The 144,179-nt window shown below is 41.6% G+C and overlaps 1 protein-coding gene across 2 annotated transcripts; it reads right to left on the reverse strand.

The window, feature by feature from the left end:
• Positions 1–14,725: 14,725 nt before the first annotated feature.
• spopla (speckle type BTB/POZ protein like a) lies at positions 14,726–119,027 on the reverse strand. Of its 2 annotated transcripts, none has more exons than XM_036959444.1 (11): positions 118,715–119,027; positions 95,134–95,258; positions 86,758–86,879; positions 86,456–86,607; positions 85,363–85,490; positions 77,366–77,543; positions 73,278–73,333; positions 73,030–73,152; positions 17,967–18,109; positions 17,826–17,879; positions 14,726–17,426 (listed from the first exon to the last, which is right to left on the reverse strand). In XM_036959444.1, exons 3-11 carry the CDS (start codon positions 86,853–86,855, stop codon positions 17,282–17,284), a joined length of 1,077 nt encoding a protein of 358 aa, XP_036815339.1. In that variant the 5' UTR covers positions 86,856–86,879; positions 95,134–95,258; positions 118,715–119,027; the 3' UTR covers positions 14,726–17,281. The 2 variants fall into 2 exon arrangements, with proteins under 2 accessions (XP_036815339.1, XP_036815338.1); XM_036959443.1 differs by having other exon boundaries at positions 95,138–95,258; positions 118,715–119,026.
• Between the last annotated feature and the right edge of the window lie 25,152 nt (positions 119,028–144,179).

Here is a 144,179-nt window from a genome sequence, read left to right on the forward strand (position 1 = left end):
TTCAAAGCGAAAACGTGACTCTTCTACAGACACAAGATGATTTAATATGTTCACCACCGGGAATGGTAAAGGTCGAAACCGATCTGTTAAAATCAATAAATGACAATATACTTGAATGGGTATCCTTGAATTAGTCAGTAAGGATATAAAAGATTTGAAGGCCTCAAGGTGAGTGATGAAGAAGCTGCGACATTGGAGAAAGATGCAAACAAGCTAAAAGGGACAGTCAATAAGATTGAAACCGAAGTGAATGAACTTAAAAAGTTAAGAGACACAAAGATGGCTATTTTAAACATTACAAAGTTCTTATAGACGAGGAAAATAATGAAACAATTCTAGCCCGGTTATGGATTGTAATAATACAACAAAAAATATAGCTTTTCTGTCTATCTTCACATATAACTAATTGGAACACAAAAGCACTAATTCAACACGGTGAAGATAAAAACTCAGTAAACAGAAGGAACAGTATGTGTGGATGGTGTGTTGTGTTTCTTCTATGTTTGGGAAAGTGTGGCGGTGAGTGAGAAAGGAAATGGTTGCATATCCCAGAACCAATGTAATGCTGTGAGCCGGGGTGAGAGAGAGCTTTCAATGTTGTTCAGATGATGGATATACTTTTATAATGAATTATACATTTAATTTATTTATTGTCCTATCATGGGGAACACATTTTTTAAAAGAAATTATACATCTAATTTATTTATTTATGAACCTATATTGATGGAACGGTCCACAACCCTATACCCTAGACACCCACCTGAATGACCCAGATACTAAGGAGAAGTCCCTAACTGTTTTATGGGTCTGCTGTAAGCAGTCTGTATGCAGCCAAAATGCAGTCAAGAGACCAAGAGCAGCACTGCCCCCTCAAGATTCTGAGCCTGCTTGGCAGGGTCGGTCCTGCAAAGCCAAAGTCCCCTAAAGGGAGAGCATAATATACAAGGAAATTCTCAAAGCTGCTAATGAGAACCTTGACGACCTTGTACCTAGCCAGTGGGGATTCCGGCGGGGTGCCCCCACACAGGCAGTGGCAGTGCTGGCAACACTAGCTGCAGTAACTCATGGAGAGGGGGTCACACTCAGACATTCAGAGAGGGGGTATATTATTGTGACCCTGGTGGCACAAAATCAAAAGTCTGACTGCATGGAGATGCTTGGGAATATGGACAATACGGGGGACCGTGTTGTGGGTGTTTCAGGGAAAAGGTGTTCATTTGACCTCCATCATCTAGGATGTGACAATGGTTAATAAAATCTCTCAATTTCTGCCCATTTTTTTGCATGGTTTTGCAGGCCTTCTCATACAGCTGCAACTGTAAATGCATTTGTAAATCAGGACCTTTCTTGAGTTGGGCTCTGGGATGGTGCAACTGTTGAGAATGTGAGCCTATGGTTGTGTGGGGGGAAAGGGTTGGGTGTGTGTGAGTGTGTGGGTATATGTTCGTGTCGTGTCTTTGGCTATGCCGGATTAATTGCTATGACATGCTATTCTATAAAATACTTTCTCCGTAATTAATATCACCTGATTGAGCTAATCGGGTAAATGTAATTAACTAGAGAGTTGGGCACCACAAAATAATATTTATAGAGCTGTTATCTTCCGAATGGACTCTTAAAGATTTAGCAATATTTTAGATCAATAGCAGTCAACATTAATCGTCTTCTTACTTCAGTCTCATATTCTGAAAGTTGTAAATTCTTGGTTATCTGCAAGAATCCTGGCTAACAATCAGCAATACAAAATTGGGTTGAATTATGTATTTACTAAATACCTAACTAATCACACAGAATAACATATACAAAGAAGGAATTATACCTGGATAATTCTTTACGTCATAGGAAACGTCCCTAGCGGGCGGAACAGATATGACAGCTTGTTACACAAAAGAAAAGGGCCGGGGTTTGAGTGAAAGAGCGGGAGACTGGAACAAAGGCGAAGCTGTGTCATCGTAAATACAGTATCTTATGCTTTCTAAATTACTGCCCATTTGGAAAAGGAAAATGCAATAAATATTTACTCTGAGCTACGCTTCAGTAGGTTGGTGGTAGATGGAAGACTGTGTTGCCAAACCGAGTCCTTTGAAGAATGTCTCTGGTGATCACTTCAATAAGTTGTAGTAACGTTGTTGTGTGGTAGATGGGATACTCTGTCTGTTCCTTCCTGTCCTGGGTTTGCAGCTGCGGTCGCTAACTCAACGGCTAGGAGGTATCACTTCTGTCGTGAATAAGAGTTCAAAGTTCATACCATTCGCAACCAAAGCTCATGCTGATGTTGGCTTCGTTCTGTGGTTTTATCTGAACCATTCTGACATGGGATCGTCATCCTCAAATCCGCGGAACAGAAAGTTGTGTTGTAGTCAAGAGCTTATATAGGAAGGAAGAGGAGGGTGTGTATGAAAAGTTGTATAGCCTTTGTCCCTTCACAGGGGAGGACCACTGATTGAGCAGCCCTGTCTTATGAAAATCCAAATCTCACATTTTAGAAGCTAAAATCACATTTCATCCCATCACAAATAATTTCATATTCAAACATTTAAATTGAACAATAATTCCATGTGAATCCGATAACTCTGATGTGTAGACTTTCCACTGTAGAGTTTATGTAATCTTATCATTGAGAATGTCTCCGATGACAACCGAACTGACATCATATTCATTAAGTACCACTGCATATGTTCAATTGTTCGGATTACCAGAATATAGTTCATTTCCCCCCACATACTGATATTCCCAGACTCTCTATGTTAACCAAGGTTTTTTTTTACGTAACCTCAGTAGGTTTGATAAGAGAAGGGGGGGAGAGGTATTTATGATGGTCATAAACCTATCCCCCAGGCCAACGTCATGACATTTGAATCCCACAACTGGAGTAAAAGATGATAGGGACAATACAGGATGATTCACAATACTTGTTTGCTAATATAATAATTGCTTATAATAATGTAATTTTGGTAATGGGGAGACTGGTGAGAGGTAAAATCCTTTGCATAAATTGCCTACATTACTACAAATATTAATAGCTAATTATGGAAAATAAGAAACAGGATTCTTTTATATATTTGATGGCTATATATAGTACAAATCGAGGTGAGGGCGATGGAAATGCATTTGGCGGTTGATCTACTTCTGTTCTGTAAATGGCACTGGATGCTCTTTTCGAAGGATGGATCCCAGTCTTTTCAGGGCTATGGGATACGAGGGGTCGGGGGTGGTCTGCCGGGCATTGGGATGACAACCCAACTCGAGAGCTTTTAGCGGGTGGAATAGTGGGGACCAATTGGAGGTTTACTAAGTAGCAATGCAAATATCATGGTACAATCATCATGAGTGTCTATATAGCTGTATAAATAGAATTGTGTCTCATTATGGTAAGTGGTGAAATAAGTATAGTCAGTTACAATTGTAATGGCTTAGCAGATCATTAGAAAAGATGATCAGCCTTTAGAGGCCACCTGTCTAAAAGAGAAGGAATATAATATCTATTATTTACAGGAAACTCATTCAACAATTTTAGATTAAGTTTTGTGGAAAAAGGACTGGGGAGTGAAATATATTTCTCCCATGGGCAAAGAAATTCAAAAGGGGTGACAATATTAATTAACAACAATTTTGATCGAAATGTGCAAATTGTCCAAACAGATCATCAAGGTAGATGGAATATTTTAAATATGTTATTGGACAATAAACAGATATTAACCTATACGGCCTGAATAATGATGATCCAAGCTTCTTTGAAAATATATATAAGAATTGATCAACTCTACAAGCAACACTAGACTCTATTATTATGGTGGGAGATTTTAATACGGTCTTAAATACCTCTATGGACCGGAAAGGAAATCGCACTACAAACTATCACCCTCAGGCACAGGAATGTCATGAATATATTGGAATTAGTGGATATATGGAGACTTAAATACACTGACCTTTTGAGATATACAGTAGGGCAAAAAAGTATTTAGTCAGCCACCAATTGTGCAAGTACTCCCACTTAAAAAGATGAGAGGCCTGTAATTTTCATCATAGGTACACTTCAACTATGACAGACAAAATGAGGGAAAAAAATCCAGAAAATCACATTATAGGATTTTAAATGAATTTCTTTGCAAATTATGGTGGAAAATAAGTATTTGGTCACCTACAAACAAGCAAGATTTCTGGCTCTCACAGACCTGTAACTTCTTCTTTAAGAGGCTCCTCCACTCGTTACCAGTATTAATGGCACCTGTTTGAACTTGTTATCAGTATAAAAGACACCTTACAGGTTATGTCGATAAAGGACTCGTTTTACTGTGGATATAGATACTTTTGTACCTGTTTCCTCCAGCATCTTCACAAGGTCCTTTGCTGCTGTTCTGGGATTGATTTGCAATTTTCGCACCAAAGTACGTTCATCTCTAGGAGACAGAACACGTCTCCTTCCTGAGCGGTATGACGGCTGTGTGGTCCCATGGTATTTATACTTGTGTACTATTGTTTGTACAGATGAACGTGATATTCAGGCGTTTGGAAATTGCTCCCAAGGATGATGTCTTGGCTGATTTATTTTGATTTTCCCATGATGTTAAGCAACGAGTCATTGAGTTTGAAGGTAGGCCTTGAAATACATCCACAGGTACATCTCAAATTATGTCAATTAGTCTATCAGAAGCTTCTAAAGCCATGACATCATTTTCTGGAATTTTCCAAGCTGTTTAAAGGCACAGTCAATTTAGTGTATGTACACTTCTGACCCACTGGAATTGTGATAAAGTGAATTATAAGTTAAATAATCTGTCTGTAAACAATTGTTTGAAAAATTACTTGTCATGCACAAAGTAGATGTCCTAACTGACTTGCCAAAACTATAGTTTAACAAGATATTTGTGGAGTGGTTTTAATGACTCCAACCTAAGTGTACGTAAACTTCCGACTTCAACTGTAACTGGCATATATATTAATCTTACAGAATTTCCACGTGGGCAAGGATATTGGAAATGTAATCAAAGCCTACTAGATGATAAATTGTTTAGAACTAGGACAGAATAATTTATAACTGACTTTTTCAGACATCGGTACAGCAGATCCCCTTACTGTATGGGACACTTTTAAATGTGCCTTTAGAGGCCATGCAATTCAGTACTCATCCTCATCTATAAAACAAAAGCAATTTAGATCAAAAGAGTCCATATTAACAAAGGAAATTGAAGGACTAACAGTACAGTTAGATAGCAATAAAAACTGTAACCTAGAGGCACAGAATAACACAAATACATGGAGGAACTAATTCAAAAAAGATCCAGTGTAATATATTATATAAAATAAAGTGATTTGGGTGGAATATGGAGAAAAATGCACCAAATTATTTTTCAGTCTTCAATATAGAAATGCTTCCAATTTTTTTTTTATTGAAACTTGTTACAAATGGAGTCACGCATGATTCACCAAATTATATTTTGAAAGAGGAAGTCAAATTCTTTAAGAATATGTTTTTGTTTCAGTCTCCATCTCCACTAACTGAAACTAATTGTATGGATGTTTCCCTTATCATAATAATAATGTAAAATTAACAGCTGTACAGAAAGACTCATGTGAAAGCAAATGACAGAGGAGGAACTTCTTGATGCAATTAAAGCCTTTAAGGATCGGAAAACTCCAGGGCTGGATGGCATACCAGTGGAAGTTTCCCAAACTTTTTTTGATATACTCAGAGGACCGTTATTAGCATGTTTTAACCACTCCTATGTAAATGGTAGATTATCAGGCACACAACAAGGTCTGATATCATTATTACTGAAACAGGACCCAAGTGGTATATATAAAGATCCAGTCCATTTAAACAATTGGAGGCCTCTTACACTTCAGTGTTGTGATGCAAAAATCCTAGCAAAATGCTTGGCGGATAGAATTAAAAAAGTATTGTCAGATATTATTCATCCTAATCAGACAGGTGTTTTACATGGACGATACATTGGAGATAATATAAGACAAGTACTGGAAACAATAGAATATTATGAAATATCGGGGACACCAGGCCTGGTTTTCATAGCTGATTTTGAAAAGGCTTTTGATAAAGTACAACTGGAGTTTATATATAAATGTCTGGAATATTTCAATTTTGGGTAATCAACTATAAGATGGGTTAAATTTATGTATAGTAACCCGAGGTGTAAAATAGTAAACATTTCAGAAAGTTGTGATAAATAAAAACAACCAATTTCATTTAAGGACCAAAAAACTGACAGCTGTGCCATATAAATTGCAAAATAGTTGGGAAGAGATTTTCGATGTACCATTGTACGTGGTTTATGAATTGACAGGCAAAACAACGCCGGATTCAAAACTTCAAATCTTTCAATTTAAATTACTATACAACATTCTTGCAACTAATAGAATGTTATGTATATGGGGGATACAATCTTCCCAGCTCTACAGATTCTGCTGTGAGGAGGCAGAGTCATTAGGTCATTTATTTTGGTCACAAGTCCAGGAATGGCTGAAGAATTGCAACATTTGCCTAGAACTAACGCTGCAGATAGCAATACTGGGAGATTTGAAAAGCCATAGTCAATCAATCAATAATATAATAATGATGTTTAATAAACACATTTCATTTTTTTATTTACAATCTGTAAAGCTATGAGAATAGAAAGGTTCAGTACTCTTGTCAAGTATCACAGCACAGTTGAAAAGTATATGGCAAATAGAAATCCAAAATGGATGATGTTGAGAGATAGATGGGAGGGGTTGAATGGAGCTGCAGGGTGGGACTAATAACAAGATAACCAATGTAAAACATACATTGTAAAATGTATATAGGTTCAGAAGTTTTGTGAAATAACACAGTTACAAATAGAAATCAAACTGGATGGACATCAGAAATAGAGGAAGGACTAAAAACAAACAAAATATAACTATTGTAAAATAGATTGTCTGCAAAATGTGTAAAGGATGTTTAATCTGAAGGAAGAAGCCTAAGTGTTTATTAGTTTACTCTAATTGGGGGAAGGGTGGTAGGGTTTGGGGAATAATAAAGGTATATTCTAAAAAGGCATGTAATGTCCTTATAGGTATGTGTATGTACAGTGGGTAGAACAAGTATTTGATACACTGTCGATTTTGATACACTGTCATGCAATAAAATGCTAATGAATTACTTAAAAATCATACAATGTGATTTTCTGGATTTTTGTTTTAGATTCCGTCTCTCACAGTTGAAGTGTACCTATGATAAAAATTACAGACCTCTACATGCTTTGTAAGTAGGAAAACCTGCAGTATATTTATTTATTTAACCTTTATTTAACCAGGTAGGCAAGTTGAGAACAAGTTCAAAGTATCAAATACTTGTTCTCCCCACTGTATATATGTGTGTATGTATGCATATGTGTATGTATATGGGTATACAGTGCCTTGCGAAAGTATTCGGCCCCCTTGAACTTTGTGACCTTTTGCCACATTTCAGGCTTCAAACATAAAGATATAAAACTGTATTTTTTGTGAAGAATCAACAATAAGTGGGACACAATCATGAAGTGGAACGACATTTATTGGATATTTCAAACTTTTTTAACAAATCAAAAACTGAAAAATTGGGCGTGCAAAATTATTCAGCCCCTACTTTCAGTGCAGCAAACTCTCTCCAGAAGTTCAGTGAGGATCTCTGAATGATCCAATGTTGACCTAAATGACTAATGATGATAAATACAATCCACCTGTGTGTAATCAAGTCTACAGATAAATGCACCTGCACTGTGATAGTCTCAGAGGTCCGTCAAAAGCGCAGAGAGCATCATGAAGAACAAGGAACAGACCAGGCAGGTCCGAGATACTGTTGTGAAAAAGTTTAAAGCCGGATTTGGATACAAAAAGATTTCCCAAGCTTTAAACATCCCAAGGAGCACTGTGCAAGCGATAATATGGCAATGGGAGGAGTATCAGACCACTGCAAATCTACCAAGACCTGGCCGTCCCTCTAAACTTTCAGCTCATACAAGGAGAAGACTGATCAGAGATGCAGCCAAGAGGCCCATGATCACTCTGGATGAACTGCAGAGATCTACAGCTGAGGTGGGAGACTCTGTCCATAGGACAACAATCAGTCGTATATTGCACAAATCTGGCCTTTATGGAAGAGTGGCAAGAAGAAAGCCATTAAAGATATCCATAAAAAGTGTCGTTTAAAGTTTGCCACAAGCCACCTGGGAGACACACCAAACATGTGGAAGAAGGTGCTCTGGTCAGATGAAACCAAAATTGAACTTTTTGGCAACAATGCAAAATGTTATGTTTGGCGTAAAAGCAACACAGCTGAACACACCATCCCCACTGTCAAACATGGTGGTGGCAGCATCATGGTTTGGGCCTGCTTTTCTTCAGCAGGGACAGGGAAGATGGTTAAAATTGATGGGAAGATGGATGGAGCCAAATACAGGACCATTCTGGAAGAAAACCTGATGGAGTCTGCAAAAGACCTGAGACTGGGACGGAGATTTGTCTTCCAACAAGACAATGATCCAAAACATAAAGCAAAATCTACAATGGAATGGTTCAAAAATAAACATATCCAGGTGTTAGAATGGCCAAGTCAAAGTCCAGACCTGAATCCAATCGAGAATCTGTGGAAAGAACTGAAAACTGCTGTTCACAAATGCTCTCCATCCAACCTCACTGAGCTCGAGCTGTTTTGCAAGGAGGAATGGGAAAAAATTTCAGTCTCTCGATGTGCAAAACTGATAGAGACATACCCCAAGCGACGTACAGCTGTAATCGCAGCAAAAGGTGGCGCTACAAAGTATTAACTTAAGGGGGCTGAATGATTTTGCATGCCCAATTTTTCAGTTTTTGATTTGTTAAAAAAGTTTGAAATATCCAATAAATGTCGTTCCACTTCATGATTGTGTCCCACTTGTTGTTGATTCTTCACAAAAAAATACAGTTTTATATCTTTATGTTTGAAGCCTGAAATGTGGCAAAAGGTCGCAAAGTTCAAGGGGGCCGAATACTTTCGCAAGGCACTGTATATATTTACCAACAAAAAGATATGGGGGATGATGAAATGATGCAGACAATTACATTGATGGAAGCAACAATCCTCCCGACTCTCTGTCGTCACTAAATATCTATTGGCACTTATCGTAAGAGGAGGGATGTTAACCGTGGTGTCCTGGCTAAATTCCCAATCTGTCCCTCATACCATCATGGCCACCTAATCATCCCCCATTTACAATTGGCTCATTCATCTCCCCTGTAACTATTCCCCAGGTTGTTGCTGTTAATGAGAACGTGTTCTCAGTCAACTTACCTGGCTAAATGACGAACTCAATACTGAATTTAATCAAATGCTATTGAAAGATGAAGTGCTGTAACCATGATGGATATTATGCTAATTATGGAAAGGAATAAGTACAACAAACTATACTGAACAAAAAATAGAAACGCACATTCAACAATTTCAAAGATTTTACTGAGTTACAGATCATAGAAGGAAATCAGTCAATTGAAAAATTAATTAGGCTCTAATTTATGGATTTCACATGACTGGGCAGGAACGCACCCATGGGAGGGCATAGGTCCATCCACTGGGGATCCAGGCCCAGCCAATCAGATTTAGCTCTGTTGGACATGACTGCAGTCAGCATGCCAATTGCACCAACCTTCAAAATTTGAGACATCTAAGTCGTTGTGTATTTATTACGGATCCCCATAAGCTGCGGCCAAGGTAGCAGCTACTCTTCCAGAAAAATTAAGGCAGTTTATACAATTTTAAAAACATTACAGTACATTGATTGTGTGCCCGCAGGCCACAACTCCACCACTATCACATAAACTCAGCAAACAAAGAAATGTACTCTCACTGTAAACTGCGTTTATTTTCAGCAAACTTAACATGTGTTAATATTTGTATGAACATAGCAAGTACCATGTACCTGTCTCGCAGGTGTGATGTTTGGCTGTACCGATCCTGTGCGGGTGTTGTTACACGTGGTCTGACACAGCTGTCCATCCTGTCTCCCTATAGCCCCTGTCTCCCAACAATCCTTCCGTGGCCTCCAACAGCTCTTAAACGCTAGTAAAACCAAATGCATGCTTTTCAACCGTTCACTGCCTGCACCAGCACGCCTGATTAGCATCACCACCCTGGATGGTTCCGACCTTGAATATGTGGACATCTATAAGTACCTAGGTGTCTGGCTAGACTGTAAACTCTCCTTCCAGACTCATATCAAACATCTCCAATCGAAAATCAAATCTAGAGTCGGCTTTCTATTCCGCAACAAAGCCTCCTTCACTCACGCCGCCAAACTTACCCTAGTAAAACTGATTATCCTACCGATCCTCGACTTCGGCGATGTCATCTACAAAATTGCTTCCAACACTCAGCAAACTGGATGCAGTTTATCACAGTGCCATCCGTTTTGTCACTAAAGCACCTTATATCACCCACCACTGCGACCTGTATGCTCTAGTCGGCTGGCCCTCGCTACATATTCGTCGCCAGACCCACTGGCTCACCCACTGGCTTCATCTACAAGTCCATGCTAGGTAAAGCTCCGCCTTATCTCAGTTCACTGGTCACGATGGCAACACCCACCCGTAACACGCGCTCCAGCATGTGTATCTCACTGATCATCCCTAAAGCCAACACCTCATTTGGCCGCCTTTCGTTCCAGTTCTCTGCTGCCTGTGACTGGAACGAATTGCAAAAATCGCTGAAGTTGGAGACTTTTATCTCCCTCACCAACTTCAAACATCTGCTATCTGAGCAGCTAACCGATCGCTGCAGCTGTACATAGTCTATCGGTAAATAGCCCACCCATTTTTACCTACCTCATCCCCATACTGTTTTTATTTATTAACTTTTCTGCTCTTTTGCACACCAATATCTCTACCTGTACATGACCATCTGATCATTTATCACTCCAGTGTTAATCTGCAAAATTGTAATTATTCGCCTACCTCCTCATGCCTTTTGCACACAATGTATATAGACTCTCCTTTTTTTCTACTGTGTTATGGACTTGTTAATTGTTTACTCCATGTGTAACTCTGTGTTGTCTGTTCACACTGCTATGCTTTATCTTGGCCAGGTCACAGTTGCAAATGAGAACTTGTTCTCAACTAGCTTACCTGGTTAAATAAAATAAAAATAGCGTCTCAGTATGGACATATCTGCAGTCCTCATGCCTCCTTGCAGCATGCCTAAGGCATGTTCACGCAGATGAGCAGGGACCCTGGGTGTTTTTTAGAGTCAGTAGAAAGGCCTCTTTACTGTCCTACATTTTCATAACTGTGACCTTAATGACCGTTCCACGGGTGCATGTTAATTCATTGTTTATTGAACATGCATGGGAAACAGTGTTTAAACCCTTTTAAATTAAGATCTGTGAAGTTATTTGGATTTTTACGAATGATCTTTGAAAGACAGGGTCCTGAAAAAGGGACGTTTCTTTTTTGCTGAGTTTATATATAGTGCATATGCGAACCTATGTTTGTGTTACTTCACAGTCCCCGCTGTTCCATAAGATGTTTTTTTTTTTATCTAATTTTACTGCTTGAGTGAGTTACTTGATGTGGAATAGAGTTCCATGTAGTCATGGTTCCATGTGGTACTGTGCGCCTCCCATAGTCTGTTCTGGACTTGGGGACTGAAGAGACCTCTGGGGGCATGCATAGGTGTCCGAGCTGTGTGCCAGTAGTTTAGACAGACAGCTCGGTGCATTCAACATGTCAATACCTCTCAAATACAAGTAGTGATGAAGTCAATCTCTCCTCCACTTTGAGCCAGGAGAGATTGACATGCATATTTGCTCTCTGTGTACATCCAAGGGCCAGTCGTGCTGCCCTGTTCTGAACCAATTGCAAAGTCCTTTTTTGTGGCACCTGACCACAGGACTGAACAGTAGTCCAGGTGGGACAAAACTAGGGCCTGTAGGACCTGCCTTGTTTATAGTGTTGTTAAGAAGGTAGAAACTAGGGCCTGTAGGACCTGCCTTGTTGATAGTGTTGTTAAGAAGGTAGAAACTAGGGCCTGTAGGACCTGCCTTGTTCATAGTGTTGTTAAGAAGGTAGAAACTAGGGCCTGTAGGACCTGCCTTGTTGATAGTGTTGTTAAGAAGGTAGAAACTAGGGCCTGTAGGACCTGCCTTGTTTATAGTGTTGTTAAGAAGGTAGAAACTAGGGCCTGTAGGACCTGCCTTGTTTATAGTGCAGTCTAGAAGGCAGAGCAGCGCCTTATCATGGACAGACTTCTCCCCATCTTAGCTACTGTTGTATCAATATGTTTTGACCATTTATTTCACTTTTATTTAACCAGGTAGGCTAGTTGAGAACAAGTTCTCATCTACAACTGCGACCTGGCCAATATAAAGCAAAGCAGTGCGACAAAAACACAGTTACACATGTACAGTCAATAACACAAAAGAAAAATCTATGTACAGTGTGTGCAATAGTAGGGTTAGGTGGGCATTAAATAGGCCCTAGAGGTGAAAATAATACCAATTTAGCATTAATACTGGAGTGATAGATGTGCAGATATTTCCCCATTCTCATCGACGGGGCTGTAGTGGAGCAGGTCCAAACACACAAAGACAGTTGTGAAGAGGGCACGACAACGCCTATTCCCCCTCAGGGAACTAAAAAGATTTGGCATGGGTCCTGAGATGCTGCAACATCGTGAGCACAATACAGCTGAACTCAATTCTGCCTTCTAAATACCAGCTGACAGCAAATTATGACAGAATAGACCTCACTGTATCCTTGAGACATTTGTCATTAATCCCAACATGATAATACTCACTCAACTTCAAAAGCTGTTCCTCTGTAAACTGCAGAAGCAACTCTTCAAAAGGAGCACGGACAAAATCCTCAATAGACGCCATAATGCTACAACCAAAATGAACAGATTAGTAGCCCAAACTTTGAACTGCCCTAATGAGCACATTGACTACATAGCTGACTTAACAGTGTAAAAACAGATCAGTGTATCACTTGAGTTTCCCCAAATCCTATTGTTTACCCTAGTCTTTGGTGGCTATTGATGCACTAGAGCCCGCTGGCACGAAGGAGGAACCAGCTTGCAGGTAACCAACCCACGGATGTGCCCCCCAGACAGCTGCTCTGACCGCTATCACCACACAAGAGTAATAAACGACGCACAACGTGCTCCCTGCAGGAACTCAACGCTATATCTAACAGGAGGAAAGACCATAGCTCTGGGCAATGAGTTGTGTCTGCCTCAAAACTTCTCACTGTCATACATGGCAAAGACATGGCACCTTCATAATCTGATGACCCAACAGGGAACAGAACAAAGTGTTTCTAGACAGTACAGGAAAATAAACTTCGTCATCTTCTCTCCACTGATGCACCAAATCAAAACTTGTAATAAATAAACAAGTCATCAACCCGATACCTTAGAAGGCAATTTCTCTAAAACCAATTGAAGTGTGATTAAACACACAACTACAAAAAAGTCAACATGTAATACACAATATCGCATATAAATGGCCATACAGGCTTCTGGGACAATAGCAGAACTAAGCAATCCACTTGACCCACCAAAGAGTCAGCAATTAGCGCTAACGAATTACAATATACCATGTATAGTAGGGATAATGTCAAAATAGCCAAGACAGAATCCCAGATGAGCCCTTGTCACAACCTGGCTCTAGCTGGTGACACAGGGGAGTCCACACAGCGGCAGTTAAGGAGTAACAAAAATATTTATGAAATAACTAAGTATAAAACTACAAAGGAAAACTAACCTGTGAAGTGTGAAAGTAAGCATGTGAGGGGTGTAATGGAGATGAAGGTAAAATGGGTGTGTTAAAGGTGCACCTAATCAAAACCAATCAACCAGATCACAAAACAAAATGGTGCTTGTGGAGCGAGAGGGAGGATTGGGCACCAGGACCTTTTATCACCTAGTTGATCCCAAACCCAGGTGCAACTTGTCACCTTAACAACCCAATCAGCTCCACCTGTCCCCAATCTGCAAATAAAAACACAGAGGCATGGAGAGCGTAACAAACAGACTGGACCACAGTTTGGCCATCATTGTAAATAAGAATGTGTTCTTAACTGACTTGCCTCGTTAAATTAAATAAAAATTGTCCGCAGTCCTGTCTTCACAACTCCTTGGTTCAGTATGATCTTTTATCTTTACGTTTGATGGAACATTATGCTTAGTTTAGTTGGGATAGATGAACCACACTTTAAAGATGCAGAACAGGACTTTGTGTTGGGCAAGTTGTACAGAAGAGATTTGTCTGGAGATGTATCTACTACTAAGGAGGCCACTGTTTGCAGCTTAATTTGATCACAGGAGCAAAGATACATTCATGCTGCTGCAGTGTTAATACTGGGATGCTGGTTTGACGTGGCGTATGGAGCGTATGGCGCGTGGCGTATGGAGCCCGTATAATACAAATGTATTTAGCAGTAACATCTTGATGTTAGCTATGGATGAGGACTCACAGGTGTGAAGACTGACTACAATAGTAACCGTTTAGGAGAAGCAGGCAGCCAGGCAGACCTGGTGAGGCAAAGGACACATCGATAGAACAGCACAGATACACTGCTCAAAAAAATAAAGGGAACATTTAAACAACACAATGTAACTCCGAGACGCCGTGGAGAACGTTCTGCTGTCTGCAACAGCCAGACAGACCTGGTGAAGTAAAGGACAAATCAATAGAACAGCACATATATAACAGCCATCACAGAACACTTGACCACGTGATGAATTAATGGCAGGTAAATAAAGATGCATCTTTAATGAGTTAATGCAGGCATTCTCTCAGACAACAATCTTTTTCCAACATTGCAACAGAACACAGAATGACTGAGTAATTCCATGTAAAAGGATGTCACTTTCTGTCATTTACAAAATCTTCTAAATAGGCATCTGCCATACCACATAACAGCAGCTATGACACACTGTTAACGACCAACATGTGACCGACCCATCAATACACACATCATGGCTGTACGGCCAACGTGAACCATTCATGCAGGTTCAGATCAGGAAAAGTTTACATTTCTTCCATTGATGAATTGAATCATTTGAGGTCCTGACTGCTTAGAATGTGAAGCTGGCCTGACCCCTGACCCCTATAACAAAGACAGTAATAATGGACAGTGATACTCAGCACCCTGTACACGTCCAAGACTGTTGGAGCCTAGTTTGCACTGACTGGACTCAATTAATTAAAATCCTTTACAGATACTTGTAGATAATTGCAGAAAAAAATACAGGACCATGCATTAGTCTTTCCCATGTTTATCTTTTGCCAAGCACAATAGATTAAGAATATACCATGAGTGTACAAAACATTAGGAACACCTTCCTAATATTGAGTTGCAACCCCCTTTTGCTCTCAGAACAGCCCCAATTCTTCAGGGCATGCTCTAGAAGGTGTTGAAAGAGTTCCTCACTGATGCTGACTCCAATGCTTTCCACAGTTGTGTGAAGTTGGCTTGATGTCCTTTGGGTGGTGGACTATTCTTGATACACACAGGAAACTGTTGAGCGTGAAAAACCCTGCAGCGCTGCAGTTCTTGACACACTCAAACGGGTGCACCTGGCCCTTACTACCATACCCCGTTCAAAGGCACTTAAATCTTTTGTCTAGCCCACTCACCCTCTGAATGGCACGCATACATAATGTCATGTCTCAAGGCTTATAAATCCTTATTTACCATGTATCCTCCCCTTCATTTACACTGATTGAAGTGGATTTAACAAGTAAGGGATCATAGCTTTCACCAGTCTATGTCATGGAAAGAGAAAGTGTTCTTAATGTTTTGTATACTCAGTGTATAAATATTTGCATGTTGGTAGTAGTATGGAAACCTAAATCTCTTGAAGTTGAATCTATAGATTGCTCTTTGCATAAGTCTCCCATCATCCAATCGGAGACTGTTTGGGGAAAGAGCCTTTCCTATTCGTCCAATACTTTTTCTAGTGTAGAGGCAGAGACTATCGACATGTTCAAGTCTTCCATACAATAATAACAGCATCAACACAGTCTTTTAACACCAGGAAACACCTTCTGAAGATGGTTGAACAGTCATTTACATAGAAATGGTGCCATCAATATGGGGCATACTCATCTTCTAAAAAGTGTAAAGAATTGACTTTGCACTGAAAGTGTTCACGATTTTTAATGTCTAGTCACAAAATGGGCTTAACATTACAAATATATAATATTTCCCATGAATCAAACGCTTAACACGTCCCTATAGAACTCCATATCAAAATTACTATGGGAACTAGTGCAATCTGGAGGCAGCCTGGTCTGTGGGACGGGGCAGCCTGGTCTGTGGGACGGGGCAGCCTGGTCTGTGGGACGGGGCAGCCTGGTCTGTGGGACGGGGCAGCCTGGTCTGTGGGACGGGGCAGCCTGGTCTGTGGGACGGGGCAGCCTGGTCTGTGGGACGGGGCAACCTGGTCTGTGGGACGGGGCAGCCTGGTCTGTGGGAAGGGGCAGCCTGGTCTGTGGGACGAGGCAGGTACAGAGTCAAATAGAGAGAACACAGTGGATCAGCTCCAATGGCAGATAGATTAAGGCCATTTGAAATGACAGAAAAATAGCGACAAAACTTGAGGACCAAAACCAAACGTTACTTTCTACCAGTTGGAGTCAGTCTCCCATGCTACCAGCCCTGTTCAGATAGAAACCAATAGGATGAGACGGACAGTCTATGAGGGAACTGGGGGGATCTCTTCTTCATAGTCCTGTGTCCCCATGGTGTCTCAGCTCTGTCTGGATTAGAGGGCTGCCTCAGCTCTCAGTCTGGATCAGAGGGCTGCCTCAGCTCTCAGTCTGGATCAGAGAGCTGCCTCAGCTCAGTCTGGATCAGAGGGCTGCCTCAGCTCTCAGTCTGGATCAGAGGGCTGCCTCAGCTCTCAGTCTGGATCAGAGGGCTGCCTCAGCTCTCAGTCTGGATCAGAGGGCTACCTCAGCTCTCAGTCTGGATCAGAGGGCTGCCTCAGCTCTCAGTCTGGATCAGAGGGCTGCCTCAGCTCTCAGTCTGGATCAGTGGGCTGCCTCAGCTCTCAGTCTGGATCAGTGGGCTGCCTCAGCTCTCTGTCTGGATCAGTGGGCTGCCTCAGCTCTCTGTCTGGATCAGTGGGCTGCCTCAGCTCTCTGTCTGGATCAGTGGGCTGCCTCAGCTCTCTGTCTGGATCAGTGGGCTGCCTCAGCTCTCTGTCTGGATCAGTGGGCTGCCTCAGCTCTCTGTCTGGATCAGTGGGCTGCCTCAGCTCTCTGTCTGGATCAGAGGGCTGTAGCAGTCAGGACTGTTTTAGGCGTTTCCTCGGCAGGCCGAAGGGCGGGCACTGTGCCGATGCCAAGGCTCTGAAGGCCTCGGCCACTAAGTGAGGGTGGGACTGGATCATTGACTTCCAGCCTGCCGTCTCCATTATGTCCGTGGCATGACTGCAATGCAACCACACAGACAGGAAATTAAAACAGAGACAATAAAAACCAATTTAGATGACTGGGGCTGTAATGATAGAATAAATACCCCCCTCCCATCCAGGTAGTCTATTAATCTCCCCCCCTGCCTGGCTCACTCTCTCTCCCCCCCTACCTGGCTCACTCTCTCCCCCCCTTGCCTGGCTCACTCTCTCCCCCCCCCATTGCCTGGCTCACTCTCTCTCCCCCCCTGCCTGGCTCACTCTCTCCCCCCCCTGCCTGGCTCACTCTCTCTCCCCCCTGCCTATCTTTGGAAGAGATAAGAGTTTGTTATTAAGCTGGTGTCATATATGCATGTATATCAGCTAGTTACATACTCCCCATTATTATTATTATTATTATGAGGTGCTGTGTCCATACCTGCTATTCCAGTTTTTCCCATCTTTACAGCCCAGCTGTCGGAGGACGCTGCACCTACAGGAGATAACAGAGCAGCGCTGAGAGAAGGTAAACACGGCTGGCAGGAGGGATTCATCACTGGGGCTTTCTACAGATACTTGCCTGTTGATAAAATCTATGGCTTGTGCTTTGAGCTGCTCTGCACTGTGTAAGTCCGCCAGGATCAGGGTATCAGCCACGTTCTCCACAGAGAGGCTGGTGCACAGAGCCTCTTCACACATCACCTTTAAACGCTCCAAGGCATACTGGTGGAGAGAGAGGAGAGGGTTAGGGGTGGTTAGGAGTCGGTCTGAATAGAAGAATAACAGTTTACTGGGAGAGAAGAGAATTGACTCTGTACCGGTACCCCCTGTATATAGCACCGCTATTGTTATTTTACTGCTGCTCTTAAATGATTTGTTATTCTCATCTCTTACTTTTTTTTTATATAGGCATTTTCTTAAAACTGCATTGTTGTAAGTCGGCAATTCACTGTAAGGTCTACCTACACCTGTTGTATCCGGCGCATGTGACAAATACAATTTGATTTGATTGTAGGGTTACAGTCATCTTGGGTCCTGGACTCTATCCACGCATTTCAAGGCTGCTTTGAAACAATGACTGGTAAATGATCCAGGAACAGCTCAGTTAATCCCTACCATTGTGACAATGAGTCGTCATAATGCTGCATTAAAAATACATTATCCTAGGGGCGTTGGCAGACACAATGTAAGTCATTTAATTTATGTCCCCCTAATTGTCCTGAATACCTTTGTTAATCCTACAGCTAATGTATGCAGTAATCATGCGCCTATGAACCAGAGTTACACTGTTAGCACTGAGGTGGTGTGTCCCAGTAGGGAGACCACTGAGGTGGTGTCCTAGTAGGAAGACCACTTTATGCAGCTCACCCTGCACTACCAGCTCCAATATGAATAACATGAGCAAGTCTACTTCTGATAAGCTTCCCAGTAAAGCATTTAAAAACAATCAAGCAACGAGGAAAAGTGCTAAAAATAGCCCATATTAAGAAACAAGGTCCATGAAGTGGAAAACTTGCTTGTTACAGATGACATTCATATTCTGACTATCTCTGACACTAATTTAGATAATACCTTTGATGATACAGTGGTAGCAAGACTAGTTATAACATTTTCCGAAAATAAAGAAATGCCAACAGAGACGGTGTTGCGATCTATATTCAGAACCACATTCCTGTAAAGCTTAGAGACGATCTCATGTTGAAGTAATATGGCTACAGGTTCATCTGCCTCACCTAAAGCCCATTCTGGTGGGAAGCTGCTATAGACCACCAAGTGCTAACAGTCAGTATCTGGATAATATGTGTGAAATGGTTGATAATGTATGTGATATCAACCTGGAGGTATATTTTCTGGGTGATTTAAATACTGACTGGCTTTCATCAAGCTGCCCACTCAAGAGAAAGCTTCAACCTGTAATTAGTGCCTGCAACATGGATCAGGTTATCAGTCAACCTACCAGGGTAGTTACAAACAGCACAGGAATGAAATAATGTATTGATCACATCTTTACTAATGCTGCAGAAATGTGCTTTAAAGCAGTATCCAGATTCATCGGATGTAGTGATCCCTATATCGTAGCCATGTCTAGGGAAACCAAAGTCCCAAAGGCTGGGCCTAATATAGTGTATAAGAGGTCATACAATAACTTACATAGTGATTCATATGTTGAAGATGTAAATAATATTTGTTGGTCTGTGGTGTGTAATGAGGAGCAACCAGACGCTGCACTTGACACATTTAAGAAACAACTTATTCCAGTTACTAATTACCCATTAAGAAAATGACTGTAAAAAAAGTTAAATCCCTGTGGGTTGATGAGGAATTGAAACATTGTATGGTTGAGAGGGATGAGGCAAAAGGAATGGCAAATAAGTCTGGCAGCACAACTGATTGGCAAACGTACTGCAAATTAAGAAATCATGTGACTAAACTGAATAAAAATAAACTATACTATGAAACAAAGATAAATTATATAAAGAATGATAGTAAAAAGCTTTGGGGCACCTTAAACAACATTTTGGGAAAAAAAGCAGACTCGGCTCCATTATTCATTGAAACAGATGGCTCATTCATCACAAAGCCCACTGATATTGCAAACTACTTTAATTACTTTTTCATTGACAAGATAAGCAAACTTAGGGATGACATGCCGGCAACAAACGCTGACACTACACATCCAAGTATATCTGACCAAATTACTTTTGAATTCCGTAAAGTGAGTGTGGAAGAGGTGAAAAAAAATTGTCAATCAACAATAACAAGCCACATCGGTGGATTGTTATAGCAGACGATATTGCCACTCCTATTTGCCACATCTTCAATTTAAGCCTACTAGAGAGTGTGTGGCCTTCAGGCCTGGAGGGAAGCTAAAGTCATTACGCTACCTAAGAATAGTAAAGCCCCCTTTACTGGCTCAAATAGCCAACCAATCAGCCTGTTACCAACCCTTAGTAAACTTCTGGAAAAAATTGTGTTTGACCAGATACAATGATATTTCACAGTATACTAATTGACAACAGAATTTCAGCAAGCTTTAGAGAAGGACAATCAACAAGCACAGCACTTACACAAATGACTGATGATTGGCTGAGAAAAATGTATCATAAAATGATTGTGGGGACTGTCTTGTTAGACTCGAATCAAATTGTATTTGTCACGTGCGCCAAATACAACAGGTGTCGACCTAACAGTGAAATGCTTACTTACAAGCCCATAACCAACAATGCAGTTTTAAGAAAATACCTAAACAAGTAAGAGTTAAGAATAACAAATAATTAAAGAGCAGCAGTAAATAACAAGAGCGAGGCTATATACAGGGGGTACCGGTACAGAGTCAATGTGGAGGCTATATACAGGGAGTACCGGTACAGAGTCAATGTGGAGGCTATATACAGGGGGTACCGGTACAGAGCTAATGTGCGGGGCACCGGTGTCGAGGTAATTGAGGTAATATGTAGATAGAGTTATTAAAGTGACTATGCATAGATAATAACAGAGTAGCAGCAGTGTAGAAGACAGGGGGAAGGGAGGGGGGGCAATGCAAATAGTTCGGGTAGCCATTTGATTAGATGTTCAGGAGTCTTATGGCTTCAGGGTAGAAGCTGTTTAGAAGCCTCTTGAACCTAGACTTGGCGCTCCGGTAGCAGATAAAACACCTTGACTAGGGTGGCTGGAGTCTGACAATGTTTAGGGCCCGTCTGAAGTTTGCTAGAGAGCATTTGGATGATCCAGAAGAAGATTGGGAGAATGTCATATGGTCAGATGAAACCAAAATATAACTTTTTGGTAAAAACTCAACTCGTCGTGTTTGGAGGACAAAGAATGCTGAGTTGCATCCAAAGAACACCATACCTACTGTGAAGCATGGGGGTGGAAACATCATGCTTTGGGGCTGTTTTTCTGCAAAGGGACCAGGACAACTGATCCGTGTAAAGGAAAGAATGAATGGGGCCATGTATCGTGAGATTTTGAGTGAAAACCTCCTTCCATCAGCAAGGGCATTGAAGATGAAACATGGCTGGGTCTTTCAGCATGACAATGATCCCAAACACACCGCCCGGGCAACGAAGGAGTGGCTTCGTAAGAAGCATTTCAAGGTCCTGGAGTGGCCTAGCCAGTCTCCAGATCTCAACCCCATAGAAAATATTTGAAGGGAGTTGAAAGTCTGTGTTGCCCAGCAACAGCCCCAAAACATCACTGATCTAGAGGTGATCTGCATGGAGGAATGGGCCAAAATACCAGCAACAGTGTGTGAAAACCTTGTGAAGACTTACAGAAAACATTTGATCTCTGTCATTGCCAACAAAGTGTATATAACAAAGTATTGAGATAAACTTTTGTTATTGACCAAATACTTATTTTCCACCATAATTTGCAAATAAATTCATTAAAAATCCTACAATGTGATTTTCTGGATTTTTTTTCTCATTTTGTCTATCATAGTTGAAGTGTACCTATGATGAAAATTACAGGCCTCTCTCATCTTTTTAAGTGGGAGAACTTGCACAATTGGTGGCTGACTAAATACGTGTTTGCTCCATTGTATGTGGTGGTATTGAACATGTTGTGTTGTGGGTATGTGCTGGTATTGAACATGTTGTGGATATGTGGTTGTATTGAACATGTTGTGTTGTGGATATGTGGTGGTATTGAACATGTTGTGTTGTGGATATGTGGTGGTATTAAACATGTTGTGGTATTGAACATGTTGTGTTGTGGATATGTGGTGTTATTGAACATGTTGTGGTATTGAACATGTTGTGAATATGTGGTGGTATTGAACATGTTGTGGATATGTGGTGGTATTGAACATGTTGTGGATATGTGGTGGTATTGAACATGTTGTGGATATGTGGTGGTATTGCACATGTTGTGTTGTGGATATGTGGTGGTATTGAACATGTTGTGTTGTGGATATGTGGTGGTATTGAACATGTTGTGTTGTGGATATGATGTGGTATTGAACATGTTGTGGATATGTTGTGGTATTAAACATGTTGTGTTGTGGATATGTGGTGGTATTGATTATGTTGTGGATATGTGGTGGTATTGAACATGTTGTGGATATGTGGCGGTATTGAACATGTTGTGTTGTGGATATGTGGTGGTATTGAACATGTTGTGTTGTGGATATGTGGTGGTATTGAACATGTGTTGTGGATATGATGTGGTATTGAACATGTTGTGGATATGTGGTGGTATTGAACATGTTGTGTTGTGGATATGTGGTGGTATTGAACATGTTGTGTTGTGGATATGTGGTGGTATTGAACATGTTGTGTTGTGGATATGCGCTGTTATTGAACATGCTGTGGATATGTGGTGGTATTGAACATGTGTTGTGGATATGTGGTGGTATTGAACATGTTGTGGATATGTGGTGGTATTGAACATGTGTTGTGGATATGTTGTGGTATTAAACATGTTGTGTTGTGGATATGTGGTGGTATTGAACATGTTGTGTTGTGGATATGTGGTGGTATTGAACATGTTGTGTTGTGGATATGTGGTGGTATTGAACATGTTGTGTTGTGGATATGCGCTGTTATTGAACATGCTGTGGATATGTGGTGGTATTGAACATGTGTTGTGGATATGTGGTGGTATTGAACATGTTGTGGATATGTGGTGGTATTGAACATGTTGTGTTGTGGATATGTGGTGGTATTGAACATGTTGTGTTGTGGATATGATGTGGTATTGAACATGTTGTGGATATGTGGTGGTATTGAACATGTTGTGTTGTGGATATGTGGTGGTATTGAATGTGTTGTGGATATGTGGTGGTATTGAACATGTTGTGTTGTGGATATGCGCTGGTATTGAACATGCTTTGGATATGTGGTGGTATTGAACATGTTGTGTTGTGGATATGTGGTGGTATTGAACATGTTGTGGATATGTTGTGGTATTAAACATGTTGTGTTGTGGATATGTGGTGGTATTGATTATGTTGTGGATATGTGGTGGTATATAACGTGTTGTGGATATGTGGTGGTATTGAACATGTTGTGTTGTGGATATGTGGTGGTATTGAACATGTTGTGTTGTGGATATGCGCTGTTATTAAACATGCTGTGGATATGTGGTGGTATTGAACATGTGTTGTGGATATGTGGTGGTATTGAACATGGTGTGGATATGTGGTGGTATTGAACATGTTGTGTTGTGGATATGTGGTGGTATTGAACATGTTGTGTTGTGGATATGATGTGGTATTGAACATGTTGTGGATATGTGGTGGTATTGAACATGTTGTGTTGTGGATATGTGGTGGTATTGAATGTGTTGTGGATATGTGGTGGTATTGAACATGTTGTGTTGTGGATATGCGCTGGTATTGAACATGCTTTGGATATGTGGTGGTATTGAACATGTTGTGTTGTGGATATGTGGTGGTATTGAACATGTTGTGTTGTGGATATGTGGTGGTATTGAACATGTTGTGGATATGTGGTGGTATTAAACATGTTGTGGATATGTGGTGTTATTAAACATGTTGTGTTGTGGATATGTGGAGGTATTGAACATGTTGTGGATATGTGGTGGTATTGAACATGTGTTGTGGATATGTGGAGGTATTGAACATGTTGTGGATATGTGGTGATATTGAACATGTTGTGGATATGTGGTGGTATTAAACATGTTGTGGATATGTGGTGTTATTAAACATGTTGTGTTGTGGATATGTGGAGGTATTGAACATGTTGTGGATATGTGGTGGTATTGAACATGTGTTGTGGATATGTGGAGGTATTTAACATGTTGTGGAAATGTGGTGGTATTGAACATGTTGTGGATATGTGGAGGTATTGAACATGTTGTGAGTATGTGTTGGTATTGAACATGTTGTGGATATGTGGAGGTATTTAACATGTTGTGGATATGTGGAGGTATTAAACATGTTGTGGATATGTGGTGGTATTGAACATGTTGTGGATGTGTGGAGGTATTGAACATGTTGTGAGTATGTGGAGGTATTGAACATGTTGTGAGTATGTGGAGGTATTGAACATGTTGTGTTGTGGATATGTGGTGGTATTGAACATGTTTTGTTGTGGATATGTGGGGGTATTTTACATGTTGTGGATATGTGGTGGTATTGAACATGTTGTGGATATGTGGAGGTATTGAACATCTTGTGGATATGTGGTGGTATTGAACATGTTGTGATGTGGATATGTGGTGGTATTAAACATTTTGTGTTGTGGATATGTGGGGGTATTGAACATGTTGTGGATATGTGGTGGTATTGAACATGTTGTGTTGTGGATATGTGGTGGTATTGAACATGTGTTGTGGATATGTGGTGTTATTGAACATGGGGGATATGTGGTGGTATTGAACATGTTGTGTTGTGGATATGTGGTGGTATTGAACATGTTGTGGTATTGAACATGTTGCGGATATGTGGTGGTATTAAACATGGGGATATGTGGTGGTATTGAACATGTTGTGTTGTGGATATGTGGTGGTATTGAACATGTTGTGTTGTGGATATGTGGTGTTATTGAATGTGTTGTAGATATGTGGTGATATTGAACACGTTGTGGATATGTTGTGGTATTAAACATGTTGTGTTGTGGATATGTGGTGGTATTGAATATGTTGAGGATATGTTGTGGTATTAAACATGTTGTGTTGTGGATATGTGGTGGTATTGAACATGTGTTGTGGATATCAAATCAAATTTTATTTGTCACATACACATGGTTAGCAGATGTTAATGCGAGTGTAGCGAAATGCTTGTGCTTCTAGTTCTGACAATGCATTAATAACAAGTAATCTAACTAACAATTCCAAAACTACTGTCTTGTACACAGTGTAAGGGGATAAAGAATATGTACATAAGGATATATGAATGAGTGATGGTACAGAGCAGCATAGGCAAGATACAGTAGATGGTATCGAGTACAGTATGTACAAATGAGATGAGTATGTAAACAAAGTGGCATAGTTTAAAGTGGCTAGTGATGCATGTATTACATAAGGATACAGTCGATGATATAGAGTACAGTATATACGTATGCATATGAGATGAATAATGTAGGGTAAGTAACATTATATAAGGTAGCATTGTTTAAAGTGGCTAGTGATATATTTACATCATTTCCCATCAATTCCCATTATTAAAGTGGCTGGAGTTGAGTCAGTGTCAGTGTGTTGGCAGCAGCCACTCAGTGTTAGTGGTGGCTGTTTAACAGTCTGATGGCCTTGAGATAGAAGCTGTTTTTCAGTCTCTCGGTCCCAGCTCATCTGTAGAAGTTTGTGAGTGCTTTTGGTGACAAGCCGAATTTCTTCAGCCTCCTGAGGATGAAGAGGCGCTGCTGCGCCTTCTTCACGATGCTGTCTGTGTGAGTGGACCAATTCAGTTTGTCTGTGATGTGTATGCCGAGGAACTTAAAACTTGCTACCCTCTCCACTACCGTTCCATCGATGTGGATAGGGGGGTGTTCCCTCTGCTGTTTCCTGAAGTCCACAATCATCTCCTTAGTTTTGTTGACGTTGAGTGTGAGGTTATTTTCCTGACACCACACTCCGAGGGTCCTCACCTCCTCCCTGTAGGCCGTCTCGTCGTTGTTGGTAATCAAGCCTACCACTGTTGTGTCGTCCGCAAACTTGATGATTGAGTTGGAGGCGTGCGTGGCCACGCAGTCGTGGGTGAACAGGGAGTACAGGAGAGGGCTCAGAACGCACCCTTGTGGGGCCCCAGTGTTGAGGATCAGCGGGGAGGAGATGTTGTTGCCTACCCTCACCACCTGGGGGCGGCCCGTCAGGAAGTCCAGTACCCAGTTGCACAGGGCGGGGTCGAGACCCAGGGTCTCGAGCTTGATGACGAGCTTGGAGGGTACTATGGTGTTGAATGCCGAGCTGTAGTCGATGAACAGCATTCTCACATAGGTATTCCTCTTGTCCAGATGGGTTAGGGCAGTGTGCAGTGTGGTTGAGATTGCATCGTCTGTGGACCTATTTGGGCCGTAAGCAAATTGGAGTGGGTCTAGGGTGTCAGGTAGGGTGGAGGTGATATGGTCCTTGACTAGTCTCTCAAAGCACTTCATGATGACGGATGTGAGTGCTACGGGGCGGTAGTCGTTTAGCTCAGTTACCTTAGCTTTCTTGGGAACAGGAACAATGGTGGCCCTCTTGAAGCATGTGGGAACAGCAGACTGGTATAGGGATTGATTGAATATGTCTGTAAACACACCGGCCAGCTGGTCTGCGCATGCTCTGAGGGCGCGGCTGGGGATGCCGTCTGGGCCTGCAGCCTTGCGAGGGTTAACACGTTTAAATGTCTTACTCACCTCGGCTGCAGTGAAGGAGAGACCGCATGTTTTCGTAGCAGGCCGTGTCAGTGGCACTGTATTGTCCTCAAAGCGGGCAAAAAAGTCATTTAGTCTGCATGGGAGCAAGACATCCTGGTCCGTGACTGGGCTGGATTTCTTCCTGTAGTCCGTGATTGACTGTAGACCCTGCCACATGCCTCTTGTGTCTGAGCCGTTGAATTGAGATTCTACTTTGTCTCTGTACTGGCGCTTAGCTTGTTTGATAGCCTTGCGGAGGGAATAGCTGCACTGTTTGTATTCGGTCATGTTACCAGACACCTTGCCCTGATTAAAAGCAGTGGTTCGCGCTTTCAGTTTCACACGAATGCTGCCATCAATCCACGGTTTCTGGTTAGGGAATGTTTTAATCGTTGCTATGGGAACGACATCTTCAACGCACGTTCTAATGAACTCGCACACCGAATCAGTGTATTCGTCAATGTTATCTGACGCAATACGAAACATCTCCCAGTCCACGTGATGGAAGCAGTCTTGGAGTGTGGAGTCAGCTTGGTCGGACCAGCGTTGGACAGACCTCAGCGTGGGAGCCTCTTGTTTTAGTTTCTGTCTGTAGGCAGGGATCAACAAAATGGAGTCGTGGTCAGCTTTTCTGAAAGGGGGGCGGGGCAGGGCCTTATATGCGTCGCGGAAGTTAGAGTAACAATGATCCAAGGTCTTTCCACCCCTGGTTGCGCAATCGATATGCTGATAAAATTTAGGGAGTCTTGTTTTCAGATTAACCTTGTTAAAATCCCCAGCTACAATGAATGCAGCCTCCGGATAAATCGTTTCCAGTTTCCAGACCGCCTCGTTTCCCTCTCTTTCGGAGTCGTTTTTTTGGGTCGCTGCATAGCGTCCACTCCGTTGTCCTGTTTGTAAGGCAGAACACAGGATCCGCGTCGCGAAAAACATATTCTTGGTCGTACTGATGGTGAGTTGACGCTGATCTTATATTCAGTAGTTCTTCTCGACTGTATGTAATGAAACCTAAGATGACCTGGGGTACTAATGTAAGAAATAACACGTAAAAAAACAAAAAACTGCATAGTTTCCTAGGAACGCGAAGCGAGGCGGCCATCTCTGTCGGCGCCGGAAGTTCAGGGATATGTGGTGGGTTTGAACATGTTGTGGATATGTTGTGGTATTAAACATGCTGTGTTGTGGAAATGTGGTGGTATTGAACATGTTGTGATGTGGATATGTGGTGGTGTTGAACATGTTGTGGATATGTTGTGGTATTAAACATGCTGTGTTGTGGAAATGTGGTGGTATTGAACATGTTGTGATGTGGATATGTGGTGGTGTTGAACATGTTGTGGATATGTTGTGGTATTGAACATGATGTGGATATGTGGTAGTATTGAACATGTGTTGTGGATTTGTGGTAGTATTGAACATGTGTTGGTATTGAACATCTTGTGGATATGTTGTGGTATTAAACATGTTGTGTTGTGGATATGTGGTGGTATTGATTATGTTATGGATATGTGGTGTTATTGAACATGTTGTGTTGTGGATATGTGGTGGTATTGAACATGTTGTGTTGTGGATATGTGGAGGTATTGAACATGTTGTGGATATGTGGTGGTATTGAACATGTTGTGGATATGTGGAGCTATTGAACATGTTGTGGGAATGTGGAGGTATTGAACATGTTGTGTTGTGGATATGTGGTGGTATTGAACATGTTGTGTTGTGGATATGTGGTGGTATTGAACGTGTTGTGGATATGTGGTGGTATTGAACATGTTGTGTTGTGGATATGTGGGGGTATTGAACATGTAGTGGATATGTGGTGGTATTGAACATGTTGTGTTGTGGATATGTGGGGGTATTGAAAATGTTGTGGATATGTGGTGGTATTGAACATGTTGTGGATATGTGGTGGTATTGACGTGTTGTGTTGTGGATATGTGGTGGTATTGATTATGTTATGGATATGTGGTGGTATTGAACATGTTGTGTTGTGGATATGTGGTGGTATTGAACATGTGTTGTGGATATGTGGAGGTATTGAACATGTTGTGGATATGTGGTGTTATTGAACATGTTGTGGATATGTGGAGGTATTGAACATGTTGTGGATATGTGGAGGCATTGAACATGTTGTGGATATGTGGAGGTATTGAACATGTTGTGGAGATGTGGGGTTATTGAACATGTTGTGGAGATGTGGGGGTATTGAACATGTTGTGGATATGTGGTGGTATTGAACATGTTGTGGGTATGTGGAGCTATTGAACATGTTGTGGGTATGTGGAGGTATTGAACATGTTGTGTTGTGCATATGTGGTGGTATTGAACATGTTGTGTTGTGGATATGTGGTGGTATTGAACATGTTGTGTTGTGGATATGTGGTGGTATTGATTATGTTATGGATATGTGGTGGTATTGAACATGTTGTGTTGTGGATATGTGGAGGTATTGAACATGTTGTGGATATGTGGTGGTATTGAACATGTTGTGGATATGTGGAGGTATTGAACATGTTGTGGATATGTGGAGGCATTGAACATGTTGTGGATATGTGGAGCTATTGAACATGTTGTGGGAATGTGGAGGTATTGAACATGTTGTGTTGTGGATATGTGGTGGTATTGAACATGTTGTGTTGTGGATATGTGGTGGTATTGAACGTGTTGTGGATATGTGGTGGTATTGAACATGTTGTGTTGTGGATATGTGGGGGTATTGAACATGTAGTGGATATGTGGTGGTATTGAACATGTTGTGTTGTGGATATGTGGGGGTATTGAAAATGTTGTGGATATGTGGTGGTATTGAACATGTTGTGGATATGTGGTGGTATTGACGTGTTGTGTTGTGGATATGTGGTGGTATTGATTATGTTATGGATATGTGGTGGTATTGAACATGTTGTGTTGTGGATATGTGGTGGTATTGAACATGTGTTGTGGATATGTGGAGGTATTGAACATGTTGTGGATATGTGGTGTTATTGAACATGTTGTGGATATGTGGAGGTATTGAACATGTTGTGGATATGTGGAGGCATTGAACATGTTGTGGATATGTGGAGGTATTGAACATGTTGTGGAGATGTGGGGTTATTGAACATGTTGTGGAGATGTGGGGGTATTGAACATGTTGTGGATATGTGGTGGTATTGAACATGTTGTGGGTATGTGGAGCTATTGAACATGTTGTGGGTATGTGGAGGTATTGAACATGTTGTGTTGTGCATATGTGGTGGTATTGAACATGTTGTGTTGAGGATATGTGGTGGTATTGAACATGTTGAGTTGTGGATATGTGGTGGTATTGATTATGTTATGGATATGTGGTGGTATTGAACATGTTGTGTTGTGGATATGTGGTGGTATTGAACATGTTGTGTTGTGGATATGTGGAGGTATTGAACATGTTGTGGATATGTTGTGGTATTAAACATGTTGTGTTGTGGATATGTGGTGGTATTGAACATGTGTTGTGGATATCAAATCAAATTTTATTTGTCACATACACATGGTTAGCAGATGTTAATGCGAGTGTAGCGAAATGCTTGTGCTTCTAGTTCTGACAATGCATTAATAACAAGTAATCTAACTAACAATTCCAAAACTACTGTCTTGTACACAGTGTAAGGGGATAAAGAATATGTACATAAGGATATATGAATGAGTGATGGTACAGAGCAGCATAGGCAAGATACAGTAGATGGTATCGAGTACAGTATGTACAAATGAGATGAGTATGTAAACAAAGTGGCATAGTTTAAAGTGGCTAGTGATGCATGTATTACATAAGGATACAGTCGATGATATAGAGTACAGTATATACGTATGCATATGAGATGAATAATGTAGGGTAAGTAACATTATATAAGGTAGCATTGTTTAAAGTGGCTAGTGATATATTTACATCATTTCCCATCAATTCCCATTATTAAAGTGGCTGGAGTTGAGTCAGTGTCAGTGTGTTGGCAGCAGCCACTCAGTGTTAGTGGTGGCTGTTTAACAGTCTGATGGCCTTGAGATAGAAGCTGTTTTTCAGTCTCTCGGTCCCAGCTCATCTGTAGAAGTTTGTGAGTGCTTTTGGTGACAAGCCGAATTTCTTCAGCCTCCTGAGGATGAAGAGGCGCTGCTGCGCCTTCTTCACGATGCTGTCTGTGTGAGTGGACCAATTCAGTTTGTCTGTGATGTGTATGCCGAGGAACTTAAAACTTGCTACCCTCTCCACTACCGTTCCATCGATGTGGATAGGGGGGTGTTCCCTCTGCTGTTTCCTGAAGTCCACAATCATCTCCTTAGTTTTGTTGACGTTGAGTGTGAGGTTATTTTCCTGACACCACACTCCGAGGGTCCTCACCTCCTCCCTGTAGGCCGTCTCGTCGTTGTTGGTAATCAAGCCTACCACTGTTGTGTCGTCCGCAAACTTGATGATTGAGTTGGAGGCGTGCGTGGCCACGCAGTCGTGGGTGAACAGGGAGTACAGGAGAGGGCTCAGAACGCACCCTTGTGGGGCCCCAGTGTTGAGGATCAGCGGGGAGGAGATGTTGTTGCCTACCCTCACCACCTGGGGGCGGCCCGTCAGGAAGTCCAGTACCCAGTTGCACAGGGCGGGGTCGAGACCCAGGGTCTCGAGCTTGATGACGAGCTTGGAGGGTACTATGGTGTTGAATGCCGAGCTGTAGTCGATGAACAGCATTCTCACATAGGTATTCCTCTTGTCCAGATGGGTTAGGGCAGTGTGCAGTGTGGTTGAGATTGCATCGTCTGTGGACCTATTTGGGCCGTAAGCAAATTGGAGTGGGTCTAGGGTGTCAGGTAGGGTGGAGGTGATATGGTCCTTGACTAGTCTCTCAAAGCACTTCATGATGACGGATGTGAGTGCTACGGGGCGGTAGTCGTTTAGCTCAGTTACCTTAGCTTTCTTGGGAACAGGAACAATGGTGGCCCTCTTGAAGCATGTGGGAACAGCAGACTGGTATAGGGATTGATTGAATATGTCTGTAAACACACCGGCCAGCTGGTCTGCGCATGCTCTGAGGGCGCGGCTGGGGATGCCGTCTGGGCCTGCAGCCTTGCGAGGGTTAACACGTTTAAATGTCTTACTCACCTCGGCTGCAGTGAAGGAGAGACCGCATGTTTTCGTAGCAGGCCGTGTCAGTGGCACTGTATTGTCCTCAAAGCGGGCAAAAAAGTCATTTAGTCTGCATGGGAGCAAGACATCCTGGTCCGTGACTGGGCTGGATTTCTTCCTGTAGTCCGTGATTGACTGTAGACCCTGCCACATGCCTCTTGTGTCTGAGCCGTTGAATTGAGATTCTACTTTGTCTCTGTACTGGCGCTTAGCTTGTTTGATAGCCTTGCGGAGGGAATAGCTGCACTGTTTGTATTCGGTCATGTTACCAGACACCTTGCCCTGATTAAAAGCAGTGGTTCGCGCTTTCAGTTTCACACGAATGCTGCCATCAATCCACGGTTTCTGGTTAGGGAATGTTTTAATCGTTGCTATGGGAACGACATCTTCAACGCACGTTCTAATGAACTCGCACACCGAATCAGTGTATTCGTCAATGTTATCTGACGCAATACGAAACATCTCCCAGTCCACGTGATGGAAGCAGTCTTGGAGTGTGGAGTCAGCTTGGTCGGACCAGCGTTGGACAGACCTCAGCGTGGGAGCCTCTTGTTTTAGTTTCTGTCTGTAGGCAGGGATCAACAAAATGGAGTCGTGGTCAGCTTTTCTGAAAGGGGGGCGGGGCAGGGCCTTATATGCGTCGCGGAAGTTAGAGTAACAATGATCCAAGGTCTTTCCACCCCTGGTTGCGCAATCGATATGCTGATAAAATTTAGGGAGTCTTGTTTTCAGATTAACCTTGTTAAAATCCCCAGCTACAATGAATGCAGCCTCCGGATAAATCGTTTCCAGTTTCCAGACCGCCTCGTTTCCCTCTCTTTCGGAGTCGTTTTTTTGGGTCGCTGCATAGCGTCCACTCCGTTGTCCTGTTTGTAAGGCAGAACACAGGATCCGCGTCGCGAAAAACATATTCTTGGTCGTACTGATGGTGAGTTGACGCTGATCTTATATTCAGTAGTTCTTCTCGACTGTATGTAATGAAACCTAAGATGACCTGGGGTACTAATGTAAGAAATAACACGTAAAAAAACAAAAAACTGCATAGTTTCCTAGGAACGCGAAGCGAGGCGGCCATCTCTGTCGGCGCCGGAAGTTCAGGGATATGTGGTGGGTTTGAACATGTTGTGGATATGTTGTGGTATTAAACATGCTGTGTTGTGGAAATGTGGTGGTATTGAACATGTTGTGATGTGGATATGTGGTGGTGTTGAACATGTTGTGGATATGTTGTGGTATTAAACATGCTGTGTTGTGGAAATGTGGTGGTATTGAACATGTTGTGATGTGGATATGTGGTGGTGTTGAACATGTTGTGGATATGTTGTGGTATTGAACATGATGTGGATATGTGGTAGTATTGAACATGTGTTGTGGATTTGTGGTAGTATTGAACATGTGTTGGTATTGAACATCTTGTGGATATGTTGTGGTATTAAACATGTTGTGTTGTGGATATGTGGTGGTATTGATTATGTTATGGATATGTGGTGTTATTGAACATGTTGTGTTGTGGATATGTGGTGGTATTGAACATGTTGTGTTGTGGATATGTGGAGGTATTGAACATGTTGTGGATATGTGGTGGTATTGAACATGTTGTGGATATGTGGAGCTATTGAACATGTTGTGGGAATGTGGAGGTATTGAACATGTTGTGTTGTGGATATGTGGTGGTATTGAACATGTTGTGTTGTGGATATGTGGTGGTATTGAACGTGTTGTGGATATGTGGTGGTATTGAACATGTTGTGTTGTGGATATGTGGGGGTATTGAACATGTAGTGGATATGTGGTGGTATTGAACATGTTGTGTTGTGGATATGTGGGGGTATTGAAAATGTTGTGGATATGTGGTGGTATTGAACATGTTGTGGATATGTGGTGGTATTGACGTGTTGTGTTGTGGATATGTGGTGGTATTGATTATGTTATGGATATGTGGTGGTATTGAACATGTTGTGTTGTGGATATGTGGTGGTATTGAACATGTGTTGTGGATATGTGGAGGTATTGAACATGTTGTGGATATGTGGTGTTATTGAACATGTTGTGGATATGTGGAGGTATTGAACATGTTGTGGATATGTGGAGGCATTGAACATGTTGTGGATATGTGGAGGTATTGAACATGTTGTGGAGATGTGGGGTTATTGAACATGTTGTGGAGATGTGGGGGTATTGAACATGTTGTGGATATGTGGTGGTATTGAACATGTTGTGGGTATGTGGAGCTATTGAACATGTTGTGGGTATGTGGAGGTATTGAACATGTTGTGTTGTGCATATGTGGTGGTATTGAACATGTTGTGTTGTGGATATGTGGTGGTATTGAACATGTTGTGTTGTGGATATGTGGTGGTATTGATTATGTTATGGATATGTGGTGGTATTGAACATGTTGTGTTGTGGATATGTGGTGGTATTGAACATGTTGTGTTGTGGATATGTGGAGGTATTGAACATGTTGTGGATATGTGGTGGTATTGAACATGTTGTGGATATGTGGAGGTATTGAACATGTTGTGGATATGTGGAGGCATTGAACATGTTGTGGATATGTGGAGCTATTGAACATGTTGTGGGAATGTGGAGGTATTGAACATGTTGTGTTGTGGATATGTGGTGGTATTGAACATGTTGTGTTGTGGATATGTGGTGGTATTGAACGTGTTGTGGATATGTGGTGGTATTGAACATGTTGTGTTGTGGATATGTGGGGGTATTGAACATGTAGTGGATATGTGGTGGTATTGAACATGTTGTGTTGTGGATATGTGGGGGTATTGAAAATGTTGTGGATATGTGGTGGTATTGAACATGTTGTGGATATGTGGTGGTATTGACGTGTTGTGTTGTGGATATGTGGTGGTATTGATTATGTTATGGATATGTGGTGGTATTGAACATGTTGTGTTGTGGATATGTGGTGGTATTGAACATGTGTTGTGGATATGTGGAGGTATTGAACATGTTGTGGATATGTGGTGTTATTGAACATGTTGTGGATATGTGGAGGTATTGAACATGTTGTGGATATGTGGAGGCATTGAACATGTTGTGGATATGTGGAGGTATTGAACATGTTGTGGAGATGTGGGGTTATTGAACATGTTGTGGAGATGTGGGGGTATTGAACATGTTGTGGATATGTGGTGGTATTGAACATGTTGTGGGTATGTGGAGCTATTGAACATGTTGTGGGTATGTGGAGGTATTGAACATGTTGTGTTGTGCATATGTGGTGGTATTGAACATGTTGTGTTGTGGATATGTGGTGGTATTGAACATGTTGTGTTGTGGATATGTGGTGGTATTGATTATGTTATGGATATGTGGTGGTATTGAACATGTTGTGTTGTGGATATGTGGTGGTATTGAACATGTTGTGTTGTGGATATATGGAGGTATTGAACATGTTGTGGATATGTGGTGGTATTGAACATGTTGTGGATATGTGGAGGTATTGAACATGTTGTGGATATGTGGAGGCATTGAACATGTTGTGGATATGTGGAGGTATTGAACATGTTGTGGAGATGTGGGGGTATTGAACATGTTGTGGAGATGTGGGGGTATTGAACATGTTGTGGATATGCGGTGGTATTGAACATGTTGTGGGTATGTGGAGCTATTGAACATGTTGTGGGTTTGTGGAGGTATTGAACATGTTGTGGAGATGTGGGGGTATTGAACATGTTGTGGAGATGTGGGGGTATTGAACATGTGGATATGTGGTGGTATTGAACATGTTGTGGGTATGTGGAGGTATTGAACATGTTGTGTTGTGCATATGTGGTGGTATTGAACATGTTGTGTTGTGGATATGTGGTGGTATTGAACATGTTGTGGATATGTGGTGGTATTGAACATGTTGGGGATATGTGGAGGTATTGAACATGTTGTGGATATGTGGCTGTATTGAACATGTTGTGGATATGTGGTGGTATTGATTATGTTATGGATATGTGGTGGTATTGAACATGTTGTGTTGTGGATATGTGGTGGTATTGAACATGTTGTGTTGAGGATATGTGGAGGTATTGAACATGTTGTGGATATGTGGTGGTATTGAACATGTTGTGGATATGTGGAGGTATTGAACATGTTGTGGATATGTGGAGGCATTGAACATGTTGTGGATATGTGGAGGTATTGAACATGTTGTGGAGATGTGGGGGTATTGAACATGTTGTGGAGATGTGGGGGTATTGAACATGTTGTGTTGTGGATATGTGGGGGTATTGAACATGTTGTGGATATGTGGTAGTATTGAACATGTTCAACACCTGCACATATCCACAACATGTTGTGATGTGGATATGTGGTGGTATTGATTATGTTATGGATATGTGGTGGTATTGAACATGTTGTGTTGTGGATATGGGGTGGTATTGAACAAGTTGTGTTGTGGATATGTGGAGGTATTGAACATGTTGTGGATATGTGGAGCTATTGAACATGTTGTGGGAATGTGGAGGTATTGAACAATACCTGCACATATCCACAACATGTTGTGATATGGATATGTGGTGGTATTGAACATGTTGTGGGTATGTGGAGGTATTGAACATGTTGTGTTGTGCATATGTGGTGGTATTGAACATGTTGTGTTGTGGATATGTGGTGGTATTGAAAATGTTGTGGATATGTGGTGGTATTGAACATGTTGGGGATATGTGGAGGTATTGAACATGTTGTGGATATGTGGTGGTATTGAACATGTTGTGGATATGTGGAGGTATTGAACATGTTGTGGATATGTGGTGGTATTAAACATGTTGTGGATATGTGGTGGTATTGAACATGTTGTGTTGTGGATATGTGGGGGTATTGAACATGTTGTGGATATGTGGTAGTATTGAACATGTTCAATACCTGCACATATCCACAACATGTTGTGATGTGGATATGTGGTGGTATTGATTATGTTATGGATATGTGGTGGTATTGAACATGTTGTGTTGTGGATATGTGGTGGTATTGAACATGTTGCGTTGTGGATATGTGGAGGTATTGAACATGTTGTGGATATGTGGAGCTATTGAACAATACCTGCACATATCCACAACATGTTGTGATGTGGATATGTGGTGGTATTGAACATGCTGTGGGAATGTGGAGGTATTGAACAATACCTGCACATATCCACAACATGTTGTGATGTGGATATGTGGTGGTATTGAACATGTTGTGGGTATGTGGAGGTATTGAACATGTTGTGTTGTGCATATGTGGTGGTATTGAACATGTTGTGTTGTGGATATGTAGTGGTATTGAACATGTTGTGGATATGTGGTGGTATTGAACATGTTGGGGATATGTGGAGGTATTGAACATGTTGTGGATATGTGGCGGTATTGAACATGTTGTGGATATGTGGAGGTATTGAACATGTTGTGGATATGTGGTGGTATTAAACATGTTGTGGATATGTGGTGGTATTGAACAAGTTGTGTTGTGGATATGTGGGGGTATTGAACATGTTGTGGATATGTGGTAGTATTGAACATGTTCAATACCTGCACATATCCACAACATGTTGTGATGTGGATATGTGGTGGCATTGATTATGTTATGGATATGTGGTGGTATTGAACATGTTGTGTTGTGGATATGTGGTGGTATTGAACATGTTGCGTTGTGGATATGTGGAGGTATTGAACATGCTGTGGATATGTGGTGGTATTGAACATGTTGTGGATATGTGGTGGTATTGAACATGTTGCGTTGTGGATATGTGGAGGTATTGAACATGCTGTGGATATGTGGTGGTATTGAACATGTTGTGGATATGTGGTGGTATTGAACATGTTGTGTTGTGGATATGTGGTGGTATTGAACATGTTGTGTTGTGGATATGTGGTGGTATTGAACATGTTGTGTTGTGGATATGTGGAGGTATTGAACATGTTGTGGATATTTGATGGTATTGAACATGTTGTGGATATGTGGAGGTATTGAACATGTTGTGGATATGTGGAGGCATTGAACATGTTGTGGATATGTGGAGGTATTGAACATGTTGAGATGTGGGGGTATTGAACATGTTGTGGAGATGTGGGGGTATTGAACATGTTGTGGGTTTGTGGAGGTATTGAACATGTTGTGTTGTGCATATGTGGTGGTATTGAACATGTTGTGTTGTGGATATGTGGTGGTATTGAACATGTTGTGGATATGTGGTGGTATTGAACATGTTGGGGATATGTGGAGGTATTGAACATGTTGTGGATATGTGGTGGTATTGAACATGTTGTGGATATGTGGTGGTATTGAACATGTTGTGTTGTGGATATGTGGGGGTATTGAACATGTTGTGGGTATGTGGAGGTATTGAACATGTTGTGTTGTGCATATGTGGTGGTATTGAACATGTTGTGTTGTGGATATGTGGTGGCATTGAACATGTTGTGGATATGAGGTGGTATTGAACATGTTGTGGATATATGGAGGTATTGAACATGTTGTGGATATGTGGTGGTATTGAACATGTTGTGGATATGTGGGGGTATTGAACATGTTGTGTTGTGGATATGTGGGGGTATTGAACATGTTGTGGATATGTGGTAGTATTGAACATGTTCAATACCTGCACATATCCACAACATGTTGTGATGTGGATATGTGGGGGTATTAAACATGTTGTGTTGTGGATATTTGGTGGTATTGAACATGTTGTGATGTGGATATTTGGTGGTATTGAACATGTTGTGGATATGTGGTGGTATTGAACATGTTGTGGATATGTGGTGGTATTGACGTGTTGTGGATATGTGGTGGTATTGAACATCTTGTGGATATGTTGTGGTATTAAACATGTTGTGTTGTGGATATGTGGTGGTATTGAACATGTTGTGTTGTGGATATGTGGAGGTATTGAACATGTTGTGGATATGTGGTGGTATTGAACATGTTGTGGATATGTGGAGGTATTGAACATGTTGTGGATATGTGGAGGCATTGAACATGTTGTGGATATGTGGTGGTATTGAACATGTTGTGGAGATGTGGGGGTATTGAACATGTTGTGTTGTGGATATGTGGTGGTATTGAACATGTTGTGGATATGTGGTGGTATTGGACATGTTGTGGGTATGTGGAGCTATTGAACATGTTGTGGGTTTGTGGAGGTATTGAACATGTTGTGTTGTGCATATGTGGTGGTATTGAACATGTTGTGTTGTGGATATGTGGTGGTATTGAACATGTTGTGGATATGTGGTGGTATTGAACATGTTGGGGATATGTGGAGGTATTGAACATGTTGTGGATATGTGGTGGTATTGAACATGTTGTGTTGTGGATATGTGGGGGTATTGAACATGTTGTGGGTATGTGGAGGTATTGAACGTGTTGTGTTGTGCATATGTGGTGGTATTGAACATGTTGTGTTGTGGATATGTGGTGGCATTGAACATGTTGTGGATATGTGGTGGTATTGAACATGTGGATATATGGAGGTATGGAACATGTTATGGATATGTGGTGGTATTGAACATGTTGTGGATATGTGGTGGTATTGAACATGTTGTGTTGTGGATATGTGGGGGTATTGAACATGTTGTGGATACGTGGTAGTATTGAACATGTTCAATACCTGCACATATCCACAACATGTTGTGATGTGGATATGTGGTGGTATTGAACATGTTGTGATGTGGATATGTGGAGGTATTTAACATGTTGTGGAAATGTGGTGGTATTGAACATGTTGTGGATATGTGGAGGTATTGAACATGTTGTGAGTATGTGGTGGTATTGAACATGTTGTGGATATGTGGAGGTATTTAACATGTTGTGGATATGTGGAGGTATTAAACATGTTGTGGATATGTGGTGGTATTGAACATGTTGTGGATGTGTGGAGGTATTGAACATGTTGTGAGTATGTGGAGGTATTGAACATGTTGTGAGTATGTGGAGGTATTGAACATGTTGTGTTGTGGATATGTGGTGGTATTGAACATGTTTTGTTGTGGATATGTGGGGGTATTTTACATGTTGTGGATATGTGGTGGTATTGAACATGTTGTGGATATGTGGAGGTATTGAACATCTTGTGGATATGTGGTGGTATTGAACATGTTGTGGATATGTGGTGGTATTGAACATGTTGCGTTGTGGATATGTGGAGGTATTGAACATGCTGTGGATATGTGGTGGTATTGAACATGTTGTGGATATGTGGTGGTATTGAACATGTTGTGTTGTGGATATGTGGTGGTATTGAACATGTTGTGTTGTGGATATGTGGTGGTATTGAACATGTTGTGTTGTGGATATGTGGAGGTATTGAACATGTTGTGGATATTTGATGGTATTGAACATGTTGTGGATATGTGGAGGTATTGAACATGTTGTGGATATGTGGAGGCATTGAACATGTTGTGGATATGTGGAGGTATTGAACATGTTGAGATGTGGGGGTATTGAACATGTTGTGGAGATGTGGGGGTATTGAACATGTTGTGGGTTTGTGGAGGTATTGAACATGTTGTGTTGTGCATATGTGGTGGTATTGAACATGTTGTGTTGTGGATATGTGGTGGTATTGAACATGTTGTGGATATGTGGTGGTATTGAACATGTTGGGGATATGTGGAGGTATTGAACATGTTGTGGATATGTGGTGGTATTGAACATGTTGTGGATATGTGGTGGTATTGAACATGTTGTGTTGTGGATATGTGGGGGTATTGAACATGTTGTGGGTATGTGGAGGTATTGAACATGTTGTGTTGTGCATATGTGGTGGTATTGAACATGTTGTGTTGTGGATATGTGGTGGCATTGAACATGTTGTGGATATGAGGTGGTATTGAACATGTTGTGGATATATGGAGGTATTGAACATGTTGTGGATATGTGGTGGTATTGAACATGTTGTGGATATGTGGGGGTATTGAACATGTTGTGTTGTGGATATGTGGGGGTATTGAACATGTTGTGGATATGTGGTAGTATTGAACATGTTCAATACCTGCACATATCCACAACATGTTGTGATGTGGATATGTGGGGGTATTAAACATGTTGTGTTGTGGATATTTGGTGGTATTGAACATGTTGTGATGTGGATATTTGGTGGTATTGAACATGTTGTGGATATGTGGTGGTATTGAACATGTTGTGGATATGTGGTGGTATTGACGTGTTGTGGATATGTGGTGGTATTGAACATCTTGTGGATATGTTGTGGTATTAAACATGTTGTGTTGTGGATATGTGGTGGTATTGAACATGTTGTGTTGTGGATATGTGGAGGTATTGAACATGTTGTGGATATGTGGTGGTATTGAACATGTTGTGGATATGTGGAGGTATTGAACATGTTGTGGATATGTGGTGGTATTGAACATGTTGTGGATATGTGGTGGTATTGGACATGTTGTGGGTATGTGGAGCTATTGAACATGTTGTGGGTTTGTGGAGGTATTGAACATGTTGTGTTGTGCATATGTGGTGGTATTGAACATGTTGTGTTGTGGATATGTGGTGGTATTGAACATGTTGTGGATATGTGGTGGTATTGAACATGTTGGGGATATGTGGAGGTATTGAACATGTTGTGGATATGTGGTGGTATTGAACATGTTGTGTTGTGGATATGTGGGGGTATTGAACATGTTGTGGGTATGTGGAGGTATTGAACGTGTTGTGTTGTGCATATGTGGTGGTATTGAACATGTTGTGTTGTGGATATGTGGTGGCATTGAACATGTTGTGGATATGTGGTGGTATTGAACATGTGGATATATGGAGGTATGGAACATGTTATGGATATGTGGTGGTATTGAACATGTTGTGGATATGTGGTGGTATTGAACATGTTGTGTTGTGGATATGTGGGGGTATTGAACATGTTGTGGATACGTGGTAGTATTGAACATGTTCAATACCTGCACATATCCACAACATGTTGTGATGTGGATATGTGGTGGTATTGAACATGTTGTGATGTGGATATGTGGAGGTATTTAACATGTTGTGGAAATGTGGTGGTATTGAACATGTTGTGGATATGTGGAGGTATTGAACATGTTGTGAGTATGTGGTGGTATTGAACATGTTGTGGATATGTGGAGGTATTTAACATGTTGTGGATATGTGGAGGTATTAAACATGTTGTGGATATGTGGTGGTATTGAACATGTTGTGGATGTGTGGAGGTATTGAACATGTTGTGAGTATGTGGAGGTATTGAACATGTTGTGAGTATGTGGAGGTATTGAACATGTTGTGTTGTGGATATGTGGTGGTATTGAACATGTTTTGTTGTGGATATGTGGGGGTATTTTACATGTTGTGGATATGTGGTGGTATTGAACATGTTGTGGATATGTGGAGGTATTGAACATCTTGTGGATATGTGGTGGTATTGAACATGTTGTGATGTGGATATGTGGTGGTATTAAACATTTTGTGTTGTGGATATGTGGGGGTATTGAACATGTTGTGGATATGTGGTGGTATTGAACATGTTGTGTTGTGGATATGTGGTGGTATTGAACATGTGTTGTGGATATGTGGTGTTATTGAACATGGGGGATATGTGGTGGTATTGAACATGTTGTGTTGTGGATATGTGGTGGTATTGAACATGTTGTGGTATTGAACATGTTGCGGATATGTGGTGGTATTAAACATGGGGATATGTGGTGGTATTGAACATGTTGTGTTGTGGATATGTGGTGGTATTGAACATGTTGTGTTGTGGATATGTGGTGTTATTGAATGTGTTGTAGATATGTGGTGATATTGAACACGTTGTGGATATGTTGTGGTATTAAACATGTTGTGTTGTGGATATGTGGTGGTATTGAATATGTTGAGGATATGTTGTGGTATTAAACATGTTGTGTTGTGGATATGTGGTGGTATTGAACATGTGTTGTGGATATCAAATCAAATTTTATTTGTCACATACACATGGTTAGCAGATGTTAATGCGAGTGTAGCGAAATGCTTGTGCTTCTAGTTCTGACAATGCATTAATAACAAGTAATCTAACTAACAATTCCAAAACTACTGTCTTGTACACAGTGTAAGGGGATAAAGAATATGTACATAAGGATATATGAATGAGTGATGGTACAGAGCAGCATAGGCAAGATACAGTAGATGGTATCGAGTACAGTATGTACAAATGAGATGAGTATGTAAACAAAGTGGCATAGTTTAAAGTGGCTAGTGATGCATGTATTACATAAGGATACAGTCGATGATATAGAGTACAGTATATACGTATGCATATGAGATGAATAATGTAGGGTAAGTAACATTATATAAGGTAGCATTGTTTAAAGTGGCTAGTGATATATTTACATCATTTCCCATCAATTCCCATTATTAAAGTGGCTGGAGTTGAGTCAGTGTCAGTGTGTTGGCAGCAGCCACTCAGTGTTAGTGGTGGCTGTTTAACAGTCTGATGGCCTTGAGATAGAAGCTGTTTTTCAGTCTCTCGGTCCCAGCTCATCTGTAGAAGTTTGTGAGTGCTTTTGGTGACAAGCCAAATTTCTTCAGCCTCCTGAGGATGAAGAGGCGCTGCTGCGCCTTCTTCACGATGCTGTCTGTGTGAGTGGACCAATTCAGTTTGTCTGTGATGTGTATGCCGAGGAACTTAAAACTTGCTACCCTCTCCACTACCGTTCCATCGATGTGGATAGGGGGGTGTTCCCTCTGCTGTTTCCTGAAGTCCACAATCATCTCCTTAGTTTTGTTGACGTTGAGTGTGAGGTTATTTTCCTGACACCACACTCCGAGGGTCCTCACCTCCTCCCTGTAGGCCGTCTCGTCGTTGTTGGTAATCAAGCCTACCACTGTTGTGTCGTCCGCAAACTTGATGATTGAGTTGGAGGCGTGCGTGGCCACGCAGTCGTGGGTGAACAGGGAGTACAGGAGAGGGCTCAGAACGCACCCTTGTGGGGCCCCAGTGTTGAGGATCAGCGGGGAGGAGATGTTGTTGCCTACCCTCACCACCTGGGGGCGGCCCGTCAGGAAGTCCAGTACCCAGTTGCACAGGGCGGGGTCGAGACCCAGGGTCTCGAGCTTGATGACGAGCTTGGAGGGTACTATGGTGTTGAATGCCGAGCTGTAGTCGATGAACAGCATTCTCACATAGGTATTCCTCTTGTCCAGATGGGTTAGGGCAGTGTGCAGTGTGGTTGAGATTGCATCGTCTGTGGACCTATTTGGGCCGTAAGCAAATTGGAGTGGGTCTAGGGTGTCAGGTAGGGTGGAGGTGATATGGTCCTTGACTAGTCTCTCAAAGCACTTCATGATGACGGATGTGAGTGCTACGGGGCGGTAGTCGTTTAGCTCAGTTACCTTAGCTTTCTTGGGAACAGGAACAATGGTGGCCCTCTTGAAGCATGTGGGAACAGCAGACTGGTATAGGGATTGATTGAATATGTCTGTAAACACACCGGCCAGCTGGTCTGCGCATGCTCTGAGGGCGCGGCTGGGGATGCCGTCTGGGCCTGCAGCCTTGCGAGGGTTAACACGTTTAAATGTCTTACTCACCTCGGCTGCAGTGAAGGAGAGACCGCATGTTTTCGTAGCAGGCCGTGTCAGTGGCACTGTATTGTCCTCAAAGCGGGCAAAAAAGTCATTTAGTCTGCATGGGAGCAAGACATCCTGGTCCGTGACTGGGCTGGATTTCTTCCTGTAGTCCGTGATTGACTGTAGACCCTGCCACATGCCTCTTGTGTCTGAGCCGTTGAATTGAGATTCTACTTTGTCTCTGTACTGGCGCTTAGCTTGTTTGATAGCCTTGCGGAGGGAATAGCTGCACTGTTTGTATTCGGTCATGTTACCAGACACCTTGCCCTGATTAAAAGCAGTGGTTCGCGCTTTCAGTTTCACACGAATGCTGCCATCAATCCACGGTTTCTGGTTAGGGAATGTTTTAATCGTTGCTATGGGAACGACATCTTCAACGCACGTTCTAATGAACTCGCACACCGAATCAGTGTATTCGTCAATGTTATCTGACGCAATACGAAACATCTCCCAGTCCACGTGATGGAAGCAGTCTTGGAGTGTGGAGTCAGCTTGGTCGGACCAGCGTTGGACAGACCTCAGCGTGGGAGCCTCTTGTTTTAGTTTCTGTCTGTAGGCAGGGATCAACAAAATGGAGTCGTGGTCAGCTTTTCCGAAAGGGGGGCGGGGCAGGGCCTTATATGCGTCGCGGAAGTTAGAGTAACAATGATCCAAGGTCTTTCCACCCCTGGTTGCGCAATCGATATGCTGATAAAATTTAGGGAGTCTTGTTTTCAGATTAACCTTGTTAAAATCCCCAGCTACAATGAATGCAGCCTCCGGATAAATCGTTTCCAGTTTCCAGACCGCCTCGTTTCCCTCTCTTTCGGAGTCGTTTTTTTGGGTCGCTGCATAGCGTCCACTCCGTTGTCCTGTTTGTAAGGCAGAACACAGGATCCGCGTCGCGAAAAACATATTCTTGGTCGTACTGATGGTGAGTTGACGCTGATCTTATATTCAGTAGTTCTTCTCGACTGTATGTAATGAAACCTAAGATGACCTGGGGTACTAATGTAAGAAATAACACGTAAAAAAACAAAAAACTGCATAGTTTCCTAGGAACGCGAAGCGAGGCGGCCATCTCTGTCGGCGCCGGAAGTTCAGGGATATGTGGTGGGTTTGAACATGTTGTGGATATGTTGTGGTATTAAACATGCTGTGTTGTGGAAATGTGGTGGTATTGAACATGTTGTGATGTGGATATGTGGTGGTGTTGAACATGTTGTGGATATGTTGTGGTATTAAACATGCTGTGTTGTGGAAATGTGGTGGTATTGAACATGTTGTGATGTGGATATGTGGTGGTGTTGAACATGTTGTGGATATGTTGTGGTATTGAACATGATGTGGATATGTGGTAGTATTGAACATGTGTTGTGGATTTGTGGTAGTATTGAACATGTGTTGGTATTGAACATCTTGTGGATATGTTGTGGTATTAAACATGTTGTGTTGTGGATATGTGGTGGTATTGATTATGTTATGGATATGTGGTGTTATTGAACATGTTGTGTTGTGGATATGTGGTGGTATTGAACATGTTGTGTTGTGGATATGTGGAGGTATTGAACATGTTGTGGATATGTGGTGGTATTGAACATGTTGTGGATATGTGGAGCTATTGAACATGTTGTGGGAATGTGGAGGTATTGAACATGTTGTGTTGTGGATATGTGGTGGTATTGAACATGTTGTGTTGTGGATATGTGGTGGTATTGAACGTGTTGTGGATATGTGGTGGTATTGAACATGTTGTGTTGTGGATATGTGGGGGTATTGAACATGTAGTGGATATGTGGTGGTATTGAACATGTTGTGTTGTGGATATGTGGGGGTATTGAAAATGTTGTGGATATGTGGTGGTATTGAACATGTTGTGGATATGTGGTGGTATTGACGTGTTGTGTTGTGGATATGTGGTGGTATTGATTATGTTATGGATATGTGGTGGTATTGAACATGTTGTGTTGTGGATATGTGGTGGTATTGAACATGTGTTGTGGATATGTGGAGGTATTGAACATGTTGTGGATATGTGGTGTTATTGAACATGTTGTGGATATGTGGAGGTATTGAACATGTTGTGGATATGTGGAGGCATTGAACATGTTGTGGATATGTGGAGGTATTGAACATGTTGTGGAGATGTGGGGTTATTGAACATGTTGTGGAGATGTGGGGGTATTGAACATGTTGTGGATATGTGGTGGTATTGAACATGTTGTGGGTATGTGGAGCTATTGAACATGTTGTGGGTATGTGGAGGTATTGAACATGTTGTGTTGTGCATATGTGGTGGTATTGAACATGTTGTGTTGTGGATATGTGGTGGTATTGAACATGTTGTGTTGTGGATATGTGGTGGTATTGATTATGTTATGGATATGTGGTGGTATTGAACATGTTGTGTTGTGGATATGTGGAGGTATTGAACATGTTGTGGATATGTGGTGGTATTGAACATGTTGTGGATATGTGGAGGTATTGAACATGTTGTGGATATGTGGAGGCATTGAACATGTTGTGGATATGTGGAGCTATTGAACATGTTGTGGGAATGTGGAGGTATTGAACATGTTGTGTTGTGGATATGTGGTGGTATTGAACATGTTGTGTTGTGGATATGTGGTGGTATTGAACGTGTTGTGGATATGTGGTGGTATTGAACATGTTGTGTTGTGGATATGTGGGGGTATTGAACATGTAGTGGATATGTGGTGGTATTGAACATGTTGTGTTGTGGATATGTGGGGGTATTGAAAATGTTGTGGATATGTGGTGGTATTGAACATGTTGTGGATATGTGGTGGTATTGACGTGTTGTGTTGTGGATATGTGGTGGTATTGATTATGTTATGGATATGTGGTGGTATTGAACATGTTGTGTTGTGGATATGTGGTGGTATTGAACATGTGTTGTGGATATGTGGAGGTATTGAACATGTTGTGGATATGTGGTGTTATTGAACATGTTGTGGATATGTGGAGGTATTGAACATGTTGTGGATATGTGGAGGCATTGAACATGTTGTGGATATGTGGAGGTATTGAACATGTTGTGGAGATGTGGGGTTATTGAACATGTTGTGGAGATGTGGGGGTATTGAACATGTTGTGGATATGTGGTGGTATTGAACATGTTGTGGGTATGTGGAGCTATTGAACATGTTGTGGGTATGTGGAGGTATTGAACATGTTGTGTTGTGCATATGTGGTGGTATTGAACATGTTGTGTTGAGGATATGTGGTGGTATTGAACATGTTGAGTTGTGGATATGTGGTGGTATTGATTATGTTATGGATATGTGGTGGTATTGAACATGTTGTGTTGTGGATATGTGGTGGTATTGAACATGTTGTGTTGTGGATATGTGGAGGTATTGAACATGTTGTGGATATGTGGTGGTATTGAACATGTTGTGGATATGTGGAGGTATTGAACATGTTGTGGATATGTGGAGGCATTGAACATGTTGTGGATATGTGGAGGTATTGAACATGTTGTGGAGATGTGGGGGTATTGAACATGTTGTGGAGATGTGGGGGTATTGAACATGTTGTGGATATGCGGTGGTATTGAACATGTTGTGGGTATGTGGAGCTATTGAACATGTTGTGGGTTTGTGGAGGTATTGAACATGTTGTGGAGATGTGGGGGTATTGAACATGTTGTGGAGATGTGGGGGTATTGAACATGTGGATATGTGGTGGTATTGAACATGTTGTGGGTATGTGGAGGTATTGAACATGTTGTGTTGTGCATATGTGGTGGTATTGAACATGTTGTGTTGTGGATATGTGGTGGTATTGAACATGTTGTGGATATGTGGTGGTATTGAACATGTTGGGGATATGTGGAGGTATTGAACATGTTGTGGATATGTGGCTGTATTGAACATGTTGTGGATATGTGGTGGTATTGATTATGTTATGGATATGTGGTGGTATTGAACATGTTGTGTTGTGGATATGTGGTGGTATTGAACATGTTGTGTTGAGGATATGTGGAGGTATTGAACATGTTGTGGATATGTGGTGGTATTGAACATGTTGTGGATATGTGGAGGTATTGAACATGTTGTGGATATGTGGAGGCATTGAACATGTTGTGGATATGTGGAGGTATTGAACATGTTGTGGAGATGTGGGGGTATTGAACATGTTGTGGAGATGTGGGGGTATTGAACATGTTGTGTTGTGGATATGTGGGGGTATTGAACATGTTGTGGATATGTGGTAGTATTGAACATGTTGTGTTGTGGATATGGGGTGGTATTGAACAAGTTGTGTTGTGGATATGTGGAGGTATTGAACATGTTGTGGATATGTGGAGCTATTGAACATGTTGTGGATATGTGGGGGTATTGAACATGTTGTGGATATGTGGTAGTATTGAACATGTTCAATACCTGCACATATCCACAACATGTTGTGATGTGGATATGTGGTGGTATTGATTATGTTATGGATATGTGGTGGTATTGAACATGTTGTGTTGTGGATATGTGGTGGTATTGAACATGTTGCGTTGTGGATATGTGGAGGTATTGAACATGTTGTGGATATGTGGAGCTATTGAACATGTTGTGGGAATGTGGAGGTATTGAACAATACCTGCACATATCCACAACATGTTGTGATATGGATATGTGGTGGTATTGAACATGTTGTGGGTATGTGGAGGTATTGAACATGTTGTGTTGTGCATATGTGGTGGTATTGAACATGTTGTGTTGTGGATATGTGGTGGTATTGAAAATGTTGTGGATATGTGGTGGTATTGAACATGTTGGGGATATGTGGAGGTATTGAACATGTTGTGGATATGTGGTGGTATTGAACATGTTGTGGATATGTGGAGGTATTGAACATGTTGTGGATATGTGGTGGTATTAAACATGTTGTGGATATGTGGTGGTATTGAACATGTTGTGTTGTGGATATGTGGGGGTATTGAACATGTTGTGGATATGTGGTAGTATTGAACATGTTCAATACCTGCACATATCCACAACATGTTGTGATGTGGATATGTGGTGGTATTGATTATGTTATGGATATGTGGTGGTATTGAACATGTTGTGTTGTGGATATGTGGTGGTATTGAACATGTTGCGTTGTGGATATGTGGAGGTATTGAACATGTTGTGGATATGTGGAGCTATTGAACAATACCTGCACATATCCACAACATGTTGTGATGTGGATATGTGGTGGTATTGAACATGCTGTGGGAATGTGGAGGTATTGAACAATACCTGCACATATCCACAACATGTTGTGATGTGGATATGTGGTGGTATTGAACATGTTGTGGGTATGTGGAGGTATTGAACATGTTGTGTTGTGCATATGTGGTGGTATTGAACATGTTGTGTTGTGGATATGTGGTGGTATTGAACATGTTGTGGATATGTGGTGGTATTGAACATGTTGGGGATATGTGGAGGTATTGAACATGTTGTGGATATGTGGCGGTATTGAACATGTTGTGGATATGTGGAGGTATTGAACATGTTGTGGATATGTGGTGGTATTAAACATGTTGTGGATATGTGGTGGTATTGAACATGTTGTGTTGTGGATATGTGGGGGTATTGAACATGTTGTGGATATGTGGTAGTATTGAACATGTTCAATACCTGCACATATCCACAACATGTTGTGATGTGGATATGTGGTGGTATTGATTATGTTATGGATATGTGGTGGTATTGAACATGTTGTGTTGTGGATATGTGGTGGTATTGAACATGTTGCGTTGTGGATATGTGGAGGTATTGAACATGCTGTGGATATGTGGTGGTATTGAACATGTTGTGGATATGTGGTGGTATTGAACATGTTGCGTTGTGGATATGTGGAGGTATTGAACATGCTGTGGATATGTGGTGGTATTGAACATGTTGTGGATATGTGGTGGTATTGAACATGTTGTGTTGTGGATATGTGGTGGTATTGAACATGTTGTGTTGTGGATATGTGGTGGTATTGAACATGTTGTGTTGTGGATATGTGGAGGTATTGAACATGTTGTGGATATGTGATGGTATTGAACATGTTGTGGATATGTGGAGGTATTGAACATGTTGTGGATATGTGGAGGCATTGAACATGTTGTGGATATGTGGAGGTATTGAACATGTTGAGATGTGGGGGTATTGAACATGTTGTGGAGATGTGGGGGTATTGAACATGTTGTGGGTTTGTGGAGGTATTGAACATGTTGTGTTGTGCATATGTGGTGGTATTGAACATGTTGTGTTGTGGATATGTGGTGGTATTGAACATGTTGTGGATATGTGGTGGTATTGAACATGTTGGGGATATGTGGAGGTATTGAACATGTTGTGGATATGTGGTGGTATTGAACATGTTGTGGATATGTGGTGGTATTGAACATGTTGTGTTGTGGATATGTGGTGGTATTGAACATGTTGCGTTGTGGATATGTGGAGGTATTGAACATGTTGTGGATATGTGGAGCTATTGAACAATACCTGCACATATCCACAACATGTTGTGATGTGGATATGTGGTGGTATTGAACATGCTGTGGGAATGTGGAGGTATTGAACAATACCTGCACATATCCACAACATGTTGTGATGTGGATATGTGGTGGTATTGAACATGTTGTGGGTATGTGGAGGTATTGAACATGTTGTGTTGTGCATATGTGGTGGTATTGAACATGTTGTGTTGTGGATATGTGGTGGTATTGAACATGTTGTGGATATGTGGTGGTATTGAACATGTTGGGGATATGTGGAGGTATTGAACATGTTGTGGATATGTGGCGGTATTGAACATGTTGTGGATATGTGGAGGTATTGAACATGTTGTGGATATGTGGTGGTATTAAACATGTTGTGGATATGTGGTGGTATTGAACATGTTGTGTTGTGGATATGTGGGGGTATTGAACATGTTGTGGATATGTGGTAGTATTGAACATGTTCAATACCTGCACATATCCACAACATGTTGTGATGTGGATATGTGGTGGTATTGATTATGTTATGGATATGTGGTGGTATTGAACATGTTGTGTTGTGGATATGTGGTGGTATTGAACATGTTGCGTTGTGGATATGTGGAGGTATTGAACATGCTGTGGATATGTGGTGGTATTGAACATGTTGTGGATATGTGGTGGTATTGAACATGTTGCGTTGTGGATATGTGGAGGTATTGAACATGCTGTGGATATGTGGTGGTATTGAACATGTTGTGGATATGTGGTGGTATTGAACATGTTGTGTTGTGGATATGTGGTGGTATTGAACATGTTGTGTTGTGGATATGTGGTGGTATTGAACATGTTGTGTTGTGGATATGTGGAGGTATTGAACATGTTGTGGATATGTGATGGTATTGAACATGTTGTGGATATGTGGAGGTATTGAACATGTTGTGGATATGTGGAGGCATTGAACATGTTGTGGATATGTGGAGGTATTGAACATGTTGAGATGTGGGGGTATTGAACATGTTGTGGAGATGTGGGGGTATTGAACATGTTGTGGGTTTGTGGAGGTATTGAACATGTTGTGTTGTGCATATGTGGTGGTATTGAACATGTTGTGTTGTGGATATGTGGTGGTATTGAACATGTTGTGGATATGTGGTGGTATTGAACATGTTGGGGATATGTGGAGGTATTGAACATGTTGTGGATATGTGGTGGTATTGAACATGTTGTGGATATGTGGTGGTATTGAACATGTTGTGTTGTGGATATGTGGGGGTATTGAACATGTTGTGGGTATGTGGAGGTATTGAACATGTTGTGTTGTGCATATGTGGTGGTATTGAACATGTTGTGTTGTGGATATGTGGTGGCATTGAACATGTTGTGGATATGAGGTGGTATTGAACATGTTGTGGATATATGGAGGTATTGAACATGTTGTGGATATGTGGTGGTATTGAACATGTTGTGGATATGTGGGGGTATTGAACATGTTGTGTTGTGGATATGTGGGGGTATTGAACATGTTGTGGATATGTGGTAGTATTGAACATGTTCAATACCTGCACATATCCACAACATGTTGTGATGTGGATATGTGGGGGTATTAAACATGTTGTGTTGTGGATATTTGGTGGTATTGAACATGTTGTGATGTGGATATTTGGTGGTATTGAACATGTTGTGGATATGTGGTGGTATTGAACATGTTGTGGATATGTGGTGGTATTGAACATGTTGTGGATATGTGGTGGTATTGACGTGTTGTGGATATGTGGTGGTATTGAACATCTTGTGGATATGTTGTGGTATTAAACATGTTGTGTTGTGGATATGTGGTGGTATTGAACATGTTGTGTTGTGGATATGTGGAGGTATTGAACATGTTGTGGATATGTGGTGGTATTGAACATGTTGTGGATATGTGGAGGTATTGAACATGTTGTGGATATGTGGAGGCATTGAACATGTTGTGGATATGTGGTGGTATTGAACATGTTGTGGAGATGTGGGGGTATTGAACATGTTGTGGAGATGTGGGGGTATTGAACATGTTGTGGATATGTGGTGGTATTGGACATGTTGTGGGTATGTGGAGCTATTGAACATGTTGTGGGTTTGTGGAGGTATTGAACATGTTGTGTTGTGCATATGTGGTGGTATTGAACATGTTGTGTTGTGGATATGTGGTGGTATTGAACATGTTGTGGATATGTGGTGGTATTGAACATGTTGGGGATATGTGGAGGTATTGAACATGTTGTGGATATGTGGTGGTATTGAACATGTTGTGTTGTGGATATGTGGGGGTATTGAACATGTTGTGGGTATGTGGAGGTATTGAACGTGTTGTGTTGTGCATATGTGGTGGTATTGAACATGTTGTGTTGTGGATATGTGGTGGCATTGAACATGTTGTGGATATGTGGTGGTATTGAACATGTGGATATATGGAGGTATGGAACATGTTATGGATATGTGGTGGTATTGAACATGTTGTGGATATGTGGTGGTATTGAACATGTTGTGTTGTGGATATGTGGGGGTATTGAACATGTTGTGGATACGTGGTAGTATTGAACATGTTCAATACCTGCACATATCCACAACATGTTGTGATGTGGATATGTGGTGGTATTGAACATGTTGTGATGTGGATATTTGGTGGTATTGAACATGTTGTGGAGATGTGGGGGTATTGAACATGTGGAGATGTGGGGGTATTGAACATGTTGTGGATATGTGGTGGTATTGAACATGTTGTGGGTATGTGGAGCTATTGAACATGTTGTGGGTATGTGGAGGTATTGAACATGTTGTGTTGTGCATATGTGGTGGTATTGAACATGTTGTGTTGTGGATATGTGGTGGTATTGAACATGTTGTGGATATGTGGTGGTATTGATTATGTTATGGATATGTGGTGGTATTGAACATGTTGTGTTGTGGATATGGGGTGGTATTGAACAAGTTGTGTTGTGGATATGTGGAGGTATTGAACATGTTGTGGATATGTGGAGCTATTGAACATGTTGTGGGAATGTGGAGGTATTGAACAATACCTGCACATATCCACAACATGTTGTGATGTGGATATGTGGTGGTATTGAACATGTTGTGGGTATGTGGAGGTATTGAACATGTTGTGTTGTGCATATGTGGTGGTATTGAACATGTGTTGTGGATATGTGGTGGTATTGAAGATGTTGTGGATATGTGGTGGTATTGAACATGTTGGGGATATGTGGAGGTATTGAACATGTTGTGGATATGTGGTGGTATTGAACATGTTGTGGATATGTGGAGGTATTGAACATGTTGTGGATATGTGGTGGTATTAAACATGTTGTGGATATGTGGTGGTATTGAACATGTTGTGTTGTGGATATGTGGGGGTATTGAACATGTTGTGGATATGTGGTAGTATTGAACATGTTCAATACCTGCACATATCCACAACATGTTGTGATGTGGATATGTGGTGGTATTGAACATGTTGTGTTGTGGATATGTGGTGGTATTGAACATGTTGCGTTGTGGATATGTGGAGGTATTGAACATGTTGTGGATATGTGGAGCTATTGAACAATACCTGCACATATCCACAACATGTTGTGATGTGGATATGTGGTGGTATTGAACATGCTGTGGGAATGTGGAGGTATTGAACAATACCTGCACATATCCACAACATGTTGTGATGTGGATATGTGGTGGTATTGAACATGTTGTGGGTATGTGGAGGTATTGAACATGTTGTGTTGTGCATATGTGGTGGTATTGAACATGTTGTGTTGTGGATATGTGGTGGTATTGAACATGTTGTGGATATGTGGTGGTATTGAACATGTTGGGGATATGTGGAGGTATTGAACATGTTGGGGATATGTGGAGGTATTGAACATGTTGTGGATATGTGGCGGTATTGAACATGTTGTGGATATGTGGAGGTATTGAACATGTTGTGGATATGTGGTGGTATTAAACATGTTGTGGATATGTGGTGGTATTGAACATGTTGTGTTGTGGATATGTGGGGGTATTGAACATGTTGTGGATATGTGGTAGTATTGAACATGTTCAATACCTGCACATATCCACAACATGTTGTGATGTGGATATGTGGTGGTATTGATTATGTTATGGATATGTGGTGGTATTGAACATGTTGTGTTGTGGATATGTGGTGGTATCGAACATGTTGCGTTGTGGATATGTGGAGGTATTGAACATGCTGTGGATATGTGGTGGTATTGAACATGTTGTGGATATGTGGAGCTATTGAACATGTTGTGGGAATGTGGAGGTATTGAACAATACCTGCACATATCCACAACATGTTGTGATGTGGATATGTGGTGGTATTGAACATGTTGTGTTGTGGATATGTGGTGGTATTGAACATGTTGTGTTGTGGATATGTGGTGGTATTGATTATGTTATGGATATGTGGTGGTATTGAACATGTTGTGTTGTGGATATGTGGTGGTATTGAACATGTTGTGTTGTGGATATGTGGAGGTATTGAACATGTTGTGGATATGTGGTGGTATTGAACATGTTGTGGATATGTGGAGGTATTGAACATGTTGTGGATATGTGGAGGCATTGAACATGTTGTGGATATGTGGAGGTATTGAACATGTTGAGATGTGGGGGTATTGAACATGTTGTGGAGATGTGGGGGTATTGAACATGTTGTGGGTTTGTGGAGGTATTGAACATGTTGTGTTGTGCATATGTGGTGGTATTGAACATGTTGTGTTGTGGATATGTGGTGGTATTGAACATGTTGTGGATATGTGGTGGTATTGAACATGTTGGGGATATGTGGAGGTATTGAACATGTTGTGGATATGTGGTGGTATTGAACATGTTGTGGATATGTGGTGGTATTGAACATGTTGTGTTGTGGATATGTGGGGGTATTGAACATGTTGTGGGTATGTGGAGGTATTGAACATGTTCTGTTGTGCATATGTGGTGGTATTGAACATGTTGTGTTGTGGATATGTGGTGGCATTGAACATGTTGTGGATATGAGGTGGTATTGAACATGTTGTGGATATATGGAGGTATTGAACATGTTGTGGATATGTGGTGGTATTGAACATGTTGTGGATATGTGGGGGTATTGAACATGTTGTGTTGTGGATATGTGGGGGTATTGAACATGTTGTGGATATGTGGTAGTATTGAACATGTTCAATACCTGCACATATCCACAACATGTTGTGATGTGGATATTTGGTGGTATTGAACATGTTGTGATGTGGATATTTGGTGGTATTGAACATGTTGTGGATATGTGGTGGTATTGAACATGTTGTGGATATGTGGTGGTATTGAACATGTTGTGGATATGTGGTGGTATTGACGTGTTGTGGATATGTGGTGGTATTGAACATGTTGTGTTGTGGATATGTGGAGGTATTGAACATGTTGTGGATATGTGGTGGTATTGAACATGTTGTGGATATGTGGAGGTATTGAACATGTTGTGGATATGTGGAGGCATTGAACATGTTGTGGATATGTGGTGGTATTGAACATGTTGTGGAGATGTGGGGGTATTGAACATGTTGTGGAGATGTGGGGGTATTGAACATGTTGTGGATATGTGGTGGTATTGGACATGTTGTGGGTATGTGGAGCTATTGAACATGTTGTGGGTTTGTGGAGGTATTGAACATGTTGTGTTGTGCATATGTGGTGGTATTGAACATGTTGTGTTGTGGATATGTGGTGGTATTGAACATGTTGTGGATATGTGGTGGTATTGAACATGTTGGGGATATGTGGAGGTATTGAACATGTTGTGGATATGTGGTGGTATTGAACATGTTGTGTTGTGGATATGTGGGGGTATTGAACATGTTGTGGGTATGTGGAGGTATTGAACGTGTTGTGTTGTGCATATGTGGTGGTATTGAACATGTTGTGTTGTGGATATGTGGTGGCATTGAACATGTTGTGGATATGTGGTGGTATTGAACATGTGGATATATGGAGGTATGGAACATGTTATGGATATGTGGTGGTATTGAACATGTTGTGGATATGTGGTGGTATTGAACATGTTGTGTTGTGGATATGTGGGGGTATTGAACATGTTGTGGATACGTGGTAGTATTGAACATGTTCAATACCTGCACATATCCACAACATGTTGTGATGTGGATATGTGGTGGTATTGAACATGTTGTGATGTGGATATTTGGTGGTATTGAACATGTTGTGGATATGTGGTGGTATTGAACATGTTGTGGAGATGTGGGGGTATTGAACATGTTGTGGATATGTGGTGGTATTGAACATGTTGTGGGTATGTGGAGCTATTGAACATGTTGTGGGTATGTGGAGGTATTGAACATGTTGTGTTGTGCATATGTGGTGGTATTGAACATGTTGTGGATATGTGGTGGTATTGAACATGTTGTGGATATGTGGAGGTATTGAACATGTTGTGGATATGTGGTGGTATTAAACATGTTGTGGATATGTGGTGGTATTGAACATGTTGTGTTGTGGATATGTGGTGGTATTGAACATGTTGTGGATATGTGGTGGTATTGAACATGTTGTGTTGTGGATATGTGGTGGTATTGAACATGTTGTGTTGTGGATATGTGGTGGTATTGAACATGTTGTGTTGTGGATATGTGGAGGTATTGAACATGTTGTGGATATGTGATGGTATTGAACATGTTGTGGATATGTGGAGGTATTGAACATGTTGTGGATATGTGGAGGCATTGAACATGTTGTGGATATGTGGAGGTATTGAACATGTTGAGATGTGGGGGTATTGAACATGTTGTGGAGATGTGGGGGTATTGAACATGTTGTGGGTTTGTGGAGGTATTGAACATGTTGTGTTGTGCATATGTGGTGGTATTGAACATGTTGTGTTGTGGATATGTGGTGGTATTGAACATGTTGTGGATATGTGGTGGTATTGAACATGTTGGGGATATGTGGAGGTATTGAACATGTTGTGGATATGTGGTGGTATTGAACATGTTGTGGATATGTGGTGGTATTGAACATGTTGTGTTGTGGATATGTGGGGGTATTGAACATGTTGTGGGTATGTGGAGGTATTGAACATGTTGTGTTGTGCATATGTGGTGGTATTGAACATGTTGTGTTGTGGATATGTGGTGGCATTGAACATGTTGTGGATATGAGGTGGTATTGAACATGTTGTGGATATATGGAGGTATTGAACATGTTGTGGATATGTGGTGGTATTGAACATGTTGTGGATATGTGGGGGTATTGAACATGTTGTGTTGTGGATATGTGGGGGTATTGAACATGTTGTGGATATGTGGTAGTATTGAACATGTTCAATACCTGCACATATCCACAACATGTTGTGATGTGGATATGTGGGGGTATTAAACATGTTGTGTTGTGGATATTTGGTGGTATTGAACATGTTGTGATGTGGATATTTGGTGGTATTGAACATGTTGTGGATATGTGGTGGTATTGAACATGTTGTGGATATGTGGTGGTATTGAACATGTTGTGGATATGTGGTGGTATTGACGTGTTGTGGATATGTGGTGGTATTGAACATCTTGTGGATATGTTGTGGTATTAAACATGTTGTGTTGTGGATATGTGGTGGTATTGAACATGTTGTGTTGTGGATATGTGGAGGTATTGAACATGTTGTGGATATGTGGTGGTATTGAACATGTTGTGGATATGTGGAGGTATTGAACATGTTGTGGATATGTGGAGGCATTGAACATGTTGTGGATATGTGGTGGTATTGAACATGTTGTGGAGATGTGGGGGTATTGAACATGTTGTGGAGATGTGGGGGTATTGAACATGTTGTGGATATGTGGTGGTATTGGACATGTTGTGGGTATGTGGAGCTATTGAACATGTTGTGGGTTTGTGGAGGTATTGAACATGTTGTGTTGTGCATATGTGGTGGTATTGAACATGTTGTGTTGTGGATATGTGGTGGTATTGAACATGTTGTGGATATGTGGTGGTATTGAACATGTTGGGGATATGTGGAGGTATTGAACATGTTGTGGATATGTGGTGGTATTGAACATGTTGTGTTGTGGATATGTGGGGGTATTGAACATGTTGTGGGTATGTGGAGGTATTGAACGTGTTGTGTTGTGCATATGTGGTGGTATTGAACATGTTGTGTTGTGGATATGTGGTGGCATTGAACATGTTGTGGATATGTGGTGGTATTGAACATGTGGATATATGGAGGTATGGAACATGTTATGGATATGTGGTGGTATTGAACATGTTGTGGATATGTGGTGGTATTGAACATGTTGTGTTGTGGATATGTGGGGGTATTGAACATGTTGTGGATACGTGGTAGTATTGAACATGTTCAATACCTGCACATATCCACAACATGTTGTGATGTGGATATGTGGTGGTATTGAACATGTTGTGATGTGGATATTTGGTGGTATTGAACATGTTGTGGAGATGTGGGGGTATTGAACATGTGGAGATGTGGGGGTATTGAACATGTTGTGGATATGTGGTGGTATTGAACATGTTGTGGGTATGTGGAGCTATTGAACATGTTGTGGGTATGTGGAGGTATTGAACATGTTGTGTTGTGCATATGTGGTGGTATTGAACATGTTGTGTTGTGGATATGTGGTGGTATTGAACATGTTGTGGATATGTGGTGGTATTGATTATGTTATGGATATGTGGTGGTATTGAACATGTTGTGTTGTGGATATGGGGTGGTATTGAACAAGTTGTGTTGTGGATATGTGGAGGTATTGAACATGTTGTGGATATGTGGAGCTATTGAACATGTTGTGGGAATGTGGAGGTATTGAACAATACCTGCACATATCCACAACATGTTGTGATGTGGATATGTGGTGGTATTGAACATGTTGTGGGTATGTGGAGGTATTGAACATGTTGTGTTGTGCATATGTGGTGGTATTGAACATGTGTTGTGGATATGTGGTGGTATTGAAGATGTTGTGGATATGTGGTGGTATTGAACATGTTGGGGATATGTGGAGGTATTGAACATGTTGTGGATATGTGGTGGTATTGAACATGTTGTGGATATGTGGAGGTATTGAACATGTTGTGGATATGTGGTGGTATTAAACATGTTGTGGATATGTGGTGGTATTGAACATGTTGTGTTGTGGATATGTGGGGGTATTGAACATGTTGTGGATATGTGGTAGTATTGAACATGTTCAATACCTGCACATATCCACAACATGTTGTGATGTGGATATGTGGTGGTATTGAACATGTTGTGTTGTGGATATGTGGTGGTATTGAACATGTTGCGTTGTGGATATGTGGAGGTATTGAACATGTTGTGGATATGTGGAGCTATTGAACAATACCTGCACATATCCACAACATGTTGTGATGTGGATATGTGGTGGTATTGAACATGCTGTGGGAATGTGGAGGTATTGAACAATACCTGCACATATCCACAACATGTTGTGATGTGGATATGTGGTGGTATTGAACATGTTGTGGGTATGTGGAGGTATTGAACATGTTGTGTTGTGCATATGTGGTGGTATTGAACATGTTGTGTTGTGGATATGTGGTGGTATTGAACATGTTGTGGATATGTGGTGGTATTGAACATGTTGGGGATATGTGGAGGTATTGAACATGTTGGGGATATGTGGAGGTATTGAACATGTTGTGGATATGTGGCGGTATTGAACATGTTGTGGATATGTGGAGGTATTGAACATGTTGTGGATATGTGGTGGTATTAAACATGTTGTGGATATGTGGTGGTATTGAACATGTTGTGTTGTGGATATGTGGGGGTATTGAACATGTTGTGGATATGTGGTAGTATTGAACATGTTCAATACCTGCACATATCCACAACATGTTGTGATGTGGATATGTGGTGGTATTGATTATGTTATGGATATGTGGTGGTATTGAACATGTTGTGTTGTGGATATGTGGTGGTATCGAACATGTTGCGTTGTGGATATGTGGAGGTATTGAACATGCTGTGGATATGTGGTGGTATTGAACATGTTGTGGATATGTGGAGCTATTGAACATGTTGTGGGAATGTGGAGGTATTGAACAATACCTGCACATATCCACAACATGTTGTGATGTGGATATGTGGTGGTATTGAACATGTTGTGTTGTGGATATGTGGTGGTATTGAACATGTTGTGTTGTGGATATGTGGTGGTATTGATTATGTTATGGATATGTGGTGGTATTGAACATGTTGTGTTGTGGATATGTGGTGGTATTGAACATGTTGTGTTGTGGATATGTGGAGGTATTGAACATGTTGTGGATATGTGGTGGTATTGAACATGTTGTGGATATGTGGAGGTATTGAACATGTTGTGGATATGTGGAGGCATTGAACATGTTGTGGATATGTGGAGGTATTGAACATGTTGAGATGTGGGGGTATTGAACATGTTGTGGAGATGTGGGGGTATTGAACATGTTGTGGGTTTGTGGAGGTATTGAACATGTTGTGTTGTGCATATGTGGTGGTATTGAACATGTTGTGTTGTGGATATGTGGTGGTATTGAACATGTTGTGGATATGTGGTGGTATTGAACATGTTGGGGATATGTGGAGGTATTGAACATGTTGTGGATATGTGGTGGTATTGAACATGTTGTGGATATGTGGTGGTATTGAACATGTTGTGTTGTGGATATGTGGGGGTATTGAACATGTTGTGGGTATGTGGAGGTATTGAACATGTTCTGTTGTGCATATGTGGTGGTATTGAACATGTTGTGTTGTGGATATGTGGTGGCATTGAACATGTTGTGGATATGAGGTGGTATTGAACATGTTGTGGATATATGGAGGTATTGAACATGTTGTGGATATGTGGTGGTATTGAACATGTTGTGGATATGTGGGGGTATTGAACATGTTGTGTTGTGGATATGTGGGGGTATTGAACATGTTGTGGATATGTGGTAGTATTGAACATGTTCAATACCTGCACATATCCACAACATGTTGTGATGTGGATATTTGGTGGTATTGAACATGTTGTGATGTGGATATTTGGTGGTATTGAACATGTTGTGGATATGTGGTGGTATTGAACATGTTGTGGATATGTGGTGGTATTGAACATGTTGTGGATATGTGGTGGTATTGACGTGTTGTGGATATGTGGTGGTATTGAACATGTTGTGTTGTGGATATGTGGAGGTATTGAACATGTTGTGGATATGTGGTGGTATTGAACATGTTGTGGATATGTGGAGGTATTGAACATGTTGTGGATATGTGGAGGCATTGAACATGTTGTGGATATGTGGTGGTATTGAACATGTTGTGGAGATGTGGGGGTATTGAACATGTTGTGGAGATGTGGGGGTATTGAACATGTTGTGGATATGTGGTGGTATTGGACATGTTGTGGGTATGTGGAGCTATTGAACATGTTGTGGGTTTGTGGAGGTATTGAACATGTTGTGTTGTGCATATGTGGTGGTATTGAACATGTTGTGTTGTGGATATGTGGTGGTATTGAACATGTTGTGGATATGTGGTGGTATTGAACATGTTGGGGATATGTGGAGGTATTGAACATGTTGTGGATATGTGGTGGTATTGAACATGTTGTGTTGTGGATATGTGGGGGTATTGAACATGTTGTGGGTATGTGGAGGTATTGAACGTGTTGTGTTGTGCATATGTGGTGGTATTGAACATGTTGTGTTGTGGATATGTGGTGGCATTGAACATGTTGTGGATATGTGGTGGTATTGAACATGTGGATATATGGAGGTATGGAACATGTTATGGATATGTGGTGGTATTGAACATGTTGTGGATATGTGGTGGTATTGAACATGTTGTGTTGTGGATATGTGGGGGTATTGAACATGTTGTGGATACGTGGTAGTATTGAACATGTTCAATACCTGCACATATCCACAACATGTTGTGATGTGGATATGTGGTGGTATTGAACATGTTGTGATGTGGATATTTGGTGGTATTGAACATGTTGTGGATATGTGGTGGTATTGAACATGTTGTGGAGATGTGGGGGTATTGAACATGTTGTGGATATGTGGTGGTATTGAACATGTTGTGGGTATGTGGAGCTATTGAACATGTTGTGGGTATGTGGAGGTATTGAACATGTTGTGTTGTGCATATGTGGTGGTATTGAACATGTTGTGGATATGTGGTGGTATTGAACATGTTGTGGATATGTGGAGGTATTGAACATGTTGTGGATATGTGGTGGTATTAAACATGTTGTGGATATGTGGTGGTATTGAACATGTTGTGTTGTGGATATGTGGGGGTATTGAACATGTTGTGGATAGGTGGAAGTATTGAACATGTTCAATACCTGCACATATCCACAACATGTTGTGATGTGGATATGTGGTGGTATTGATTATGTTATGGATATGTGGTGGTATTGAACATGTTGTGTTGTGGATATGTGGTGGTATTGAACATGTTGTGTTGTGGATATGTGGAGGTATTGAACATGTTGTGGATATGTGGTGGTATTGAACATGTTGTGGATATTTGGAGCTATTGAACATGTTGTGGGAATGTGGAGGTATTGAACAATACCTGCACATATCCACAACATGTTGTGATGTGGATATGTGGTGGTATTGATCATGTTGTGTTGTGGATATGTGGTGGTATTGAACATGTTGTGTTGTGGACATGTGGTGGTATTGATTATGTTATGGATATGTGGTGGTATTGAACATGTTGTGTTGTGCATATGTGGTGGTATTGAACATGTTGTGTTGTGGATATGTGGTGGTATTGAACATGTTGTGGAGATGTGGGGGTATTGAACATGTTGTGGAGATGTGGGGGTATTGAACATGTTGTGGATATGTGGTGGTATTGGACATGTTGTGGATATGCGGTGGTATTGAACATGTTGTGGGTATGTGGAGCTATTGAACATGTTGTGGGTTTGTGGAGGTATTGAACATGTTGTGTTGTGCATATGTGGTGGTATTGAACATGTTGTGTTGTGGATATGTGGTGGTATTGAACATGTTGTGGATATGTGGTGGTATTGAACATGTTGGGGATATGTGGAGGTATTGAACATGTTGTGGATATGTGGTGGTATTGAACATGTTGTGTTGTGGATATGTGGGGGTATTGAACATGTTGTGGGTATGTGGAGGTATTGAACATGTTGTGTTGTGGATATGTGGTGGCATTGAACATGTTGTGGATATGTGGTGGTATTGAACATGTGGATATATGGAGGTATGGAACATGTTGTGGATATGTGGTGGTATTGAACATGTTGTGGATATGTGGTGGTATTGAACATGTTGTGTTGTGGATATGTGGGGGTGTTGAACATGTTGTGGATATGTGGTAGTATTGAACATGTTCAATACCTGTACATATCCATAACATGTTGTGATGTGGATATGTGGGGGTATTAAACATGTTGTGTTGTGGATATTTGGTGGTATTGAACATGTTGTGATGTGGATATTTGGTGGTATTGAACATGTTGTGGATATGTGGTGGTATTGAACATGTTGTGGAGATGTGGGGGTATTGAACATGTTGTGGATATGTGGTGGTATTGAACATGTTGTGGGTATGTGGAGCTATTGAACATGTGGGTATGTGGAGGTATTGAACATGTTGTGTTGTGCATATGTGGTGGTATTGAACATGTTGTATTGTGGATATGTGGTGGTATTGAACATGTTGTGGATATGTGGTGGTATTGAACATGTTGTGGATATGTGGAGGTATTAAACATGTTGTGGATATGTGGTGGTATTGAACATGTTGTGGATATGTGGTGGTATTAAACATGTTGTGGATATGTGGTGGTATTGAACATGTTGTGTTGTGGATATGTGGGGGTATTGAACATGTTGTGGATATGTGGTGGTATTGACCATGTTGTGGATATGTGGAGGTATTGAACATGTTGTGGATATGTGGTGGTATTAAACATGTTGTGGATATGTGGTGGTATTGAACATGTTGTGTTGTGGATATGTGGAGGTATTGAACATGTTGTGGATATGTGGTGGTATTGAACATGTTGTGGATATGTGGAGCTATTGAACATGTTGTGGGAATGTGGAGGTATTGAACAATACCTGCACATATCCACAACATGTTGTGATGTGGATATGTGGTGGTATTGATCATGTTGTGTTGTGGATATGTGGTGGTATTGAACATGTTGTGTTGTGGACATGTGGTGGTATTGATTATGTTATGGATATGTGGTGGTATTGAACATGTTGTGTTGTGGATATGTGGTGGTATTGAACATGTGTTGTGGATATGTGGAGGTATTGAACATGTTGTGGATATGTGGTGGTATTGAACATGTTGTGGATATGTGGAGGTATTGAACATGTTGTGGAGATGTGGGGGTATTGAACATGTTGTGGAGATGTGGGGGTATTGAACATGTTGTGTTGTGGATATGTGGGGGTATTGAACATGTTGTGGATATGTGGTAGTATTGAACATGTTCAATACCTGCACATATCCACAACATGTTGTGATGTGGATATGTGGTGGTATTGATGATGTTATGGATATGTGGTGGTATTGAACATGTTGTGTTGTGGATATGTGGTGGTATTGAACATGTTGTGTTGTGGATATGTGGAGGTATTGAACATGTTGTGGATATGTGGAGCTATTGAACATGTTGTGGGAATGTGGAGGTATTGAACAATAACTGCACATATCCACAACATGTTGTGATGTGGATATGTGGTGGTATTGAACATGTTGTGGGTATGTGGAGGTATTGAACATGTTGTGTTGTGCATATGTGGTGGTATTGAACATGTTGTGTTGTGATTATGTGGTGGTATTGAACATGTTGTGGATATGTGGTGGTATTGAACATGTTGGGGATATGTGGAGGTATTGAACATGTTGTGGATATGTGGTGGTATTGAACATGTTGTGGATATGTGGAGGTATTGAACATGTTGTGGATATGTGGTGGTATTAAACATGTTGTGGATATGTGGTGGTATTGAACATGTTGTGTTGTGGATATGTGGGGGTATTGAACATGTTGTGTTGTGGATATGTGGTGGTATTGAACATGTTGTGGATATGTGGTGGTATTGAACATGTTGGGGATATGTGGAGGTATTGAACATGTTGTGGATATGTGGTGGTATTGAACATGTTGTGGATATGTGGAGGTATTGAACATGTTGTGGATATGTGGTGGTATTAAACATGTTGTGGATATGTGGTGGTATTGAACATGTTGTGTTGTGGATATGTGGGGGTATTGAACATGTTGTGGATATGTGGTAGTATTGAACATGTTGTGTTGTGGATATGTGGTGGTATTGAACATGTTGTGTTGTGGATATGTGGAGGTATTGAACATGTTGTGGATATGTGGTGGTATTGAACATGTTGTGGATATGTGGAGGTATTGAACATGTTGTGGATATGTGGAGGCATTGAACATGTTGTGGATATGTGGAGGTATCGAACATGTTGTGGAGATGTGGGGGTATTGAACATGTTGTGGAGATGTGGGGGTATTGAACATGTTGTGGATATGCGGTGGTATTGAACATGTTGTGGGTATGTGGAGCTATTGAACATGTTGTGGGTTTGTGGAGGTATTGAACATGTTGTGTTGTGCATATGTGGTGGTATTGAACATGTTGTGTTGTGGATATGTGGTGGTATTGAACATGTTGTGGATATGTGGTGGTATTGAACATGTTGGGGATATGTGGTGGTATTAAACATGTTGTGGATATGTGGTGGTATTGAACATGTTGTGTTGTGGATATGTGGGGGTATTGAACATGTTGTGTTGTGGATATGTGGTGGTATTGAACATGTTGTGGATATGTGGTGGTATTGAACATGTTGGGGATATGTGGAGGTATTGAACATGTTGTGGATATGTGGTGGTATTGAACATGTTGTGGATATGTGGAGGTATTGAACATGTTGTGGATATGTGGTGGTATTAAACATGTTGTGGATATGTGGTGGTATTGAACATGTTGTGTTGTGGATATGTGGGGGTATTGAACATGTTGTGTTGTGGATATGTGGTGGTATTGAACATGTTGTGGATATGTGGTGGTATTGAACATGTTGGGGATATGGGGAGGTATTGAACATGTTGTGGATATGTGGTGGTATTGAACATGTTGTGGATATGTGGTGGTATTGAACATGTTGTGTTGTGCATATGTGGTGGTATTGAACATGTTGTGTTGTGATTATGTGGTGGTATTGAACATGTTGTGGATATGTGGTGGTATTGAACATGTTGGGGATATGTGGAGGTATTGAACATGTTGTGGATATGTGGTGGTATTGAACATGTTGTGGATATGTGGAGGTATTGAACATGTTGTGGATATGTGGTGGTATTAAACATGTTGTGGATATGTGGTGGTATTGAACATGTTGTGTTGTGGATATGTGGGGGTATTGAACATGTTGTGTTGTGGATATGTGGTGGTATTGAACATGTTGTGGATATGTGGTGGTATTGAACATGTTGGGGATATGTGGAGGTATTGAACATGTTGTGGATATGTGGTGGTATTGAACATGTTGTGGATATGTGGAGGTATTGAACATGTTGTGGATATGTGGTGGTATTAAACATGTTGTGGATATGTGGTGGTATTGAACATGTTGTGTTGTGGATATGTGGGGGTATTGAACATGTTGTGGATATGTGGTAGTATTGAACATGTTGTGTTGTGCATATGTGGTGGTATTGAACATGTTGTGTTGTGGATATGTGGAGGTATTGAACATGTTGTGGATATGTGGTGGTATTGAACATGTTGTGGATATGTGGAGGTATTGAACATGTTGTGGATATGTGGAGGCATTGAACATGTTGTGGATATGTGGAGGTATCGAACATGTTGTGGAGATGTGGGGGTATTGAACATGTTGTGGAGATGTGGGGGTATTGAACATGTTGTGGATATGCGGTGGTATTGAACATGTTGTGGGTATGTGGAGCTATTGAACATGTTGTGGGTTTGTGGAGGTATTGAACATGTTGTGTTGTGCATATGTGGTGGTATTGAACATGTTGTGTTGTGGATATGTGGTGGTATTGAACATGTTGTGGATATGTGGTGGTATTGAACATGTTGGGGATATGTGGAGGTATTGAACATGTTGGGGATATGTGGAGGTATTGAACATGTTGTGGATATGTGGTGGTATTGAACATGTTGTGTTGTGGATATGTGGGGGTATTGAACATGTTGTGGATATGTGGAGGTATTGAACATGTTGTGTTGTGCATATGTGGTGGTATTGAACATGTTGTGTTGTGGATATGTGGTGGCATTGAACATGTTGTGGATATGTGGTGGTATTGAACATGTTGTGGATATACGGAGGTATTGAACATGTTGTGGATATGTGGTGGTATTGAACATGTTGTGGATATGTGGTGGTATTGAACATGTGGATATATGGAGGTATGGAACATGTTGTGGATATGTGGTGGTATTGAACATGTTGTGGATATGTGGTGGTATTGAACATGTTGTGTTGTGGATATGTGGTAGTATTGAACATGTTCAATACCTTTACATATCCATAACATGTTGTGATGTGGATATGTGGGGGTATTAAACATGTTGTGTTGTGGATATTTGGTGGTATTGAACATGTTGTGATGTGGATATTTGGTGGTATTGAACATGTTGTGGATATGTGGTGGTATTGAACATGTTGTGGAGATGTGGGGGTATTGAACATGTTGTGGATATGTGGTGGTATTGAACATGTTGTGGGTATGTGGAGCTATTGAACATGTTGTGGGTATGTGGAGGTATTGAACATGTTGTGTTGTGCATATGTGGTGGTATTGAACATGTTGTGTTGTGGATATGTGGTGGTATTGAACATGTTGTGGATATGTGGTGGTATTGAACATGTTGTGGATATGTGGAGGTATTGAACATGTTGTGGATATGTGGTGGTATTAAACATGTTGTGGATATGTGGTGGTATTGAACATGTTGTGTTGTGGATATGTGGGGGTATTGAACATGTTGTGGATATGTGGTGGTATTGACCATGTTGTGGATATGTGGAGGTATTGAACATGTTGTGGATATGTGGTGGTATTAAACATGTTGTGGATATGTGGTGGTATTGAACATGTTGTGTTGTGGATATGTGGAGGTATTGAACATGTTGTGGATATGTGGTGGTATTGAACATGTTGTGGATATGTGGAGCTATTGAACATGTTGTGGGAATGTGGAGGTATTAAACATGTTGTGGATATGTGGTGGTATTGAACATGTTGTGTTGTGCATATGTGGTGGTATTGAACATGTTGTGTTGTGGATATGTGGTGGTATTGAACATGTTGTGGATATGTGGTGGTATTGAACATGTTGGGGATATGTGGAGGTATTGAACATGTTGTGGATATGTGGTGGTATTGAACATGTTGTGTTGTGGATATGTGGGGGTATTGAACATGTTGTGGGTATGTGGAGGTATTGAACATGTTGTGTTGTGCATATGTGGTGGTATTGAACATTTTGTGTTGTGGATATGTGGTGGCATTGAACATGTTGTGGATATGTGGTGGTATTGAACATGTTGTGGCTATATGGAGGTATTGAACATGTTGTGGATATGTGGTGGTATTGAACATGTTGTGGATATGTGGTGGTATTGAACATGTTGTGTTGTGGATATGTGGGGGTATTGAACATGTTGTGGATATGTGGTAGTATTGAACATGTTCAATACCTGCACATATCCACAACATGTTGTGATGTGGATATGTGGGGGTATTAAACATGTTGTGTTGTGGATATTTGGTGGTATTGAACATGTTGTGATGTGGATATTTGGTGGTATTGAACATGTTGTGGATATGTGGTGGTATTGAACATGTTGTGGATATGTGGTGGTATTGAACATGTTGTGGATATGTGGTGGTATTGACGTGTTGTGGATATGTGGTGGTATTGAACATCTTGTGGATATGTTGTGGTATTAAACATATTGTGTTGTGGATATGTGGTGGTATTGAACATGTTGTGTTGTGGATATGTGGAGGTATTGAACATGTTGTGGATATGTGGTGGTATTGAACATGTTGTGGATATGTGGAGGTATTGAACATGTTGTGGATATGTGGAGGCATTGAACATGCTGTGGATATGTGGAGGTATTGAACATGTTGTGGAGATGTGGGGGTATTGAACATGTTGTGGAGATGTGGGGGTATTGAACATGTTGTGGATATGTGGTGGTATTGAACATGTTGTGGGTATGTGGAGCTATTGAACATGTTGTGGGTTTGTGGAGGTATTGAACATGTTGTGTTGTGCATATGTGGTGGTATTGAACATGTTGTGGATATGTGGTGGTATTGAACATGTTGGGGATATGTGGAGGTATTGAACATGTTGTGGATATGTGGTGGTATTGAACATGTTGTGTTGTGGATATGTGGGGGTATTGAACATGTTGTGGGTATGTGGAGGTATTGAACATGTTGTGTCGTGCATATGTGGTGGTATTTAACATGTTGTGTTGTGGATATGTGGTGGCATTGAACATGTTGTGGATATGTGGTGGTATTGAACATGTTGTGGATATATGGAGGTATTGAACATGTTGTGGATATGTGGTGGTATTGAACATGTTGTGGATATGTGGTGGTATTGAACATGTTGTGTTGTGGATATGTGGGGGTATTGAACATGTTGTGGATATGTGGTAGTATTGAACATGTTCAATACCTGCACATATCCACAACATGTTGTGATGTGGATATGTGGGGGTATTAAACATGTTGTGTTGTGGATATTTGGTGGTATTGAACATGTTGTGTTGTGGATATGTGGAGGTATTGAACATGTTGTGGAGATGTGGGGGTATTGAACATGTTGTGGAGATGTGGGGGTATTGAACATGTTGTGGATATGTGGTGGTATTGAACATGTTGTGGGTATGTGGAGCTATTGAACATGTTGTGGGTTTGTGGAGGTATTGAACATGTTGTGTTGTGCATATGTGGTGGTATTGAACATGTTGTGTTGTGGATATGTGGTGGTATTGAACATGTTGTGGATATGTGGTGGTATTGAACATGTTGGGGATATGTGGAGGTATTGAACATGTTGTGGATATGTGGTGGTATTGAACATGTTGTGTTGTGGATATGTGGGGGTATTGAACATGTTGTGGGTATGTGGAGGTATTGAACATGTTGTGTCGTGCATATGTGGTGGTATTTAACATATTGTGTTGTGGATATGTGGTGGCATTGAACATGTTGTGGATATGTGGTGGTATTGAACATGTTGTGGATATATGGAGGTATTGAACATGTTGTGGATATGTGGTGGTATTGAACATGTTGTGGATATGTGGTGGTATTGAACATGTTGTGTTGTGGATATGTGGGGGTATTGAACATGTTGTGGATATGTGGTAGTATTGAACATGTTCAATACCTGCACATATCCACAACATGTTGTGATGTGGATATGTGGGGGTATTAAACATGTCGTGTTGTGGATATTTGGTGGTATTGAACATGTTGTGATGTGGATATTTGGTGGTATTGAACATGTTGTGGATATGTGGTGGTATTGAACATGTTGTGGATATGTGGTGGTATTGAACATGTTGTGGATATGTGGTGGTATTGACGTGTTGTGGATATGTGGTGGTATTGAACATCTTGTGGATATGTTGTGGTATTAAACATGTTGTGTTGTGGATATGTGGTGGTATTGAACATGTTGTGTTGTGGATATGTGGAGGTATTGAACATGTTGTGGATATGTGGTGGTATTGAACGTGTTGTGGATATGTGGAGGTATTGAACATGTTGTGGATATGTGGAGGCATTGAACATCTTGTGGATATGTTGTGGTATTGAACATGTTGTGGACATGTGGGGGTATTGAACATGTTGTGGATATGTGGTGGTATTGAACATGTTGTGGGTATGTGGAGCTATTGAACATGTTGTGGGTATGTGGAGGTATTGAACATGTTGTGTTGTGCATATGTGGTGGTATTGAACATGTTGTGTTGTGGATATGTGGGGGTATTGAACATGTTGTGGATATGTGGTGGTATTGAACATGTTGTGGATATGTGGAGGTATTGAACATGTTGTGGATATGTGGTAGTATTGAACATGTTGTGGATATGTGGAGGTATTGAACATGTTGTGATGTGGATATGTGGGGGTATTAAACATGTTGTGTTGTGGATATTTGGTGGTATTGAACATGTTGTGATGTGGATATGTGGGGGTATTGAACATGTTGTGTTGTGGATATGTGGTGGTATTGAACATGTTGTGGGTATTGAACATGTGTTGTGGATATGTGGTGGTATTGAACATGTTGTGATGTGGATATGTGCTGGTATTGAACATGTTGTGGATATGTGGAGGTATTGAACATGTTGTGGATATGTGGTGATATTGAACATGTTGTGGATATGTGGTGGTATTGAACATGTTGTGGATATGTGGTGGTATTGAACATGTTGTGGATATGTGGTGGTATGGAACATGTTGGTATTGAACATGTTGTGATGTGGATATGTGGGGGTATTGAACATGTTGTGGATATGTGGTGGTATTGAACATGTTGTGGATATGTGGGGGTACTGAACATGTTGTGTATATGTGGGGGTGTAGGGATGTTATATGATGTACTGTTTTATCTTTAGCTCATTCAGAACAAACACTTCACTGTTTTATCTGTTGTTTTATAGCTAATGGGGATCCCTAATAAACCCCAGGAAGAGAAGCTAATAGGGATCCCTAATAAACCCCAGGAAGAATAGCTAATGGGGATCCCTAATAAACCCCAGGAAGAGTAGCTAATGGGGATCCCTAATAAACCCCAGGAAGATAAGTTAATGGGGATACCTAATAAACCCCAGGAAGAGTAGCTAATGGGGATCCCTAATAAATACAAATACACCATCTCCCCATAACAGTAGTAGTGAGAGACAAGATAATTGTAGGGTTACATGATCTCCCCATAGCAGTACAGGGTAGTGGGAAAGAAGCACGGCACAGAGCGTAGGGTTACAGTGTCCTCACGTAATTCAAGCTCTGACACAGCATTTGAAACAGGCAGATAATTTCTTATGACTATGACTTACTTTGTCAGCAGCTGCCAGCAGGTTGTCGGCCATCTTCTCCAGGTTGGGAGCTTTCCCTGTGTAGATGAATCCCATCATCTCCTTAAACACGTCTGGCTCCACATCACTGATGTCCACACGGTTCTGAGACAGGACAATAGTGTGTTTGAAATCCCTGTGCCCACTATGTGGAGTAAAGCGGTAGTATCTTTAATCTCTGGAACGGTCATTCCGGGTCAAATAAAAGAGGTAAATAAAACTAGACCTACCTTTTTACTCTCCTCCATCTCATGTTCAAACATGGCGTTAAAGACGGGGGATCTTGCTGTCGATCAAAGACAACAACATCAGTAAGATTCGAGGCAAAACCCCCATAACATATTAACACATTTTCATGTTGCAGCTACTGGCAATATTCAATTAGGGTCAGGGGATTAGAACCCAGGTACTGCTGGACGGAGAGTAAGGGAGATAGCCAGAGGGAGGGGAGGGCTAGGGTCAGGGGATTAAAACCCAGGTACTGCTGGAGGAAAGGTATTACCTGCTAGCATGGATTTGTGTGCCTTAAACTCCTGCCCTCCCACATAACGGGAACTAGTAGTTTAGTTGTAATGGTGTAGTAGTGGTGGTGTCGTAATGTGGTGGTGTAGTAGTAGTGGTGGTGTAGTAGTAGTGGTGGTGTTGTAGTAGTGGTGGTGGTTTAGTAGTAGTGGTGGTGTAGTAGTAGTGGTGGTGTTGTAGTAGTGGTGGTGTAGTAGTAGTGGTGGTGTAGTAGTAGTGGTGGTGTAGTAGTAGTGGTGGTGTAGTAGTAGTGGTGGTGTCGTAATAGTGGTGTTGTCGTAGTAGTGGTGTTGTCGTAGTAGTGGTGGTGTCGTAGTAGTGGTGGTGTCGTAGTAGTGGTGTAGTAGTAGTAATGGTGTCGTAATAGTGGTGTAGTAGTAGTAGTGGTGTAGTAGTAGTGGTGGTGTAGTAATAGTGGTGATGTAGTAGTAGTGGTGGTGTCGTAGTAGTGGTGGTGTTGTAGTGGTGGTGCAGTAGTAGTAATGGTGTCGTAATAGTGGTGTAGTAGTAGTAGTGGCGGTGTAGTAGTAGTAGTGGTGGTGTAGTAGTAGTAGTGGTGGTGTAGTAGTAGTGGTGGTGTTGTAGTAGTGGTGGTGTTGTAGTAGTAGTGGTGGTGTTGTAGTAGTGGTGGTGTAGTAGTAGTAGTGGTGGTGTACTAGTAGTGGTGGTGTTGTAGTAGTGGTGGTGGTGTAGTAGTAGTGGTGTTGTCGTAGTAGTGGTGGTGTAGTAGTAGTGGTGGTGTTGTCGTAGTAGTGGTGGTGTAGTAGTAGTGGTGGTGTAGTAGTAGTGGTGGTGTAGTAGTAGTAGTGGTGGTGTAGTAGTAGTGGTGGTGTTGTCGTAGTAGTGGTGGTGTAGTAGTAGTGGTGGTGTAGTAGTAGTGGTGGTGTAGTAGTAGTGGTGGTGTTGTCGTAGTAGTGGTGGTGTAGTAGTAGTGGTGGTGTTGTAGTAGTAGTGGTGGTGTTGTCGTAGTAGTGGTGGTGTAGTAGTAGTGGTGGTGTAGTAGTGGTGGTGGTGTAGTAGTAGTGGTGGTGTAGTAGTAGTGGTGGTGTAGTAGTAGTGGTGGTGTAGTAGTAGTGGTGTTGTCGTAGTAGTGGTGGTGTAGTAGTAGTGGTGGTGTTGTCGTAGTAGTGGTGTTGTCGTAGTAGTGGTGGTGTAGTAGTAGTGGTGGTGGTGTAGTAGTGGTGGTGTAGTAGTAGTGGTGGTGTCGTAATAGTGGTGTTGTCGTAGTAGTGGTGGTGTAGTAGTAGTGGTGGTGTCGTAGTAGTGGTGTTGTCGTAGTAGTGGTGTTGTAGTAGTAGTGGTGGTGTAGTAGTAGTGGTGGTGTAGTAGTAGTGGTGGTGTAGTAGTAGTGGTGGTGTAGTAGTAGTGGTGGTGTAGTAGTAGTGGTGGTGTAGTAGTAGTGGTGTTGTAGTAGTGGTGGTGGTGTAGTAGTAGTGGTGGTGTCGTAATAGTGGTGTTGTCGTAGTAGTGGTGGTGTCGTAGTAGTGGTGGTGTCGTAGTAGTGGTGTTGTCGTAGTAGTGGTGGTGTAGTAGTAGTAATGGTGTCGTAATAGTGGTGTAGTAGTAGTAGTGGTGTAGTAGTAGTGGTGGTGTAGTAATAGTGGTGATGTAGTAGTAGTGGTGGTGTCGTAGTAGTGGTGGTGTTGTAGTGGTGGTGCAGTAGTAGTAATGGTGTCGTAATAGTGGTGGTGTAGTAGTAGTGGTGGTGTAGTAGTAGTGGTGGTGTAGTAATAGTGGTGGTGTCGTAATAGTGGTGGTGTAGTAGTAGTGGTGGTGTTGTAGTAGTGGTGTAGTAGTAGTAATGGTGTCATAATAGTGGTGTAGTAGTGGTGTAGTAGTAGTAGTGGTGGTGTAGTAGTAGTGGTGATGTAGTAATAGTGGTGATGTAGTAGTAGTGGTGGTGTCGTAGTAGTAGTAGTAGTAGTAGTAGTAGTAGTGTAGTAGTAGTAGTGGTGGTGTAGTAGTAGTGGTGGTGTAGTAGTAGCGGTGGTGTAGGTGTAGTAGTAGTAGTAATGGTGTCGTAATAGTGGTGGGGTAATAGCAGTGGTGTAGTAGTAATGGTGGGGTAGCGATGGGGTAGTAGCAATGTTGGTGTCGTAATAGTGGTGATGTCGTAGTAGTAGGGATGTAGTAGTAGTGGTGGTGTCGTAATAGTGGCGGTGTGGTAGTAGTGGTGTAGTCCTGTAGTAGTAATTGTTTAATAGTGTAGTTTGGGGCGGCAGGTAGCCAGCCTAGTGGTTATAGGTTGCAAGATCGAATCCCCGAGCTGACAAGGTAAACATCTGTCATTCTGCCCCTGAACAAGGCAGTTAACCCACTGTTCCTAGTCCTGTAGTAGTGTGGCAGTTGTAGTAGTGTAGATGTAGTGTAGTATTAGGGTAGTAGTAGGAGGTGTGTATTGGTAGTAGTAATGGTGTAGTAGCGTAGTAGTATTGGCGCAGTAGCATAGTAGTAGTGAAGTGGTAATGGAGTAGCAGTGTAGAAGTTGTAAATTAGTGGTGTAGAAGTAATGCATTAGTGATGTAGTAGCACTAGTAGTAGTGTATTAGTGGTGTAGTAGTAGTAGTGGTGGTATTGAAGTAGTAGTAGTAGAAGTGGTGCATTAGTGATGTAGTAGTAGTAGTGGTGTAGCAGTAGTAGTAGTGGTGGTATTGAAGTAGTAGTAGTAGAAGTAGTGTATTAGTGGTGTAGTAGTAGTGGTAGTGTAGCAAAAGTTTAGTAGCGGTGTATTAGTAGCAGTGTATTCGTTATGTAGTTGTGTAGTAGTAGTAGTAGTGTAGCAGTAGTTTAGTAGTGGTGTAGTAGTAGTAGTAGTACTGTAGTAGTGGTGTAGTAGTAGTAGTATTGGTGTAGTAGTTGTAGTAGTGTATACGTGATGTAGTAGTAGTAGTAGTGGTGTAGCAGTAGTTAAGTAGTGGTGTAGTAGTATTATTGTAGTAGTAGTGTAGCAGTAGTTAAGTAGTGGTGTAGTAGAAATAGTGTTGTAGTAATAGTAGTAGTAGAAGAAAAGTATTGGTGGTGTAGTAGTTGAGTAGCAGTAGTTTAGTAGTGGTGTAGTAGTAATAGTGTATTCGTGATGTAGTAGTAGAAGTGTCGCAGTAGAGTAGTAGTAGTAGTAGCAGCAGTAGTTTAGTGGTGATGCAGTAGTAGTGGTGTTGTAGTAGTAGTGTATTAGTAGTGTATTAGTGATGTAGTAGTACTGTAGCAGTAGTTTAGTAGTAGTGTATTAGTGGTGTAGCAAAAGTATTGTAGTAGTAGTAGTGTAGTGGTAGTGTAGCAGTAGTTTAGTAGTGTTGTAGTAGTGTATTAGTGATGTAGTAGTACTGTAGCAGTAGTTGAGTAGTAGTGTATTAGTATTGTAGCAGTAGTTTAGTAGTGGTGCAGCACTATTGTAGTAATGTAGCAGTAGTTTAGTAGTGTTGTAGTAGTGTATTAGTGATGTAGTAGTACTGTAGCAGTAGTTTAGTAGTAGTGTATTAGTAGTGTAGCAGTAGTACTGTAGTAGTGTATTGTGGTGTAGCAGTAGTTTAGTATTGGTGTAGTAGTAGATGTATTGTAGTAGTAGTAGTAGTGCTGTTGTAACATAAGTAATGCCTTGGTGGTGTAGTAGTAGTGTATTAGTGATGTAGTAGTAGCAGTGTAGCAGTAGTTTAGTCGTAGTGTATTAGTGGTGTAGCAGTAGTATTGTAGTAGCAGTGTATTAGTGGTGTAGTAGTAGTAGTAGTAGTGTAGCAGTAGTTTAGTAGAGGGTATTCGTGGTGTAGTAGTAGTAGTAGTGGTGTAGTAGTAGTGTTACCTGCCAGGATGGATTTGTGTGCCTTGAACTCCTGCCCTCCCACATAGAGGGAACAATCAGTGAAGCGGGAACACTGCCACAGGTTCCCCAGGTCATCTGACAGCTGGCACTCTGGTACCTTCAGCATGTTCATGTTGGACTGGCCAGAGATGTTCACAGAGTCCTGCACCACACTCACCTGTAATATAACATACAATACATGATCAATACTAAATCATTCTGGGCTGGCCAGAGATGTACACAGAGTCCTGAACCACATTCACCTTTTAATTTAATTTGTTTTATTTCACCTTTATGTAACCAGGTAGGCCAGTTGAGAACAAGTTCTCATTTACAACTGCGACCTGGCCAAGATAAAGCAAAGCACTGTGACACAAACAACAACACAGAGTTACACATAAACAAACGTACAGACTATAACACAATAGAAAAAGTCTATATACAGTGTGTGACGATGGTAAGGCAATAAATAGGCCATAGTAGCGAAGTAATTACAGTTTAGCAGATTAACACTGGAGTGATAGATGAGCAGATGATGGTGTGTAGGTAGTGATACTTGTGTGCAAAAGAGCAGCAAAGTAAATAAAAACAATATGGGGATGAGGTAGGTAGATTGGATTTACTATTTACAGATGTACACCTAGAATATAATATAACATACAATACATTATCCATACATTATCTATACATTTACATGATCATAACTAAATCATGTTGGACTGGCCAGAGATGTTCACAGAGTCCTGCACCACCCTCACCTAGAACACAATACATTAATCTATACTAAAACACAAGTACTATGTGGACGGACACAATAATAGATGGTTTGGAGAGAACTTCTAAAGACGTGTCCCCTTCCTTATGCCAGTACATGTCCAGGCCCGTCTGAAGTTTGCTAGAGAGCATTTGGATGATCCAGAAGAAGATTGGGAGAATGTCATATGGTCAGATGAAACCAAAATAGAACCTTTTGGTAAAAACTCAACTCGTCGTGTTTGGAGGATAAAGAATGTTGAGTTGCATCCAAAGAACACCATACCTACTGTGAAGCATGGGGGTGGAAACATCATGCTTTGGGACTGTTTTTCTGCAAAGGGACCAAGACGACTGATCCGTGTAAAGGAAAGAATGAATGGGGCCATGTATCGTGAGATTTTGAGTGAAAACCTCTTCCATCAGCAAGGGCATTGAAGATGAAATGTGGCTGGGTCTTTCAGCATGACAATGATCCCAAACACACCGCCTGGGCAACGAAGGAGTGGCTTCGTAAGAAGCATTTCAAGGTCCTGGAGTGGCCTAGCCAGTCTCCAGATCTCAACCCCATAGAAAATATTTGGAGGGAGTTGAAAGTCCGTGTTGCCCAGCAACAGCCCCAAAATATCACGGCTCTAGAGGAGATCTGCATGGAGGAATGGGCCAAAATACCAGCAACAGTGTGTGAAAACCTTGTGAAGACTTCCAGAAAATGTTTGACCTCTGTTATATACCCTTTGTTGGCAATGACAAAGTATTGAGAAACTTTTGTTATTGACCAAATACTTATTTTCCACCATAATTTGCAAATAAATTCATTAAAAATCCTACAATGTGATTTTCTGGATTTTTTTTTCTCATTTTGTCTGTCCTAGTTGAAGTGTACTACCTATGATGAAAATTACAGGCCTCTCTCACCTTTTTAAGTGGGAGAACTTGCACAATTGGTGGCTGACAAAATAATTTTTTGCCCCACTGTAGCATATCATTACAGCAGTATGGAGTGGGTCTAGACACCGGTATGGTAGCTAGCTTACAATCAAATGCCGACCGCATTATCTACCAAGATAATTATCTTAGATTATAATCACAGTCGTGTATATCCCCCCCAAGAAGACACATCGACGGCCTTGAAAGAACTTCATTGGACTCTATGTAAACTGGAAACCATATATCCTGAGGCTGTATTTATTTTAGCTGGGGATTTTAACCAGGCTAATCTGAAAACAAGGCTCCCTAAATTTTTACGCATATCGAATGCGTGACCCGGGCTGGCAAAACCCTGGATCATTGTTACTCTAACTTCCACGACGCATACAAAGCCCTCCCCCGTCCTCCTTTCGGCGAATCTAACCACGACTCCATTTTGTTGCTCCCAGCCTAAAGACAGAAACTAAAACAGGAAACTCTCGAGCTCAGGTCTGTTCAACACTGGTCCCGAACAATCGTACAGCGTAGGACAATAACATTGATGAATACGCTGATTCGGTGAGTGAGTTTATTAGCAAGTGCATCAGTGATGTTGGACCCACAGCGACTATTAAAATCTTCCCCAACCAGAAACCGTGGCTTGATGGCAGCATTCGCGCAAAGCTGAAAGCGCGAACCTCTGCTTTTAATCAGGGCAAGGCGACCGGAAACATGACTGAATACCAACAGTGTAGCTATTCCCTCCACAAGGCAATCAAACAAGCTAAGCGCCAGTATAGAGACAAAGTAGAGTCGCAATTCGACGGCTCAGACACGAGACGTATGTGGCAGGGTCTACAGTCAATCACGGACTACAAAAAGAAAACCAGCCCCGTCGTGGACCACGATGTCTTGCTCCCAGACAAACTAAACAACTTCTTTGCTCGCTTTGAGGACAATACAGTGCCACTGACACGGCCCGCTACCAAAACCTGCGGGGTCTCCTTCACTGCAGACAACGTGAGTAAAACATTTAAACGTGTTAACCCTTGCAAGCCTGCCGGCCCAGACGGCATCCCCAGCGGCGTCCTCAGAGCATGCGCAGACCAGCTGGCTGCTGTGTTTATGGACATATTCAATCAATCCTTATCCCAGTCTGCTGTTCCCACATGCTTCAAGAGGGCCACCATTGTTCCTGTTCCCAATAAAGTCATTTAGCTCAGTTACCTTAGCTATCGCCCCGTAGCACACACTTCCGTCATCATGAAGTGCTTTGAGAGACTAGTCAAGGACCAGATCACCTCCTACTTGACACCCTAGACCCACTCCAATTTGCTTACCGCCTCAATAGGTCCACAGATGACGCAATCACACTGCTCACTTCCCTAACCCAACTGGACAAGAGGAATACCAATGTAAGAATGCTGTTCATCGACTACAGCTCAGCATTTAACACCATAGTACCCTCCAATTTCGTCATTAAGCTTGAGACCCTGGGTCTCGACCCCGCTCTGTGCAACTGGGTCCTGGTCTTCCTGACGGGCTGCCCCCAGGTGGTGAGGCTAGGAAACAACATCTCCACCACGCTGATCCTCAACACTGGGGCACTACTCCCTGTTCAACCATGACTGTGTGGCCATGCACGCCTCCAACTCAATCATCAAGTTTGCAGACGACACTACAGTGGTAGGCTTGATGTTTCCAGCCCCATGCTTCACAGTAGGTATGGTGTTCTTTGGATGCTACTCAGCATTCTTTGTCCTCCAAACACGACGAGTTTAGTTTTTACCAAAAAGTTATATTTTGGTTTCATCTGACTTCTTCTGGATCATCCAAATGCTCTCTAGCAAACTTCAGATGGGCCTGGACATGTACTGGCTTAAGCAAGGGGGACACGTCTGGCACTGCAGGATTTGAGTCCCTGGCGGCGTAGTGTGTTACTGATGGTAGGCTTTGTTACTTTGGTCCCAGCTCTCTGCAGGTAATTCACTAGGTCCCCCCATGTGGTTCTGAGAATTTTGCTCACCGTTCTTGTGATCATTTTGACCCCACGGGGTGAGATCTTGCGTGGAGCCCCAGATCGAGGGAGATTATCAGTGGTCTTGTATGTCTTCCATTTCCTAATAATTGCTCCCACAGTTGATTTCTTCAAACCAAGCTGCTTACCTATTGCAGATTCAGTCTTCCCAGCCTGGTACAGGTCTACAATTTTGTTTCTGGTGTCCTTTGACAGCTCTTTGGTCTTGGCCATAGTGGAGTTTGGAGTGTGACTGTTTGAGGTTGTGGACAGGTGTCTTTTATACTGATAACAAGTTCAAACAGGTGCCATTAATACAGGTAACGAGTGGAGGACAGAGGAGCCTGTTAAAGAAGAAGTTACAGGTCTATGAGAGCCAGAAATCTTGCTTGTTTGTAGGTGACCAAATACTTATTTTCCACCATTATTTGCAAATAAATTAATAAAAAATCCTACAATGTGATTTTCTGGATTTTTTTTCTCATTTTGTCTGTCATAGTTGAAGTGTACCTATGATGAAAATTACAGGCCTCTCATATTTTTAATTGGGAGAACTTGCACAATTGGTGGCTGACTAAATACTTTTTTGCCCCACTGTATATCCACAGTAAAACGAGTACTATATCGACATAACCTGAAAGGCCGCTCAGCAAGGAAGAAATCACTGCTCCAAAACCACCATAAAAAAGCCAGACTACGGTTTGCAACTGAATAAGGGGACAAAAATGTTACTTTTTGGAGAAGGTCTGAAGAAACAAAAATTTTACTATTTGGCCATAATGACCATCGTTATTATTTTACCTTTATTTCTACTTTTTTTTATTTTACCTTTATTTTTCTCATTGAGATAATATCTATTTTCCAAGAGAGACCTGGTCCAATAGCAGCAGGGGGAACAACGTTTCAGACAAAACAACTTACATACACTAACACAACATTAAACAAAACTTAGTGTATGTAAACTTCTGACCCACTGGAATTGTGATATAGTGAATTTTAAGTGAAATAATCTGTCTGTAAACAATTGTTGGAAAAATTACTTGTGTCATGCACAAAGTAGATGTCCTAACCGACTTGCCAAAACTATAGTTTGTTAACAAGACATTTGTGGAGTGGTTGAAAAATGAGTTTTAATGACTCCAACCTAAGTAAATGTAAACCTCCGACTTCAACTGTACATAGTCAATGGTAGGCTTCGAGGGGACTCCTACGGTAGGTACACCTATAGCTAATCAGTAGACTACTTTATCACGGACCCCAAGCCATTCTCTCAGAGCGTTCACAGTCAACCCACTGATATCAGATCACAGCAAAATCACAGTCTACTTTTGTATTTGTATTTATTATGGATCACCATTAGGGGGGGGGGGGAGACTCCAGAGTGATGCAGCGGTCTAAGACACTGCATCTCAGTGCCAGAGGGTTTGATTCCAGGCTGTATCACAACTGGCCGTGATTTGGAGTCACATAGGACGGTGCACAATTGGCCCAGCGTCGTCCGGGTTAGGGTTTGGCCGGTGTGGGCCGTCATTGTAAATAAGAATTTGTTCTTAACTAACTTGCCCTGTTAAATAAAGGTTAAATAAAAAATAAAATTAGCTGCTGCCAAGTAAGCAGCTACTCTTCCTGGGGTCCAGCGAAATTAAGGCAGTTTATACAATTTTAAAAACACAACAATGCATTCACAAATCTCACCCCAACTCCACCACTACCACATATTTACAGTACAAAACCCATGTGTACGTGTGTGCATAGTGCGTATGTTATCATGTGTGTGCATGGATGTGTCTGTGCCTATGTTTGTACTGTGCGCCTCCCAAAGTCTGTTCTGGACTTGGGGACTGTGAAGAGACCTCTTGTGGCATGTCTTTTGGGGTATGCATGTGTGTGCGAGCTGCGCTCCAGTAGTTCAAACAGACAGCTCGGTGCAATCAACATGTCAATACCTCTCACAAATAGTACTGATGAAGTCAATCTCTCCTTCACATTGAGCCAGGAGAGATTGGCATGCATATTATTAATGTTAGCTCTCTGTGAACATCCAAGGGCCGGCTGTGCTGCCCTGTTCTGAGCCAATTGCAATTTTCATAAATCCCTTTTTGTGGCACCTGACCACACGACTTAACAGTTGTCCAGGTGCGACAACACTAGGGCCTGTAGGACCTACCTTGTTGATAGTGCTGTTAAGAAGGTACAAACTAGGGCCTGTGGGATCTGCCTTGTTGATAGTGCTGTCTAGAAGGTAGAAACTAGGGCCTGTAGGACCTGCCTTGTTGATAGTGCTGTCTAGAAGGTAGAAACTAGGGCCTATAGGATCTGCCTTGTTGACAGTGCTGTTAAGAAGGTAGAAACTAGGGCCTGTAGGACCTGCCTTGTTGACAGTGCTGTTAAGAAGGTAGAAACTAGGGCCTGTAGGTCCTGCCTTGTTGATAGTGCTGTCTAGAAGGTAGAAACTAGGGCCTGTATGACCTGCCTTGTTGACAGTGCTGTTAAGAAGGTAGAAACTAGGACCTGTAGGTCCTGCCTTGTTGATAGTGCTGTCTAGAAGGTAGAAACTAGGGCCTGTATGACCTGCTTTACTCAAAGCCAGTGGCATGTCATTAGTAAAGATTTTTAAAAAGTAAGAGGCCTAAACAGCTACCCTGGGGAATTCCTGATTCTACCTGCTATTATGTTGGAGACGCTTCCATTAAAGAACACCCTCTGTGTTCTGTTAGACAGGTAACTCTTTATCCATAATATAACAGGTGGTTAAAACACATATGTTTTTCCAGCAGCAGACTATGATCGTTAAATGTCAAAAGCTAAACTGAAGTCTAACAAAACATATTTTTACCATCAATTTCTTGAACAGAGCTATGCTCAACCATTATGCATCAAAGCTAAAGGAACTGAATAATATTAAGAAATGCTATAGATGAAAGGAAAGTAGTGTGGAAACCTACCAAAAAACAATTAGGCAACAACAAATTCCATCCCTTTTAGACAACTTCTTGGACAAAAAAATGCCACTGTAATAGTGAAGGTGTAAACTTGGGAGTAGAGAACCTAAACAGTATATTTGACCTATCAGCTTCAAATCAAATCAAACTTTATGAATTACCTGTTGCACAACATTCGGCGCAGGTGTTGGTAACTGTTTGTGCAACAGATCATTCATAAGTTTACCTAAGTAGTTAGATGGTTTGTCATTAATTGTATTAGATAGACATGCCTCTAATATCCGTGTACATTATTGACCCGTGACTGACAATTTTGAAGTACGTTAGCTAAAACCGTCTATTTAAGTCGGCAATAGAAAAAATGCCTGTCTATCATGTTCCTTTATTGGGTAAAAACAAACCGTCACACCAAAACTAGTGGACAAATGAAGATGTATTGTCTACGCATCCCTCTAAACCCCGCCCTTCACGGAGAAATAATGCCAAAACTCACAATCAAACAGACTGGCAGTGAAAACAAAGAAACAGACATCGAAAGCAAAGATATGAGTAGCGTAACCAAAGGGTAGTGCATGCAGGCAAGAGCGTAGGCAAAATGTATTCAATAGGATTGTTTGCAAGGAAAGTTTAACCAAAAACTATTTTTGTATTCGCTTGGAAATATATATTTTTTAATCGTCTGTCATATCAAATCAAATTTATTTTATTTTTCAATTATAATTTTTTTTTTTTCATCAAATGTATTTATATAGCCCTTCGTCCATCAGCTGATATCTCAAAGTGCTGTACAGAAACCCAGCCTAAAACCCCAAACAGCAAGCAATGCAGGTGTAGAAGCAAGCATAGAGTTTTGCTCTCGCTTTAAAATGATTTGCTTACAAGTTTTGGGGTTTTGCATTTGATGCCTTATTTTTGTTAACAATTCTATACATTTTGCTTTCGAATGTTTGGTTTTTGATTTCAACATCCATTATTTCCCCTGTCCTCGAAAACATGTTTACATTCTCAACTTTATTTTTCATGTTCCCGATTTAGTTTATTTTGAATTCAATACATATGGCGTGAAATTGACCCCATACCATGTAGACTGTGTCAAAGAGCATCCTAAATAACTTCACCCTACACACACAAAAAAACAAAAACATTTTGGAACCAACTTCCCCCTAAAGCTAGGACAGAAGAGTCCATGCCCATCTTCTGAAAACATCTAAAACCCTACCTCTTCAAAGAGTATCTTTCCCCCCTTACCATCTCTGACTCTGCTTACTATGACTGTGATGTGTGGTTGTCCCACCTAGCTATCTGAAGATGAATGCACAAACCGTAAGTCACTCCGTATAAGTGTCTGCTAAATGACTCAAATGTAAATGTCTTACCTCACAGAAGAGGGTGAGTTTGTCATCAGGTAACAGCCCATTGGCTTCATCAAGCAGGAAATCTCTTCTAATAAACTTTTTGAAGCCCCAGTCTTTCCCCTGGACAAACCGATAGGCTCTTTGGCTTTCTGCAGGGAGGAGGAAGAATCCAAAACACACTTAGTTTGTGTCTATAAGGCTCTAACTAGGATAATACAAGTAAACAGTATGTTATTTGAACGATGTGTTGGGGATGAATCAGAATTAGTTGGGTAACATAGATAAGATGTTTTATTTTCATTATATGCTTGTGAGTTACTTGTCATTTAGAATGTATCTTGTTGTACTATAGTGGTGGCCATTTGCAGTTATCCTTTCTCTGTCCTGGGTTCAGTTACTTGGGCCGCAGAGGGGAGAGGTCAAGCTTGTCGTCATGTGTAAACGTATATTTTAAACCATGTGAAGGGATGATTGAGGGGGAACCAATAATCTCTTGGCTCCACAATGTCTGTGTGCCAGTCACTCCCTACTTTTCCCATCTGGGAGAGGAGGATGGCAGTGTCTGGAACCATTCTATGTTCCCTCTCTGGTTGCCCTTATCTTGACCTAGAGGCTCACTTTCCTCTCCGTGAGCTTGTCCAGAATGGATTGTATTTGGGATGGGAGTGTCTAAAATGACAATTGATATATATCATTGGGTGAGGTAATGTCTTGGTACCATTTTGTACCAAGAACGAGATAAGAGCTTTGTTTAGGAGACCAAACTGAACGATAATTTATAGCCAATGCTGTCTGGCTATGGGATACTCCTCTCTGAAGTAAAGTCTTTCTTTGTGTAAGTTCCTAAGACCTGTGGTTTGTCATGTCGACTAAGGGGGGGGTGGATCTTTGCTATAAAAGATCTCAGTTGCCATTATGTTGGCCACTCAACTTTTCATTAGAGATACTGAAATGTTGAAAGTCAAAATGCTATTGCAAAAGCTTAATTATTATTAAAGGTGAAGATTAAGCATAACTCTGAGTGGTGTGTGATTTGCTCTCTCACCATTTGGTAATTAAGGAAATTTCCACGACAGATGATATCCATAAAGTAACAGTTTTGTCTGTTACTTACCCATAGCTTTAGTCTCTTCTCTTTTAGTGTTCAATAAGGAAAACTTGAACTTTGCTCTGACTTCACTTTTTGGACAACTAACAAGAAGTAAATACAACGACAGATAATCTTTGCTTTCATCATCCAGTCCTTTTGGGTTGACTCTCAGACACCTGGGCAGGAAACAGAGGAGGAACCAAACAGAATATTAGTTCAGCGGAGGCTGTATCACTCCAGTTGTTATTCACAAAGAAACAACAAGCTGTTGAGATCAAGATGATACTCTTTCTCCTGACTATAAGCAAGTTACAATGAAAGTTTACCATTTCATCTTGTCGTTGGGTCCAGAGGAGAAGGTGGAACTCTTTAAGACCTCCCCCATCTCCTCTCTACAGAAACTGAAGTTGTTGATGGTCCACATGTAGGAGAACTTGACTACTTTCACCTGAAACAAAAAGGCAACAATCACAATGCTTCCATCCACTTCAAAAGACAGCCTTTCTTTTTTATTTAGATCCTGTGATGCAGTTGGAATCAGTTGCTGGGACTGCTAGTCTCTGTCCAGTGATCCTGCCAACCAAGGCCAGGTCTGAGGAGCTATTTGGCGTAGCAGCTAGCCTAGCGGTGTTTCCTTGAGGGCTTGAACACAGCCCACAACGCGGTTAGCCATTGTGGCTGGGACTGGGGATTGGGTTTATGGCTGTCTAGTTCCCTGCTGTTTGTTGTTTTCCATCTTCCCTGTGACCTGCCCTGTCTAGAACTGAGAGGAGTAACAGTATAACCTACGTTGCTAGCTACCATGACAAAGACCAAAGCCAGTGGGAGTACCGTTGAGGACAGTGGTGTCTATCATACGTGAAGGATTTTTTTAAACAAACAAAAATAGTTCTACAAGCAGTTGTTACAACAAGAAAATAGCTTCAAGTGTTTTGTCCAAATACTGGTGGATTCAACTAATAAAATAATGGATGACCTGACCAGAGAGGTCCAAGACCTGAAGAACAGTTTGCAGTTCTCCCAGGATCAGCTCAATGAGTGGAAACAGGAGAACAGCAAGATGACAGCAATCTGTAAGTCATTGAGCGAGTTCAAGGCGGAACAACATGGTTGAGGATAAAGTGAGGGGAAATGGACCACAGGAAGATTGAGGTGGAACGCGAACACAGGACTGTAAAACCCACCACTATCCAGGTGACAGGCCCAGGCCGATAGTGGTCAAGTTCCTGAGGTTGAAGGACAAGGTAGCTGTTCTTTAAAGAGCCAAGAACTTGAGAGGAACATATATCTTCCTGAAAAAGGACTAGCCTGAAATCGAAGAGGAAAGAACTTATCCCAGCCATAAAAGCTGCCAGAGTGCGTGGGGACATTGCTTACATCCGTATTCACAGGCTCATTGTCCACCCTCCCGCCCAGAATCCTGGAAGGGATGAGAGAGCCAAGTCTATGGGTTCATAGCTTCAACTCCGCAGCACACACACTTACAGACACTAACTGATTAATGGACTGCTGAATGTATATTTTTTTTCTCTTGCTTTGTTTGTTCTTTTCAGTGTTAAGTCTAACTCTGATAAGCTACCCAGGAAAGGGCTTAAAATAGTCCATATTAATATATGTAGCCTTAGAAATAAGGTTCATGAAATCAATAACTTGCTAACACCACATAACATTCATATTACCTACTATATATATGTATATACTGTATATATACAGTGGGGAGAACAAGTATTTGATACACTGCCGATTTTGCAGGTTTTCCTACTTACAAAGGATGTAGAGGTCTGTAATTTTTATCATAGGTACACTTCAACTGAGAGACGGAATCTAAAACAAAAATCCAGAAAATCACATTGTGTGATTTTTAAGTAATAGCTTAGTGCCTGTTTTTTAAAATCAAAATGCGTTTTTTGGGCAGAAATGCCTGGAACATGTGAACTTTCATGTGCCTTAACATCAAACTTGAATGCCATCTATAAATACGAATAAAATTGTTAAATTACGTGCCTACTTGGTTTAGCCACAGAAAAAGTTAGCAACCTTCCCGCTAGCCATGATTGGCTTAGGGGCTGGACATGCCGAGAGATGAGTTTGGATTGGTCTACCATATAGCACACATCTGTCTATTGGACCTGGTCAGTATGTTTAGGTAATCATTTCTAACGCTGCTTTAAAAAAAAATATTGTTTAGTGATACTGCATAAACCTAATGTCAAGTTAAAGTACTGTTAGCTAGCTAATGTTAGCAGGCTGGCTCACTAGCTAACATTATGTGTTTGCTCTCCACTTTCTGGAGGACCGAGTTTTGAAATCAGTGGAATTCGAGTATGATAACTAAGGAGATGGAGAAAACACCAGTCTGGATTACATCGTCTAACTAAGGCAACCATGCATGGCATCAGACAGGAGACCCGTCCAACCAAGATGTATACTGGTAAGATTTTCAGATATTACAATTTCTAGTTTTGACAGAAAGTGGTTTAATTTCAAGTGTACTTCAACGTTATGTGTATGATCTTATTCTTCGTATCTCAGACACATGCTTGACTAGTTATAGTCATAGAACCTGGTTGGTTAGCTACCTGCAGATTCATGCAGGGTAGTAATGTCATAAATTGTGATTATGGTCCATTGTTTAGCTAGCTAGCTATCTAGCTACATGTCTTACAAAAACACACAATTTGACAAAGGATTTTCATTTCAAGTTAAAGTGTACTGTTAGCTAGCTAGCTAAAAAAAGCAAGTCCAAAAAGCAAGTCCTGCAGGCTCTAGTTTTATCTTGATTATTGTCCAGTTGTGTGGTCCAGTTCTGCAAGGAAAGACCTAGTTAAACTGCAGATGGCCCAGAACAGAGAGGCACGTCTTGCTCTTCATTGTAATCAGAGGGCTGATATTAACACTATGCTGCCAGTCTCTCTTGGCTAAGAGTTGAGGACAGACTGACTGCGTCACTTCTTGTTTTTATAAGAAACAATCATGTGTTGAAAATCCCAAATTGTTTGCATAGTCAACTAACACACAGCTCTGACACACACACTTACCCCTTGAAAATAAAAGAGAGCCGCACACTCTAGGAGCTCAGATGCAATAATTTAATTTACACACACTTATCCCCCCAGACATGCCACCAGGGGTCTTTTCACAGTCCCCAAATCCAGAACAAATTCAAGGAAACGGACAGTATTATATAGAGCCCTTATTGCATGGAACTCAGTTCCATGTCATATTGCTCAAATAAACAGCAAACCTGGTTTCAAAAAACAGATAAAGCAACACCTCACGGCACAACGCCTCTCCCCTATTGGACAGTTTGTGTCTATGTATTGATATGCAGGCTGTGTGTGCCTTTAAAAAATCATAATAATAATTGTAGTTCTGTCCTTGAGATTTTCTTGTCAATTAATGTTCTGTATTATGTTTCATGTTTTGTGTGGACCCCAGGAAGAGTAGCTGCTGCTTTTGCTACAGCTTATGAGGATCCTAATAAAATACCAAATACTAAAATCAAAACAATATGAGGACAAACCAAAAATGTTTGGTGATCGGAGCTAGTGAACTAATCTAACAGATTTCTGCCATGTCTGAGAGCATACAGCGACTTCAGAAAGTATTCACACCTGTGTTACAGCCTCAAAACGGATTTAACATATTTTTTCCCTACAATTCTACACACAATACCCCATTTATCTCAATCTCGTCATTCAAAGACTCAGTCATGGACACTCTTACTGACAGTTGTGGCTGTTTCGCAAGATGTATTGTTGTCGCTACCTTCCTGCCCTTTGTGCTGTTGTCTGGGCCCAAAAATGTTTGTACCATTTTTTGTCCTCCTACCATGTTGTGCTGCTGCCGTGTTGTCATGTTGTGTTGCTACCATGTTGTGTCGTCATGTGTTGCTGCCTTGCTATGTTGTTGTCTTATAGGTCTCTTTTTATGTGGTGTTGTCTCTTGCCGTGATGTGTGTTTTGTCCTATATTTTTATTTGATTTATTTTTAATCCCAGCCCCCGTCCCCGCAGGAGGCTTTTGCCTTTTGGTATGCCGTCATTGTAAATAACTATTTGTTCTTAACTGACTTGCCTAGTTAAATAAAGGTTAAATAAAATAAAATAATAATAATGACAAAGTGAAAACATGTTTTTAGACATTTTTGCTAATTCATTTTAAATTAAATGTAATTCCTTTACATAAGTATTTACACCCCTGAGTCATACATGTTAGAATCAATCACCTTTGGCAGTGATTACAGCTGTGAGTCTTTCAGGGCAAGTCTCTAAGAGCTTTTCATACTTGGATTGTACAACATTTGCACCTTATTCTTTTTTAAATTATTCAAGCTCTGTCAAGTTGATTGTTGATCATTGCTAGGCAGCCATTTGCATGTCTTGCCATAGATTTTCAAGCCAATTTAATTAAAAACTGTAACTATGCCACTCAGGAACATTCACTGTCTTCTTGGTATACAACTGCAGCATAGATTTGGCCTTGTGTTTTGGGTTATTATCCTGCTGAAAGGTGAATTCATTTTCCAGTGTCTGGTGGAAAGCAAACTGAACCAGGTTTTCCTCTAGGATTTTGTCTGTGCTTAGCTCCATTCCATTTAATTTTATCCTCAAAAACTCCCCAGTACTTAACGATTACAAGCATACCCATAACAGAATGCAGCCACAACTATGTGTCACGACTTCTGCCGAAGTCGTTGCCTCTCCTTGTTCGGGCGGTGCTCGGCGTTCGACGTCACCGGTCTTCTAGCCATCATTGATCCATTTTTCATTTTCCATTGGTTTTGTTTTGTCTTCCCACACACCTGTTTTCAATCCCATGCATTACCTGCTGTGTATTTAACTCTCTGTTTCCCCTCATGTCTTTGTCAGAGATTGTTTTATTGTCAGTGTTGTTATTTTGTTGTGTTGGTGCGCGACGGGTCCTCGTACCCATGTTTTTTCATGTCTGTACGTTTTAGTGTTATGGAGCATGTTCTGTTGTCATTTATTAAAAGACTCCATTTACACTTCATTTTGACTCTCCTGCACCTGACTTCCCTGCCACCTATACACACGGCGCTGACACTATGCTTGAAAATATGGAGCGTGGTAGTCATGTGGATTTTCCCCATACATAAAACTTGGTATTCAGGACAAAAACATAATTTGCTTTGCAACATTTTTTGCAGTATTACTTTAGTGCAAACAGGATGCATGTTTTGGAATATTTGCATTCTGTACAGGTTTCCTCTTTTACACTGTCAATTGGGTTAGTATTGTGGAGTAACTACAATGTTGTTGATCCACCCTCAGCTTTCTCCTATCACAGCCATTCAACTCTGTAACTGTTTTAATCCTTAAAAACCTCTCTGGGATAGGGTCTAGTTTCTTGAATTTCCGCATGTCTGACGTGCCCAAGGTAAACTGCCTGTTACTCAGGCCCGGAAGCTAGGATATGCAAATAATTGGTAGCATTGATAGAAAAAACTTTGAAGTTTCTAAAACTGTTAAAATAATGTATGTGAGTATAACATAATTTCAATGGCAGGCAAAAATCAGAAGAAAATCCAACCTAAACAAAAAAAAAAAAATTGGAGCTCCTTTCAATGCAAAAATATTGCTCATATATACACTGCTCAAAAAAATAAAGGGAACACTTAAACAACACAATGTAACTCCAAGTCAATCACACTTCTGTGAAATCAAACTGTCCACTTAGGAAGCAACACTGATTGACAATAAATTTCACATGCTGTTGTGCAAATGGAATAGACAACAGGTGGAAATTATAGGCAATTAGCAAGACACCCCCAATAAAGGAGTGGTTCTGCAGGTGGGGACCACAGACCACTTCTCAGTTCCAATGCTTCCTGGCTGATGTTTTGGTCACTTTTGAATGCTGGCGGTGCTTTCACTCTAGTGGTAGCATGAGACGGAGTCTACAACCCACACAAGTGGCTCAGGTAGTGCAGCTCATCCAGGATGCCACATCATTGCGAGCTGTGGCAAGAAGGTTTGCTGTGTTTGTCAGCGTAGTGTCCAGAGAATGGAGGCGCTACCAGGAGACAGGCCAATACATCAGGAGATGTGGAGGAGGCCGTAGGAGGTCAACAACCCAGCAGCAGGACCGCTACCTCCGCCTTTGTGCAAGGAACAGCAGGAGGAGCACTGCCAGAGCCCTGCAAAATGACCTCCAGCAGGCCACAAATGTCCATGTGTCTGCTCAAACGGTCAGAAACAGACTCCATGAGGGTGGTAGGAGGACGTTTGGCATTTGCCAGAGAACACCAAGATTGGCAAATTCGCCACTGGCGCCCTGTGCTCTTCACAGATGAAAGCAGGTTCACACTGAGCACATGTGACAGACGTGACAGTCTGGAGACGCCGTGGAGAAAGTTCTGCTGCCTGCAACATCCTCCAGCATGACCGGTTTGGCGATGGATCAGTCATGGTGTGGGGTGGCATTTCTTTAGGGGGGCCGCACAGCCCTCCATGTGCTTGCCAGAGGTACTCTGACTGCCATTAGGTACCGAGATGAGATCCTCAGACCCCTTGTGAGACCATATGTTGGCCCTGGGTTCCTCCGAATGCAAGACACTGCTAAACCTCATGTGGCTGGAGTGTGTCAGCAGTTCCTGCAAGAGGAAGGCATTGATGCTATGGACTGGCCCGCCCGTTCCCCAGACCTGAATCCAATTGAGCACATCTGGGACATCATGTCTCGCTCCATCCACCAACGCCACGTTGCACCACAGACTGTCCAGGAGTTGGCAGATGCTTTAGTCCAGGTCTGGGAGGAGATCCCTCAGGAGACCATCACCACCTCATCAGGAGCATGCCCAGGCGTTGTAGGGAGGTCATACAGGCACGGGGAGGCCACATACTCTACTGAGCCTCATTTTGACTTGTTTCAAGGACATTACATCAAAGTTGGATCAGCCTGTAGTGTGGTTTTCCACTTTAATTTTGAGTGTGACTCCAAATCCAGACCTCCATGGGTTGATAAATTTGATTTCCATTGATAATTTGTGTGTGATTTTGTTGTCAGCACATTCAACTATGTAAAGAAAAAAGTATTTAATAAGAATATTTCATTCATTCAGATCTAAGATTTGTTATTTTAGTGTTCCCTTTATTTTTTTGAGCAGTGTATTTCCATCTCCCAGATTGCAGTACCTATGGCTTCCACTAAATGTCAGTCTTTATACAAGGTTTCAGGCTTGTTTCTTGAAATATGAACAAGTAATTTGAGTTTTTCTGAAGGTAACTCCATAAGAAAAGTAGTCTTTCAGGGTGCGTGAATGAGGGTGCGCTCTTCATTATTTTTCTTTCCTATTGAACATACTACTTTCCGTGTTAAATATTAGAGTTTATTTACATTTTAGAGTACCTGAGGATAAATTCGAAATGTTGTTTGACTTGTTTGGACAAAGTTTACCGTAGCTTTTTGGATTACTTTGTTTGCATGTTGAACAATCAACATGAAATCAATAGCACCAACTAAAAATACTTTTTTGGGGAAAAAAAAGGACTTCATCTAACAAAACAACCATTCATTGTGTAGCTGGGACCCTTGGGATTGCAAACAGAGGAATATCTTCAAAAGGTAAGTGATTTATTTAATCGCTATTTGTGATTTTGTGAAGCCTGTGGTGGTTGAAAAATATTTTGTGGGGCGCCGTCCTCAGACAATCACATGGTATGCTTTCGCCGTAAATCTGACAACACAGTTGGATTAACAAGAAGTTAAGCTTTTCAATTATATAAGAATTATATAAGTATGTTCATGAATGTTTAATTTTACGAATATTTATTTGAATTGCGCACCCTCCAATTTCACCGGTAGCGGGACGCCTATCCCTATTAAGAGTCTAGCATTACTGCTATTAGCCCATAGAAGCGCATTGATTAACTAATTCATACATGGAAAAAGTTCAATAAATAAAGGAAGTTTATTTTAATGTCTGTCCTATATCTGAGAGATATAGTGCATTTGGAAAGTATTCAGACTTTTTCAACAAAGTACTGAGTAAAAGGTCTGAATACTTATGTAAATGTGATATCAGTTTTTATTTTTTATAAATCTGTAAAAATGTCTAAAAACCTGTTTTCACCTGTTGTCATTATGGGGTATTCTGATGTCATTATGGGGTATTGTGATGTCATTATGGGGTATTGAGTGACGATTGATGAAGAAAAAACAAACTTAATCCATTTTAGAATAAGGTTGTAAAGTAACAAAATGTGGAAAAAGGGAAGGGCTCTGAATACTTTCTGAATGCACTGTATAAGAAATATCAATAATTCATTATTTTATTTAACAACAAAAAATAAATAAAGAAAATCGCACTAAACCTCTTCCATATACACCTTCCTGATATTGAGTTGCACCCCATTCTGCCCTCAGACCTTACATATAAATTGAATGTGTGGGGTACAGAGATGAGGTAGTAATTTAAAAAAAATCAAGGTAAACACTATTATTGAACATGGAATGAGTCCATGCAACTTATTATGTAATTTGTTAAGCACATTTTTACTCCTGAACGTATTTAGGCTTGCCATAACAAAGGGGTTGAATACTTATTGACTCAGCTTTTCATTTTTAATTAACTTGTAAAAATGTCTAAAAACATAATTCCACTTTATAATTCTAATGGGTGTGAATACTTTCTTTGGGCACTAGATGTTAATAAACGAGAGGCAGTGGACAGACACACACCTACCTGTGTGTAACACCAGCTCTCTGCCACAGGTCCAGTAGACATGTCCCCTGGTGGAGGAGGGGTAGGAACCCGTGACATGGCCAGCTTCCCCCTCAGCAGCAGCTTTAACACTTAACCTTTCCTACAGGGGAGCAGAGGAGCGGTTAAGACTAATAAACAACCTTCTAAACCTAAACATCAGACTGGGACTGGGCCATCAGCACTCCATTACCACATCAGATGACAAGTCATAACATTCTACTGAAACCAGGTTAGAGGTTAAGGAACAGGGTTTGAAGAGGGGAAGGGGAGAGAGAGACATGGGGAAGGGGAGAGAGAGAGATGGGGAAGGGGAGAGAGAGAGATGGGGAAGAGGAGAGAGAGAGAAGGGGGAAGGGGAGAGAGCGGGGAGGGAACGATAGAAAGAGAGGGGAAGGGGTGAGAGAGCGAGAAGGGGGAAAGGGGAGAGAGAGAGGGGAAGGGAAGAGAGGGGGAAGGGGAGAGAGTGAGAGAGGGGAAGGGGCGAGAGATCGAGAGAGGGGAAGGGGGAAGGGGCAAGATCGAGAGATGGGGGGAGGGGACATAGAAAGGAGAAAGGGGGAAGGGGAGAGAGACCGACCGACCGGGAGAGACCGAGACCGAGAGAGAGACAGAGACAGAGACCGAGAGAGAGACAGAGAGACCGAGAGAGAGAGACAGAGACCGAGAGAAAGAGGCAGACAGACCGAGAGAGACAGACAGACAGACAGACAGAGAGACAGCCAGACAGAGAGAGAGAGAGAGACAGCCAGACAGACAGAGAGAGACAGCCAGACAGACAGACAGAGAGAGAGAGAGAGAGAGAGAGAGAAAGGGGAGAAGGGGAGCAAAATCCCAATCTACTTGAACGGAGCAAAAATCAACCATGAGGCATCGAAGCCAAACAGTTAAGAAATGATATAGATGGAAGGTGTAGAAACCAAAAAACTATTGGCCAAGGACAAATAGAATCCCTACGACAAAACTTTCTGGACAAAATGTTTTCCTGCAATAGTGAAGGTGTAAACTTAGCAGTAAAATACATTTGTATTTCATATACCTTTGACTGTTGGATGTTCTTATAGGCACTTTAGTATTGCCAGTGTAACAGTATAGCTTCCGTCCCTCTCCTCACTCCTACCTGGGCTCGAACCAGGAACACAACGACAACAGCCACCCTCGAAGCAGCGTTACCCATGCAGAGCAAGGGGAACAACCACTCCAAGTCTCAGAGCGAGTGACGTTTGAAACGCTATTAGCGCGTACCCCGCTAACTAGCTAGCCATTTCACATCGGTTAAACAAGCCTAATCTCGGGAGTTGATAGGCTTGAAGTCATAAACATAGACTTAGTTATAACATAATAACACACAGCAATACGAGCCTTAGGTCATTAATATGGTAGAATCCGGAAACTATCATCTCGAAAACAAGATGTTTATTCTTTCAGTGAAATACGGAACCGTTCCGTATTTTATCTAAGGGGTGGCATCCATTAGTCTAAATATTCCTGTTACATTGCACAACCTTCAATGTTATGTCATAATTACGTACAATTCTGGCAAATTAAGCGGCCCAAACTGTTAAATATACACTGACTCTGCGTGCAATGAACGCAAGAGAAGTGACACAATTTCACCTGGTTAATATTGCCTGCTAACCTGGATTTATTTTAGCTAAATATGCAGGTTTAAAAATATATACTTCTGTATATTGATTTTAAGAAAGGCATTGATGTTCATGGTTAGGTACACATTGGAGCAACGATACGCACCGCATCGATTATATGCAACGCAGGACATGCTAGATAAATTAGTAATATCATCAACCATGTGTAGTTAACTAGTGATTATGATTGATTGATTGATTGTTTTTTATAAGATAAGTTTAATGCTAGCTAGTTAACTGTAAGGTTGCAAGATTGATTCCCCCGAGCTGACAAGGTGAAAATCTGTCGTTCTGCCCCTGAACGAGGCAGTTAACCCACCGTTCTTAGGCCGACATTGAAAATGAGAATGTGTTCTTAACTTACTTGCCTAGTTAAATAAGGATTAAATAAAGGAGTAAAAATAAATAATAATACTTTTTTTAAATCTGCCAAATCTGTGTCCAAAAATACTGATTTCCGATTGTTATGAAAACTTGAAATCGGAATGGGTCGAAATGGGTCTGTGGTAAAACGACCACCCCTCATCACTGTCAAACGCTCCCTAAAACACTTCAGCAAGCAGGGCTTTCTAATCGACCTGGCCCGGGTATCCTGGAAGGATATTGACCTAATTCCATCAGTAGAGGATGCCTGGTTATTCTTTTAAAGTGCTTTCCTCACCATCTTAAATAAGCATGCCCCATTCAAAAAATGTCTAACTAAGAACAGATATAGTCCTTGGTTCACTCCAGACTTGACTGCCCTTGACCAGCATAAAAACATTCTCTGGCCTACTGCATTAGCATCAAATAGCCCCCGCGATATGCAACTTTTCAGGGAAGTTAGGAACCGGAAAGCAAAGGCTAACTTTCTCAAACAGAAATTACTTCTCAGATAGAGTTCAGTGTGTCAAATCGGAGGGCCTGTTGTCCGGACCTCTGTAAGTCTCTATGGAGGTGCCACAGGGTTCAATTCTCGGGCCGACTCTCTTTTCTGTATACATCAATGATGTCACTCTTGCTGCTGTTAATTCTCTGATCCACCTATACGCAGACGACACCATTCTGTATACTTCTGGCCCTTCTTTGGAGACTGTGTTAACACCCCTCCAGGCAAGCTTCAATGCCATACAACACTCCTTCCGTGGCCTCCGACTGCTCTTAAACGCAAGTAAAACTAAATGCATGCTCTTCAACTGATCGCTGCCAAGACCCGCACACCCGTCTAGCATCACTACTCTGGACAGTTCTGACTTAGAATATGTGGACAACTACAAATACCTAGGTGTCTGGTTAGACTGTAAACTCTCTTTCCAGACTCACAATAAGCATCTCCCATCCCAAATTCAATCTAGAATCAACATCCTATTTCGCAACAAAGCATCCTTTACTCATGCTGCCAAACATACCCTCGTAAAACTGACTATCCTACCGATCCTTGACTTCGGCGATGCCATTTACAAAATACCCTCCAACACTCTACTCAACAAATTGGATGTAGTCTATCACAGAGCCATCTGTTTTGTCAACAAAGCCCCATATACTACCCACCACTGTGACCTGTATGCTCTCATTGGCTAGCTCTCGCTTCATATTCGTCGCCAAACTCACTGGCTCCAGGTCATCTACAAATCCATGCTAGGTAAAGCTCCGTCTTATCTCAGTTCACTGGTCACGATAACAACACCCACCCATAGCACGCGCTCCAGCAGGTATATTTCACTGGTCATCCCCAAAGCCAACTCCTCGTTTGGCCGCCTTTCCTTCCAGTTCTCTGCTGCAATTGACACAAACTAATTATGAGACTCCAGCTTCAGTGATTTTTACATCTCCCTCACTAACTTCAAGCATCAGCTGTCAGAGCAGTTTACTGATCATTGAACCTGTATACATACCATCTGTAAATAGCCTATCCAACTACCTCTTTTTTTTTTTGCTCCTTCGCATTTCAGTATCTCTACTTGCACATTCATCTTCTGCACATCTATCACTCCAGTGTTAATTGCAAAATTGTAATTATTTCACCACTACGGCCTATTTATTGCTGTACCTCCCAAATCTTACTACACTTGCACACACTATATATAGATTTTTCTATTGTGTTATAGTCTGTACATTTGTTTATGTGTAACTCTGTGTTGTTTGTGTCGCACTGCTTTGCTTTATCTTGGCCAGGTCGCAGTTGTAAATGAGTACTTGTTCTCAACTAGCCTAACTGGTTGAATAAAGGTGAAATAAAATAAAATAAAAAGAGAGACCTAGACAACATAGCAAGGCAGCACAACATGACAACACAGCCTGGTAGCAACACAACATGGCAGCAGCACAAAACATGGTACAAACATTATTGGGCCCAGACAACAGCACAAAGGGAAAGAAGGTAGAGACAACAATACATCACGCAAAACAGCCACAACTGTCAGTAAGAGTGTCTATGATTGAGTCTTTGACTGAAGAGATTGAGATAAAATCGTCCAGTTTGAGTGTTTGTTGCAGCTCGTTCCAGTCACTAGCTGGAGCGAACTGAAAAGAGGTGCGACCCAGAGATGTGTGTGTGCTTTGGGGACCTTTAACAGAATGTGACTGGCAGAACGGGTGTTGTATGTGGAGGATGAGGGCTGCAGTAGATATCTCAGATAGGGGGGAGTGAGGCTTAAGAGGGTGATATAAATAAGCATCAACCAGTGGGTCTGGCAACGGGTATACAGATATGAGGAGTATAGAGTACAGTGATGTGTCCAATAAGGAGCATTGGGGGCAAATCTGATGGCCGAATGGTAAAGAACATCAAGCCATTCGGGGCGGCAGGGTAGCCTAGTGGTTAAAGCATTGGACTAGTAACCGAAAGGTTGCAAGTTCAAATCCCCGAGCTGACAAGGTACAAATCTGTCGTTCTGCCCCTGAACAGGCCCACTGTTCCTAGGCCGTCATTGAAAATAAGAATTTGTTCCTAACTGACTTGCCTAGTTAAATAAAGGTAAAAATTTTTTTTTTTTAAATCCTTACCTTAATACCTACATTTCCATCAACATGTTAAATGTGCAACCAGAGGGAACATTTTTTGAGATCACCTGTACTTCACACACAGATTTACTAAATCCGACCACAACTCTATCCTCCTGATTCCTGCTTACAAGAAACAATTAAAGCAGGAAGCACCAGTCTACAAAAAAGTGGTCAGATGAAGCAGATGCTAAACTACAGGACCGTTTTGCTATCACAGACTGGAACATGTTCCGGAATTCTTCCGATGGCATTGAGGAAGGAGTACACCACATCAGTCACTGGCTTTATCAATGAGTGCATCGAGGACGTCGTACCCACAGTGACTGTACGTACATACCCCAACCAGAAGACATGGATTAACAGGCAACATTTGCACTGAGCTAAAGGGAGAGCTGCAGCTTTTGAGGTGCGGGACTCTAACCCGGAAGCTTACAAGAAATCCTGCTATGCCCTGCGACGAACCATCAAACAGGCAAAGCATCAATACAGGGCTAAGATTGAATCATACTACACTGGCTCGCTCCGACGCTCGCCTTATGTGGCAGGGCTGGCAAACTATTACACACTACAAAGGGAAGCACAGCCGCGAGCTGCCCAGTGACACAAGCCTGACAGACGAGCTAAATCACTTCTATGCTCGCTTCGAGGCAAGCAACACTGAGGCATGCATGAGAGCATCAGCTGTTCCGGACGACTGTGTGATCACGCTCTCCGTAGCCGACGTGAGTAAGACCTTTAAACAGGTGAACATACACAAGGCTGCGGGGCCAGACGGATTACCAGGACGTGTGCTCCGGGGATGTGCTGACCAACTGGCAGGTGTCTTCACTGACATTTTCAACATGTCCATGATTGAGTCTGTAATACCAAATGTTTCAAGCAGACCACCATAGTCTCTGTGCCCAAGAACACAAAGGCAACCTGCCTACCTGACAACAGACCCGTAGCACTCACATCCATAGCCATTAAGTGCTTTGAAAAGTTGGTAATGGCTCACATCAACAACATTATCCCAGAAACCCTAGACCCACTCCAATTTGCATTCCGCACAAACAGATCCATAGATGATGCAATCTCTATTGCACTCCACACTGCCCTTTATCCACCTGGACAAAAGGAACACTTATGTGAGAATGCTATTCATTGACTACATCTCAGAGTTCAACACCATAGTACCCTCACAGCTCATCACTAAGCTAAGGATCCCGGGACTAAACACCTCACTCTGCAACTGGATCCTGAACTTCCTGACGGGCCTCCCCCAGGTGGTGAGCGGTAGCAACACATGTGCCATGCTGATCCTCAACACGTTTGCAGACGACACAACAGTGGTAGGTCTGATCACCGACCATGATGAGACAGCCTATAGGGAGGAGGTCAGAGACCTGGCCGGGTGGTGCCAGAATAACAACATATCCCTCAACGTAACCAAGACTAAGGAAATGATTGTGGACTACAGGAAAAGGAGGCCTGAGCACGCCCCCATTCTCATCGACAGGGCTGTAGTGGAGCAGGTTGAGAGCTTCAAGTTCCTTGGTGTCCACAACAACACGAAACTAGAATGGTTTAAACACACCAAGACAGTCTTGAAGAGGGCACGACAAGCCTATTCCCCCTCAGGAAACTAAAAAGATTTGGCATGGGTCTTGAGATCCTCAAAAGGTTCTACTGCTGCAACATTGAGAGCATGACTGACTGGTTGCATCACTGCCTGGTACGGCAATTGCTCGGCCTCTGACCACAAGGTACTACAGAGGGTAGTGTGTACGGCCCAGTACATCACTGGGGCTAAGCTGCCTGCAATCCAGGAATTTTACACCAGGAGGTGTCAGAGGAAAGCCCTAAAAAATTGTCAAAGACCCCAGCCATCCCAGTCATAGACTGTTCTCTCTACTACCGCATGGCAAGCGGTACCGGAGTGCCAAGTCTAGGACAAAAAGGCTTCTCAACTATTTTTACCCCCAAGCCATAAGACTCCTGATCAGGTAATCAAATGGCTACCTGGACTGTTTGCATTGTGTGACCCCCCACCCCCTCTTTTTACGCTGCTGCTACTCTCTGTTTATCATATATGCATAGTCATTTTAACTATACATTCATGTACATACTACCTCAATTGGGCCGACCAACCAGTGCTCCCGCACATTGTCTAACCGGGCTATCTGCATTGTGTCCCGCCCACCACCACCCGCCAACCCCTTTTTACGCTACTGCTACTCTCTGTTCATCATATATGCACAGTCACTTTAATCATATCTACATGTACATACCTCAATCAGCCTGACTAACCGGTGTCTGTATGTAGCCTCGCTACTCTATATAGCCTCGCTACTGTATATAGCCTCTACTGTATATAGCCTCTCTAGCCTCTCTACTGTATATAGCCTCGTTACTGTATATAGCCTCGTTACTGTATATAGCCTCGTTACTGTATATAGCCTCGTTACTGTATATAGCCTTGTTACTGTATATAGCCTGTCTTTTTACTGTTGTTTTATTTCTTTATTTGCCTATTGTTCAAATAATACCTTTTTTGCACTATTGGTTAGAGCCTGTAAGTAAGCACATCACTCACTGTAAGGTCTACATCTGTTGTATTCGGCGCACGTGACAAATAAACGTTGATTTGATTTAAATTAAGTCTCTGTAATCTAGCATGGGTAAAATGGTTATCTGAATCAGGGTTAGTTGGCAGCTGGGGTGAAAGAGGAGTGATCGCGATAGAGGAAACCAAGTCTAGACTTAACTTTAGCCTGCAGCTTTGATATGTGCTGAGAGAAGGACAGTGTATTGTCTAGCCATACTCCCAAGTACTTGTATGAGGTGACTACCTCAAGCTCTAAACCCTCAGAGGTAGTAATCAGACCTGTGGAGAGGGGCATTCTTCTTACCAAACAACATGAACTTTGTTTTGGAGGTGTTCAGAACAAGGTTAAGGGCAGAGAAAGCTTGTTGGACACTAAGAATGCTTTGTTGTAGAGCATTTAACACAAAATCCAGGGAGGGGCGAGCTGACTATAAATCACATTTATTTATATAGCCCTTCTTACATCGGCTAATATATCAAACACTGTACAGAAACCCAGCCTAAAACCTCAAACAGCAAGCAATGCAGGTAAAACTATCATCTGCATGTAAATGGATCGCTTCCTACTGCCTGAGCTATGTCATTGATGTAAATTGAGAAGAGCGTGGGGCCTAGGATTGAGCCTTGGGGTACTCCTTTGGTGACAGGCAGTGGCTGAGACAGGAGATTTTCTGACTTTATACACTGCACTCTTTCAGAGAGGTAGTTAGCAAACCAGGCTAAAGACCCCTCAGAGACACCAATACTCCTTAGCCGGCCCACAATAATGGAATGTTCTATCAAAAGCTTTGGCCAAGTCAATAAAAATAGCAGCACAATATTGCTTAGAATCAAGGGCAATGGTGACATCATTAAGGACTTTTACGATTCCAGTGACACATCCATAACCTGAGTGGAAACCAGATTCCGTACCCAAACGAATACTATAGACATTAAGAAAGCCAGTCAGTTGATTATTGACAGGTTTTTCCAACACTTTTGATAAACAGGGTTTTTTTAGGGGTCAAGTTTTAGCACCTTGGACTCAGTGACTCTGTAACGGGGAAGGGGAAAAAGAGGGAGAATCATCGGGGATAGTCGCATTAGAAGTGGTGGGAGATTAGGAAATGTTGGACGGGCAAGGAGACATGGCTCCTCAAATTTGAATCCTGACTTAATGAAGTGGTGATTAAAGAGCTCAGCCACGTGCTTCTTGTCAGTAACAACCACATCATCAACATTAATGGACATGGGCAGCTGTGAGGAGGAGGGTTTATTCTCCAGAACTAAAACCGTTTTCCAGAACTTCTTGCGGTTAGACCCACAGAGAGAACTGCTCCTTAAAGTAACTAACTTTGGCCTTCCGGATAGCCTGAGTGCACATATTTCTAATTTGCCTGAACAAGAGCCAGTCAGACTGAGTATGCGTGTGCCGAGCCTTTCGCCAAATGCCATTCTTGAGGTGGAGAAACTCTGCAAGATCACAGTCGAACCAGGGGCTAAAACTGTTTTTAATTCTCATTTTCTTTATGGGGCGTGTTTGGTAACAATACCACCCAAAACATCAAAAAGGTCCAAGCGTTTTCGACAGAGGGGATCAAGCTGATTCTATACCATTTTATAGGAGGCCAGTTAAAAGGTTTTTAGCAAGCGTCTATGACAAATCAGAACAGGTTGTTTCACTGAGCAGCCATTACGAACACAGGCTGTAAAACATTGATCACTAAGGTCATTACAGAAAACACCAGACTGATACCTGTCAGGATTATTTGTGAGGACAACATTCAGGAGAGTAGCCTTTTCTGGGTGTTTGGAGACATACCTTGTGGGATTGGTAATAACCTGAGAAAAACTTAGGGAGTCCCATTGCTTTAGGACTTGGTCAGGTGGTTTAAGCATGTCTCAGTTTAGGTCACCTAGCAGGACAAATTCATATTCTGTGTAAGGGGCCAGGAGAGAGCTTAGGGCAGGTAGGGTACAGCCCAGTGCTGATGAAGGACGATTGCACCCAGCAACAGTCAACAAAGAGCTATTTAAAAGTTTAATGCTTAAAACCAGCAAATCACATTGTTTGGGGACAGACTTGGTGGAGACAACTGAGCACTGAAGGTGATCCCTTGGTAAAGATTGCCACTCTTGTGGTGTGTGGTGGGGGTACTCCCCCACCTTTGGAAGATCTGTCTTGCCAAAAAAGGTAATAACCAGAAAGGTTAACATCAGTATTCAAAACACTCTTCCTTAACCATGTGTCAGTAATGACCCAAATCTGGATTGGAACTGTGAACCCACACTTTCAACTGATCCATTTTAGGTAATAAGCTTCTAGTGTTAACGTGCAAAAGAAACAGGCTTTTACGAGAGCAGAAATCAGTGAAGCAGATATCAGAGCACAAGTCAGAATTGGGGCTAGCAACAGTAGATGGGCCAGGGTGTACATGCACATTTCCAGATATCATCAACAGTAATATAATCAAGGCACGGCAGAGGACAGGGATAGCTCTGCGGTGATGATTTATGACATCTGAATGTGCATCAGATGTCAAAAAGATTATGTTGTACAGCAATTTCATCAGGTAACATGAATACAAAGCCGGTGAGAGGTGGTTAGAATAGGATGGGAGGCCAAAAGTCTGTGTAACCAATAGAGAGTCAGAGTCCCGAATGTGGGAACAAACAGTCTGTCTCACGGTTGGGTACAGAAAATTCATAGTCAACAAAGCATGCAGGAGTCATGAGGCAAATAGCAAAATAAATGTTTTTGATATATAACGACTTGGGGCTAGCCATTGTAAGTTCAGAGTCACTCACCCCAACAGGTGTGTGTGCTAGAGGTGAGCGAAAGCTCGGGAGAAAGGGGGAAGTGTGGTGGGTGTACCTGTACCAGACAGGGGGAGACAGGCCAGGGCAGACGGTGAACAGATCGCCAGGTGGAATCCAAGCAGCAGTGTAGCAGGTAATGGGAGTAGGTGTCACACCCACTTGGGGGAAGCTTATATTTCTGGAGGCAGATTTCTTGTAGAAAATGCCAGTGAATGGTCTTAAACAGGAGGGCGCGTCAAAGACTCCTGCCACTTGTTGGGCCCAAAGACCAAAGGCCTCGACACCTTTTACTTCACACCTCGGTGCTAATGGAAGTTGTATCTGGTCTGTCCTTTCAAGCCTGGCAGCTCAGTTCCAGGTTGGATGGTGTCCTTTGGTCTCTGCTGTTTGTTAGCTAAAGCACCGTCGGTGTAGCTTGGAAAAAGGAAACCTTTGAAGCTATAATCTCTCCGGTTAATTTGGGTCAAATATGAGTTGTAGGTTATGAGTTTTGATCTGGAGCGAAAGGCCATGCTGTGGAGGGTAGCATCCTGCATATGTCCCCGCCGAAAAATCCAAGTTTATCCAACTCCAATCCTTTTGTAAAAAAAAAACAGCTGTGTCTCTCTTTCTGAGCGGAGTGGGACTGTTTAAGACAACTTAAAACTATGAGAAATGATTTATTGAAGAATGCAAAAACCTAAGAAAGAAATTGAGAAAACTATCCAACCAAAAGCATAGAGACCCAGAAAACCTGAGCCTATACCTTCACTATGGTGAATCACTAAAACAATACAGAAATACACTACAGGGGGAAAAAAGGAACAACGTCAGAAATCAGCTCAAAGTAATTGAAGAATCCATAGAATCTAACCACTTCTGGGAAAATTGGAACAGTCAAAATGAAGATGTACGGGTTAACCACTTATACAAACTTTTTGTCTCTTGAACAAAGAAAGACACACCCATAAAAAGCTTAGAATCAGCTATTAAAGACTACCAGAAGCCACTAGAATCTTCAATTTAATTTACTGCAGCACAAAATACAAATCCTCCAACCCCAAAAGGCCTGTGGTGTTGATGGTATAATAAACAAAATGGTCAAATATACAGACAACAAAATTGACCAAGACCTCAGAAAAAAAATCGTAGACCTCCACAAGTCTGGTTCATCCTCAAGAGAAATTTCCAAACGCCTGAAGGTACCACATTCATCTGTACAAACAATAGTACACAAGTATAAACACCATAGGATCACACAGCCGTCATACCGCTCAGTAAGGAGACTTCGTTCTGTCTCCTAAAGATGAATGTACTTTGGTGCAAAAAGTGAAAATGAATCCCAGAACAACAGGAAAGGACCTTGTGAAGATGCTGGAGGAAACTGGTACAAATGTATCTATATCCACAGTAAAACGAGTCCTATATCGATATAACCTGAAAGGCCACTCAGCAAGGAAGAAGCCACTGCTCCAAAACCGCCATAAAAAAGCCAGACTACGGTTTGCAACTACTCATGGGGACAAAGATCGTACTTTTTGTAGAAATGTCCACTGGTCTGATGAAACAAAAATAGAACTGTTCGGCCATAACGACCATCGTTATGTTGAGGAAAAGGTGAAGGCTTGCAAGCTGAAGAACACCATCCCAACCGTGAAGCACGGGGGTGGCAGCATCATGTTGTGGGGGTGCTTTGCTGCAGGAGGGAGTGGTGCACCTTACAAAATAGATGTTATCATGAGGAGGAAAATTACATGGATATATTGAAGCAACATCAAGACATCAGTCAGGAAGTTAAAGCTTGGTCGCAAATGGGTCTTCCAAATGGACAATGACCCCAAGCATACTTCCAAAGTTGTGATAAAAGGGCTTAAGGACAACAAAGTCAAAGTATTGGAGTGGCTATCACAAAGCCCTGACCTCAATCCTATGGAAAATGTGTGGGCATAACTGAAAAAGTGTGTGCGAGCAAGGAGGCCTACAAACCTGACTCAGTTACCAGCTCTGTCAAGAGGAATGGGCCAAAATTCACCCAACTTATTGTGGGAAGCTTGAGAAAGGCAACCTGAAATGTTTGAGTCAAGTTAAACTATTTAAAGGCAATGCTACCAAATACTAATTGAATGTATGTAAACTTCTGTCCCACTGGGAATGTTATCAAATAAATAAAAGCGGACATAAATCATTCCCTCTACTATTATTCTGACATTTCTCATTCTTAAAATGAAAGTGGTGATCCTAACTGACCTAAGACAGGGAATTTTTACTATGATTATATGTCAGGAATTGTGAAAAACTGAGTTGAAATGTATTTGGCTAAGGTGTATGTAAACTTCCGACTTCAACTGTATATAGTGTTACAGTTGTTATGATTTATATAGTGTATTTATTCGTCACTACTACAGGTGTTATGTATTTTGTGTATTTATTCATCACTACTACAGGTGTTATGTATATAGTGTTATATCTATTTCTAAAATCTCATTTTATTTCACTAGTCCTGCATCTTGGAGCTCGAAACCTAAGATTTTCACTGTACACTGCAATCACGCCTGCAACCATGTACATGTAACTATTAAACACCCAATGTGAATCTGAAAACCTCCTTCAATTGTATGACCACATTAGAGACACATACAGTGCACTCAACTACAGCCTCTTTGATGTTAATGGGGGTGTGTTCGGCCCTCCTTTCCTGTAGTCTACGATCAGCTCCTTTGTCTTGCTCACATTGAGGGAGAGGTTGCTGTCCTGGCACCACACTGCCAGGTCTTTGACGTCCTCCCTATAGCCTGAGCTCAATTTCGAGTCTATTAGCAAAGGGTCTGAATACTAATGTAAATAACGTCCTTTTTATTTTATATACACATTTGAAAACATTTATAAAAACCTGTTTTCACTTTGTCATTATGGTGTAGTGTGTGTAGATTGATGAGGCAAAAAATTATTTGATCAATTTTAGAATAAGGTAACGTAACAAAATGTGGAAAAGGGGAAGGGGGTCTGAATACTTTCCGAATGCCCTGTATTTCCCACAAATAGCACAAACCCACAAAGAATTTGAAAACAAGTCAAATATTGATCAACTATCATATCTGTTATGTGAAATAGCAGTGTGCCATCACCGCAGCAAGATGTGTCCAGTTGCTATGAGAAAAGGCAACCAGCGGAGCACATTGTAAATACAACCTCTGTTTATTTTCCTTTTCATACTTCAACTATTAACACATTTTTTACAACAATGTTGGAGACATTGCTACTCAGTGTCCCTCAGGCTATAAGGAAAGTGTACTGCCATCAATCAAAAATAAAAATGTTAAACGGGGCCAGGACTCAGGTGGAATCATAATTTGGCATAAGCAGGACTGGACTAAAACTTAACAAAAAGGTACAATCTATTGTAACAATGATGTATACATATGTGCAGCTTATGCTCCTCCTTCAGATTCATCATATTACGATGATCAGTTTGACGACAATCTCCTTACAGAAATCAATCAATTTCAGGCAGAAGGTAAAGTGCTTCTTTGTGTTGATTTGAACCTGCAAGAACAGGTTCTGAGCCTGACTACACTGATGAGGGAGGTAACCACCACATATTTGAACACCCCTCCTTGTACAGTAGTCCTATTGTAAATAAGAGAAACAATCCTGACCAAATACTGAACAAAAACAGGAAGGAGTTAGTGCATCTCTATCGAGCCTTACGCCTGTACATGCTTAATGGTAGAATCAGAGGGGACTCTTTAGGTCAGTTTACTTACTGCTCAGATTATGCCACCACTGACATCGACCCCTCCTCCATTAGTGCATTCACTGTCCGACCACAGACACCATTGTCAGATCACAGTCAGATCATGTTTCTGAAGAAATTAACCAGCAATACTCATTAAAAAAACAGCCCAATAAACTCTACATAAACCAATCGTACAGATGGGCTCCAAACAGTGCAAAGAGATGAATTGAAACATTTCATCATTTAATTTGAGTTCACTCTATACAGTTCTTCAATAAGTCACAATACCAAAACAATAAAGAAGGTGTCAATTCGGCTACTCAAAACATCAATTGCATATTCCAAAAAAGCAGCATCAAAAGCAAATTTGAGAAAACCAGAGAAATGCATCAGTAAAAGAAAAGAAAAATCTGAAAAAATGGTTTGATAACGAATGTAAAACAATTAGAAAACACTTAAGACAAATGTCAAATGAAAAACATAAGCAGCAAAACAACCCAGAACTACGCTATGAATACTGTGAAACTCTGAAACAGTATAAACATACACTGAAATACATTAATTTGGAAAACGTATTTTGATAATCTATACAAAAACATCCCACAAAAAGACTTACAACATAACCAATTAGAAATTCAAGAAATATTGAACATCCTTGAATCAGTCATTATAAACCAAACTCCATTAGATTACCCAATAACCCAACAGGAACTAAATGAAAAGCTCAAATCTATAAAACCAAAGGCTTGTGGTCTAGATAACATCAGAAATGAAATGCTGAAAAACTGCACACCTGAGTTGCAAAATGCTGTGCTTAAATTGTTCAACATGGTACTAACTTCTGGCTGCTTTACTGATGTCTGGAACCAGACATCTCCCCTATCCACTTTTTTATCCACAAAAGTGGAGACAAATCAGACCCAACAATTACAGGGGAATTTGCGTAAACAGCCACCTGGGAAAGGTTTTCTGAAGCATTTTGAATTCAAGACTTCAAACCTTTCTTCAAGAAAGAAATGTAATAAGTAAATGTCAATTTGGCTTTCTCCCCAACCAAGGTGTGAGACAAGGCTGCAGTTTGAGTCCAAACCTTTTTAACATTTATATCAATGAATTAGCAGACATGTTGGACCAATTTCAGCCCCAGGACTGAACTATTTGAGGTAGAGAGGTAAAATACCTGCTATATGCTGAAGATTTGGTTCTTATATCACCAACCAAGGGTATTCAACAGAACCTTAACATTCAGCAATATTGCCATAACTGGGCCCTGGCAGAAAATTATTTTCCAGAAAACGTCAGAAACCTGAACAACACCATTACCGAACACACAAAAAATGACTCATTCCTTAGTCTGACCATATGTGCATGGGGAAACTTTAATATGGCAGTGATTTAAAAAATAAATAAATTAACCTTTATTTAACCAGGCAAGTCAGTTAAGAACAAATTCTTATTTACAATGACGGCCTACACCGGCAAAACCCGGACGACGCTGGGCCAATTGTGCACCACCCTATGGGACTCCCAATCACGACCGGTTGTGATACAGCATGGATTGGAACCAGGGTGTCTGTAGTGACGCCTCTAGCACTGAGATGCAGTGCCTTAGACCGCTGCACCACTCTGGAGCCCAGTCAATGCACTGAAGAAAAAGCCTGCAGATCATTGTATGAAATTATTAAAAATCAACAAACCATTTGGAATTTGGATCAAAATATTTGAGAGTGTAATCCTACCTCACTACCTCAAAGGAAGTGAGGTTTGGGGGCCACTCAATAAACTAGACTTTAAAATGTGGGACAAACATCCAATTGAAGCCCTACATGCAGAATTCTGTTGGAAAATTCTAAAGAAGTCCAAAGAAATACACCAACTAATGCATGTAGGGCAGAATTGGGACCCTTTCCAGTGGTAATGAAAATGCTGAAAAATATTGGAAAGATGAAACAAAATCCCAAAGCCGACTAAATTGCTATTTGGCACTAAACAGATAATATGAATTGGCTGATTAGCTCTACTCTGTCAGAGATACGAAGCAGATACAGATCCTTACCAAGTACAGGCTGAGTGACCACCAATTGGCAATAGAAACCGGCAGACATAAAAAGACACGCTCCTCTGTGGTCACTGCCGAACAGGGGAGATAGAAACAGAGATACACTTTCTCCTCTTTCTACTCTGAGAAATATTCCTCACCAAGAGATTCATTATTCACAGAAATGAATACATTTATTCCACATTTTAACTTATTAAACCCAGAGGAAAAACTCAAATACTCATGGGCAAAGGAGCAATGGCTCTTATGTAATAAGACTTAAGATTTCCTGCTGCAATTATTGTAGCTGGGGATTTTAACAAGGCTAATCTGAAAACAAGGCTCCCTAAATTTGAATCAGCATATCGAAAGTGCGACCAGGAAACTTAGGAAACTATGCAGTATTTTGATTCTGGATCATTGTTACTCTAACTTCCGCGACGCATACATAGCCCTCCCACGCCCTCCTTTCGGCAAATCTAACCACGACTCCATTTTGTTGCTCCCAGCCTAAACTGAAACAGGAAACGCCCATTCTCAGGTCTGTTCAACGCTGGTCCGACCAATCTGATTCCACGCTTCAAGATTGCTTCGATCACGTGGACTGGGATATGTTCCGGATAGCGTCGAACAACAACATTGATGTATACGCTGATTCGGTGAGCAAGTTTATTAGCAAGTGTATCGGTGGTGTTGTGCCCACGGCGACTATTAAAACATTCCCCAACCAGAAACAGTGGATTGATGGCAGCATTCGCGTGAAACTGAAAGCTCAAACCACTGCTTTTAATCAGGGCAAGGCGACCAGAAACATGACCGAATACAAACAGTGTAGCTATTCCTTCCACAAGGCAATAAAACAAGCTAAGCATCAGTATAGAGACAAAGTAGTCGCAATTTAACGGCTCAGACACGAGAGGTATGTGGCAGGGTCTACAGTCAATCATGGACTACAAAAAAGAAAACCAGCCCTGTCGCGGACCCCGATGTCTTGCTCCCAGACAGACTAAATAGCTTTAATCTGACACGACAGGTGGATTAACAAAAGGCTAAGCTGTGTTTTCCTATATTGCACTTGTGATTTCATGAATATAAATATTTGTAGTAATATTTATTGAATGTAGCGCTATGCTATTCAGCGGTTGTTGATGACACTTATCCCGATATCGGGATTGCAGCCATAACAAGTTAAACAATGCCACTTTATAGAATGTTTACATACCCTACATTACTCATCTCATATGTATATACTGTACTCTATACCATCTACTGCACCATGTCTATGCCGTTCGGCCATCGCTCATCCATATTTATATGTACATATTCTTATGAATTCCTTTACACTTGTGTGTGTAAGGTAGTTGTTGTGAAATTGTTCAATTACTTGTTAGATATTACTGCATGGTCGGAACTAGAAGCACAAGCATTTCGCTATACTCACATTAACATATGCTAACCATGTGTATGTGACAAATACAATTTTATTTGATTTGTGATTATTATTCCAAATAGTAGTGGTATGGGTAGTAGGGGTGATGGTAATGTGTGTATAAGGTGGTAGTATTTGGTGGTAGTAGTAGTAATGATGATGGTAGTTTTAGTACTTATGTAATGGTGAGGATGACAGTTAGTTTCATTTTCCATGTTTAGCTTTTTATATATTATATTATTCTACCTTTGACTGTTACCATTTTTTATTATTATTATTTTTTTTTAATTGTACCTCTTTTTTCTCCCCAATTTCGTGGTATCCAATTGTTGTAGTAGCTACCATCTTGTCTCATCGCTACAACTCCCGTACGAGCTTGGGAGAGACGAAGGTTGAAAGTCATGCGTCCTCCGATACACAACCCAACCAGCCGCACTGCTTCTTAACACAGCGCGCCTCCAACCCGGAAGCCAGCCGCACCAACCTTGGTTAGCGCGCACTGCGCCCGGCCCGCCACAGGAGTCGCTGGTGCGCGATGAGACAAGGACATCCCTACCGACCAAGCCCTCCCTAACCCGGACGACGCTAGGCCAATTGTGCGTGCCCCACGGTCACGACAGAGCCTGGGCGCGAACCCAGGGACTCTGATGGCACAGCTGGCGCTGCAGTACAGCACCCTTAACCACTGCGCCACCCGGAAGGCCCATTTTTTATTATTATTATTATTATTATTATTATTAACTACCATTTTATTTTATTATTTGTTATACTTTATTATTTTATTACAATGTATATTGTATACATTGTTGTTATTAGAGGTTGACCGATTAATCGTAATGGCAGATTAATTTGGGCCAATTTCAAGTTTTCATAACAATCGGAAATCGGTATTTTTGGGCGCCGATATGCCGATTAAAAAATATATATATATATATATATATTTAATACCTTTATTTAACTAGTTAAGTCAGTTAAGAACACGTTCTTATTTTCAATGACGGCCTAGATTTTCACCAATTACTTGACACATTGGAAGGAAATTACAAAAAAACAGAGCAGACTATAATGCTATTTGGCCCTAAACAGAGAGTACACAGTGTCAGAAAACCTGACCACTGTGACTGACCCAAACTTAAGGAAAGCTTTCACTATGTACAGACTCAGTGAGCATAGCCTTGATATTGAGAAAGTCCGCCGTAGACAGACATGGCTCTCAAGAGAAGACAGGCTATGTGCACACTGCCCACAAAATGAGGTGGAAACTGAGCTGCACTTAAACTCCTGCCCAATGTATGACCATATTATAGACACATGTTTCCCTCAGATTACACAGACCCACAAAGAATTTGAAAACAAACCCGATTTTGATAAACTCTCATATCTACTGGGTGAAATTCCAGTGTGCCATCACTGCAGCAAGATGTGACCTGTTGCCACAAGAAAAGGGCAACCAGTGAAGAACAAACACCATTGCAAATACAGCCCATATTTATGCTTATTTATTTTTCCTTTTGTACTTTAAGCATTTGTACATCGTTACAACACTTGTAATGTCTTTATTATTTTTGAAACTTCTGTGAGTGTAATGTTTACTGTTCATTTTTATTGTTTATTTCACTTTTGTATATTATCTACCTCACTTGCTTTGGCAATGTTAACACGTTTCCCATGCCAATGAAGCCCTTTGAATTGAATTGAGAGAGAGACAGACAAAGAGAAGCCATGCAGAAGAACAGCTCCTTCCATGTTATAACTTTCTGGTTAACAAGATTACATTCGCAAAAAATATATAGTTAATCAAAGTGTACAACCGAAGATCAACCCAGGAGAAGAATATTGGTCTTTTAACTCACTCTCTGTCAATCTTCATCGTGCTAGCTAGCCAAATCAAATCTGTCAGCTAGCTTAGCGTCTAGCTCCAACTGTTTACTGCTGGTAACCATAGCAACATGGCCACAGGCAGCAGCAGCAGAAACTGAGACTTTCCCCCCTTTAAACATTTTAGCATCCTTAGCATCTAGCTAGTTGTTTCATGGCCTGTCTCCTTAGCATCTTGCTAGTTGTTTCATGGCCTGTCTCCTTAGCATCTTGCTAGTTGTTTCATGGCCTGTCTCCTCAGCATCTAGCTAGTTGTTTCATGGTCTGTCTCAACAGACCTGCCACCACTCTAGATATGCCTGGAAGACAACACTGATTCTGCTAGACTATTGCACCTGTTACTTTCTAACTTCTGTTTCTTATTTGCCTGTACATACTATTTTAAGTTAGAGTGAGACAGTAATACATTGTGAATAACTGGATAAATGCATAGTGACATATTTGCTAACATTGCTAAGAAATTGTGAACTACAGATCTAAAATGACAATAAGTTGTTAAGAAATCAGACCTGGCCCCTTACTTTTTTCAATCTTTACTAACGAGTAGCCAGTGTGTCTGTGTATGCAGATGACTCAACACTATACACGTATCTACTAAAGCAACTGAAATGACTGCAACACTTAAAGAGCTGCAGTTAGTTTCGGAATAGGTAGCAAGGAATAAGTTAGTCCTAAATATTTCCAAACCTAAAAGCATTGTATTTGGTAAAAATCATTCACTAAACCCTAAACCTCAACTGTATCTTGTAATGAATAATGTGGAAATTGAGCAAGTTGAGGTGACATAACTGCTTGGAGTAACCCTGGATTGTAAACTGTCATGGTCAAAACATGTTGATACAACAGTAGCTAAGATGGGGAGAAGTCGGTCTATAATAAAGCACTGCTCTGTCTTCTTAACAACATTATCAACAAGGCAGGTCCTACAGGCCCTAGTTTCTACCTTCTTAACAACATTATCAACAAGGCAGGTCCTACAGGCCCTAGTTTCTACCTTCTTAACAACATTATCAACAAGGCAGGTCCTACAGGCCCTAGTTTCTACCTTCTTAACAACATTATCAACAAGGCAGGTCCTACAGGCCCTAGTTTCTACCTTCTTAACAACATTATCAACAAGGCAGGTCCTACAGGCCCTAGTTTCTACCTTCTTAATAGCACTATCAACAAGGCAGGTCCTACAGGCCCTAGTTTCTACCTTCTTAACAGCACTATGAACAAGGCAGGTCCTACAGGCCCTAGTTTCTACCTTCTTAACAACACTATCAACAAGGCAGGTCCTACAGGCCCTAGTTTCTACCTTCTTAACAACACTATCAACAAGGCAGGTCCTACAGGCCCTAGTTTTGTCGCACCTGGACTACTGTTCAGTTGTGTGGTCAAGTGCCACAAAGAGGGACTTGGGAAAATTGCAATTAGCTCAGAACAGTGCAGCATGGCTGGCCCTTAAAAGTACAGGGAGAGCTAACATTAATGACATGCATGTCAATCTCTCCTGGCTCAAAGTTGAAGAGAGATTGACTTCATCATTACTTGTTTTTTCAAGCTGAATGTACCACGCTGTCTGTTTAAAATACACCCACGCATACCCCACAAGACATGTCACCAGAGGTCTCTTCACAGTCGCCAAGTCCAGAATAGACTATGGGAGGCGCACAGTACTACATAGAGCCATGACTACATGGAACTCTATTCCACATCAGGTAACTGATGGAAGCAGTAGAATCAGATCAAATAAAAACATAAAATACACCTTATGGAACAACGGGGAGTGTGAAGAGACACAAAAGTACATGCATATGCACACATTGGGATATTGTTGTATGGTGGTATCAAACAGTTTGTATTGTAGATATGTAGTAATGTAATAATTGTATATGATGTACTGTTTTATCCTTTGTTTTATGTGTAATTTAAGTATTTTAACATGTTTGGACCCCAGGAAGAGTAGCAGCTAATGGGAATCCATAATAAACCCCAGGAAGAGTAGCTGCTAATGGGAATCCATAATAAACCCCAGGAAGAGTAGCTGCTAATGGGGATCCATAATAAACCCCAGGAAGAGTAGCTGCTAATGGGGATCCATAATAAACCCCAGGAAGAGTAGCTGCTAATGGGGATCCATAATAAACCCCAGGAAGAGTAGCAGCTAATGGGAATCCATAATAAATCCCAGGAAGAGTAGCTGCTAATGGGAATCCATAATAAACCCCAGGAAGAGTAGCTGCTACCTTGGCAGGAACTAATGGGGATCCATAATAAACCCCAGGAAGAGTAGCAGCTAATGGGAATCCATAATAAACCCCAGGAAGAGTAGCTGCTAATGGGAATCCATAATAAACAGAGGAAGAGTAGCTGCTGCCTTGACAGGAACTAATGGGGATCCATAATAATCCCCAGGAAGAGTAGCTGCTAATGGGGATCCATAATAAACCCCAGGAAGAGTAGCAGCTAATGGGAATCCATAATAAACCCCAGGAAGAGTAGCTGCTAATGGGGATCCATAATAAACCCCAGGAAGAGTAGCTGCTACCTTGGCAGGAACTAATGGGGATCCATAATAAACCCCAGGAAGAGTAGCTGCTGCCTTGACAGGAACTAATGGGGATCCATAATAAACCCCAGGAAGAGTAGCTGCTACCTTGGCAGGAACTAATGGGGATCCATAATAAACCCCAGGAAGAGTAGCTGCTACCTTGGCAGGAACTAATGGGGATCCATAATAAACCCCAGGAAGAGTAGCTGCTGCCTTGACAGGAACTAATGGGGATCCATAATAAACCCCAGGAAGAGTAGCTACTACCTTGGCAGGAACTAATGGGGATCCATAATAAACCCCAGGAAGAGTAGCTGCTGCCTTGGCAGGAACTAATGGGGATCCATAATAAACCCCAGGAAGAGTAGCTGCTGCCTTGACAGTGACTAATGGGGATCCATAATAAACCCCAGGAAGAGTAGCTGCTGACTTGGCAGGGATCCCCATGTCATGCTATTTATGGTATCCCATGTGTGCACCTCTCAGGCAGGATGATCTAATTAATAGGAATGATTCAGTCTTCCCTAGGACCTAGTTCATCACTGACTGCTTCATGGTCCAGTCTGGAGGCCCCACTCTGAGGACAGAACATTCAGACATTTGTTGGGACCAATCAACAATTAGTTTGGTATAAAACTAATGGGCTCCCAAGCGGCACAGCGGTCTAAGGAACTGGTTCGATTCCAGGCTGTATCACAACCGGAGTGATTGGGAGTCCCATAGGGCTGCGCACAATTGGCCCCAGCGTCATCCGGGTTTGGCCAGGGTAGACCGTCATTGTAAATAATAATTTGTTCTTAACTGACTTGTCTTGTTAAATAAAGGTTACAAAACCCTTCGCTGTCTGACCCTGAACTGAAGTGTCTTTCAAATAGCAGCACTGACCTGATATGGCCACAGATCAAGCAATGCCCAGATAAGAGCCAACAGAAATTGTCAGAATAAGTTAATTCTATTCCATGTATGTTAGCATTTTGTTTATGATGATGTAGCTATGACCTACTGTCAAATGGCACAGCTAGTCTGATACTCTTGAGCTAGCTAACTAACTAGCTGAAGTTAGTTCTCAAAATGATCCACGTTTACCTTGATCATCAGGCATCCCACATGTAACTATTTTTTGTGGACTTTATTAATGTAATTTGATGTGACTCATTTTACTATATATAATGCCACATATTTCAGGCAAAACTAGCTAATGTTAGCTAGCTAGTCTAGGAGCATTGCTAGCCAGACAGCGACCGGTCTTTTTTTGTTTTTATCAGTAGTGAAATATCAACTGTGAAGAACGAGGTATTGTCTGTCCGTCTACGATTCATTTGACACTATGAGCCAGAAGATGTCCTTGGTTTGGCCCAGATTCGGTTCTGATGTTTTTGTTGACTAACAACGTTAACTGGTTTTGAAGTTAACCAAATAGATTCAAAATAGCTAACTAGCCAGTGCCCTCAATAACAAGTTAAAAGGCTGTTGATACGGGCTGTTAGCTAGCTGGGGAAGCTGTATTCTGCCTTGCTAGGTAGAAAGATAGTTAAATAACTAATTAACTGTTTTACTAGTAACAATACCATGATGGTATAACTCATGGATAACTAAATGGAAACTCTAGCTAGCTAACAAGGTTGCTCTGCTTGACCAGGCCTGGTTAACCAAGTTAGCTTGCGATAGCTAAAATCAATGGTCAATATCAAGCACCGTTTAGAAACAAAAGGCCCCTCACCGTAATATATATATTTTTAAACCCACTGGTGTTGCCAACTATCATCGTACAAGTTGGTTCGAGATGCTAAAAAAGCCATGATTGAAATGAGCTACAAGGCATGTTTGCACATATTGTTTTAGAAATACATTGGCGTCCAACGACATGTTTATTCTTTGAGGGGAAAACAGTACTGGTAGCTAGCTAGCTAGCTACGGGAAATGGAAAAATATGTTTAACTACGAACCTTTCATTTCCATGCTTCCACTAAAAGGCAACGAATCGTATCTCAGCCGTTCATTTCCACCATCAGTTATTTAACTAGCTAAACAATGGAAAACTGCGTTGTAACCATTCTCAGGCTCAGTGCTATGTAAAAACGTATATGTTTTTCAGAGTCTAACATCATAGGCTACTTTACTAGGTAGGTGGAGGCAGATTAGTAAGCAGCTTCCCAGATAACAAAAAAATGTCCTCCCGCTTGCTATTTGCCGCTTTCCTTACGCCCAGGTCAACATCAAGTCTCGGACCACCTGTCTCAAACCCAGTCTCTACCCCAAGCCACAAGACTGCCCCAACAGCTGAACCCTGGGCTGACTCCTGCACCCTACCACACATTTATTAACATTTATTCATATTCTTTACACGCAGAAGTCAGTTTTGTCTACCTGACCAATGCAATAGTTCTGTCACCTTACTGCACTACTAATGTATATACTTACATATAATATCATTATATGCTGCAACTGCATTGAGGGGCACAACTTTCATTGGGGATGGGGGGACATGACCACCCCAACCATATTCTGAAATTTCATTTTTGTCCCCCCCAGTTTTATCATGCAGTGATATAAAATGCGGCATCGGTGTGCTTTAGGTTGTGTTGAGGAGTCGACTCCAAAATAATCGATTCCTCAACTCCTTTGCGGTCGACTTGCATTTCTGGGCGTCAAGCTTGACTCCTAAGATTCAGTATTTTTGCAACGGAGGAAACTATTTGCCGCAGTCTACTTCGGGCTCCCGAGTGGTGCAGTGGTCTAAGGCAATGCATGTCAGTGTTAGAGGGGTCACTACAGAACCAGGTTAAATAAATAATAGTTAAATAAATAAACACAAACTATCTCATCTTAGGGGCATAGGTAGGTGTGTCAACCACCAGGCTGAACTGTGCATCATTAATCAAATGATTTAGGGTATAGACTACAACAATGTTGTATTTTGCAATGTCTAAAGTAGGGGCTATCAATGAGGAGGCTGAGCTATTCTACCTGCAACAGACCGAAGACCAAACACACACGAAAACCCTGGCTGGCTGTTGATGTCCTAAATTAGGGCTCTCCAACCATGTTCCTGGAAAGCTACCTTCCTGTAGGTTTTTGCTTCACCCCCAGTTGTAACTAACCTGATTCAGTTTATCAACCATCATTATTTAATCAGATGCGATAGATTAGAGTAGCTGGGTCATTTGGACCTCAAAACCTTTGGGGGCAAAAGTTTTATTTTGCATTCTATCAGAAAAGAGACATGTTGGACTTTAAGAAAAACATTTTGGTCAAGCTCAGGCACGGATTTTCCAATTTGTGCATAATTCTAACAGGGTGGATGGAATCTAACAGGGTGGAAATTTTGAGCCTAAATTAGCCATAGCTCTGTGAGTAAGCGATATTGAGCTAGCATAATAGTGAAAACTTCTCAATCAAACATATTTTAACATTTCAATTTTTTTTCTATATAATTTTGCCTAACAGGGTGGAAATGTATGAGTGGCACATACAAACTAACAACATGAAACATGGACAAATACAATGCCTTCTGAAAGTATTCAGACCCCTTGACCTTTTCCACACTTATCCATGATGGCGTAGCAGTCTTTGTCCTGTCGTGTCCCTTGTATGTATATTTTTCTTTGCATATCTTTTAAAAGTATTTTCCTAAACCTCAACTTCTAAATACTCTCCTGCAACCCGCCTCACCCAATGTGGCGTGGATCTGTTTTTTTCTAAAGTATTTCTATTTACTTCGGATCTGGAATCCCTCAACTGAAGCTAGTCACTAACTACCTACCAGCTATCAGTCAGCAAACTACTGCTACCAGTCATCAGCTAACCTTTAGCTCAGAAAGCTCTCACCAGTTCGTACAATCTTGACTCAAACCAGAGCATAACGGACCTATTTTTTTTCTCCCCATATCCCCGGATTCCTACCTAACTCTCCTAACTCTGAACATTTTCATCTGGATCTTCGCAACTAGCTAACCGCAATCCCGGGTGACTATTAGCCTGAAGCTAGCCTGGCTAGGGCTCCTGGGATACAATATCTGGACGCCTCCTACTGCCGGTACGGGGCACGGAACCCCGCTGATTCTCTACGACTGGAATACCGACATAATCTGCCCAAGGATTCCTCAGGCGTGACGTCCGCTGAAGGCCCATTTTGCTAACCGCGGCCTGCTAGCTACCTAGAGCTACTTGGAACCTTACTAATCCACGACTGGTCTATCGACGTCACCGAACGAAGAGGCAAAAACAGACTTACCTTACTTGAAAAAGCTAGCCTTAGCTTTCCTAACTGCCTGTGTATATTTGTTCCTAACTTTCCTGAAAAGTTGAATATCACGGGTGCTATTCGATGCTATTGCAGAACGCCACAGGATGTTTTCGTGCTGGTCAAGGGCAGTCAGGTCTGGAGAGAACCAAGGGCTATATCTGTTCCTGGTTCAAAATTTTTTGAAAGGGGCATGCTTATTTAAGATGGTGAGGAAGGCACTTTTAAAGAATGACCAGGCATCCTCTACTGACGGGATGAGGTCAATATCTTTCCAGGATACCCGGGCCAGGTCGATTAGAAAGGCCTGCTCGCTGAAGTGTTTTAGGGAGCGTTTTACAGTGATGAGGGGTGGCCTTTTGACCGCAGACCCATTACGGATGCAGGCAATGAGGTAGTGATCACTGAGATCTTGGTTGAAAACAGCAGAGGTATATTTGGAGGGCAAGTTGGTTAGGATAATATATATGAGGGTGTCCGTGTTTACAGATTTGGCGTTGTACCTGGTGGGTTCATTGATAATTTGTGAGAGATTGAGGGCATCAAGCTTAGATTGTAGGATGGCCGGGGTGTTAAGCATGTCCTAGTTTAGGTCATCTAGCAGCACGAGCTCTGAAGATAGATGGGGGGGCAGTCTGTTCATTAATGGTGTCTTTGGCACAGCTGGGGGCAGAGGGTGGTCTACACTAAGCGGCAACAGTGAGAGACTTGTTTCTGGAAAGGTGGATTTTTAAAAGTAGAAGCTCAAATTGTTTGGGTACAGACCTGGATAGTAAGACAGAACTCTGCATGCTATCTCTGCAGTAGATTGCAACATCGCCCCCTTTGGCAGTTCTATCTTGTCGGAAAATGTTATAGTTAGGGATGGAAATGTCAGGGTTTTTGGTGGTCTTCCTGAGCCAGGATTCAGACATGGCTAGGACATCCGGGTTGGCAGAGTGTGCTAGGGCAGTGACTCGGGTGATGAAGATGGAAATCTTGATTTCTAAGCAAGCGGAAGAAATCTCACTGAATATCTCGCTCCGTACTCAAGACCTCTATCTGCAAACCATGACAGATAAGTTTGAGACCGAAAGGAGCAAGTGCGACACTCACATGTCCAAAATCAGTACTCTAAGCGCTCAAGTGGACTCTGCAATGCAGCAGAATACCACCCTTAGGTATCATCTGGAGGAAGTCCAGAATGGTCACGCTCTACAGCACTAATATCCATCCAAGCAACCGGAGCCCTGTACTCAAAGGAGTGAAGACGATAGGTTTCATACCTTGCCTCCATTAAGTGCCCCTCAGTCTTCTCCTCTTGGCCATTCGGCACTGAGTAATATGGCACCTCTTGGCCAACAAAGCCAAAGCTTGGCTTCTCCTCTTGGCCTTTCGGCCCCACTTTCCCCACAGGATGAAGCCAACCCTCTCCGCCCGCTTGACGCGGAATACCTTCACAAACTCGTCAAGAATTTCCCCATCTTTGACCCCGTTCCAGGTCAGCCAAACATTACTGAGACGTTCCTAGCTGACATAGAGGACGTGTTGGATGGCTACCCGAACGCTACAGGTTCTGATGTGAAGCGCACGTCGATTAGACACGTGACAAGGTTAATTCGCCTACAACAGCAACACGTGCTAAATGACTACGCTAAACTTGCCACAGCTTTGAAATTAGAATTCAGTGGTTCTGCAACTTGCAAACAAGTTAGCTCACTGGCTAACACGGTCAAACAAGCTCGGAATGAACACCCACAAGCTTACTATCATAGGCTTCGTTCAGCTTACTTTGGCCTACTCACTGAAACAGGCATCGAAGACCTGTTACCATTTAAACAGATGTTCCTGTCGAACATGTATCCCACCTTCATTACCTACTTGGGCCCTGCAGCCCACGTTGGCTTGACTATCTTACAACTCAGAGAGCTTGCAAGCACAGCTTTTAAGGCATCAAAAGCTTGCAATGCCAAGAGCCCTGACCACTCGGTTTTGAAGTTTGACCAGGAGCACTCACTCCAGTTAGAGGGTGAATTATCAGGTATTTGAGCATTAAGAGATGACGCGCAACAACAGTTTCTACCATGAAACCATGATTCCAATAACCTCCGCGGCCGAAATAGCTGTAAAGTACGTCGCCATCAAAACAACTACCGCTACAATCGACCTGTTCACTACGTTCCTGCAACCCACACAAAGTGTCAGAGCACAAGGGTAACAAAGGGTTGAAGCGTAGACCAATGTTCTCCAGAAGATCCACTACGTGAAGAACTAAAGCGAGAAACATTTGAGAAAGGGTAAAAGATAAGTCACAAGGACTAGACAGGGAATTACCGGACACCAGGTCCGCAGGAATTAACACCCATAGCAAGGACGTTAAAATTCAAATCTCTCCCGCTCTCACTCGAGACCCTATCCAGGGCCCGCTTGATCAAGAAACAAGACCACAGGCTTTGTCTATAGACTCTGATACAAAGGTTGCGAAGAAAAAGCACAAACGCTTCGTTAAAGCCAAGCCCACTCAAAATCTGAAAAGTCGATCTGCTTCCACCTTGAACAGAATTGACACATCACGTTGTTGTGAACGACCACTCCACTTTGTGGGGAATATGTCCACTAAACACGAATCGAAACGACCATACCTGGAAACAGTCCTGGAGGACTGCTTAACTTGTCATGCGCTAATTGATTCGGGTGCGACAATATCACTCATCTCTCAAACATTGTTTGATGATCTCAAAAAGGCTTTGAAACCAACTAAACGTTGGTTAAAAGTGGAACGATGCGACACTACACTTCGAGGGGTCACTCAGACTACCTCGTCTCTCACATTGAGAGTCATGCTGAAATTACACTTCAAGGACGTATCCCTTGTTCACCCTGTGTATGTTACCAGCCTCGAAACTGTAACCCTGCTACTTGGAGCAGACTTGATGGATCGGTTACTCCCATTGATGGATTGGAAAACCAACCAGAAATGGTCACAGGCCACCGTGCCTCCTCCACTGACCACACTGTCTTCCCCTAACGCTAGCTGCAACGCAGTCATTCATGAGGAGTATCTCTTAAAAGCACCCCTTGGTAAAAAATACTTTTAGAAACCTCTTGGGGCAGAATCCGATCCAAGGAGATATTACGATATCTCGACACATTCCATCAGCCAATCTGATTGACCATTCCTGTCATGATTTCGAGCCAGCTGTCTCTGTGAATGAGCAACTTCCCTCCTCCTTGCAGTCGTGCAATACGGTAGTTGAGATGAACTTCTCTTTCCCTTCGGACACTTCCGCAAGCACTGCAGCCGCGCAGAGTATACTCTGCTTCCGAGGATACACCTTCCGCTTTGTGGGGGACTGTCAACCCTTACAATGACACTAATAGCGTCAGTCCAGCAACTGACCCGATGACTCCCACTGGTGAAACACTTTGCGATATCACAGACCGATATCCTCGTCTCAGTTTGCAGGTACTCAAGAGGTTGCCACACGCGGACGCGGTGGTGACTGACAGACCTCGACAGCCACTGAGGGTGTTGAAGCACAAACACCAGGAGATTTGGTTGGAAGGTTACATCCACTCTCATAATAAAGCAGCCACTGACAGCTCGTACATAGGGTCCGAACCTTTCGTTTGCGCCTCGGATACCAACACCACATACTGGTGGGGGGGTCCCGAGACACAAAGGATGGGAATAGTAGCCCAGACCCATGATGAGCCTTATTGAGGCCGGTGGGGGGGTCGAGACTACGGACAACACCGTATGAGCACCAGAGCAGAAATCAAATCTAGTTGTTAACTCCCCTTTGAGAACAGCGAGGAGCAGACAGGCCCCTAGACGGGGATTATCTTAGAACACATCTAAGATAGTACTGAGGCGTACCACACTGGTCGTGAAGGAAGTCCAGTGGACTTGTCCACCTCCAAAACAAATGGCAACAATAATAATTCCTTGCCATGTGTAGTAGTCACTACAAGACAACTAGTAAAATGCTCTAATCGTGTATTACTGTAGGATAACATTTCAGAATAAATCGGTAAGACAACTGGACCCCTTGAGTACCAGTACCAATACCACAGTCAGTCCAGCAACAGTAAGAGGATTAGTAACCTCACAAGTTAAATTGCTATTGATAATAGCAACATAGGAGTCACTCAGAGTGCAACACGGGGAAGGGAATCTCCATTGCACTCTTCCAATGGTTAACACACGCCACTAGAAATAGAACCCTCCTTCAGGAGAAAAGTTATTAGAAGTCATGAACCACGATCACACCACGTAAAACTGGTTTAATACTTAGAGTATTTCCGTCATGAGGTTAGCTCCTCCATGGATAACATAGCTATGAAGTATACTTCTTCATACCTACCACCACTACAATAGTGGAAGACAGTGACTGGTAGTAAAACCACTACAGACTCTCTCAACACCAATTCTGACTGATCTCCAGGCATTGACCTGAAAATTACCTGACTACGTCAGACTCATTCCGAACAAGTTGTAATCTGCCAGGATACTTGGTTTCCTTCCCTTGACGTGTGCTTGTGTAAGCATAAACGCACATGCACAATGGAACATCCAATTAGGATTTATGCTAGGATCACTTAAGGGTCCGAGCAAAATACCAGCCTTAGTAAAGTTGAACATTTATTTTGAGGCCTTTAAATCTACAGCTACAGTACTCACCAGTTTTCTTCTCAGAACTCCAAAGGTCATCCCTGTAGACTGCCCAAAACTAGTGCCTTACAGCTGTAGACTTATCATATACTGTAGTTATCAACTTAGGATAGCACCCTAAGCAACACCCCACAAATTAGGAAAGCCCTAGATATGACATTAGACAATGCCATGATCGGGTCATTTTGCCAAGACCATGGACGTAGATAAAATACAGTCCAATTAGATGATTAAGGTGGCATAACTATATTTTGTTTATTTATGTTTTCATTCATTTTGTTTCATTTTCTTCGGCACGTAGAAAGTGATAGAGCCATAAACAACTTCCACATACAACCATCAGTTAGTGCCACAACCGCCGCTCATTTGGGAGGAAATGTAATGCTACAGTGCCTTGCGAAAGTATTCGGCCCCCTTGAACTTTGCGACCTTTTGCCACATTTCAGGCTTCAAACATAAAGATATAAAACTGTATTTTTTTGTGAAGAATCAACAACAAGTGGGACACAATCGTGAAGTGGAACGACATTTATTGGATATTTCAAACTTTTTTAACAAATCAAAAACTGAAAAATTGGGCGTGCAAAATTATTCAGCCCCCTTAAATTAATACTTTGTAGCGCCACCTTTTGCTGCGATTACAGCTGTAAGTCGCTTGGGGTATGTCTCTATCAGTTTTGCACATCGAGAGACTGAAATTTTTTCCCATTCCTCCTTGCAAAACAGCTCGAGCTCAGTGAGGTTGGATGGAGAGCATTTGTGAACAGCAGTTTTCAGTTCTTTCCACAGATTCTCGATTAGATTCAGGTCTGGACTTTGACTTGGCCATTCTAACACCTGGATATGTTTATTTTTGAACCATTCCATTGTAGATTTTGCTTTATGTTTTGGATCATTGTCTTGTTGGAAGACAAATCTCCGTCCCAGTCTCAGGTCTTTTGCAGACTCCATCAGGTTTTCTTCCAGAATGGTCCTGTATTTGGCTCCATCCATCTTCCCATCAATTTTAACCATCTTCCCTGTCCCTGCTGAAGAAAAGCAGGCCCAAACCATGATGCTGCCACCACCATGTTTGACAGTGGAGATGGTGTGTTCAGGGTGATGAGCTGTGTTGCTTTTACGCCAAACATAACGTTTTGCATTGTTGCCAAAAAGTTCAATTTTGGTTTCATCTGACCAGAGCACCTTCTTCCACATGTTTGGTGTGTCTCCCAGGTGGCTTGTGGCAAACTTTAAACGACACTTTTTATGGATATCTTTAAGAAATGGCTTTCTTCTTGCCACTCTTCCATAAAGGCCAGATTTGTGCAATATACGACTGATTGTTGTCCTATGGACAGAGTCTCCCACCTCAGCTGTAGATCTCTGCAGTTCATCCAGAGTGATCATGGGCCTCTTGGCTGCATCTCTGATCAGTCTTCTCCTTGTATGAGCTGAAAGTTTAGAGGGACGGCCAGGTCTTGGTAGATTTGCAGTGGTCTGATACTCCTTCCATTTCAATATTATTGCTTGGGATGTTTAAAGCTTGGGAAATCTTTTTGCATCCAAATCCGGCTTTAAACTTCTTCACAACAGTATCTCGGACCTGCCTGGTGTGTTTCTTGTTCTTCATGATGCTCTCTGCGCTTTTAACGGACCTCTGAGACTATCACAGTGCAGGTGCATTTATACGGAGACTTGATTACACACAGGTGGATTGTATTTATCATCATTAGTCATTTAGGTCAACATTGGATCATTCAGAGATCCTCACTGAACTTCTGGAGAGAGTTTGCTGCACTGAAAGTAAAGGGGCTGAATAATTTTGCACGCCCAATTTTTCAGTTTTTGATTTGTTAAAAAAGTTTGAAATATCCAATAAATGTCGTTCCACTTCATGATTGTGTCCCACTTGTTGTTGATTCTTCACAAAAAATACAGTTTTATATCTTTATGTTTGAAGCCTGAAATGTGGCAAAAGGTCGCAAAGTTCAAGGGGGCCGAATACTTTTGCAAGGCACTGTATATTGCATGAGTGTGTGTGCGTTGTTAACATCTGCCTAAGTTACTGCCCAGATCTTCCAGTCTGGACGACCAGACGACGGGTCCGGAACGGCGATCCCAATCCGGACATCCGCTGCCCAGCCATGGAGCGGACTTCTTCATTTGCAGAAACCCTACCCGGGTCGACCACCAGATGGGGACCACAACGATGGTCCCCATCTGGTGGTCCCCAAGGAACAGACAGAGTATCCCATCTACCACAACTACGTTACTACAACGTATTCAATTTACCAGCAGAGACATTCTTCAAAGGACGAAGGACTCGGTTGGGCAACACTGCCTTCCATCTACCACCAACATACCGAAGCGCAGCTCAGAGTAAATATTTATTGCATTTTCCTTTTCCAAATGGGCGGTAATTTAGAATGCATAAGATACTGTCCATACGATAGCACAGTTCCTCAGTCTTCCCGCTCTTTCACTCAAACCCATCCCCTTTTCTTTTGTGTAACAAGCTGTCATATCTGTTCCGCCCGCTAGGGACGTTTTCCTTTATGACGTCATTTGTAATCAAGTTATGATTTAATTATGTGTATGTGTAATTCTGTGTGATTAGTTAGGTATTTAGTAAATAAATAATTAAACACAATTTTGTATTGCTGGTTGAACTTGTTAGCCAGGGTTCGTGCAGATAACCAAGAATTTTCAACTTTCAGATGAGACTGAATTAAGATGACGATTAATATTGACTGCTATTGATGTAAAATATTACTAGGTCTTTAAGAGTTTATTCGGAAGATAACAGCTCTATAAATATTATTTAGTGGTGCCCGACTCTCTAGTTATTAACATTTACATGATTAGCTCAATCAGGTAATATTCATTACGGATAAATGAGTTTATATAGCATGTCATATCACTTAATCCGGCATAGCCAAAGACACGACAGAGTGTTCAAACTGTCACTACATTTCAAAAGTTGCCACTCATGTCAGATAACCCTGAGTTTAATGGTCTGTTGAAACAAATCTACATCTCTAGCATTCTTTATGTTTGGAGTATTTAAATGTTCCCTATTATGGTGCACTGTTATTACATTCTAAAAGCATGTTTACCCCCTAGGATCACCGTACCATTCTACAGTATGTCTACCATTTGGAGATATTTAATCCTATCTCTAATCTCATTTGTTGACTTTAACAGCAGATTTGGAAAGTGTTTACCAGTATATTTGAACATCACATTACGGGGCAGACAGTTGCACCCCTCCACACGTTACAGCCAGCATAATTTATTGTTGATTCATGCAGATGCCTTCCACTTGGCTCTCACAGGCTACCTGGAGTCTATTTGGTGTGCATTACTGATGCCATTTCACTGGGTCAGAGTGGCTCTGTCCAATAAACTAGAGTCTGGGAGCGGTCTGGCTCAGAGTGGCCCTGTCCAATAAGCTAGTGTCCGGGAGCGATCTGGGATCAGGCTGGGGCCCCACACCACTCATCTGATGGCAGGAACCACTAAAGCTTTTAATTGCCTTCTGTGCAAATGGTTCTTCTGCACTTGATCAAGAGTCTGGGAAGTTGGGCACGCCTACCGTATGTGTGTGAGGGAGAGGGAGAGAGAGGGAGAGAGGGAGGCAGAGAGAGAGGGAGGCAGAGAGAAAGGGAGGGGGAGAGGAGGCAGAGAGAGAGAATGACAGAGGCAGAGAGAGAGGGAGCGAGGGAGGCAGAGAGAGAATTAGAGATTACAGTCAGGTCTAAATCGTGTTCTACTAAATTCCTGATTGCATTACATTAAAGGCAAACTTCACCTCTAGACAAGGGTCACGTTGCATTCATCAACACATGGTTGCGTTCCACATCATTGACTGTGTCATCGACTGACAGATTGCTATAACATACTGATACATAAAATACCTATCCAGGCGATGTAAGATCTGGCAGGGCGTCAGTAACGGCTGGGCATACGAATGCACCCACTATTAGGGGTGGTTGTCCAGTCTCCCTACATAATTATGAGTGATGAGAGGGTGTTTCAGACATAATTATGAGTGATGAGAGGTGTTTCAGACATAATTATACACTATAGCTCTATTTTTTAATTTTCCCACAATTTTTGTGGCCTTTGTGTTTCACAGATTGCATGGTCACGCTAGCAGTGAGTAGATATGGTTGTCCTTGTTCAATAGAGACATTGGACTTATCCTATCTGCCAGGACATTGCAGGTTGACTCATTTTCCCTGGCTTTGTAAAGAAGGGAGCCCTACTTCTTTGTCCAATTGTGTTCCCACCCTCGTTTCAAAATGGGGACAGTCTATTTTCTAGTTTCATGGAAGCGATGTTACATTGTCTATCCGAGACAGGTAAATAACTACAATGGCTGCTTCTGATGTTCCAAGAAGAACTGGACAACTAAACATTTCTTTATGTTATTTTATGCTGAACAAAGACATAAACACAACATGTAAAGTATTGGACCCATGTTTCATGAGCTGAAATAAAAGATCCCGGAAATTTTCCATCCGCAAAAAAAGCTTATTTCTCTTCAATTTTGTGCAGAAATTTGTTTACATCCCTGTTAGTGAGCATTTCTCTTTTGCCAAGATAATCCATCCACCTGACAGGTGTGGCATATCAAGAAGATGATTTAACAGCATGATCATTACACAGGTGTGCACCCTGTGCTGGGGTCAATAAAAGGCCACTATTTTGTTTTGTCATACAACACAATGCCACAGATGTCTCAAGTTTTGAGTGGGGCGTGTAATTGGCATACTGACTACAGGAATGTACAACAGAGCTGTTGCCAAAGAATTTAATGTTAATTTCTCTACCATAAACTTCCTCCAGTACGTCCAACCAGCCTCACAACCACAGACCACGTGAAACCACGCCCTCCCAGGACCTCCACATCTGGCTTCTTCACCTGGGGGATCGTCTGAGACCAGCCACCTGGACAGCTGATAAAACGGAGGAGTATTTATGTCTGTTATAAAGCCCTATTGTGGAAAAAAAACATATTCTGATTGGCTTGGCCTGGCTCCCCAGTGGATGGGCCTGGCTCCACAGTGGATGGGCTCCAAAGTGGATGGGCCTGGCTCCCCAGTGGGTGGGCCTGGCTCCGGAGTGGATGGGCCTGGCTCCCCAGTAGATGGGCCGGGCTCCCCAGTGGATGGGCCTGGCTCCAGAGTGGATGGGCTCCAAAGTGGATGGGCCTGGCTCCCCAGTGGGTGGGCCTGGCTCCGGAGTGGATGGGCCTGGCTCCCCAGTAGATGGGCCGGGCTCCCCAGTGGATGGGCCGGGCTCCTGAGTGGATGGGCCTGGCTCCAGAGTGGATGGGCCTGGCTCCCCAGTGGGTGGGCCTGGCTCCGGAGTGGATGGGCCTGGCTCCGGAGTGGATGGGCCTGGATCTGGAGTGGATGGGCCTGGCTCCCCAGTGGGTGGGCTTGGCTCCCCAGTGGATGGGCCTGGCTCCCCAGTGGATGGGCCTGGCTTCCCAGTGGATGGGCCTGGCTCCCCAATGGATGGGCCTGGCTCCCCAATGGATGGGCTTGGCTCCCCAGTGGATGGGCCTGGCTCCCCAGTGGGTGGGCCTGGCTCCCCAGTGGGTGGGCCTGGCTCCCCAGTGGGTGGGCCTGGCTCCCCAGTGGATGGGCCTGGCTCCGGAGTGGATGGTTTCTCAAATGACTACCTCGCCTGGTTCACCAACTACTTCGCAGACAGAGTTCAGTGTGTCAAATCTGAGGGCCTGTTGTCCGGACCTCTGACAGTCTCTATGGGGGTATTACAGGGTTCAATTCTCCGGCCGACTATTTTCTCTCTATATATTAATGACGTCGCTCTTGCTGCTGGTGATTCCTTAATCCACCTCTACGCAGATGACACCATTCTATATACATCTGGCCCTTCTTTGGACACTGTGTTAACTACCCTCCAAACCCTCCTGAGCTTCGATGCCATACAACACTCCTTCCATGGCCTCCAACTGCTCTTAAACGCTAGTAAAACCAAATGCATGCTTTTCAACCGTTCGCTGCCCACACCCGCCCGCCTGACTAGTATCAGTACACTGGACACTTCTGACCTAGAATAAGAACTACAAATACCTAGGTGTCTGTCTAGACTGTAAACTCTCCTTCCAGACTAATATTAAACATTTCCAATCCAAAATCAAATCTAGAATCAGCTTTCTAATTCGCAACAAAACGCCAAACTTACCCTAGTAAACTTACCCTCACTCACACCGCCAAACTTACCCTAGTAAAACTGACTATCCTACCGATCCTAGACTTCGGCGATGTCATCTACAAAATAACTTCCAATACTCTACTCAGCAAACTGGATGCAGTCTATCACAGTGCCATCCGTTTTGTCACCAAAGCCCCTTATACCTCCCACCACTGCGACCTGTATGCTCTAGTAGTCTGGCTCCAGGTCATCTATAAGGTTATGCTAGGTGAAGCTCTGCCTTATCTCAGCTCACTTGTCACGATAACAACACCCACCCATTGCACGCGCTCCAGCAGGTATATCTCACTGGTCATCCCCAAAGCCAACACCTCCTTTGGCCGCCTTTCCTTCCAGTTCTCTGCTGCCAGTGACTGGAACGAATTGCAAAAATCGCTGAAGCTGGAGAATTATATTTCCCTCAATAGCTTTAAACATCAGCTATCTGAACAGCTAACCGATCGCTGCAGCTGTACATAGTCCATCTCTAAATAGCCCACCCAATATACCTACCTCATCCCCATATTGTTTTTATATACTTTTCTGCTCTTTTGCACACCAGTATGTCAACTTGCACATCATCACCTGCTCATTTATCACTCCAGTGTTAATCTGCTAAATTGTAATTAATTAGCTACTATGGCCTATTTATTGCCTACCTCCTCACGCCATTTGCACACACTGTACATATAATTTCTTTTTTCTATTGTGTTATTGACTGTACACTTGTTTATTCCATGTGTAACTCTGTGTTGTTGTTTGTGTCGCACTGCTTTGCTTTATCTTGGCCAGGTGGCAGTTGTAAATGAGAACTTGTTCTCAACTAGCATACCTGGTTAAATAAAGGGTTAGGTTATAAATACTGTACCTTGTTAAATAAATGTGAAAAAAATAATAATAAATAAAAAAAATCCCTGTTCACTCATGACCTCATGGCCAGGCATGACTCCAACACCATCATTACATTTGCAGATGACACAACAGTGTTAGGCCTGATTACCGACAACGATAAGACAGCCTATAGGGAGGTGGTCAGAGATCTGGCTGTGTGGTGCCAGGACAATAACCTCTCCTTCAACGTGATCAAGACGAAGGAGATGATTGTGGACTACAGGAAAAAGAGGACCAAGCACGCCCCCATTCTCATTCTTGGAGCTGCAGTGGAGCAGGTTGAGAGCTTCAAGTTCCTTGGCGTCCACATCACCAACAAACTAACATGGTCCAAGCACAACAAGACAGTCGTGAAGAGGGAACAACAAAACCTAATCCCTCTCAGGAGACTGAAAACATTTGTCATGGGTAATCAGATCCTCAAAAGGTTCTACAGCTGCACCATCGAAAACATCCTGACTGGTTGCATCACTGCCTGGTATGGCAACTGCTCGGCCTCCGACCGCAAGTCAATACAGAGGGTAGTGCGAACGGCCCAGTACATCACCGGGGCCAAGCTTCCTGCTATCCAGGACCTCTATACCAGGCGGTGTCAGAGGAAGGCCCTAAAAATTGTCAAGGACTCCAGCCACACTAGTCATAGACTGTTCTCTCTGCTACCACATGACAAGTGATACCGAGTGCCAAGTCTAGGTCCAAGAGGCTTCTAAACAGCTTCTACCCCTGTTATGGGATTTTTATCAATAATGACTAAATGAGGTATACTGCACTATAACTGGCAAGAATTCTACCCTGTCTTTCTTGTAGTATTAAATAATGTTTGTCCATTAGGAAGGGGTTATATGGCATGGACCTAGGAAGAAAGGAGTGTATGTGGAGATAAGAGAGGACATGGAGTGCTCCTCCAGAGTTATTGTGTCTGGGGGAGCCTGGAACGGTCAGTTGAGGGGTTATAAACTGTGGTTAGACTCATGAGAAATCCATGTTGGTGTGTATGTGTGTGTGTAGTTTAGGATGATATAAGAAGGAATGGATTTGTGAAAACTTTGGAGCTCTCGCAAATAAATTGGAACCTGATCAATTGATCAATTGTGAGCTGGGAATTCTGTCTGTTTTATTTAAGACCAGAACTTTACAAACTCTGGGTATCAGACATATAAATATAATTGGAATTTATGAACACTGATTAAATAATTACTTGACAACCCCCAAGCCATAAGACTCCTGAACATCTAATCAAATGGCTACCTAGACTATCCCCCTCTTTTACACGGCTGCTACTCTTTGTTGTTATCATCAATGCATAGTCACTTTAATAACTCTACCTGCATGTACATATTACCGCATTTATTTTATTTGCCGACATTCTTACACGTATTAATTGTTAATGATGGAAATTAAGATACGCAAGATTTTTGAATATATGTATACATATATCTTACTAGCTATATATAAAGCAAACTGACGTAAGAGCATTGGAAATACTTTTAGCGGTTGATCTGCTTCTGTTCAGCGGGTGGCTCTTTTCGAAGGATGGCCCTGGCCTCTCTGGGGGCCTAGGGATCCGTGGGGACAGGGGTGATCTGCCGGTCACTGGGATGACAACCCAACTAGGGATGGGATGGGCTTTAGTGGGTGCAATAGTGGAGAACGATTGGAAGGTTACTTAGTAGCAATGCAAATATCATGGTACAGCTATTATGGACACTCAATCACTGTTATTTTTAATGCAACGTTTACAAACATATATTATGATAAATAGATTTGAGACTTGTATATCATTATTGTAAATGGTGAAATAAGTATAGCCAGTTTTAATTGTAATGGTTTAGCAGATAATAAGAAAAGAACAATATTAACCTGGCTCAAAGAGAAGGAATATAATATCTATTGTTTACAGGAAACTCATTCAACAAATTTAGATGAAGTTGTCTGGAAAAAGGCCCTATGGTGGTGAAGTATATTTCTCCCATGGGCAAAGAAACTCAAAAGGGGTGATGATATTAATTAACAGTAATATTGATCCGAATGTGCAAATTGTCCAACTAGATCCTCAAGGTAGATGGATGATTTTAAATATGTTATTGGACCATAAACACATATGTCTCATTTACCTTTACGGACCAAATAATGATGATCCACTCTTCTTTGAAAATATATACAGTATATATATATATAATACATTATCTACCTGCAAGCAATACAAGACTATTATTATGGTGGGAGATTATAATGCTGTTTTAAAAACCGCAATGGACCGTAAAGGAAATCACACTATAAACTATCACCCTCAGGCACAGGATGTCATGGATATATTGGAACTAGTGGATATACAGTGGGAAGTAAAAGTATGTGACCATCCCTCTTTACAAAACTGTTTCAGTTCCACAATATTCTTGGGATTTCTGGTGTGAACGGCTCTTGAGGTCATGCCACAGCATCTCAATCGGGTTGAGGTCAGGACTGACTGGGCCTCTCCAGAAGGCGTATTTTCTTCTGTTGAAGCCATTCTGTTGTTGATTTACTTCTGTCCTTTGGGTTGTTGTCCTGTTGCATCACCCAACTTCTGTTGGCAGACAGATATCAAGACATTTTGCAGGAGAATGTAAGGCTAAACTTGGGAATACATTTTTCAGTCGATGACAGCAAGCTGTCAAGGCCCTGAGGCAGCAAAGCAGCCCCAAACCATGATGCTCCCTTCACAATAGTTTACATTTGTGATGAGGTTTTGATGTTTGTGTGCTGTGCCTTTTTTTCTCCACACATAGTGTTGTGTGTTACTTCCAAACAACACAACTTTTGTTTCATATGTCCACATAATATTTTGCCAGTAGTGCTCTTTTGCAAACTTCAGACGTGCAGCAATGTTTTTTTCTGGACAGCAGTGGCTTCTTCCATGGTGTCCTCCCATGAACACCATTCTTGTTGAGTGTTTTATGTATTGTAGACTCGTCAACAGATATGTTAGCATCTTCCAGAGATTTCTGTAAGTCTTTAGCTGACACTCTAGGATTCTTCTTAACCTCATTGAGCATTCTGTGCTGTGCACTTGCTGTCATCTTTTTAGGACGGCCACTCCTAGGGATATCTCCATTTATACACAATATGTCTCATCGTGGACTGACTTTTAGAGCTACTTATGTAACACTTTCCAGCTTGCCACCCCCGTGTTTCACGGTTGGGATGGTGTTCTTCGGCTTGCAAGCCTCCCCCTTTTTCCTCCAAACATAACGATGGTCATTATGGCCAAACAGTTCCATTTTTGTTTCATCAGACCAGAGGACATTTCTCCAAAAAGTACGATCTTGGTCCCCATGTGCAGTTGCAAACCATAGTCTGGATTTTTCATGGTGGTTTTGGAGCAGTGGCTTCTTCCTTGCTGAGCAGCCTTTCAGGTTTTGTCGATAAAGGACTTTTACTGTGGATATAGATACTTTTGTAACCATTTCCTCCAGCATCTTCACAGGGTCCTTTGCTGTTGTTCTGGGATTGATTTGCACTTTTCGCTTAACAAAGTATGTTAATCTCTGGGATGTCTCCTTCCTGAGCGGTATGACGGCTGTGTGGTCCCATGGTGTTTATACTTGCGTACTATTGTTTGTACAGATGGACGTGGAACCTTCAGGCGTTTGGAAATTGCTCTCAAGGATGAACCAGACTTGTGAAGGTCTACAATTTATTTTCTGAGGTCTTGGATGATTTCTTTTTATTTTCCCAAGAGGTCAAGCAAAGAGTAACTGAGTTTGAAGGTATTCCTTGAAATACATCCACAGGTCCACCTCCAATTGACTCAGATGATGTCAATTAGCCTTTCAGAAGCTTCTAAAGCTATGACATCATTTTCTGGAATTTCCCAAGCTGTTTAAAGGCACAGTCAAGTTAGTGTATGTAAACTTCTGACCCAATGGAATTGTGATACAGTGAAATAATCTTTCTGTAAACAATTGTTGGAAACATTACTTGTGTCATGCACAAAGTCGATGTCCTAACCGACTTGCCAAAACTATAGTTTGTAAACAAGAAATTTGTGGAGTGGTTGAAAAATTAGTTTTAATGACTCCAACCTAAGTGTATGTAAACTTCCGACTTCAACTGTACATTACTCTTACCGAATTTCCACATGGGCGAGGATATTGGAAATTTATTCAAAGCCTACTGGATGATTACTAGGACAGAAGATCTTATAATATAATTTTTCAGAAATAACATCGGTACAGCAAATCCCCTTACGATATGGGACACTTTTAAATGTGCCTTTAGAGGCCATGCAATTCAATTAATTTAAATCAAAAGTCATTTCAGTCAAAAGAGTCCATACTAACAAATTAAATAGAATGTCTGACAGAACAGATCGACAGCAATAAAAACTATACCATAGAGGCTCAAAATAAGTTAGAGGGGGGAAAAAATTGAGGAACTTATTCAAGAAAGATCAGGTGTAATATACTATGGGGGAAAAATGCACCAAATTATTTTTTAATCTTCAACATTGATGTGCTATCAAAAATACATTTACTGAAACTTGTTACAAATGACAGTCGCCCATGATTCACCAAATTATATTTTGAAAAAGGAAGCAAAGTACTTTAAGCATACGTCTCAGCCTCCTCCATCTCCTCTAACCAAAGCTAATTGTATGTATTTTTTCCTATTAATAATGTAAAATTAACAGCCGAACAGAAAGACTAATGTTGAGGAACTTCTTGATGCAATTAAAGACTTTAAGGCTGGGAAAACTCCAGGGCTGGATGGCATACCAGTGGAAGTATACAAAACGTTTTTTGATATACTCAGAGGACCTTTATTAGCATGTTTTAACCACTCCTATGTAAATGGTAGATTATCAGACACTCACAAGAAGGTTTGATTTCATTATTACTGAAACAGGATGGGAAAGATCCAATCCATTAAAAAAATTGATGCTACACATGCTTTTTACATGGACGATACATTGGAGATAATATACTGGAAACAATAGAACACAAATCTGGGAAACCAGGCCTGTAAATGCCTCGAATATTTACATTTTGGAGAATCTCTTTTAAATGGGTTAAAATCATGTATAGTAACCTTAGGTGTTAAAAAGTAAGTAATGGCTTCTTTTAAATTAAAACAAGGTTGTCCACTATTGGCATATCTATTTATTATGGCCAAAGAAATGTTAGCTATTAAAATATCAAGGGATTAGAAATCCACTGCTTAATTAAAAACAAAGGTGTCAAGGTGTCATTGTAAGCTGATGATTCATGCTTTCTTTTAAATCCACAACTTGGATCCCTCCACAGCCTCATAGATGTAAAGTGTGGTATACCACACATGTAAAGTGTAGTGTACTGTAGGGCAGCTCTCTGGGCCCTGTACCTTTTCTATTTTTACCAATGACCTGCCACTGGCATTAAGCATGTGTGTCCATGTATGCTGATGATTCCACCATATACGCATCAGCAACAACAGCTAATGAAGTCACTGAAGCCCTTAACAAGGAGTTACAGTGTGTTTTGTAATGGGTGGCCAGTAATATGCTGGTCTTGAACATCTCTAAAACTAAGAGCATTGTATTTGGTACAAATCATTCCTTAGACCACAGCTGAATCTGCTAATGAATAGTGTTGCTGTTGAACAAGTTGAGGAGACTAAATTACTTGGTATAACCTTAGATTGTAAACGGTCATGGTCAAAACATATAGATTTCATGGTTGTAAAGATGGAGAGAGGTCTGGCCGTAATAAAGAGATGCTCTGCTTTTTTGACACCACACTCCAAATAGCAAGTCCTGCAGGCTCTAGATTTGTCTACTCTTGATTATTGTCCAGTCATGTGGTCCAGTTCTGCAAGGAAATACCTAGTTAAGCTGCAGCTGGCCCAGAACAGAGAGGCACGTTTTGCTCTTCATTGAAATCAGAGGGCTGATATTAACACTATGCTGCCAGTCTCTCTTGGCTAAGAGTTGAGGACAGACTGACTGCGTCACTTCTTCTTTTTATAAGAAACATTAATGTGTTGAAAATCCCAAATTGTTTGCATAGTCAATTTACACACAGCTCTGACACACACACTTATCCCACCAGACATGCCACCAGGGGTCTTTTCACGGTCCCCAAATCCAGAACAAATTCAAGAAAGTGTATAGTATTATATAGAGCACTTATTGCATGGATATTCCTTCCATCTCATATTGCTCAAATAAACAGCAAAACTGGTTAAAAAAAAAGATAAAGCAACACCTCACGGCACAACGCCTCTCCCCTACTTGACCTAGATAATTTGTGTTTATGCATTGATATATAGGCTTCATGTGCCTTTAATTAAAAAAAATTATGTAGTTCCTTCCTTGAGCTGTCCTTGTCTGTTGATGTTCTGTATTATCTCGTTCTATATTATGTTTCATATTTTGTGTGGAACCCAGGAAGGGTAGCTGCTGCATTTGCAGCTAATGGGTATCCTAATAAAATACCAAAATAGATGATATAGATAATTTTTCTAACCTCTCTGGATTAAAACCAAATTATTAGGTATTGGATTACTAAAAAATACAACTTTTACATTGTCGTGTAGTTTACCAATGAAATGGTCTGATGGTGATGTAGATATACTCGGTATACATATCCCGAAATAAATACATTTTCTCACTACAATAAATTGTAAAAATAGATATGATCTTGCTACCATGTCTATTTGTGGAAAAATCACCCTGATTAACTCTAAACATATCCCTGTTTACCTATTTGCTTATGGTCTTGCCTACACCTAGCAAACCATTTTTTTGTATTATTTGAGAGAAAATGTTTCAATTTTATGTGGAACGGCAAGCCAGGCAAAATTAAACAGACCTATTTGTATAATGAATATGAATTTGGAGGGCAGAAATGATTAAATATTAAAGCATTAGACCTCTCACTAAAGGCTTCAGTCAAACAAAAGTTATACTTAAATCCAAACTGGTTCTCAAGCAAATTAGTAAAAATGTCTCACCCTATGTTCAAGAATGGCCTTTTTTCCTTTATTCAGATTACAACCTCTCACTTTCAGTTATTTGAAAAGGAAACCATCTCCCAAATATCGCTATTTTTAAAACAAGCCATGTAAAGTTGAATTTCAGTTTAATCCACCAGAAAACACAGAACAATTAATACAACAAATATTGTGGTTAAACTCAAAAATACTAATTGATAAAAAAACGTAATTTTTAAATGAAAATGTTCAAAAGGTATAATCTTCATAAATGATATATAAATAGTACTGGTGGAGTTATGTCACACATGCAGCTAACTAAAACATGGAAATGTCTGCTCTACCCAAAATTACAACCAACTAAATGTAGCATTACCACAAAAATGGAAGAAGAAAGTGGAAGGGGGAAAAAGTAAGGAACTTGTCTGTCGACCCTGCATTAAAGACCATAATTGGTTAAATAAAGAAGTATACCAGTTTCATTTAAGAACCAAAAAATTGACAGCCGTGCCATATAGATTGCAAAATAGTAGGGATGAGATTTTTGACGTACCGATTCCATGGCACATGGTTTACGAACTGATACACAAAATGACGCCGGATTCAAAACTTAGAATTTTCCAATTTTAATTATTATACAAAAATTCTTGCAACCAATTAAATGTTATTTATATGGGGGATACAACCTTCCCAGCTCTGCAGATTTTGCTACGAAAAGACAGAATAATTAGATAATTTGTTTTGGTATTGTCCATTGTCCATGTACCTTGTTTTTGGTCACAGGTCCAGGAATGGCTGAAGAATTGCAATATTACCTGGAGCTAAACCTGCAGATAGCACTACTGGGCGATCTGAAAAGTCATGGTCAATCGATCAATAATATAATAATACTTTTAGCAAAAGTTTTTTTTTCCAATTTACAATCTGTAGAAGCTATGAGAATAGAAAGGTTCAGAACTTTTGTGAAACGTCACAACACAGTTGAAAAATATATGGCAAATAGAAATCCAATATGGATGGTGTAAAGAGATAGAAGGGAGGGGTTGAATGGAGCTGAAGTTTGGGACTAATAACAACAAAACAAGCTAACTAATGTAAAACATACCGCACTCAACCGCAAGGCTCTCCAGAGGGTTGTGTGGTCTGCACAACGCATCCCCGGGGGCAAACTACCTGCCCTCCAGGACACCTTTAGCACCCGATGTCACAGGAAGGCCAGATCATCAAGAACAACAACCACCCGAGCCACTGCCTGTTCACCCTGCTATCATCCAGAAGGCGAGGTGAGTACAGGTGTATCAAAGCTGGGACTGAGAGATTGAGAAACAGCTTCTATCTCAAGGCCATCACACTGCTAAACAGCAAACACTAACTCAGAGAGGCTGCTGCCCACATTGAGACCCAATCACTGGACACTTTAATAAATTCACCCTTTTAGATTTGTGTGTATTAGTTAGTTGTTGGGAATTGTTAGATTATTTGTTAGATATTACTTCTACTGCACTGTTGGCAGTAGAAGCAAAAGCACTTCGCTACACTCGCATTAACATCTTTATGTGACCAATAACATTTGATTTGATTTGATTTGAAGTAGTCTTGTTTAGTCAGTGTTAGGAAAGGATTTATCATTCTGCATCGTTTTAGAGCTTTTTGTTGGTCGGGTGCTATTTACTGGGTAACAGGTTAATCTGAAGGTGAAAGAAACGCACACCTGTTTAGGCAAGCCAAAGGTTAGCAAAGTAGAACACTTGAAAAATAAAAGGAGAGCCGCATACTCTAGGAGCTCATAACCAACATTTTGACAGACAAGCTGTCTTCATCAGGGTATAACGACAAACACTACGGGTCACTAGTATATATAGTGTCAAAGGGCACACACAGGTGTCTGTAATCATGGCCGGTGTGGCTTGATATCATTGGTTAATTTACAGATATAAATAGAACATATAAAAAACATTGTGCTGTTGACTTTGCCCACTAATGTTTGTACCATGTTTTTGTGCTACTACCATGTTGTGTTGCTACCATGTGTTGTGCTGCTACCATGTTGTGTTGCTACCATGTTGTGTTGCTACCATGTTGTTGTCATGTTGTGTTGCTACCATGCTGTGTTGTCATGTGTTGCTGCCTTGTTATGTTGGTGTCTTAGGTCTCTCTTTATGTGGTGTTGTGTCTCTCTTGTTGTGATGTGTGTTTTGTCCTATATTTCCCCGCAGGAGGCCTTTTGGTAGTCCGTCATTGTAAACAAGAATGTATTCTTAACTGACTTGCTTAGTTAAATAAAGGTTAAATAAGAATAAATAAATTGAACCAGATGGCTCATTCATCACAAAACCCACTGATATTGCCAACTACTTTAATGATTTTTGGCAAGATTAGCAAAGTTAGGCATGACATGCCAGCAACAACCGCTGAAACTACACTTCACTTCACTACACTTCAACATCACAAATGGTCCTATTGTTCGATTAATTCTGTCGATATATCCAAAATATCCATTTATTTGGCACGTTTGATCCAGAACAACACCGCTTCCAACTTACGCAACGTCGCTACAAAATATCTCAAAAGTTACCTGTAACTTTCAAACTACTTTTCAAACTACTTTTGTAATAGAACTTTAGGTATTTCTAAACATATATAATCGATCAAATTGAAGACGGGATGATCTGTGTTCAATACAGTATATACTATATATACTATACTAGCACACAGCTCAGACACCCATACATACCCCACAAGACATGCCACCAGAGGTCTGTTTAAACTACTAGCACACAGCTCAGACACCCATACATACCCCACAAGACATGCCACCAGAGGTCTCTTCACAGTCTCCAAGTCCAGAACAGACTACGGGAGGTGCACAGTACAACATAGAGCAATGACTACATAGAACTCTGTTCCACAACATGTAGCTCATGCCAGCAGGAAAATCTAATAAAAAAAAACAGATAAAAACAACACCTTTACGGAACAGCGGGGACTGTGAAGCAACACAAACAAAGACACACGCATACAAACACACAATAACACAAGCACTATACATGTACACATGGATTGTGTGTTATAGATATGTGGTCATTTTGCTGGACCCCAGGAATAGAAGCTGCCTTGGCAACAGCTAATGGGGATCCATAATAAATAAGAAATACATATCTATCAGGTGTGACACCGTGTTGTAATAGTAGATGTATCTGGGGTGACACCGTGTTGTAATAGTAGGTGTATCTGGGGTGACACCGTGTTGTAGTAGTAGGTGTATCTGGTGTGCCACTGTGTTGTAACAGTAGGTGTATCTGGGGTGACACCGTGTTGTAGTAGTGGGTGTATCTGGGGTGACACCGTGTTGTAATAGTAGGTGCATCTGGTGTGACACCGTGTTGTAGTAGTAGGTGTATCTGGGGTGACACCGTGTTGTAGTAGTAGGTGTATCTGGTGTGACACCGTGTTGTAGTAGTGGGTGTATCTGGTGTGACACCGTGTTGTAGTAGTGGGTGTATCTGGGGTGACACCGTGTTGTAGTAGTAGGTGTATCTGGTGTGACACCGTGTTGTAACAGTAGGTGTATCTGGTGTGACACTGTGTTGTAGTAGTGGGTGTATCTGGTGTGACACCGTGTTGTAACAGTAGGTGTATCTGGGGTGACACTGTGTTGTAGTAGTAGATGTATCTGGTATGACACCGTGTTGTAGTAGTGGGTGTATCTGGTATGACACCGTGTTGTAACAGTAGGTGTATCTGGTATGACACCGTGTTGTAACAGTAGGTGTATCTGGGGTGACACTGTGTTGTAGTAGTAGATGTATCTGGTATGACACCGTGTTGTAGTAGTGGGTGTATCTGGTATGACACCGTGTTGTAACAGTAGGTGTATCTGGTATGACACCGTGTTGTAACAGTAGGTGTATCTGGGGTGACACTGTGTTGTAGTAGTAGATGTATCTGGTATGACACCGTGTTGTAGTAGTGGGTGTATCTGGTATGACACCGTGTTGTAACAGTAGGTGTATCTGGTATGACACCGTGTTGTAGTAGTAGATGTATCTGGTATGACACTGTGTTGTAGTAGTAGATGTATCTGGGGTGACACCGTGTTGTAATAGTAGGTGTATCTGGGGTGACACTGTGTTGTAGTAGTGGGTGTATCTGGGGTGACACCGTGTTGTAACAGTAGGTGTATCTGGGGTGACACTGTGTTGTAGTAGTAGGTGTATCTGGTGTGACACCGTGTTGTAATAGTAGGTGTATCTGGTATGACACCGTGTTGTAACAGTAGGTGTATCTGGTATGACACCGTGTTGTAGTAGTGGGTGTATCTGGTATGACACCGTGTTGTAACAGTAGGTGTATCAGGTGTGACACTGTGTTGTAGTAGTAGGTGTATCAGGTGTGACACTGTGTTGTAACAGTAGGTGTATCTGGTGTGACACCGTGTTGTAATAGTAGGTGTATCAGGTGT

The sequence above is a fragment of the Oncorhynchus mykiss genome, chromosome 22 (assembly GCF_013265735.2).
Source record: "Oncorhynchus mykiss isolate Arlee chromosome 22, USDA_OmykA_1.1, whole genome shotgun sequence".
Lineage (NCBI taxonomy): Eukaryota > Metazoa > Chordata > Actinopteri > Salmoniformes > Salmonidae > Oncorhynchus > Oncorhynchus mykiss.

Coding starts and splice junctions, on each gene's coding strand:
- spopla (XM_036959443.1), bottom strand. CDS start 95,215: ATGTCACGGGTTCCTACCCCTCCTCCACCAGGGGACATGTCTACTGGA. Junction 77,544..85,362: donor AACTCACCCTCTTCTGTGAG/GTAAGACATTTA, acceptor GTTATATTACAG/GTGAGTGTGGTGCAGGACTC. Junction 17,880..17,966: donor GCCATAGATTTTATCAACAG/GCAAGTATCTGT, acceptor TATCTCCTGTAG/GTGCAGCGTCCTCCGACAGC.